This window comes from Crocodylus siamensis, chromosome 1, assembly GCF_052110815.1.
Source record: "Crocodylus siamensis isolate JL-2025a chromosome 1, ASM5211081v1, whole genome shotgun sequence".
NCBI lineage: Eukaryota > Metazoa > Chordata > Crocodylia > Crocodylidae > Crocodylus > Crocodylus siamensis.
Genome location: NC_143395.1, coordinates 333,419,307 through 333,563,485, shown reverse-complemented (window position 1 = coordinate 333,563,485; position 144,179 = coordinate 333,419,307). Strand labels below are relative to the sequence as shown.

At 40.2% G+C, this 144,179-nt stretch overlaps 1 protein-coding gene across 1 annotated transcript; it reads right to left on the bottom strand.

The window, feature by feature from the left end:
* Nucleotides 1–73,061: 73,061 nt before the first annotated feature.
* On the bottom strand, nucleotides 73,062–75,464 carry SLITRK1 (SLIT and NTRK like family member 1). The gene has a single exon (XM_090031703.1). The coding sequence runs from the start codon at nucleotides 75,138–75,140 to the stop codon at nucleotides 73,062–73,064; it is 2,079 nt and encodes a 692-aa protein (XP_089887829.1). The 5' UTR covers nucleotides 75,141–75,464.
* Nucleotides 75,465–144,179: the final 68,715 nt, after the last annotated feature.

Genomic DNA, 144,179 nt, shown 5'->3' with positions numbered 1-144,179 from the left:
ATCATCTTTCTCATTGTCAGTTATAAAATTATGCTTTAAGCTCCTTTTTATGATAGACTTTTGTTCCTGCAAAAAAAGATAAATAGTAAATGGCTGTTATGCCAACTCATATTTTTAAGGCAGACTATTAAGGTTGTCTGTTTATTCTATGTAAAGCTAGATGCACACTCATAAAATCCATAACAAGTTAAAAGAAGCCCTACCTTCAAGTTTATCTAACTCTCAGTTTTCAGCTTTGTCACTGTGTCCTTTAATATCTTCCCTAGCCTTAAAGACATCTCTGGCTGTTTTTTTTTTTACTTATTTATATTCTTTGCTTCACTGGCCTTACTTGGTATCTTAGTTCATATTTACTTCTACTTCAGTAGAATAGTCTCTGCCTGAATTTCCTCTTTTCTGATTGCCCCATATTTTTTTAACATTGATTCAGTCTGAACAGTTTTTTATCTCACTTTATCAAAATTTCATATCTTTCTATGCCTCCACTTAGGATACCCAAAGAGAATAAACCAAACTTATTTACTATTTTCTCATAATATTCTTGAAATATATTACTATTGGCTTAGGTTGTATGCTGTTCAGAGCAATAATGCTCCTATAAAAAGGTGCCTGGAAGAAACTAAACATATTATTCTGAATAAATACTAAACATAACCAGTACCTTGCATTGTAGCAATAATTATTTTAATTTGTGTTACATCCCTCTGTTTATTCATCCTATGATCCTGTTTACCTTTTTAACTACAGCTATAAAGTAGATTAATGGTTTCAATATTTTTCTACAATAACTCCCAAATGCATTTTCTCTGCATACTGCATGACTATTCTATTATATATACAGATGAATTAAGTCTGGGACAAGGAAAACTAATATTATTATATACATTATATATGCAATGAATATGTGTATGTGTGTGCATGTGCACACATGCATATGTATTATGTATGTAAGTATGTATATATACACATATTTTTCCGAGATTCTGATTCTCTCATTCCTCATCTTGGTAAATCTTCAGGTTTTTATCTGCTTTTTATATCACCTTTTTGCACCTAAATTTCCAAACTTATACTGTATGGTCAAATGACCAAACGTGGAAAAGATCTTCTGAAAGAGAGAGGCAGCAAGCTGCTGGGAAGAGATGGCCTCCACCTCTCTCCCCTGGGGAGAAGGCTGTTCTCAGCCAGGCTGGCTGACCTGCTCCACCGGGCTTTAAACTAAGCCCGCTCGGGGATGGGGGGACTACTGCCCCTGCTGGCCCATGGAGCAACCCTTGCAAAGCCAGCAGACCAAGGTACTTAAGGGAGCCCACCCCTGCCCCAGCCCTGGCACAATCTGTGGGCAAGGCAAGAGCCCCCAAGGGGACACTTGCCTGCCTGTACACTAATGCCAGGAGCCTGGGCAACAAGCAGGAGGAGCTCGTCCTCCTGCCCAGTGCAAAGAATTATAATGTCATTGGGATAACGGAGACCAGGTGGGACTCCACCCATGACTGGACCACGGGTATAGAGGGCTATACCCTGTACAGGAGGGATCCTGTTGACAAAAGGGGCGGGGGGTGTAGCTCTCTATGTGAAGGAAAGCTACATGTCCCTGCAAGCTGATGTTGGCGACCGGCATGGACAGCTAGAGACACTCTGGGTAAAAATTCATAGGGAATACGGCACAGGGGACAAAACGGTGGGAGTCTACTACAGACCTCCCACTCAAAGTCCTGAGCTTGACCAGGAGTTCGCCCGGGAACTGACTGAGGCTGCTTGCTCCAGGACCTTGGTTGTCATGGGTGACTTCAATTACCCGGACATCTCGTGGGAAGATCACTCAGCAAAATCTGAGTAGTCGCAAAGCTTTCTCTCGTGCGTGGATGACCTCTACCTGATTCAAGAAGTCTATGGGCCAATGGGAGGCAAAGTGCTGCTCGACCTGGTACTGGCTACAGGGGACGACCTAATCGGCGACCTAGTGATCAATGGGAAGCTGGGTGACAGCGACCACGAGCTGATCACCTTCACCATCCGCCAGAAAGCTGGCAAGTCAGTCAGCAACACAGCAGTCCTTGACTTCAGAAAAGCCGACTTTGACAAGCTCAAGAGGTTTGCTGGTCAGGCCCTCGGGGACCCTGACCCCAGGGAGATGGGAGTTCAAGAACAGTGGTTGCTTCTCAAGGAAGCAATCTTCAATGCACAAGCTAAATCTATTCCAACACGGAGGAAAGGCAGCAAGAAGGCACAGCAGCCCCCCTGGCTCTCCAGGGACCTAGCAGACCTCCTGCGGCTAAAAAGGAAAGCCTACAAAGGATGGAGGATGGGATTCACCTCCAAGGAGGATTATTCTGCACTGGTCCGGTCCTGCAGGGAGCAAACCAGGAAAGCCAAGGCTGCAACTGAACTCCAACTAGCTTCAAGCATCAAGGACAACTAAAAATCCTTTTTCAGATATGTGGGGAGCCGGAGGAAAAGCAAGGGAAATGTTGGACCCCTGCTAAATCAGATGGGGCAACTGACAACTGACGCCCAGGAAAAAGCCAACCTATTAAATAGGTACTTTGCGTCAGTCTTTCATCAGTCCCATGGGACGCCCATGCCTGCTATGGGACAGGGAGATCTGGATGATGGGGATCCTCTACCTTCCATAAATGCTGACCTCGTGAAGGAACACCTTGAGAAGCTGGATACCTTCAAGTCAGCCGGCCCTGACAATCTGTACCCCAGGGTACTCAAGGAGCTGGCGAACATCATAGCCCAGCCCCTGGCATGGATCTTTGAAAACTCCAGGCGCTCTAGTGTAGTGTCCGAAGACTGGAAGAAGGCCAATGTGGTGCCTATCTTCAAGAAAGGGAGGAGAGTGGATCCAGCTAACTACAGGCCCATTAGCCTGACTTCTATCCTAGGGAAGATCCTAGAAAATTTTATTAAGGAGGCCATCCTTCATGGACTGGCCCAGGTTAACATTCTAAGGGATAGCCAGCATGGGTTTGTTGCAGGTAGGTCTTGTTTGACCAATCTCATTTCCTTCTATGACCAGGTGACCTATCACCTGGACGAGGGAGAAGAGATTGATGTCATATATCTTGACTTCAAAAAAGCTTTTGATCTGGTATCCCATGATCACCTCTTGGCCAGACTGGCCAGTTGTGGCCTTGGCTCCACCACGATCTGCTGGCTGGGAAACTGGCTCCGTAGTCGGACCCAGAGTGTTGTGGCAGTCACTCATCATGGTGCCCTGTGACCAGTGGGGTCCCTCAAGGCTCTGTCCTTGGACCTATACTGTTCATCATCTTCATTAATGATGTGGACACTGGAGTCAGGAGTGGACTGGCCAGGTTCGCCGATGACACCAAACTTTGGGGCAAAGCATCCATGCCAGAAGATCCAGGCTGACCTGGACAAGCTCAGCAAATGGGCAGACGAGAACCTCATGGTGTTTAACACTGAAAAATGCAAGGTTCTCCACCTTGGGAGGAAAAACCTGCAGCTTCCTTATAGGCTCAGCAGTGCTACGTTGGATAGCACTACAGAAGAAAGAGACTTGGGGGTCATCATTGACCACAAGAAGAACATGAGCCTGCAATGCGATGCTGAGGCTAGTAAAGTGACCAAAAAGCTGGCGTGCATCCATAGATGCTTCTCGAGCAAATCCCGGGACGTCATTGTCCCCTTGTATTCGGCCTTAGTGAGGCCGCAGCTGGAGTACTGCGTCCAGTTTTGGGCTCCACAATTCAAAAGGGATGTGGACAAGCTTGAGAGAGTCCAGAGGAGAGCCACGTGCATGATCAGAGGTCAGGAAAACAGATCTTACGATGACAGGCTGAGAGCCATGGGACTCTTTAGCCTGGAAAAGCGCAGGCTCAGGGGTGATCTGATGGCCACCTATAAGTTTATCAAGGGTGACCACCAGGATCTGGGGGAACGTTTGTTCACCAGAGTGCCCCAAGGGATGACGAGGTCAAACGGTCACAAACTCCTGCAAGACCGTTTCAGGCTGGACATAAGGAAGAATTTCTTTACTGTCCGAGCCCCCAAGGTCTGGAACAGCCTGCCATCGGAGGTGGTTCAAGCACCTACATTGAACACCTTCAAGAGTAAATTGGATGCTTATCTTGCTGGGATCCTATGACCCCAGCTGACTTCCTGCCCTTTGGGCAGGGGGCTGGACTCGATGATCTCCCGAGGTCCCTTCCAGCCCTAATGTCTATGAAATCTATGAAATCTATGAAAGTCAGGATCCAATTGGTCTGTTGTGACACACACAGGCAAAAACCAACTTGTTGATGCTACCCCTTGGTTTGATAAAACACGAAGTGTGTAAAAGCAAAAATTCAATGAAAGTAAAAAGATATCATGGACATTTGTAGTTATATGTTTACTTCACACTTGTACACGCATACACAAACATAAACACACAAACGTCTAGTGAGAATGCAGTTTAAAAAAGAATCCATTTGTTAAATCAATTTCGTATTTGTACCATGCATAATCTTGTTTAATGTATAATCCTTTCTAGGATAACTCCATGTTTTCTATTGACAGAGTGCATTGTCTTACCACTTTATTTGTCTTGACTTTCCATTAACCTATAATGCTTAAGGGCCCAAATGAATATTATTTTTAGAAAGGAAATATGATATACTTCCACTTCATTTATTTTCCTTTCACATATTCACAGTAATCATTTAGACCACCAGAAATACAGATACAGGTTTTCCTCAATTTATGCAGGTTCTTTATATGCAAATTTGTTTTTATGCAATGAGCATATTTAGACCCATAATTCATTATATGTGAAGTAAATTTGCTCTGCACTGGGCTCCGCTTCTATGCACTCACCTCTGCTCCTGGGCTGCACCATGCCCTGGTTCAGGCAGCTGATGTTGGCTGCTCCCAGGGCTGCTCCAGCATAGGCTGGGGTGAATGCAGACAAATGGAGCCCTGGGTGGCGCGAGGCATGGCACTCACCTCAGCCCCAGCTGTACAGGCCTGAGGAGTGCCCCGTGTATGCTGCAATGGGAACTGTCAGTGCGTGGGTGTGGGGTGCACCTCTTCTTGCTCCATATGCCCTGGGAGGGCACAGTCCCCAGCCCCTAGCCCTCCCAGGGGCACAGAGCAGCAAGAGGAACATCCCTCCACGCCCTGACAGTTCTCTCTGCAGCCAGCGTGGACCACTCCCAGGGCTGCTGCAGCCAGGGCTGGTGGGATGAGTGCCATGCCCCGTGCCACATGGGTATCAACTTGTCTGCATTCACCCCAGCCTGTGCTGGAGTGGCTCTGGGAGCAGCCGACATGAGCACTAGGGCACAGTGCAGCCCAGGAGCAGAAGTGAGTGCGGACAAGCTAAGTTCAGGCACAGGAGAACAGGTGGAGCACAGTGCAGCCCTGCAGCTGTAGGCAGCTGGCACTAGCCAGTCCCAGGGCCACTGCAGCCAGGGCTAGGGTGAAAGCCATGCTGTTCCCTCTGCTTTGCTGCCTTGTGCAGCCCCAGAAGCAGCACCCCTCCCCCCACCCCTTCCTTAGTCCCAGCCTCTCTTCCTCCCCCCTGCCCTCACCACCATGTGAACATATCTCTATTTGTTAAATTGTAAAGTGGGTTCACTTTATACAAATTTGATTTATGTTCCGTTCTCCATGAACACATGTACCGCATAAATCGAGAGAAACCTGTACTAAAGAGTCTGATAATCATCTTTAATACAAAAATTCCTTTTTTGGATGTTTTTCCACAGGGCACAATTTGTCTGCTCTGTTTCTATATAGAATGGATAAAAGGTAAGTCAGATAAAAGATGAGCATCTATAGCATCATTTCTATCTCACTAATTTCTCTTCCTAGATTGCCTCCAAAAAGGTACCAACAGACACATGCTTGATTTTTATATAATATATTGCTACCAGTCCTTCCATTAAACCTCTAAGAAAAATTAAATGTTTTCTTCCATGTTTTTTGTTCTCCCAAGTATAAAAAGAGCTTCAAGTTGTTTGTTTTTCTTTTTTTGCCTTCCTGTTGTTTCCCTAGATATAGCTAATTTCTGATCCATTTATGACGCTTATATTATCTCCTTTCCCCATCACGTTTTTCTTTTTTAATTAACCTTCAGGCCTATCCTCTATGCTCATGATCCTAAATGTACCCTAAATCTATGTCTTACTTCCTTATTTCAATGCCTCCATAAATATAATTATCCAGCAAACCCTTATTTTTATACCAGCTGTCTCAAATAAGACATCCAGATGCCTAAATTAATTTTATAACTTCTTAGAAGGGCTATTAATTTCTCCTGACTCTGCCCTCTACTATCCATTCAGCCCTGGATACATTTTTGCTTTTCAAGCCCATCAGTCTATTTCTTGACATTGCATGCACTCTTTTTTATTTTTTTTGGCTCCTGATATACCTCTATTGTCCTCATTCCTTGAAGCACATGATCCTCTACCTTTTCCAACTCATCCCAGTAAATCAATCCTTCAATTCTCAATAATTCTCAGCAATACCAGGCTATGTTACTGAATGCTCTACTTCATTTAGCATTGCTATTTAGTGTGTGGTAGGTGATCTGCCTCGTGCACATTATTATTTCAAAGGCACTGGTTTTAATCAGTAGATCTAGCTTGTACAGCAATTCAAACAAATTTAACATATAATGCATGGTTTTTCTTCTGCGATTAGACCTCAAACAGCCTCTAATGATGGAATCAGTCCTGAACATTCTTAAACACACTGGGAGGTTTTGATACATTCAATGGATGGTCAGAACCAGAGGTTGTTCAGTATATTGCACAGCGGAAAAGTTATTCTTTCATTTCTGAAAGATAGTGCTTACCTTGGCATTTATTTTCAAAGAAGAATGAACATGTATAGAAAGGAAAGTGGTAAAACAGCAGTCTTCTGTCTCTTACTTGTATAAATCTACCCCTTTAGTTTTGTGCAAAATTAGTCCCAGAATAAGTCCTCCCTGCACCATATGAAAATTCTGGTCTTCCTGCAAGCTTCTCATAACTGTAAATACATTTCCCAATTTAATTCCTCTAACATCCTGGATCCCTCTCACAACAGCCAAGAATTATCTGACTCCTTTTATTGCCTTCAGCTTCTCTCAAAAATGTCTGTGCTGTGTCAGCCAAAATATTTTTATCATTTTTCACTGAAAATTCAATATTATCTCACAACAACCTTGTCAGCTCTCTTTCTGTTGTGTTTGGCCTCCCACTCTTTAAACACCTCTAACCATAGATTTGAAATCTGTAGTCAGTTTTAGAGTTTGTCTATGTTTCTACTCTTCTAATAATATCAGACAGTCCTTGTATAGCTCTTGGAAAAAAGTCTAATGTAATCAGTCCTATAATGTAAACTTTTTCAGATTTACTACCAAATATACCTAATTGTTTCCTCCTTCATCATGCTTCGGTTTATCTTCTTATAATTTCCTATCATACTAACCATATGACCATGAGATCTAGACAGAGAAATACAAAAAGAAGGGAAAATTTGGTTAAATATTTCCATAGTAAGCTCACTTGGTAGCTTGTATTAGTTAACTGTAACGAAATCTTTGCTCAGAGAATATAGTGGTAAACGCTCTTGTTGAAAAAGCAAAGTCAGAACTACATTTGCTGCACTTGTTTATGTAACAAAATTCCCAAATGGAAATATATAAATCTGAATTTTGGGGCTGGTGATATAATACAATGGAAGTTCTGCCTACAATACAAAAGCAATGCTGAAAAGAAAAATGTGTTAAAATATAGAGCAGGTGCAGAAAAAGGAAAATTTATCATTACATTTGACATGAAGTGCAAATTTTGATAGATTGTGTAGACTCATAAAGAAAGAGAAAAGAGTAAAATATGTGTCCTCATTAACATATGGGTGGTTATGTCAAGTTTGTTAAAAAACACCACACAATGATCCTGACTATCTAAGAGTTTGGATTCTTTTTTTATAGTAGAAATAACTGCTGAATTTCAAATTTCATTGTATAGCGATTGTTGGCTTTTTTGTGGCTCACAGTTTATTTACATGTATTTTTTGTGTTTGTAAAAGATGGAGGGAGCAAGAAAGTGAAAAGTAGAAAGGAAAACTTATTGCTTCACTAAATGGTTGTTCCCAGTCCAGCTATACCACACCTGTCAATAGGGTCCAGAGAACCAGCTGACAGCTGGGGAATGGCAGAGCACACTGGGCACATCTACAAGAGGTGCTAGAATTAGTCTACTGTACATTAACATCACTAAAGAGGTATGTGTGGGTGCTACTATGGAGTAGCACCAGCTACTGAGCATTGAGTTAGAACCTGCTATTACAGGTACTAAACTTAATGTACAGTAACTATACCACATCGATGCACATGTGGACATGCCCAGTACTGAGATCCAGAAGTTACCTATATTTACTCTTATATCTGAACCCCCTCATAAGGTATTTAGAAAGGGAAAAAGAAGATCAGGTGAAATTACAATGGTCTTATGGCTTCCACAGGCCTTCACCATGCCAATACACAAATAGGGGCTTTCAGGCAATCTCCATTTGCTATTTGTTACCTCCAAGAAGTATAAAGGGAAAGAAATAGAACAAATAAATCAGCTCTTTTATTTTCTTTTAAAGCCAAAATATTAAAAATGTGTGGTTTTGCATAATCAATAGCAGCTGGTATGAAATCAAGTAGTATGCGCTGACTAAGGTTCTGTTAAATTAAGCTTCTTGTAATAGAGGATTCTGCCTATACTTAATCAATATTCTGAAAGGGACAACACATTTAGTCAGGTTCTATTTCCTATCCTTTGCTAAAGGGTTTAACATTCAATGGCTGAGTAAAAATTTTTATATATGTCTTCACCATACAACAACCTTTTTGCAACTGCAATATCAGTCTTTCTGCCATGTTATAAAATGCATGTACTAAATTGGAAAGGATTATTTGATTGTGGGAAAATTAAATTTCTATTGATATTCTAGAATATTCAATATTTTTTGGCATTGCTATTGTTTTTATAAAAATACATTTCTGGGAAAGTAATAAGCTGTATATTAATCTGCACCCTGAATGTTTAATAAAAGTAAATTAATCATCTGTTCCCCACACTTATAAAACTAAAATTGATCAGCACTGAATTTCAGTGAACATTCTTAGATAAATTCTTTGGCATTAACATTCCCCACAATATGTTTCCTTTCTGTCTTCTACAACTTAAGTGAACAGATTTTAACTCACGTTGATACATTTTCATAGGCCCTAAAGCATAAAATACTGCTTTCTTATACTTGGTTGCTTACTGCATTTGAGGCAAAAATGAAAATTACTGATTGCCAAGGAGTGTGCAGTTCAGTCCTCCTTTTAACTTATTGCATACTGCCTCTTTGCATCCAATATTAAGAATCAGAAAAAAAGTAGTGGCTCTATTTTAAGAATTTAATTTAATTGAAGTGTGTCCCATCTGTATATAGGACTCTTCTGGAATGATGGATCTTCTACAGGTAGTCTCTGTCAAATCTGGGGCCATGCCTGAATACACTTTGGTAATTTATTTCCTGCTCTCTTTGTGCTAATGTAATGAGCTATATCATAGCTAAAGTTCAACAAGTTGTAGAAGCTGTCATTTCCATCAGCATAGCACAGATCTGTATGGAAAGAGTAAGTAGTTTCTGAAAAGAAAAATTAAATGAAATCAAAGAAGCTAACTATATTACTTGTTAAATTTAATACAGGCACATGTATACACACACATACCCCCCCCACACACACACATACACACACACACACATACACACACACAGGCACACACATAAAGGCAGCATGTAAGGTAACTGATTTCCAAGTAAGTTGAATCCTTGTTGTATTTAAATTCTTAAACTAATTGTAGGGAGACTATGCAATACATATTCATTAAAGAAATGCTAATAAAACTCTTCTTTTGCTTCTAAAAAAAATCCAATCTACAGAAACAGGTGTTTCATATACTTTCTAATATTCTATTTTAAGGCCTCCAATTTTACATCAGACATTGAACTGACAACTAAACTGTTTACAGAAAATTACTGCTGTGATAGTATTGTCTATCTTTTTCTTCTATTTTCCTTTCTCAAAAATAAGGCCAAACGAAAAACAATCAATTTATTATTTTGTTTAAAATTAAAACATTCCCTAGATATATTTTAGGGAAATCTAACAGGTCTTGCCCTCCTCCCCTCCTTTTTTTTTAATATCACTATTGCCTACCAATAGTAATAGTCTTAGTTTAGAGACTCATTTATTTTGAATTAAACAGGTGTTAGTTATTTAGAAATTAGGTACTCATGATACCAAAGCTTGTGTGCCAAGCTGGGTTCTGTTCAGAGGCATTTTTAAGAGTTCCAGGGAGTTGAAGGAAAGAGAAAAAGAATCCATTTAGAGATTTACAACCTCTGGCTTCCTTTGGTGAAAATTGTTAGGTGATGAATTATTGCGAGTGAATTAAGAAAATGAAGTCTTCTACCTGTCCAAAAGGTTTTCTTATTTAATGTTCATTCTCTGTGATAGACATAGGGGAAAGTCTCATCTGGAGTTTTGGGACCAATTAGGAACCATTATGAACTCCAGCTATGCTCCACAATTAGATGCAGTTAGAAAGAGTAGGATGGATATGCAACCATTTCAGTATGTGCTAGCTGGCTCTTGAATATTTACTTGTATATTTTTTCTTAAGGATGGTTAATTATGGAATGGAGGGTAGGAAAACATGCGGAAGAAATTATGCATCTGATTTTTTTTATAACTTTTTTTTTTTAATGCTTATAATTTTCATGTAATATAGAGGGGGTTGCTTTGTGGTATAGGTTTTTTAAAAAGAAAGCCTGAGCCAAACTATCTGAAAAAAAAGTCCCTGAGATTAGATTTCTAAATCTTTATTTAGGTATTCAAATGTTTTGTTTGGTTTTCAGTCATATTAGTGGCCGGTAATTCACATCAATTCACATCACTATTTCTCATTGCATAAAGTTACTAGTAAGGCCAAGGTTTTAGCTTTGAGAATCTGACCAAAATGTAATAAAATATTTCAAAGCATGAATTAACTTGTATTTTGGCCATACACAGTATGGAAGAAGAAGAAAGGATTAACTTGTTCATTAGGGCTAAGTACAGGCAGTCAAAAAGCCTGAGGCTGAATTGATACAGTCTTTGAAGGTTAATCTAAGATGCAGAGACTGAATTGATAAACAATTAGACAGACATTCCCTTTTGATTCAGGAAATCCAGCCACATGCCTGCAGTGGCTTAGCCAGAAGAGACAGGAGGAGCTAAAGCACAGCTCTCTGGCAGGTAGTCAGCATGGGCTGGGTATTCCCTTCTTCTTCCTGCTGTCTCTGAGGTGTCTGAAATTTGCAGTCCAGAATCACATTAGCAGGACTCTGCAGGGTTGTTTCAGAATCACAGAAGCAGGACTCTTCCTGCTTCCAGGTGCCTCTGGGATTTATAATCTTCAGTTATAGCCAGCAGTAAGTTTGAGCTGTGGAAGGGGCTTTTAAACCCCCTTCCTGGCCCCAGACCAGGTGTGCCTGGGAAAGCAGCCCCCCACAGACTGGGCTGCATCCTCAGCCAGACTTGCCTTCCGCTCCCTCCCCCCTCATCAGCCAGCCCTCACTACTCCAGTTGGGAGCAGAGAGGTGGGACTAGCCCTGCTTTCTGGAGCAGACAGCACAGACCAGACCAGGGCTGGAAAGCATGCTAACATGCTGGAGGACCATGAATTAAGTTGTATCAGAAATGGGTCTGGGACAGAATTTTCATAAACTGGTTTGACCCAAATCAGTTAATCTGATACTACATTCCACTAGGTTTATCTTAAATCAGTTTTCAGTCATTTTGAAACTGGTTTATGTACACTGAGCTTCTGTTCTGTTACAGGTTTAAAGCAGTTTCTGATGACTTAAACCAGTCTTTGTGCAACTTCTGTTCCTAACCTAGAAGATTCAGTGTATTTTCATTTCTTCATATAATGGGTGTGGAGCTAGTGATAAACAGGAGTTTGGGGATGGATAAATATGATTGAACTGATGGACTGGCAAACCATGATTTGTATCAGATGGCTGATTTAAGATGCTTTCATTTTAAATTTTATCCTTGGTTCACAGGGAGTGCACACATATTTGTCATTGTGACAAACCCCTTGTTGTGCAATATGCATTTTAAACTGTACTTAGCGAGTATAAAATCTCAGTTTAAATTGCCTCGGTACAATCTGCTCATGCTTATTATAACTACAAAGAATCCCTAGACATTTGTGTTCATATTCTCTATGCTTAGTGCCAACATACATTCCCACAAGATGAAAAACCACTGGAGATTAACTGTCGCAAAAAGCAAAATTATCTCAGCATTTTCCCATTACTTCACACCCATTTCCCACACTGCTTCACACCACAAACAAAAGAAATCTAAGAGCAGTTGTTATAAAAATCTTTAGAAGTTACAAGCGATTCTACAAGTATCTAACCTTGACCTTGCTAGTTGGGGCACTGGTCATACTGGACTTTTCATATTACTAGCTGTTTGAGTGGTGTGGATACTCAAGCATGGTCTGAAAGGTTGAGAGTTAAAGTCTGGGTGTATGCCGAAAATCCTGCCTTTAGACAGCAGCCTGCAACTGTGTTTTTTGGGGCATCATAGCGGGGCCCCTGGCATGATTCTATGAGTGCTCATGTGGCACTGGCCAGGTACCAGAGGATTAGAAAAGGCCAAATGTGGTCCCCATTTACAAGAAGGGGAGAAAGGAGGACCTGGGTAACTATAAGTATAAAAAAGAAAATCTTCATAAAAAAATTCAGGTGTATAACTTCCTCTGCACATTTTCCTACCCTCCATTCCTTAATTAACCATCCTTAAGAAAATATTCATGAGGGAATGTTACTCAAATACCCTATGCTGTATATGTGTGTTTTAACCACTGAGCTATTAAACAAAAGGAGATCACCAGCATTTCCACCACCTCCTCTTCCTGCAATTGTGGTTTGAAAGCAAGGCCTGCCATTTGGCTTATTTTTTTTTAAAGGAAAGACTTAGGACATTTGTACCTATGTTCATGCCACAGTGCTGGGCACTTTTGAAGCACCCGGTGCTGTGGCACATACATTTACATACACAGCCAAATATGTGTCAGTGCTGAGAAAATGGTGGTGGCATGCTTTTGAACTAAAATACATCAAAATTGTTTTAGCTCAAAAGTGTACCACCACCATTTTCTCAGCACATTTTGCCATTTAGACAATGAATGTGATGCAGCGTCAGGTGTATCGGCTCACGTGCGGAGCAGGTTCGATTAATCTGATGAGCTAGACCTCCATTTCATCGGAGCAGACAAATGTATATGTATAAATGCCCTTAGGGACCAAATTCTAAAAGAAGGTTTAAAACTCTTTTCGGAGTATCCCTGAGTAAGACAGCCAAGACCCAGTACAGGATTTAACATACATCTCTCACATTTCCTACTGGCTACTTTAGACAATTCAATATTCAGCATTTTGGCTTAAGTGCATCCCACTTTTAAGTTGTCCCCCTATGCCTTACTCAGGGCTTTGACTCTGCTTTAGAGACCAAGTGCATACAAGTTAGATGCTGCAACTTCACAATGCAGCACCTAAGATCTTTTGTGGACTTAGCCCCAAATCCTCATCCCCCAGGCCTCCCATTTTCTTCATACAGAGATGAATTGTATATCAAATCCTAGAATAAAGCAATAACAAAAGTTATTTTTAAAGTTGCAGGTTCTGATGCTGCTAACAAATATACTCCAGCATTTTCACCTTATTTTTCTTTTAATTATTATTTCTAGTCCTTATCACTATAAAAATAACTTTCCAAGTATAGCTTGTTCAGCTTTCTGCCTAGATACAAATATAACCAGCTGCTCTTGTGCATTCTGCCTTTGCAAAACATTTATAACAGACTTGTGAAATAAATAATAAATGATTATTTATCTCCCTTTACCCTTTGAAAATCAAAGCACTGATTCACCAGACTGCCCGAAGTTGCAGGAAGAATCAGTGCCATGGTAAAGAGCTGAATTCAGGTGTTCTCAGTCCATAGCCTGTTGCTCAAGGCCTTGCTTCACAGAACATTTAGCATGTATTTTATCTGAGATCACAGTATCACCATGCCATATAAAAGTTATGACATGTTCTGAGTAGTTGCACAGTAATGCTTACTATGCTCAACCTCATCTGGATGGAGCTGGAGCTGACTGTGTCCCCCTCTCCCTGACACTGACCCCAGAATTGAGCACTGTAGTTCACATATCCAGTCATGAAGGCTTACATCACTTGTGCCTAGACCCTGCACCCTCCCCTCCACGTGCCCAACACTGGGGGTGCCTATGTACAAGCACCGAGACTGCTCCAACATGCTGGAATTCCAGTGCATTGGGGAAGACCTGATTAATTGGGTCTACCAGAGCGTGGCAATTGCTGTGCTCCAGCAGCCTCTTGAGTTTCCTTTATAAGCATTCCCATACTTAAAAATGGTAGGGGGGTGCTTGAAGTAAAGTTTGTTGAGTGAACTTGTGGATGCACATACAGAGATGTGGTAGTGCTTTAAGTAGTCTGGTTCTGAGAGCTGTTCTGATTAAAATGTTGCCCCTACCCTCCCACACCTCGAGCATATGTAAAAGTGCCCACAGTAGCCTGGGAGCATCTACCTTGATACTTTGCGGCAAGTTACATTTCTGATGCTGAAGGTTGACTGAGGGAGGCACAGGAAACAGAGCCGAGGAGAGGGTACCCCTCCTGTTGGTGGATCCACATATGCTGGACCTCCAGGGCAAGCAGGGTCTCTGCCACTGGTCGTTTTGAACTACCTTTGGTGTGGTGCCAGGACTGGGATTGATAATCAGTAATTGTTTCCCACAGACCCCATACTGCACCAGAGACCTGAACAAACCCCAATGCAATGTGTTTCAAACTTGTATTATTGCACAAGATTTTTGAATTAGTATTATCGCTGTGGACAGTCTGTCAATAGGTGAACATATGTTACTTAATATGATCTGGAGATACTCTTTCCGTGAAAAGACATAACTTTGCTATGATACAATCACACTTAGCATGTGTTTTATTGCTTAAACACATTGGGCACATTCATTTAAGTGAAGTTAACACATCCTAAGTGTAATGTGTGGCATGACCCTCAGGTAATTTAACCAACCTTCTCTTCAACCCCTCCTCTTCTCTTCTCTTTCACTTTTTAAAAGGATACCATCATTTAGCATGTTTTTTTCCCTTAATTCTCCTGATGGAAAATCATGTGTAAATGAAACTGCTAAAACATGAAACTGCTCAATCCATCTGGTGATTTTAAAGACCTCTGAAGTACTTAAACTTGAGCTCCCATACATGTGCAGAAGCTTTCTACTTGGAAAGTTTAGGCTCCTGCAGACCTTATACTTAAAGATGAGATTAACCAGTTCAACGTAGTTTAAATAGTAACCCACCACACATTCAGGCAATTAATGGTGTGATAACATGGGAAATAAACTACAAAATTATTCCACAAAAATATATGCAATAATACGTAAAATAATTTTATGGCTGGTATCCATCACAGCTCAAATTGAACGTGTGGCAGCGTTCCAGCCATGCAGCCTGATGCCAGCCCCAGTGCAGTTTTAAGGCTGGTCCCCACATCTGATGATTGTTGGTATCAGCATGAGGACTGCACTTGCACGCCCTCCCTTGCTACCCATGCCACCCTGGCCAAGTCAAGCAGCAGTGGCAGACTGCTCCAGCCCAGAACCCAACCATGATCTATCCATGCTGAGTGGGGGAAAAAACTCATCTTGGATTTCAGTACATACAGTAATAATTATGCAATAAAGATCTGATCCTCAATCTCAAAATCACACATTATGCCATGGATATGTGGCAAATCAAGATGCATGATTGTTGGTATTAGGGAACAGATCCTATCATGCCATTAATGAAAGTGTGCTAGGGGCTTTAGGCACCTACTTACCAGCTATAATAGAGGGGTGGCACATAAATTTCACCCAAATCACTAGAGGGCTCTGCTTCATTAGGCAGCTTCTGATCAGACTTAACACATATGAACTCAATACAAGTGAAACAGCCATGGTCACTCTCATACAAAACAGACCAAAGGTGGGGCCCCTGTCACCCTATTACATAACAGTGTAATGGCTAGTGCACTTGCTCTGAAAATACCCTTGGCCATCCTTATCCTGACAAGATGTAAATTCAGTTCTTCTACTTCTCAGAAGAGGACTTAGCACTCTAGACACTAGTGAATACAGGCACCTAATGTGTAGCCCTAACTTAGACACCTAAGTATCTAAGAGAATTGTTTTAAGCATTTTCTATTGGCTAAAATTAGATGGCTTCCCACTCAGCATGTTGGCTCTCTGATTCAGAGAAATGTATCAAATTCTTCCCGTTGACTATAAAGGAAGCCTAAATAACAAAAAATATTTTTTTCAATCACCTTTCTGGGCCTAGAAGCCTAATCTTAGCATTATGGCACCTATATTGGAAGCAATTCAAGGAACAATCTTTGAGGGTCAGGTTCAAAGAGATGACACTGGACATTATTTCATACAAAATGTAGGTGTGAGTGCTTAGGACTGAAAAAAACCCAAACAAACCAGATTTAGGGGTCCTGTAGACATATATCATAGGTGCAGAGATTCATAACAGCCAATTAAGTGATTGGTGTCCCCTAGCCATTCAGTTACTGGGGGCAAAAGACAGGCAGGCCCTTCTTGTCTTTTATTTTGTCACACGTATCCATACTGCATACATATGTAATCATCTACCTGTACAGGCTTACACAGCCAAGAATAGCATTCTCATGTCTCAGTAAGTGCCAAAAATGCCACTTTGATAACCATAAGTGCCACACAAATGATAAAAACTGGCCACTTAAACACCAGGAAAGGGAAAAGAATGCCATGTTTGGATACCAGGAGGTTGTCAGCAGGGATCCTAATTGTCCATGGGGAAAAAAAGAGCAAAAATCTCTGAAGGAAGATCCCATAAAAATCTGTGTTTTTCCACAAGTAAAATGAAATGTGTAGGGACTTACCAAATTATGGCAGCAGTGAGAAGTGTTTTGCTATTCTCACTTTTCTTCCCATACTTCTGCAGTCTCATATCTCTCTTCTGATTGGTGAAAGGCAAAAACCGTCACTATGGTTTTTGCCTCTTCCTGATCAGAGGTGAGGCACAAGGCTGCCGAGGCCCCACAACCAATCAGCAGTAGGGGGAGGAGCTCAAAAGGGCAAATCCCATGTTTTACAATGGACTTCAAGGATGCCTTCTCATCAGTTCAATTTAGCAAACCTGTAATCTACTAGGTAGGACACTTCTCTGTGAAGTCAGTGATGACTGGAGGAGACCTTAGAAACTAGATCTCCAATTTCATTGATGAGTGTTGTTACCACTAAATAATTTGGCAAATGCTGGGCTCTGTCTTCTTTCATTAAATATTCTCTCAATATTCATAGGGGCCTTGAATGCCAAAGAGGTTAGTTTGTGAATCTCAAATGGCCTGTAGCAGAAAACAGAGATTAACATACACACATATATATACCATTACTGAAAACAGTGGCCTATGGTGGCATGTTCAGAAGCTATAATCTGGACTGGCACAAAAGTGAGCTTTGGAAGAAATCTGGAAGGCCTAGATTTACTCTGGTTCATAAATGTCAGGGGCTTTTGTGTATTTTTTGTTGAAATGTTGATTTGTACCCACCACATGTAAATTCTACCTAAACAGCAATTTAGTCACCTCAGTCCCTTCTTTAATCTGTCCTTTGAATTAATTTAATTGGGTAGAGCGAGTAATGCAAATTCAAGCTCAAACACTCAAGTCCAACACATTCAAGCCCAACATGTGCCATTATGATAAAATGTTTGCCTTACACTGGATAGGATACTAAGAAGAAAAATTCATCCTATGAGAAAATATTGTGCAAAGACTTTTGAGTATATTGGCAAGTACTTTTAGGGGAAAGTTTTCCATGGAAAAAGGATAGCCAATCTCCACTAAAAGTCAAAGACAACTAAGAATCTAGTTCCCGTTTGTGATATTGAACATAGCCTTGCCATACAGATTATTACAGTCTTGAAAAATAATCCTATTTTAAGAAAAATAATACTGTGCAAAATTTTAGCTGATTAAGTCTGAGTGAATTGAATGGGAATCAATGAATTAAAACTTTGTGTATGCTGTTCTGGTTGAAAAGGTTGAAACTGTTCAGCTATTAAATTGCCCTTCCATTTAGGAAAGACTGTGCTCTCAGCCTACAGGATATTGCGAGGAGGGAGGAAAAGAAGTGTCAGGTCATTTCATCCTGAAGATGGCACTTATGTAGATAGGAGACAGTGATGAAACTTTTACTTGCTGCTTAGCTAGCTCCCTTTCCTCATTGCCTTCATTAAGATAATGGAAGGAAACTCATCACTGTGTTGAGTAAGTTTTTATTCATTACAGTTACAGAAAAGTGTGTATGTCTATGTCAAACTAAAATCATTGGGGGGAAGCTAATTTGGAGAGTCACTTCGTTAAAGACCATAAAGTACATGAAGTGGACTTCCAAAAAATAACAATCTTTAAATAGAGTAAATGATCTTTGATAGCTGATATTTTTCATGCTATCACAATGCAAAAGTAGCCATTAAGACTGCTTTCAAGGTTTCTGAACTTCTTAAAGAACAAAGGAAGGCTTTAGAGTTGTAAAAGAAACAATTATAAAATCAGTTCATTCATGAATACCCAAAAGTAGTAAAACTGGATTATGTTTAGAATTAATTATGTGCAAGTGAAAATTACAGTACAGCAACTAGTAGAGTAAAATAATTGTCAAAAGATGTTTGTTGATAATTGAAAACATAGTTTAATTTTAGTGATTGGGGGGAAATAGTCATTCATATCACTCAGCCTGGAAAATTTGTATACCTGGTATTTGAAGTCAACCATGCAAATGAAGATGTTCTGATGACCTGCACATGAGCAAGGGAGGATAATAACTATAATGAATTCAAACATATTGTTAAATCAAATGCAATGAAGATGAAACTGGTTCCTATAACAAGAGATGGAACACCAGTGATGTTTGCATCCAAGGTTTTATTGCTCATGGTCTTTGAAGAGCATTCAGAGGAAAGGTGATAGAGCGACACATACAGATGGATTAGTAATAAGAAAATGTTAAATCCATTCAAGTTATAGGTTTTTATCAAAACTAGATGAACTAGAGAGAGCTTGTTTGTACAGTGATATGAACTACTTAAGCAAGCTTTACCTTGTTGCTAAGATCAAGCTTTGAAAAAATGTGACCTTTTACCAGAGATCAGGTTATTTTTGGGACCACAAAATGAGAATACGATATGCTTTCTAGTAGTTTGACTGTGGTGGCTTGACTTCTGTTCCCTCACTTATGTTGCCAGCAAAAGATGACTGAAGCCAATCAAGAGCTAAATGGGAAAGAAAGGACATTATACACCTTGTAAGTGTGATGAATTAATTCAAAGTGAAGATGAATTTGTGGATATCATACATGAAAAAAGAAAATACTACAGGACCTTATCATTCTGTCCTTACAGAACTTCACATTTTAGGATGAAAACAATCTTGGAAAAAAATGAAGAAGAAAATAAAAAATGGACTTGTCAGAGAATAGAAATATTTCATGTATACTTGCCATAGAATCATAGTGAAGTAGGGCTGGAAGGGACTTTCATACGTCATGTAGTTTAACCGCCTCTCTGAGGCAGGAGCATCCCTATCCAAACTATCAAATACAAACCCATTGTTTCTTTCCAAAAATTACATAGTCAACCCCAATGCTACACTAGACATAGCATCCTAACCTATCATAGGTAAAGCAGCAGGATCATGACAGCCAATGTCCTGCTGCTGGAAAGGTTTCTAATATATGCTCAAGAGGTCCCAGGAAGAGGGCTATACCCCTGATATGAAAAGCAAAAACCTCCATAGTCCATACCAATCTGACCAAGAGGTAAAATTCCTTCCTGATCCCAAATTTAGCATTCAGTCTGAGCCTGAGCAGAGGGGCAAGATTATCAAGTAACCTCTGGTTTAAGTTCCTTCAGGGACATTGGCATACCCCAGTCAAAATCCTCAGCCTGGGATGCAGCCAGCACCCGATGCTCTAAGGTAGGCTTCAAAAAAACTCTGACACATAGCATGTGGAGCAGAAAGCGGGGGTACTTTCCTCCCAGCCCAATGGTGCAACCAACAAAGCCCAGAAGCATGGGGACTATTCATAGTAGAACATAGCTATGCCTAGTCCAACCAGTGGCTGTCCAACCCTTTCTTGAGCACCTCCAGGGATGAAGAGTCCACAGCTTCTCTACGCAGTCTCTTTCACTGCCTCACTGTGAAGAACAGTAAAGAACAATGAACAATGAAGATGAGTTTCCTGATATCCAATCTAAACCTACTTTGCTGCAACTTCCAGTCATGGGTCTGTTTCCTACTTTCTGCAGCAAGAGAGAAAAGGTGTTCTCCCTCTTCTTTATGGCAGCCCTTCAAGTATATAAGAACTGCTATCGTGTCTTCTCTTAAGTGCTTTTTCTGCAAGTTGAACATACCTAGATGCTTCAGCCTCTCCTTGTATGATTTGCTTTCCAACCCTTTTATCATTTTTCTGGCCTGCCTCTGAACACTCTCTAAATTCTCCACATGGTTTTAAAAATGTGGAGCCCAAACCTGCACATAGTACTCCAAGTGAGGCCTAGCCAGAGTCAAGCAGAGATGAAGTATCACCTCCCAGTTCAGGAACATCAAAGAAAAATAGGAGCCACCACTACAGATTTTTTTTTTTTATTCTGTTTATGATAGTTAACCTAAGTGACATGGCTGGAAAAGTGAATGGATATTTGGACGGTGATGCAGTAGAAAGGGAATTTCTCATTAGGTAAACTGATGCTAGACTGAAAGCTAGAAGCTGGTCATCTCAACTTTGGATATTTTTGGACAAAAAGTAATTTAAATACTCTGCACTGAAGACCATGCTTTGTAAATACTGTGACTATCTGACTGAAAAATGTGAACAACTTGAGTAGCAGGTCTGTTTCTAGTTATACCTAAAAAAAAAATCTAAAACTTGAAGAAAGTAAGTAGTGTTGAATATATCAATATTTAGTAAATAGCCAATATAAAAAATATGTAATGATATCTAAGTTTTCACCCCACTTATTATGTAAAAGTTATTTGAATGTTATGTTAATTTAAATTAATTTCTAGTCAAATGCTAATTTTTAAAACAAATGCAGGGAACCAGCTTGTTATATTTCCAGCTCTGCATATAATTTCTTTTGTTACTTTTTTTTCCTTTTTGCGGGGGGGAGGAGGGGTAAATATTTAAGCCATTAAAACAGATACTTAAAATCAGATATCTAACTCCACCCTTAAATAGCCAAATACAGGCATCTTGAATTCTGAAATACTTAGACCCTTAGCTCTCATAGAAACTGACAGAATTGGGAGTTATTCATCTAGGAAAATCAGGTCCTCATTTAAAATACTGATTTAAGCAATTAAGTTTTAAAATGTTGCTACTTAGAGTTTTGTGTTTATAGAATCCTGTCCCGCCTACTTTCTTAAATATATTTATCTTTGAAATCAGTGGAAGTTTAGACTGCAAAGGAATATAGGATAAGCTCCAGAGATGTTGTTAAAAAGAGAGAGTGGGAACACTTTAAAAAATAGGCTAACACATATCAGTAAGTATTTATTTAGACTAAATGCCCTCCATTTTTCCTGCTGTTCCCAGAGGTTCCTTCAGTATGACTTAGCAATCTTAAATTAACTACAAGCCCTCAAAAATTGTACTAAAAATGCCCTGAAACTAGGGATTTCTGCCAAAACCTCTATATGTACATGAGTAGCAAAATAATTATTCATAATTAGTGAGTCATATTATCACATTACACTGAAGACTAAGGAAAGTAATGAAAATTTGCCATTTATTATAATTATAATTATTATTTATATATCACTGTTAGTGAGCATGCTGTTTTATAGTACAGGTAAAGATTAACTCTATTCCTCCAAGATCTTCAGATCTAAGATTGAAACAGGAGGAGAAGGATTCATATACCCAGATTAACTCAAGAGCTAGGCATCTAAAGGTGAGAGTTGGACAAAATGCTTTCTTACGTATTTTTAGAAAATGTCAGCCCTAGCTAGGAGGGTGCATAAGGTGGTAGAGTGTTAGCTTTTTGTTTTTAAATAATAATGTAAGGAGCAAAGGCGCATGCTAATATTAATGCTTATGCAAATGTGAATTCTAATACTAATGCTATCATATTTTCTTGCATACAATACACTTTTTTCACAACATCACATCCCCCACTCCAAATTTGGGTTCATGTATTAAGCAGGCAAGCTGATTTTCTGCCTGGGATCGAAGCACCCTATCTTGATTCCTGCTTTACAATGCAACAGCTGTTACATTACTATTCAGAACGCAGGGTAGATATGTGTCTTTATAGAGTAATTATATAAGACAGAGAGTGAGAAAGGGAATGAACATGACCTTTCATGTACCAAAGTTTACTTCATCAGATAAACATTACAGGTGCGCCCACACATGCAGGTATATCTGCTTGCAGCAGCTCAAATAGGAGCTGCAAAAATTTGAGCTGGGGATCATTGCCTCAGTGCACATGCCCCACTTTGGTGTGGGGCAAGTTAAACCACTTGGAGGAAAATAACCCTGCCCAGCTCCTCCCAGATCTGCAGCCAGGGGCAGCTAGAGACTGGGGCCAGCACCTGTGCTAGCCACAGCAGTATAAAAACCTGCCCTGTTGAGCAACTCAGGGCTACTTGCTCCCTGGAGCTTCAGGGTCCCAGCCAATTGGTATCTAGGGACACTACTCCTCATGCCAGCTGGATTTATGAAGCAGCCCTAACCTAGAGTTCCCTGCACCCTCTACCTACTGCAGCAGTCTGTGGGCTACTGCCTGGCTGTGACCTGCTGCCACCTGTGACAGCATGTGGCCTCAAGGCTGGGCACCTGCCAGACCTGAATGGGGACTGCCTGGCCACAGCAGAGGTATCTGCACCTCTGGGCCAGCTGCCAGCGAGCTGTGGCTGCACAGTTGGCCTTTGTGCTGCACTTCTTCCATGTGTGTCACCACCCTGCCATATGGGCAGCTACTGCCCAGATGTTCTCAGGCCCCAAGTGACCAGGAGGTCAGCCACCTCCAGCTGGGTCCCAGGTGACAGCCCTGAGCAGGCTCTTCTACCTGGGTCTTGCCACTTGCCTCACTAGCAGGAATTCTGGTGTTTCCTATTTAAAAATTGCAAAATGTCTGAGAAAAAAATCCCAAATTTACTCTTTATAATACCCTAAAACCTATGTTCTTCCACTATTAAAACAAAAGACCTATATATATATATATATATATAGAGAGAGAGAGAGAGAGATTAACCAGTTGGGCAATGTTTTATTTACATATTTACAATTTTAAAGCAATTTGCAAGCCTACCAGTGTCTCTATCATCATCATAATATAAATCCTAAATATCTGTATGTTTTGATGTTTGCTTTTGGTTTTCTTAACATAGAGAAGTTAGAGCTCCCCCTGACCCCTTCACTAACCAGGATGTAGGGACAGCTGCCCCTCCAGCCATAGCTACTGCCAGCAGGTCTGATCCTTTCTGGTAGCTGGGCACAATGGTTGTGTAATGGGGGGATGTGGGGTTTGCAGGAGGAGGGTGGAAAGGGATGTGGGGACATGGGGTGTGTGGGTAGGTGTGGGGAAATTGTAGGGGGGACTGTGGATGTGAGGGGATGGTGGGCGGGTACTCAGGAGGGGTGGGTCCCCTGCCCCCCACAGAGTGCAGCCCCCCATAGCAGATGGACTGCCCCCCCACAATGCCACAGCCCCCCCTGAATGGCCCATTGCTCTCCCCCTGCAGGGCCCATACCTCCCCCCTGCAGGGCCCACATGCCCTCCCCACATGGCACCAACCCCTGCTGCACAGCCCACAGGTCACCAGTAGCAGCAGCGGTGGGCAGAGTGCTCAGGCCGCCTGGCACAGTCCCCCAGTGTGGCATGGAGCAGTGCAGCTGGGCCCCAGCCACCTGGCATGCATCCCTGCCTGTGCTACATCATGTGGCCCCAGCCCAGCTCGGCACAGTGTCATGCACCTTCAGAAAGCCATAGGCCACTTGGGCTGTGTCCCGGGGCTCCATGCTGCTCGTGGGGAGTGGATGGCACCCTGGGCTGGGTCCTGCCTCTAGCAGCAGTACTGCTGGACCTGTGGTGTGTGTGGGGAGAAAGCACATGCTGTGACCCAGCCCAGGGTGGCCTGCTAGTATACCTTTGCACAGGATGTGGAGGAGCAGCTCTAGGATGCACGGTTCCTGTGCAAAGGAGCCCCAGCTGTGTGGCCTGGTCCAGGTTGGGTCAGGCTGGCTGGGTGTGTTTTCCCTAAGGCTCAGGTGGTGATGCACCATGGCCCATTGTAGAGACAGTGCTGTGGCCATGCATTACCACCTGAGCCTCATGGAAAACGTTCCCAGTCGGCCTAACCTGACCCAACCCAACTTGGCCCAGGCCATGCAGCTAGGAAACCTTTGCACAGGACCAGGAGGTGCAGCTCTGGGACACATGGCTCCTGCGCAAAGATATGCTAGCTGGCCATGCAAGGCTTGGTCCCACTGTATGCTTTGTGGAGGGCCTCAAGCAGGAGCTGCCACATGCCTGCTCCCCACCACATACCCACCCACAGACTGCAGATCCTCTTGCCACTACCCACACCCTCCAACATGCTCACCCCCCTACCTCTCCCACCACTTCTCACACCTACCCACACCCATAAACCCTTGCACCTCCACATCCCTACTTACCTGTGTCAGTGCCCAGGTTCCAATCCTTGCCATGCTTCTGCTTGCCCCAGTATGCTAAGGGCTTGTGCCCCATGTGCTGGGGCAGCAGGAGCATCATAAAGATCGTCTGGCCAGAAACCAGAGTATCTCTCTGGAGGGCCAGTTTCTGAGTTACCTCAGGGCATCCTCCGTGTTTTATTTTGATATCTGGATATTCAGGTATTAAATTTTGAGCCCATAGTGTTAATATGTATGAGGAACATGTTTTTGTTCCAGACATGCATCTTGCAGTTTTTCGAACTCCTTTGAGACACCTCAAGAGGCACATATGTGCTTGTGTGGATGCGTCCTACTGTTTAGACAGCTGAGGGAGTCAGTGGACTTAATGGCTCTTTATTCTTTACTTCAGAGGGGTTAATGATCATCTCCCCTTTTTAAGGCTCTTGATGTTCCTCTAATCAAGCTAATCTTTATTGGGACAATTTTTCTGGCTGCTGGCTGTTCCTTATCTCCCTCCTATTTCACTGTCCTGGAGACTCTTTAGTCCTTTTCATAATCAGAGAGTAATCAATGGAAACCAGTTTTCAGAAGCTTTAGCTTTAGGTTTGAGCTTTAGCTAAGAAGGAAAGGGAAGGTGAGCAAGTTGAAGGCTCTGTCTCTGCTCTATGCAACAATAACTCTGAAAAAAAATGTCTTTCAAAAAAAAAGATGTGTATTATTCAGGGTTGTATTGTATGTGAGAAAATAGGTAATACTATTATGGAATCTCTAGTTTATTTAAACTAATGATATATTTGCAATAGAAATGGTATTTCATATAGTATAAATTAAACTTAATTAGCCTACTTTGCATGTCTCTCAATTTTTGTTGGTTTTCTTTACCTTCTTTTCAGGTGTCCTCTTATTGAAACATTTATTCTTCTTTTCAATACAACTTGTATGCATTTTGACAGAGCAGCTTCCTTAAAATATCCTCAAAATTCCTTTAGTAACAACAAAAATGACTCACTGTTGCAGTACTGTGCTAGTTCAAAGAGTGGGTAAACATACACACATATACACACACATACACTCTCAGAACTAAACTTCAAAACAAAAATGTTTTTAGAATCCATTCAGTTCAGGATTATCTTCAAATGTGACAAGTATTAATCTAGAAAAAATGATCTTCTATGTGACTTTCTTTTACTTTTATTTAAGTCTTCCAAATTATTCATGTTAGGAGGGTGAGAATACACGTATTATTAAATCCTCCTTTAGTTTATATATTTGAACAGGTAACAATGAACAACCATTCTTCATGAAAAAGCAATGTATCTTAGACTGTTTTTTTAGCATAGTTTTTTTTTTTAATTTTAAGCATGGATTCAAAATAGTCTTTATTTACTTTCCACATTACTTTATTCCCTGCAGAGTGCATAATCCTAGTTGTAAAACAATGGAAATCCACTTTTTCACCCAAAAAATAATGTTGCAGCAGTTTTTGAACACTATCCAGAGAAGCTGAATGTATTTCAAAACTGTGGACTGCAAAGTCAGTTCTTTGAAATCTTGCTGGAAGAAGAGCTCTTTGCCCTTTCTGCTACTCTTATTCAAATGGAACTGTACTTACTCATCTGAGTAATTCCACTGATTTCAATAGAGTAAGTAGCACATATGAGTAACAGAATACAGTGGATAGTGCTACGAGGCATTGTAAGGTAATTGCATTGGAAATTACTAAAATGACAGAGACAGAAAAAATGTACCACATTTAGCCTGAATAGAAGCCTCCCCCACTCCTGCAAAATGTAATAAATGTTAACTTTATAATGCAGGATAGGTTTAGTATATTTATAATCAGGCCTATTGTATGATCTGGTTCTCTATTGTCTGAAACAGATAATGTTATTATGTCCTCTGATGAGGTAAATACTGGATTTTACTTGAAAGCAAATATGATGTAAACAAAGTCAAAGTCAAGCTTCAGTTCAAATGTTCTCTGTATGTGCATCTCAATTTTATCTTTTGAAGCTGAAGGCTCAAACCTTCCCCTCCCTTTACCAGGTATTTCAGTTTGACACACAGTGGTTATATAGGCTCACTGGAGAGTGCTAAAGAAAAAAAAATCCCAGAAATTTCAGTGTGGAAGCTCTGTAACAATCACTGAAATCCTGTTGGTGCAAGAGTGGCTTCTGTACCCTGCACCTTTCATTGCCTGGTATCTAGGGTCAATGTCTGGCATATGAGCTTATTCCCAGTGTTGCCCCCAATTAATCTCAAACTCATCCCTGACTGCTTCCAAACCCCATTGTACAAGCCTGGGCTCCATGTTTCTACAAATCTTAATTACCCCCACTTGAGAGAGAAAATACACTTCAGTTTACAGTGGTGCTTTATTCAGGGCCCTCACTGACATCTCTCCCATCCCACCCTAAACTTTTAAAGACAGAAAAGCCATTTGATTTGGAGCAATATTATGATTGCTTTTAACACTTCTATCAGGAAGTTATGTTAAAAGGTGTTTGGGAAAGTTTATGTATCACTGCTGTATGACAGAGCCAATTAGCCCACTCCCAAGCTAATTAGCCCAGCAACAGGGCCACAGATACTGTTTAGGGGATAGACCCCAAAGACCAATACACTGTGCTTGAGATTTTGCTGCTGGAAATACAAGGCACCTACCTACTTTCTTATCCAGTTGCTTATCAGTCTGGGAATTTGCCAAGGAAGAGGGAAATTTAGACTCTAGTAAGCAGGAAATAGTCCGTACCCACCATTCCCACCTTCTGGAAAAGTGACCTAATCACAAGACTATTGGGCTAGGTGAGGCTGAATGAAACCTGCAGTTCTCTTCTTTAACCTGTGATATTGGACTGGGCAGTATTAGTGTTATGTGGCCAGAATGTAAGCATACAAGAGGGAATATGGCTTCTCCCTATTTCTAATGTTGTGTATGCATTTTATACAATTACTAGTTAATGCAAAATGCATTAGCAACACTAAAAGCAGACACTCCTCCCTCCTGTGGGAATGTCCACCCCATGAGGCAACAACTACGCTCCCCACCCACCCCTCACCACAGTGTTTGCTTTCCTTATCACCAAGGATCTTGGTTTTCTCTGATTTAAAAAAAAAATCCCTAATTTTCAGTTTAAAAAAGTAACCCAAAATCCACATATTACCAAGATTAAAATGGAACACCACTATATGTATATTTATATATTAGTGGTGATTTATTTCAATCATAGAAAAATGTGGATTTGAGGTTACTTTTTTAAAACCAAAAATTGGGGGTTTTTTTTAATCAGAAACAAGCAGGATCCCTGGGAATAAAAGCTCATAGAGCAAGGAAGCAAGGCAGCCCAGAGGCCCTGATGAGAAGAAGCTATTGCGAGGAACTGTCTAAAAGATAGGTGGCAGGAGCTGCATATCTTGATTTATGTTGTCAACTGGCTTAAGTACCACAATGCATGCAAGTGGCTGAAGGGGAAGAAAGGGGCTACTGAAGATGCCCCAGAAAGGGACTTACCATAACTGAGTTGACAAGTTGCCAGAGGCCCAGTGAACTAGAGAGAGGCTGTTAGAGCCCTAACAAACCATGACTGAGCTATGCGACTCCATAGACCCAACACAGAGGGCATGGGAGATGGCACAGAAGTATAGTAGCCCAGAAGAACAGGGGACAAAAAAGAGCCCGTTGACTAAGCTGAGGAGATCGGCAGCCCAGAGAACAGGGCAGTGGGGATTAGGACACTCCGATTTAGCAGAAGGCAGTCCTTCAGACATTCCCTACTAACATTAAAGTCGTGGCAGATGAAAGTGAAAGAGGTGACCTGCAGGTGGCTAAGGCATTTGTAAAGACCTCAGCAAGCTACTAGAGGATGCAGTTGACTTTGCAGAAACTGAGGCCTTTGTTATAGCATGTCATAAATGAAGTCTCACACCCTCCCCAAATACTACTCTGATTCCCGCACACGCAGGCTGCCCATACCACTTCTGGCACATATGCTTTGTGTTGACCACCCCTGCTATAAGCAACTCCCTCCATGCTCTAGAGATGTATGATACCCATTGCCAATAGGAAAGAATTATGCACTTCTTTATGGTATAGACTGCTTTCTTGAGGCAAGACCTGCATTATTTGGCCAAGTGCCTGCTTTGGTTTAAACACCTTGTAAGCGGAATGGGATTTAGGCCATAAAGATTATCCTATACACTGCATAAAAATTGTACATTGCATACTTTCAGGGTACCATAGTATTTCTCCACAGCATTTGAAAGCAGGAGACTATCAAAATGACAGCAGGGAAGACAAATGCTGAAAAGAATCTAGCTGTCCTTTGCTTGATGGTAAACATCAGTATTTCCATTAAACATGGCAAGCTGTACAAAAAATGGGATGGGATTCCTATTACACAGAACACTTTTGTCTGAAAAATGATCACATTCAGCAAAGTACTGAAAGCAAAAGGGTCTTTTCTTGTTCAACGTATGTAAGCCTGGGCATATTTGAGTTCTCTCTCTCTACCTACAAAAAAAATGTAGATATTTGTGCAAAGCTGAAGCAGCTATGGAGCAGCAAGCTAGATATAGTCCTCCTCATGATTTCTCATCACAATTGCCTCATTTTTTATTGCAGAATCTTTATATTCAGTGTAATAATGTGAGAGACATGATTCATTTTCCTTCCCAGTTCAAGTTTTCTTGAGTATCAAAGTCGTAGTTATACTGTTCTAACTAGTACAAATAAGTGCAGAATCATGTTTATTATATCTAACATGGTCTCTAAACTGTTGGATTTGGGGTTGAGGAGAATCATACTGTGAGAAAAATATTATTTTGGTATGTATACCAAGCTTCATTTTGGTCTGCCTTTACTTAGGTCTCATCTCCATTTCTGTATTATCTAAATGCTAGTGTTCCCCAATTATCATGTTGATGTCAGTCAGGTAGGCCACTTGTTTATCTCAGACTTTTTGTATGAAGGCATACTATTCATTACATCTTGAAAGAAGGGGACTTTTAGATAAAGGTACCATAGAGTCTTCTGGTGATTGTATTGTGAAGATCTACAGAGGAACCAAAAAATGGCAGTCTCTCCAGACCTTAAGACAACTACAGGACCAAGAATCCTTAACAACTAAAAGTTTACAATTAAAAGTTGGGGCCTGGTAATTCAGCTGTGAAACTGAACTATTAGCAACACAAGCATACAGCAGTAGTCAGCCAGGTCTGCACTACACTGCATCCAAAAACACTACTACAAGAACAGTGAGTAACACTCAGAATTGCCCCATACATGTATACCTTCATCTCCTGCAACCTGCTAGCACAAACCTATTTCACTTAGAACTGTGGGAACAGGATGCTTTAAAGTTCTCTCTCCAGTCCCCTTTTATGAGTTACGGTATACCTAGTGTTTTGTAGTACTCAGACAATGACATTTGTTTCCTTACAAGTATTCAACCTTTTGACATGCTGTTGTATTTTCATACCATACGTAGGCCAACATGCAGTTGTGTCTCTTTGAATTCAGGATAGCTATGACTTCATTTTAATACATATTCAATATTTAATTAATATAATATTTCCAGCCATTGTGGAAATAACTGCCTAACTATAGATCTTATCTAAAACTTGCATGCTCATATCATAATTATGAAAAACTTTTGTTTTGCTCATGAGGGATATAGGCAGCTCTGTCATCAGTGAGGTTTAAAAAAAAAGTTTACCTGAGACTGGTTTATTTATTTAGATTGGAAGCTGTTGAAGACAGTGACTGACAGTGCCAAGAATTTGGGAGTCCTGATTTTCATTTTGATCTCTGGCTACTATTGGAACTAAAATAATACCTAACAAACATAATCTATTTCAATAAAAAGTGTTTGGATTTTGTCTCAGCAAGTGCTTCTTCTGTTGAATGTGGATGGGAACAACACTGTTCCTCAGCTGAGAAAGATACAGTCTTAGCATTAGGAAATTGTTTGGCTACTCTGGCTAAAATAGCCAAAGCACAAAGTAAAAAATTTCTATGAATGATTTGTTATAGACATCATGAAAATATGTTTGTATTGATTATGTTTGCAAAGAATTGAACTTTCTTATTTCATTGTTATACTAGGAAATGTAGAATTAAAAGATTTTTGTTAATCCCTTTAGTGTGCTTTTATGATTTTATGGTGTGATTTTATAAGATTACTGAAGAGTCCTCTCTCTCTGGGACTCATCTCTTGTACAGGCGTTACACATAATCCAGACTAAATGATCGGACATCAAACCAAGCCCATAACCATATAGAAGCAGCCGGGGTTACATAGCAGTATTGCACAAAGGTGCCTACAGTCTGCCCAAGTACGTTTTTTGGCATGCAAGCCCTTCTTTGGCTTTTGCTCTATATGTTATAGCTGTGATTGGGCTGCCATAGGATGAAACGAAGTGACAAATGTGGAGCCCTAAGGGTCTTGTCCAGACTAGTACACATGTGCAGTTTGTAGTGCCTCAAAACTGTTTGAAGCACCACAAACCGCACAGAGTGCACATGCTGGCATTCAATGTGCTGCAAATTTTCAGCATTGTGGCAAAATTTGATATGATATCATAAAAAAGCCACCATAAAACAAGCAGTATGGGCAAACTCCAAATGTGTGTGCTGGAACAACTGGAGGCTGTGTCCTCCAGGGAGATAATCTGGCTATCGGCCTGAGCATCTCCACTGCTTTAGGTGTCCTCTGGCTCCTGCAGCATGGTGGAGCAGGGAAACTGCAGTTCCCCTGAAGTGGGGCATTTTGCCCTGCAGCAAACCTCATGTGAAGGGGTGGGCGCAGCGGCAAAAAGCAGCAGCACAAATTTGTACCATGGCAAATTCACTCCTCTGTATCTGGGAACAAACCCAAGGAGTCCTAGTTCTGCCACACTGTTCCACTCTGCTGGATACTGAGTTATTTGTTTTAGTTTAGAAAAGCTTTGCAGCTGAGCTTGAAAGCCATTTTTTTCATAAAGGGAAGACCCCTTGCAGAGGCGAAGTAGAGCAGTCTGCAACCAGGGCAGGCATGAGGCATGGGGCACTGTTAACTCTTGCGGTGCTGATGGCAGGGACAAGCTCAGTCACAACTGGGGCAGTAGCTATTTCTGTGCCCCATTTCCTGTCCCGCCCCACAAGCAGTGCCCAGAGCTGCTTTTCTAGTTATCCCCTCTCCATTATGCTACTGAGCATTTGTATGCACAAAAATTCATGCTTAGTCCCATACCTATTATTTATGCACAAGGACTGTGAATGCAAACTGGTATTTACAAGTCCACACAACCACATACAAGTTCTATGAGGCAGGAATTGACAGTCTAGATGTATGGCACTTAGCATAACTTATCACTAAATAATATTACAGCTACTTTATACAGCCAATGGCCTTTTTTAATATCTCAGAATGTAGGTTCCATAAATACAGTTATGAAATAAAACATATTTGCACTTGCAAGTGGATCTCTGTTTTTTGGGGGTTTTGTTTAATTTGGCCATGATTTATTTGTTATGCCTAGTTTTACCATATGATTTTCTAAAAATGTTTTCTTCTTATGTAGCCTAGAATTAATTTTTCTTCTTTAGAGAAACTATGATGCAATAATCTAAAGTATGTTTTTACTTAGAATCAATTCAATAAACTCTTAAATAGTCTGAAATTTACTGAAGTAGAGATTCACATGTAATTTATACACCCGATACCAGAAGAGAAAGATTCCCCCCATCCAAAAAAAGAAAACAAACCTTCCCATACAATTTTAAATATAAATAACTAGGATTCAATACCTGGAGCCTTGTCCTCATGATGCAAATTTAACTCCATTATGATTAAATTATTTTTATAATAAGTGAAATACATTCAGATGCCTAATTCATTTGACTGTGCAAAGCTGATGTATCTAGCTGATGTATCTTTATTTATAGGTTTCTATTCTCATCTTTAATTAGATGTAAAGTTTTCTTTTTTTGCTTTTGTGCTGGGACAACTTGAGAAAAGAGAAGGAAAGGGATTTAATTTCCTCTGACACCAAGATCTTTTGTTTTTATAACAGCCTTTAAAAACTCACCTTGATCTTTAATGTTTGTCAGTCTTCTAATGTTTATGTTTTGTCTACCTAGTTGGGACCATATGTGCATACTCCATGAATAGTGGATCCTCCCAGCTGTTTATTTCAGAATCCCTCTTCAATGTCAACATGTAATAACTGTTTTCACTGAGCATTTTTTTCTTCAGCAGTTGCATGTATATAAACAACTTGTAACAGTAAATTGAAAAAAAATATATATATATATTTGAGAAAGCTACATACTTCAGATTCTGGGCTGAACTAGAAGAATTTAAGGCTACAGTTGTTCCTTTTTGGAAAACTAGTAAAGCTTATATTTAATAAATGTAGTTTGTCCCTGTATTTTTGGTTGTGAAAATGAGCCGTGAACCTCCTGTGCCATCACAATAATGAATAATAAAATAAAAAAATCAACACGTGAAGTGTCCATTTCATGGATCTGATATGCAGGGATCCTGGTTTTGTCTGATTTTTAAAAAATCCCCAAGTTTTGGTTAAAAAACATAACCCTAAATCCACATTTTTTGATGATTAAAATGAAACATCACTATATATGTGTACGTATATGTATATTAGTGGTGTTTCATTTAAATCATGGGAAAATGTGGATATGAGCATCCCAACAGAGTGCAGGGAGGAGGGAACCCCTGCAAGCTCAGCAGCAGACCTGGAAGTGGACCAGAAACACTTCTGGTTCACTTCCGGATTCACTGGGGAGCGCACGGGGGAAGGAGGGGAGCTCCTGTGTGCCCCTTGCCTTGGTGACTGGTACCTCCAGGGTCTGGGAGAGGGACCTGGGGTCCCACCACTGCTGATCGCCAAGCCAGAGGGGTGTGCAGGGAGGCATGGGGGACCTCCCAGCATGCTTGGTAGTGAACCCATGAGTGGACCAAAAGTGCTTCTGGTCCACTTCCAGTTCACCACCAAGCACATGGGTGAGCCCCTCACACTCCAGTGGGATGCTCCAACTGTCTCAGCATTACAGTGTTCACCAGCCATGCCTGGTCACCTCGAGGTTGTGGAAAAAACATTTAAAGTTGTGTCTGTGGCTGAATCACTGATTCTCCAAACAGAATCTTCAGTTTCGGATCTGGGCAAATCAAATCGGGGATAGTGATCCAAAACAACTAATTGAATCACTGACCCTGATTTGGGCTGAATCCAAATTGAATATGGCACTTTTCACACACCCCTAGCGGTCACATGGCCCTGTATACAAGTACCTTCAGATTATACCCTGAAATTGTAGCCTTGCAAAAGAACATGAGGAAAGAGAAGGATTCTCTATGTTTTAGCCAAACTGTCTAGTGGTTAGGACACTCACTTTTGGATCTATATATTATAGATTCCATAGTCCTTTCTCACAGAGGTTTTGAAATACACCATGGATACAAGTTTGTGACTTCTCCTCATTCATGTATATGCCTACAGTGCCACATACTTGTCCAGTCAATGAATAGCCTTTTTTCTACCTGATAGTTGTGTGGATGCTTGTGCAGTTACACTATATAGGGAATAGGGTAGTGACAGTGAGAAATCCCAACACACCCCAGTAATGTGGCTGGGATTTCTATTTCTCTAAATTATAGATGAGATGTCAACTCATTTATAACAGGGAAACTTGTTGGGTTCTCCCCTTCTCTTTCTGGCAATATGAAGGATCTGAAGTACAAGGTAAAAAGGACTTAGTGTTAAAGCACAAATTCATCTAACTCAGGTTCTTCTTTGGGAGGAACATTTTCACAATGTCTCCCCTACTTCGGCTATAAGTTAAATGTCTTGTGAATAAGTTACATGTCACAGATGTTCCTACATGTGGGAAATCCTAAATGTGATGAGGCCATGCAGGAGAAATCATTCTGATGCATAACAATTTTATTATGCAAACACATATAGTGGATTTGGAGATAGAGAATGGCTGAGGATTGATCAGTTGTTCTACAGCTATGCATCTCTACTGGCCAAAGCTATAGTAAAAGAGAAGTAAATTGACATATGTGCAAGGAAAGGATTTTTGTGGGTGATGTCTTTTCTAGATCAACTGCATGGTTGGAAGCATGCATGCAGTTGGTCCAGTAAAAGATATCACCCACAAAAATCCTTGGCTCTGGACCATAATTTGTGGACTATCAAACAATACCCTCCAATGTAAGTGAATGGACAAGGACATTACTGTATCTGAATATCTCTTTACCTGTTAAGGCACCAGAGTGGCTTTGATAATACAAGGAGAGATTTTGACCTACCCTATCATAGTAGAAAATCTTTGCAAACAGCTAATTTACAAAAACATTGCACAAGAAGAAGGTTTAGGTTCTTGGTGACTATTGAAAAAAACAAAACAAAAATGTTTTCTAATGGAATTGCTTGCTGTGATAGATGTATAAATCCACATGTAATTTTGAAAGTATAATCATCAAGGAAGAAATGTTTTATGGACTAAGAATTGGAACAGTTATGTATGACATAATTATTCATTTAAAATGATACCAGAGGCCTGTGATGCTAAGAGAAATGTTCCCAGACAACTGGTTGGGGGTGGGGAGGGATGTTTGTTTTGTTTTTTGTCAATGGAATATCAGATTAAGTGTCTCCCTTCATGTGGTATTCCTATAGTTTTGATCAGCAGACGAACTCAAGCTGGTATTCCATTGATTTAAAAAGCCGCTGGAGGGCATTTGCTCTCAGGGCTCCTCAGCATTGTATCTTACTCCCATTCCAAGTCAGAAAAAGGGGAAGCTGCAATACACATTTCTTGGTTTAAACTTTTGGGGATTCAGAGAGACAGATGAACTATTTTGGAGGTTGGGTAGAGTACTATATCTTTGTAATATTAATCTCAATATTGACTAAATAGTGCTGTATAAAATAGTCACAGTAGGCATGACTACATAAGAGGTTTACTGCAGAGTAGACTAATTAGCACATGACACTAATAAACTCAGAAGCTGGGTAAATACAAGTACTACCCTGCTGCAGAGTTTTTCTACTCTGCAGCACCATGTGTATAGACACTGATGCAGCTGGCTGGGGCATGAGGGTGCTTCAGTGTGGTGACTGCCTTCAGTATGGGGAAAGCTTTGGGTCCCAGTCACCCTCTACACACCATGTTGAGCCTGACAGGAGCAGCCCGAGGCTGGAAGCATGACCCCCGGCCTCCCTTCTAACCAGGGCTGCTGCTGCAACCTGGCTAAACATGCTGCAGTCCCAGGTGCACAGTAAATGCAGTGCCCAGGAGCAATAAACTCTGCCGTAATAAGCACTGAAGTTTATTGCTCTGCATTAATATGCACATGTAAATGTGCCCAGTGAGTTTTATTTTGAAAGACATTTCAAAGTTGGCTAGAAAATATGATTGGTGATATATACACACACATACTTTTAAAATAAATTGAAATGAATAAACTCTACCATGGAATATGACAAGCTGAAGTGAAGAAAGAGGATTAGGCTTCAGGAGATACATGCTGTATGGTACTGGAGGCTGAGGGCTATAAGCCTAGAGATTGTTCTTCGAGTAGTTTAGAGACAAACATTGGAGCTTAAGCACATAATATTTGTCTATTAGCATATTTAACAATGATCTGTTTCTTACTGCACTTTCTGCTTACTGCATTGCTCATTTCCAATGGAACACATGGGTCACATTAGCAGCCATTGAATTGTGTGTATTATACAACACTGAGTACAATGTTTACTTGGAAGGTAAATTGGAACTGGGGGAAAAATGAAATCCATAAGAGATGCCATCAATACTCTGTGAACATTTCTATCCTTTCAGTTTATGAGTTGTGTGCCACTAGCACATAGCACCTGGAGATTATGTTGATCCCAGTGCTGCTATAACACTCATTGTCTAGCTGAAGCCACAAATTTTCTGTGTGTCCATAGCAGCTTTCATCACTTCAGAAATTACAAATGTATATTAAGTAGTTTCCAAATACTCTTTTTATCTACAAGTAGGCAGCAAAAAGCCTGAGTGTCTATAGGTCCCATTTAAATTAACAGGAGCTGTCAACTCTATAAATCAGGTCACTTTTTTCTAAGTGTTCTTTTTTTTAGGGGTTAAATCATAGGATGTAAGTCTAAGCTCAATTAGCTGCTTTTGAAAACTTTATCCAAAGTACCTAATTTTATGTACCCAGGTATGAATTTTTTCAGTTCAAATGACATAAAGTCAGTCTTCAAAAAGACATCACCTTTGTGCCACCATCAAAAAAAAAAATTCTAGTGGCACAAAGCCAGAGCAAACAGACATGCTTGTCCTTTCTTGTACCACACATGCCTGAAGTTGGGACCAAAATAATTCCTATTAATAGTTTGTGCTGCTTGTTTTTGTTGCAGACTTCTGTTTTGTTTATGGTGCAACAGTGCAGGCAGCCTGGGTAATTCAAATTCCCTGCAAGCACACAGTGAGGAAGTCCATAGAGTTCTCTGTTCCATACTTGTAGAAACAAGGCATCTGGGTCTCTGAAGACCTAGGAGTAACAGGTGGCTGATCCTATAGGATTATTGCCCCAGGCAGGGACTGTCTTCACCCGTTTATCAGATTAGCTATGTCAGGACACATCCTATAGCTGATCCTGCAACAAAGACAATGTCCTGTGGAAGAACAACATTCTACCCTCAAGGATAGAACTGAGAACAGAGCTTAAGAATCTGATTCCCAGGCTCAGCATCTAGCTTTTTGACAGCACTGTTTCCCCTAATTTCAGGACATAAATTCAGGGTGTTATGGTACAGTTCCAGAATCTATTTCTGGATGCAGTTTTTCACCATTCAAGGCCACTGAGAACATGAATATTAAGGAGCAGATGCAGTCTAGACTTTACTAAATGGAACAGTCATTATTAGTATATAGTTTTTTTTCTGTCAGTAACCAACATAATGCAGTATAAATATCAACTTTAGCAATCCCTAGTTTATAAATTGAACAGCAATCATCCATCATTTTATAAAAAGAAAGCTAAACAGACATCCAACTATTCTGGCACAAGACACTTTTTATTATTTTATTTTATTTTATTGAAGTCTCAGTTTTAATGGAAGTGTATTATACAGGACTGATTAATCTAAATATCACTTTCTGTAGTTGGTCTCATAGCACTGCTGGTTGCTTGAACACTAATTGTGTGCAAGTGCTGAACCAATGCCAGTTCTGGTTGCAGTCTCATTAGCATATTCATAAGTCATGGCCTCGTCCAGGTGCCAGAATGCTGCAAAATGTTTTGTGATTATTCAATTCAGCAGCAGAAGAAAATACTAAACGACCCTAAAAAAATAGGAACTATGTGCTACAAAATAAATTATTTAATCCAGTGAAATAGATGTGAAATCTTTGGAATAACCATTCCACAAAGAAATGAAGCAATACTTCTCCCTCATTTATCCTCCCCTTCCCCCCCTCCCTTCCATTCTGGCACAGTGGATACAGAAAATTCAGATCAGGCCAGATTAAATGGAATGTTTCTTGCATCAGATCCATTAGAAAACAGGCTCTAGTTTTGTTAATAGAGACTAAGGAATTTTGCCTGATAATTACCAGATTAGAGAAATATAGGTCATAACTCCATGAGGGATAACCCAGAGGGTTGGAAATAAGCTTCTCCTAAATTAATCTAAACAAGCAAGACCCTTACTAATTCAAATAAATGCAAAATTAGAAAAAAACACATTTTAGGAAGCTACTGCCAAGGCTAGTGGCAATATGATGAAGAGACTGACTGGGTCAGTGTTTCTCCTCACTACAGAGCTTTGGTCTTGTCATCAAATTCTGTTTTGATGTAATACAAAGACAAGTAATTCTATTCAGGTTATATTTTTTTTTCAAATCTTATACTTATTAAACTTAAACATAATACTGTCAAGGACTCTTCTTCCTTCTTAAATTCAGATATAACGCTCCCAAGTCATCAGTGAAACCTAGTCTTCTTGTGCAAATAAAATCACAACATTTACAAGACTTAGAAATTCTTGATTTAGTTAATTTTATCATTCCAGGATTGAATTCACAGACAATGCTGAGTCATTTCATGGTCCATTATATATTAGATTAGAATGCCTACTTTCTCCCACCTTAATTCTGTTCTGTTAAATCATCCTTCCAGAAACGATAGGTTAGGACACTGAAAGATACATTAATAAAACCAAATATTGGGATGATCTGCAATCACAACACATATGCAATGCCTCCAGTAAAGTATCTACTCTTCTTTGTAAAATACACCACCTTCCCAGGCCTAGCATCTAGCTTTTTGGATTTTGATGCTAGTTATTCTGTGATGGAGTAATAGATTTCAGGTTCTAATGAAAGGAATATTCTCTTAATATCTTCTTGGAAAATTGTATTAAATGATATTTCCAGTGGGAAAGCCAGTCCTTCAGGGGAAGCATTTGTAAACTGCATTTCCCACATCTCAGTGACTGCCTTAGTCACCAAGTTATCAGTTAGTTTGGGCAGATAGCCTAATATCAAATTTGGTTCACTGTGCAGCTAGTTCAAAATGAATTGAACCTGGGAAATAAAGTGAAATCCAGGCAGGATGCCTGACTGTTGCTTATTGGATAGAACATTATATGGGGAGAAGGGTGAATGTTAGTTTCTGAATCTTGGTTGGTTTTGGTTGAGTTACATGCCAAGATGCTTGGCATCTTGCTGAACATGGGCATCTCGGTATAGCCTAATTATACAAATTTAAGGATTAATGAGTCCTGAGTAGAGATAATAGGAAGCCATCCTCACCAAGATGAGGTCCAAGTGAAAAAAAAGGTATGTCTATATTTCCCATTCAGGTGACTTGTAGAGATAGCTACCTCTAAAAAAATAATTCAGATACTGGAAGGGGAATAGCTGCATAGCAGGCTTCTTAGGGTATATTAGCCCAGGCAGAGCCATACATTAATACAACTACACTGCTTCCAGTAGCTGCACTAGGTAATGTAGACCTAGTTCATGGATATCTATGGAACATTACACTTGAAAGTCTAAACAAAGCCTACAGTGTCCTCTGAAAATCCTGGGCACAACAGTCACTGTATGATCCTCATATCATCCCTCTTCAGAGCCAATGAGCTCAAATGATGTGTGCAGAGGAATGGTGGAGAGAAGGAAAAGCATCACCCTTTGCCTCTTCTATGTTCCATCATTTTTGGAGTCCTTTGTACTGCAGGGCATAGAGTTGCTCTGTGCTCAGGGAATACAGAGGGTACACTTGTGGGTACCTTCCTCTGGAAACTGGTACAAAAGGGGAAAGATACTTCACAATCTCTTTCCTTTTCACATCACTGAGAAGGTGAACTACAACTTGCTGTTATATGTCATTATCAAACAAAGGCCCATTAATGTATCCCTGAACTCTGTGTTATCTGTTTGAGCAGGGGTAGCATCCATCTTCCTTGAGATGGATCCAGTAAATTGACTAGTGTGTCACTAGAAGTTATTCTCCATTTGCTGAACATAGTTTCATCTCAACACTATAGCAATCGACTAAACAGTTTAAATAGGGGTTTACCCCCCCCACCCCCCAGAATTCCATCAACATGGATCCTGGTTTTCTCTGATTTTAAAAAAATCCCCAATTTTACGATTTAAAAAAAGTAACCCAAAAATCCACATAGAATCATAGAAGAATCATGAGTCAGAAAGGACCTAGACAGATCATCTAGTCCAACCCGCTGCCATGGGCAGGAAGGAGCACTGGGGGTGGGAGGGGTCATAAGAACCCAGCCAGGTGCCTATCCAGTCTCCTCTTGAAGATTTCCAGGGAAGGTGAGAGCACCACCTCTCTGGGAAGCCTATTCCGGGCTCTGGCCACCCTTACAGTGAAGTAGTTCTTCCTAATATCTAACCTAAATTAAACACATGTTTATGTGTTTAAAATGAAACACCACTTATATAGATATGTCTATTAGTGGTGTTTCATTTTAATCACAGAAGAATGTGGATTTTGGGTTACTTATTTAAATCTGAAAATTGGGGATTTTGTAAATCAGAGAAAACCAGGATCCCTGCCTATCAGGATAAAACTGATCCAGTTTTCTTTTCATAACATCAAGATACTTATCAGAACCAGGATTCTCAGGCAAAGGAAACTGATTTGTGTTTATAAATCTTAGAAATGCATAAAGCTTCTCATCAGTTTTGTATATATAACCAAAAAGCAGTCTTTTATTGTGATTGCAGTTCAAAGTGTGTATCTGCTGTTGCATGTTTAGATCTTAGAGTTGATGCAGATACAATAGTTTTATAAATTTAAAAAATTCAATCTTTACAACACTTAAGACAGAAAAGTTGTATGTCATTCCATCACCAAAATCCTTCTTTCCCCAAACACAAATAGAGAATAAATTTTTTGTCCCAAACACATACTTTCCTTTTGGCAAAGTTCTGAGGAACTAATCCACATGCAAGGAAGGGAGTTGAAAGGCTGACATCCCTCAGGGAGCTGGGGTAAAGTTAAAGTTGTGATGATATTTGATCTACTGATGAAAGGTTATATCTGAGTGCAGAAGTGTGTAGCTGCTGTTCAGCAGTATTGCTTTTGAATTCTTTGCTTGTAAAGTTAGTTGTAGGTGTGCAGCAACTTCAACTGATACACTTTATAGTACTTTTGTGTATTTAGAAATGATCTCTGAGAAAAAGCACTAAAAGAACCCAGCTGTCACAGGAATTCTTTAGTGAACATTTTCATATCCTATTATGCTTCAGCATTTTAGCTGTCATTTAAAAAACCATGACCTAAATCCCAGAGTTGTAAACACGCTTTTGAAAATATGAATCAGTTGCTTTCTTAAATGTTGACAGAATTCACAGTACCCCTCCCAATTGTCTTCATTTTGCTTAGCATTTTCATGAAGATCCAGATTTTCATGAATGCAATCATTTGTTGTGTCATAAAGCTCCAGAAAGATACAACCTTACTAAGTAACCAGTGTTTTCTACGGAAAGGGACATGGATATGGGGGTTGGTGAGCATGGGAACAAGGCAGGTGGACTATGAACTATCCAGCTGGGCCACCAACAAAACTAAGTTTTGGTTCTTCAGCCATACCTTTCCGTATCAAGTAGTTGTTGCTTGATTAAAATTGTGTACGTGAAACATACCCAGGGACTGCTTATTATGCAAAAACTTCCTTCTGCTCCCAAAATACCTCACCATTTAATAGTCCCCAATCATAATATTTGGATCCTGTTCCACAACCTGTCACCAGAAGAATCTATTTTGTGCCTGTGGGATTATACTTAAAAGGAACAGATTGCTGAAAGAGAATTTTTTTGTTTGGATGGATATGTGACCAGGTATGGTGACAAGAGTAATGACTGGCCTTAATTTAAAACATTTTGTTTTGTATACTACCAACTATGCCAGATATACTAAGGAGCCATATAGTTGATTAATTTTATACACATAAAATGTTTAATACAGTAAGTGATATTAAAAAATGTAAGAAAAGCAATAATATCAATTTCAAAGAATCCCTATTTAAAATTTATGAAAAGAAGGCAAACAAAAACTACCCGGAAATTCAAATGGCATATAAAGAAAGGTTATATCTTATGTATATATACAGGACAACAAACATATTATCCATTCTAAAAATAGGTTTCCAAATAAATCTTCACTATGGAAACCTGAGCCACATTTCTATATCATATATCAACTATGTCTTATCCATGGAATTACAGAAAGAGCTGTGATGTGGGTTGCTCCAGGTCCTTCCCATCTTGTGCCTCTGTGAAGGGGCCAACAGCAAGTACAGCAGGCTTTTTAAGGAAAAGAGCATCTCTTCACATAGCACTGTAGCAACTGACTGCCATAATGAGAACAGAAAAGTGACAGGGAAAGGAGAGAGGCAGGGAGTGGAAGGTGTCCTCTTTACCAGCAGACTTTTGACAGAGTTCCATATCACCTTTTGATAAACTAGTTGTAGAAATGTAGGCTAGGCAAAACTGCTACAAGGTGGATAGATAACTGGCTCAACAGCTGCAAGCAAAAGCCAATAATAAATGGATTGATATCAAAATGGCAGGAGGTTTTGAGTGGAGTCTCACATGGGTCTGTTGTGGACCTGGTAGTTTTCAATATGCTTATTAATTATTTGCAGGACAGAATAGAGAGCTTTCTGAGAACATTTTTTTATAACATAAAATGGGAAAGGACTGCAGACTTACTAAAGGACAGGAGTAAACGTGGAAAGATCTTGATAAATTGGAAAGCTGGCCTAAAGCCAACAAAATGTAGTTTTACTCACAAATGCCAGGTGTTGCATAATCAAGAAACACAAATGCAAAATGGGTGAAATCTGACTGAATGACAACGTGGCAGAGATGGATCCTGGAGTGTTGGTGGATCTGAGCATCCTCGTGAGCCTGCAATGGGATGTAGCACAAAAAACGGTAAATGGGGTTTTTGGCTGAAACAACAGAAATAGGAGTTGTAAGCCATAGGAGGTGATAGCACCACTTTACTTGGCAGTTGTTAGGTTTTTTTCTAGAGCAGAGGTTTTCAGTTTGTTATTTATCTGCAGACCCTTAAGCAATTTTGAATGGAAGTATGGGCCCATTTGGAATTTTGAATGGAGGCAAGTGTGGGTTTTTCACATACTTTTGCTTGATCATAGTCATATTTTATTGCCCCCTTAGACATAGTCTGCAGATCCACAGGCTGAAAACTGCTGATCTTGAGTATTTTGTGAAGTTTTGTATTCTCCCTTTTAAAAAGTATGTGTGGAAGTTAGAAAGGGTCCAAAGGTGGGTGACAAAAATGATGACAGATTTAAGAGGCAAGTTATGTGAGGAGAGGCTAAAAGAAATAGGCATGTTCAGCTTGCAGTAAAGGCACTTAAAAAGGAACATGGTAGTAGTCTTCAAATATCTGAAGAGATGCCATAAAGAGGAAGGAGAACACTTTTCCCACGTTTCTGCGGGGAGTAGAATGTATAGAAGTGGCTTAAAATTGCACTAAAGCAGATTTAGATTAGATATCTGGGAAAACTTTTTCACTGTTAGAACAGAGAAGCAGTGGAATATACTTCCTTGGGAAGTTATAAAATCTCCTCCAATGGAGGTTCCAGGAAGTGGTTGCATAAGCTTTGGTCAGGGTGATTTAGGAGTAGCAATATATGTGGAGTGTCAAGATCAAGAGCTGGAAACTCAGGAGTGCACCCCATCAACACATGCATGTGGAGTCCTTGGATATCATGAAAGGAGCTCTGGAAACCATAGCAGGTAGAAAGTGGAGAGGACCACATTCAGCAACAAGAGAATGAAGCAGAGCTCCATGACTAGTTTAATTACAAAGGAAGGTTAAAGAAATTGGGAGGTATCCAGGTTGTATCTGTATTCCTCTAAACCAGTACAGCTACAATCTGGATACCTGACACATGGAAGATATTACATTTTAGCCAATTTGTAAAAATTAAATCTTCATATTTTCTCAAGCAGGAAGCAACTGTGACCACCTGAAAACTGAGATCCTGCTCCTGCCTTATTTTCAAGGTAATTTGCATCAACACTGACCCTCCCAGGACGTGAGAGGCTTCATACCAGCTATGAACTAACTGCCCAGAGGAGTTTTCCATCTATTGACTCCTCTGTGAAATCCTATGAAATATTTTAACTTTCATTTCTACCCAGGAGAACTTTTACAATCTTTTTTCCAGTGCCTGATGAAGGGTGTTTGTACCCAAAATCTTGCAATTAAAGATTTATTTTTTTTTGCAAAAATCTTATTGGTCTAATAAAAGATATCATCTCTACTATGGATTTGGGGTTACTTTTTTTTTCTGAAAATTGGGGATTTTTTTATCAGAGAAAACTAGGATTCTTGCTGATGAACTTCCATGAATATCAACAGGAGAATAATATACAGCATTTCTGAAAATGTGCACTGCTAAGTATTAAATATTAATTTTATATGCTTAGTTCCTGAAGTAAAATAGCCTATATTTTAATATTTTTTTTAAATCAGAGGACTAATTTGTTGTATTTGGCCATTTGTATTTCTCATTATACAAAGGGACATGTGGTCAAAATTGAATGATGAACTGAACAAATTCACACTAGGCTGGGAAAAGAGGAGCCTATTAAAACTAGAGATGTATAGTAGCTCATGAAAACCATTAAAACTATATAATATTGCAGAACTTGACTACATAAGGTAAGACTGCACCTGGGTAAGTCTAGCTAATGTGACTGGAACATATGCAACAAGGTACAAAGTCTCATTGACCTTAGCAGCACCACAGAAGTAACAGAATGAACAGCTTTTGAAAAATGTCATCAATGCATTATGTATAACACAGATATGTATTCCACTTCAGTGCCAGTCATGCATGTCTCTCGGTTCCTCTGCTATTTTTCCTCAACAAAGGCATGGAAAGTCAATTTCCATTTATTTTGGATTTTTTTCAAGCAATACCTTTTTCATTTATGCTGGAGTACTTTTGATAAAATACATAAGTGTGCCCAGTTTTTTAAAGATTGTGATTAGAGATATTCTGAGACAATGCGTATACTTGGACAATTAATGTGTGCCTCTTTTGAAAAACATCTTAGTTGTACTGCAAGACCACCTTGTTCAAGAGACTCACAATAGGGCACACTTTGAAGCTTCTCATAATTGCATAGATGCAGTTACATAGTTATGTAAAACAGAAGAAGGCCATGAGAGTTTCTTGCCTGGAACAGTTTGTTGTTTCAACTCTGCCATCTCCTGTGGAGTTGCTATCTTTGTTAATTATTTTGAAAATATGCATTTTTCTTTCCTTCAGAAAGGGCAGCTGGCTATTCCTTTGACACTGAAGATTGCCTATAGTCGTCTAATTTCTGGCTAAATGAATTAAAATTATTTGACTTCACTATCCCAGCTGGAAGTCCATTTCCCCTATCAAAACTATGTAACATAAATTCTTCTCACATTGACTTTTCTTTTTGAGTTATATTTCCTCTCAGTTTAAATCCTCTCCCCTGGTCATTCCAATAATTTCAATCTTAATGTTATAATAACCTAGCTGGTTTCAGTATTTCAGTTATTCCAATTGTTTATCACGTGAACCCTAATTAAATAATCCTATTAAAAAATGAATCATCACATCATGAATTTCTTTAATTAAAATACTAGTTTAACCACATTTGGCCATATTCCCTTCCACTGAGCGGTCTCTTTCTGCCAAGGCAATACCAAATGTTAAATTTATGCCAAATGTGGCACAAAGTAGAGGACAGTTGGCCCTGGGCTCCTTCTTTCTTTCAGTAATGGGGGAGAGGTCCCATTACAAACAGGTATTTGACACTGCTTTGGATTATTGCTGTTTTTGCAGTGCAATTTCTTTCTTCCTTTGAACAGTATACCTTGTTCTTGATTACATTTGGAATTCCCATTGATGTCCAATTTTTTCCCATTGTTGTCACCATCAGTGGAGAGCTACAAATTAAGCAAAGGGAGAATAAATCCCTTATTCTTCACCAGGCCCTCTGGTTGTTTTAATATGACCAGGTATTCTGGATTTCTCTGATCAAAAAAAATCCCCAATTTTTGGATTTTAAAAAGTCGCCCCAAATCCACATTTTTCTATGAAACACCACACACACACATATACACACACACACATACGTGTGCGTGTGTGCGTGTGTGTATAATGATACACCATATATCTATGGTGTTTTATTTTTATCATGGAAGAATGTAGATTTGGGGTTACTTTTTTTAATCTGAAAATTAGATTTTTTTTTTTATCAGAGAAAACCAGGATCCTTGAATATGATGTTGCAAAATTCAGGCAAAAAGCAAAAATCTCTGACTGTCAATTTCCCCTACAAAGCATTTATATTTTATGAGTTGTTTTCTGATTTGAAACATATTTATCTCCTAATATTGTCTCATGGCTGGACATGGAAACTAATTACCAATTTTGTCACAATAATTGATGATCTGAATAGACAGAATTAGTTAGCTATTTTAGTCTGAAGTCAGGCAAAAGTCAGGGCAGGGTAGCTCTTTAAAGACTAAGCAGTGTAGAGAGGCAAAAGATTTGTAATCAACAGCATCACCTAAGCAATTAACCAGGGTTTTTGTGAATGGCCTGTTTGGACTTTGGTACTAAAATGTCCCCTCACTCACCACCACATTGAGCTTATGACACCTTAGTCTTTTTTTGGATCTGAACTTTAGTACTCATGAAAGCTGTCAGATGAAAAAATCTCTTGAAAAGGAAGTGCTCTCCTATCATCCTACCAGCTGGTTTAAACCTAGCAAGGAAAAAAAGTAACATAAAAACAAAAAGTTAGTTTTACCTCTACACCCATTCTGGCAACTTGTATCCTAGAACTTTGTGACTTGTAATAATTTCTAAAATTGGATAGATTAAAACAAGGAACCTTATAGGTTATTGTGTTAAAGAGATATGCTCTGTTTTGATAAACCAAGCATGAACGCTCTGCTCGTGGCAGAGCGTCAATAAAGAAGTCCATGATGGATCAACATTTATTAAGATAATTGTGTTCTGCAAGTCCAAAAATGTGTTCAGTTTTTCTCCAAACAGCCCCAACAGACTCATAATGGCAACGAGGACCCTAAATTAAGTGGCCGCCCACCCCAAATTAGGACTACTTTGTGGTGAGATTAACCTTGACTGAGTAATTTTGTGTTTTAGCAGTCAACACTCATGTTTTCATTTATGTTTACCCTGGAGGACTGGTAAGGGAAGGATTGGAGGCCATTGGAGTGTGACAGGGGTGCTTAGCACAAGCTGCTCTCAGGGCCTGAAGTCTGGTGGACTGATGGGGAGGAAACCCAAATAATTCAGAAGCAGGACTGGTGCATGTCAAAGGACTGAGTATCTGGCACTAAAAACCAAAGGGGTGTAGGCCTAGAGCCTGGACAGGAGTGATGCGAGCTTGGGCTTGAGGACCCAGGGTCCTGGTACAGTGGACCTCAAGCAGAGGGATCCAGCTAAATTAAAGTAGGCAAAAGCCAGAAAAGGCCTCAACCCACATATGCCCCCTGGGCCTTCTGGTGGAATTACCACATTAAAGACATGGCAGAAAAGACAACAGTGGGGCAGACCCTTGGGTAAAGCAGGTCAAGAGATATAAGCCAGAGGCTAAGTCATGCAGGAGACCTTGCCACTCCAGTGCTGGACTGTTACACTGTTGAAAACATATTAGTTGACAGCATTCATCACAGTGAAATGAACAGAAGGTAGACATTATTGGGTTATATACATAAGGGGTAAAATCCATTCACCTAAAAAGAATCCTTTGAGCATATTGTTTTCCATCTGTCCTAGCTAGTATGGTAAATATGTAAAAGATGCTGCTTGTTAAATTTTCCTGTACAGTCTTACTGACAGCCTGACAAAGACAAGAAATCAAAACAGATAGAAATCTACTTTTATAGCCCAATTAATTTTCCTCCTTCATTTTTCCTATAACTTTTCTTCAGTCTAAAATAACATATACTTGACTGCAGGATACTTTTAACTTGCTAGATAAATGGACCCTTCATATGGAACTCTATATCCACCAGACTAGAAACATTAAGAATTAAAGTAATAGGACTGAAAAATAGTTAGTTGAAACAAAAGGGTGTATGTGTGTCACCATTTAAATTCTATACAGACTATCATGTTAGGGACTCGTGTTATTAACCAATCATCATTTTTTGTTATATGAAAGACTATAACCAGATACTACAGCTGATATTTTTTGAAGCTACTGAAGGATTTTGAATTAACAGGGAAAATTTTGTCATGAAAATGCTGGAAGTGTTGCCATTAATTTTGACAATTCAAAGATTTCATTCATTTGGAAATGAATACCCAAATGCAAAAGGGGTTTTAAGAATCTCAGCCTAAATTTCAACTTTTGGAGGTAGAACATCAAAAGTCTACATTTAACAAGAAACTAAATATCTTTAAAATTTTCACAAATGCAGGCCACTGTCCTCTATTAGCTCTGTATAGCACAGAAATCTCACTGCATTGATATGAATGCAGATTTTCAGTATTCATGTTCTCAGCACAGGCTAAGTTGTTGTATTTGATGAAGTGGACCTACATTCTGCATATAACAAACCTTACTGTCAAGAAATCTCTGGTTTTGGGGTGTATTTATTTTACATATGTAAAGCTATTCAGGAGATATACTACTGTATTTGCATTTCCATACAAAGGTTTTGCACATACAAATAGATGCTTTTGGAAGTCTTGCAGTGTGAATAAATTGTATTGCCAAAGCAACAGCAAGGCTAGTAAAATAGATATTTGCATATTAAATCCTAAAAGCAGACCCAAAGAGATGGCCATATTTGACAATTTGGCTTTCCATTCTGTTCCCATACAGTACAGATTGAGGGAGGGAGCTGTTTCCGAGTTTTAAAGCTCAAGAGCGATAGTCACAGACAGTGATAATACAAAAGCAAATGAGAGAGGAAAGATCAGTCATTGGAATATGTTGATACCCTTTCAGAGTTTTTCTTTTCTTTTTGTTGTTTTTAATTTGGAAGTTTTAATTGCATACAAGAAAAAATGAATATTTCTGTGTCTCACTAAACATTTCTTTTTTTGTAAATGTATCTTTTTTAGAAAAAATTCAGGAAGAAAACATGATAAAACTTGATTCCTTTAAGCTTGTTTGGTTTTCAAGGCAGCTACTTTCTGAATAGCAAATGCTGAGAACTACAATGTCGCATACAGCTCAACCAGTTACCACATAACTGAGTCTACTTCAGGTATACAGAGCATGTTAATATATGTGTTATTACTGTATTACATGTCATATTATGCACCTTAGGTAGCACTCATTCCATATAGCTTTTATTTTGTATCTGTATTTTTTCCCCATCACTTTTTTCACTTTTTAAAGAAAGATAATCAGCTTGCATTTTTCTAGTGTCAACTGAGTTTTGGTTCCTCAGACAGACCAAAAAAGTTTATTAGAATGTATAGATATATATGCTTACAGTAAGGAAGGGAATATTGTAGTACAAAATTAATAGAATACATTTACTGTATACTATAAATTATTTTTCCTCATTTAAAATTCAAAAATAGCCTGAAAAAGTCTCTAAATATCTAATCATTTCAAGCAAGTGTTTCATCCAAGTATAGTCCACAAAAATATTTATTTGTACATTGTTTTGTCCACACTTGTTTAGGGATTAGTGTTTTGTTATTTTTTTAATAAAAACCACGTTACAAAAAAGCGCACAATTATATATAGCAATGTTAGTTTTGTAAAGCCTATTTTGATGACTATTCAAATGATTAAATACTGTACTTTTTAAAGACAATTATCACAATAAAATGCAAAAGACAGTCAGAATGATGCAGAAGTTAGAATGCACTATAGAATTCAATTTCTGTAGTATTGCTAATTAAATGTAAATAACAAGCTTCTTCAAAATTCACAGGTCTGTGATGAAAAATATGCATGCATTTAACATCACTTTGATGAGAATGGGATAAATTATAGATAAGAGATACAGAAAACAGCAAGATAAAAAGCTTATTCTTTATACTGCCTCAGCAATGCAAAATATAATTTATTGGCCAACAATACTAATTAGGATAAGCTTCCATAGTAATCATCAGACTTTACAGGTACAAAATGTTTTAACAGTATCTTTCAGTCTTAGTTCTCCCTGCTTGTTTACTCAACTAGTGTTTAGGGCTATCTTGATATCTTTCATCAAGATTGCCTTATCAAATAACTATTGAAATCTATTGGATTCTTTATTTAGATTTCAATGGATATTGCACAAAAAAGGAAAGTATATATTAATTTGATTACTGAGCCAATAAATGTGATACATAATGTACATAGCACTCTGTACATAAAGTACATTGCAGATGTAAAAAGGCCATGACTGAATGGCTATTGAAAAATTAAAATGACATCTATTAACTTCAGTTGGCTTCAGATAAGGCCAATTGAAAGAACAATATAATTTGAGAAAGCTATATAAAATAAAATACTCTTACAGGTTTATTTTAGCAGAAAAGTCCATTGTGAATTGTCTGTTTACAATAGACTGTCTGTATAAGAGGTTTAATATTCCATCTCTTCTTTTATGGTACACATGCAATAAACATGATTTTTACGTTTGTCAGTGAAACTTGATACTTATATTTTGACACTGGAAAGAGATACTCCTTTCATTGTTAACAACAGAACTCTGGTCACATCAAAGCATGGCATGTCCCTCTCCTCACGCACAAACAGGATACAAATATAACATGTCACTAAGTGTCAAAAGACATCCATGCATAAAACCATGAATATAGAGTTAGCTTTACTCACAACTTTAAATATCAGAAAATATAGGGTAAGAGAGGAGGAAAGACACAGAAAATGTAACCAAAAAGAGAACATATGAGCTGCATTTAAGAAACAATTCTTACTATCTTTAATTTTAGAAGTATAAGGCAAAACATTTAACCCTTGTATTTTCAATGCTGTGCACAGATTTCTAAATCCTTGACACTAAAAGGTAATTATTTAGCACACTCCAAATATTTCTTTTGAATATATAAGTGTGCATGTGGTGGAATTTTTAATGCAATTTCCTTTGTGCTGTTAATTACATTTCTTTTGTGTTTCATGTTACTACTTAGAAGAAAACCACAAAGAAAAGGATCATTCTTTGAAGTCGTTCTGAAATAGTTCCATTTCTTAGAACTCAGGGAAATTAAAACATATACGCTTTCCTTCTGTAAAGCAAGACATGAGATAATAACATACTATAAGATTTTATCCATAGGCATTTGATCCATAGAAAAATGCTCTGCAGCCCTGGCTCTGACCACTTTAGCAGACAAACCAGTTTGCTATGAATGCTTTGTAAAAGTAAAATAATTTATGCAGTGGAAAGTTTCAGTAAGATAACTTGCAATTCAGCTCCTCTCCTCCCACAGACTGTATAGCTGGGTGCAACAGCTCATTTTTTTTCTTAATAAGCTTCCTATTAAGGGGAGAGTTTCAGGCACTTGATACCGTCTCACTCTGATTATATTAAGATAATTAAATAGATTGAATTTAGTATTGTTTAGATATATTAATATATATTTGTTAATATTAACATATTAATATATAATATTATCTATTAATAATACATCTAAACAATACTAAATACAATCTATTTAATTATACACACACACACACACACACAGTGGTAGTAACATAAGTGTGATAACATGTATTTAACATGTATTTGGAAAATTGCTTAACACTGCACACTAATCTAGTTAGCATAGTTTCAAACTGGTGTGTCCATAGGTGTGTGTGTGCATCTATATATATATATATATATATATATATATATATATATATGTGTATGTGCATGTGTGTGTGAGTATATATTGGCATACCAAGAAATTCATATTTCCTTCTTTTTTTAACAACTATGGGTTTGTTTCCACTTACCCCCTGATTTTCATTTACCCTGTACCCTTCATGAAATGTAGTTGATTCCTATAAGGAATTTAGGCCTCAAACAGATATTCATTGGTGATGTGTAGGAGGTGCACATGGATGCGCATGCATCCGCTGAGGTTGGCTCTGCATTCCCCAAAATTGGCCACCAGAAGTGGAGGTGCTGGGAGAAGTGCTGGCACACCCCCTCTGCAGGAAGAGAAGTGCCGGTGTGCCCCTAGAGAAGCCCCAGGGGCAAAACCAGGAATGCTGGTGGAAGTGATGTGCTGGTACTTCTGGTTTCCCTGCTGGCTTGGAGAGCAGCCACTGGGGGACCCCCCCCAGGTCAGTGATCTGGTGCCCCCCCAGACTCAGGAGGTACCAGTTGCCCATGCAGACATTACATTTTTCCTGGGAGAGATGTTGCTATCCCAGGAAAAACCATGAGTATACAGATGTTCAGGCTTTTTCTCCCAAAGTAAAAATGCCATTCCATTTTAACAACCTACATTAAATCATTCCTGGGAGACAGTCTCCTAGAAGAGTGAATGTGTGTATATGGCTTGTCTCAGAAAAGAACATAGTCCTCCCCACTCCCGCTCCCACCTACTGCCCCTCCTGGCTGCATAGTGTTAGCACTGGAAGCTTTTCACTCTTCAGGGCTTTAGCATTTGAATGTCTATACACCAAACTCTGGGTAATTTTCTCTACCAGAAGGAAGAGTTATTCCATATTATTTAAATTCATGTACACAGCATCAATCATCCCAAGATCAAGTTTTTAAAATGTTTTATATCACTGTCCAGGATTTAAATTGTCTATGTGTGCTTTCAATTAGGAGTTGTTCTGCCCAACTTTTGAGAGTTCTGTCCAGAGGAGAGATTTTTAAAAATGGCTTTATCACCTCATGCAGTCCATAGAGAAACTTCAGAAATTCCTGAGAGTTATTTAGGTCTAGACACTCAAGTGCTCTGTTCACAGAATGGGAATTGGTAGGCACATCTGACTGAAATTTCTGATCCAGGCATTCATTAATTATCCCTCCAAGTCTCTGCTGTTTTTACATAAGTGACTGGATAGTGTGAAATAAACAGTTCTGGGATCAGAAGCATGAACGCGGGGCTCGCAACTACCAAAGGAATGCCACGACTATTAGATAATAAATGTAAACTTCCTCTTTCTTTCTCTCAGAGTTATTTCAAGGTCCCAAAAGCAGTTCCTTCTTGGCTGCTCAGGGGCCCATCTTCAAAAGAATGTCTTCACCTAGACTATTTTATAGAATGGAAATTAGAACTTAAATTTAGCTCTGTTTATAAAAGTTAGATTTTTTTTGTTCCTTTCCTATCTTTCTAGTGATTTAGGGAATAATTTATGTTACTGGAAGGAACATTTTTAACTGTAACAGTGTTGATTCAGCAGGGACCTTAGCCAGCATGTGGTCTGCTAGCTAATACAGAGACACTTCCTGAGCACAACAGAGGATGGGGGGAAGGGGGTGGGAATTGCTGCTTAACAGGGAGTGGGGCAACAGCCTGCAGTCTTTGCTGGAGCCACAGCCAGGGAGCAGAGCAGAGGAGCCAGCCCTGCTGTGAAGCAGAGAGCCCTGCCGAGCCCAGAGCACATGCTGGGATGCTGGGGATGTCTGGTTTATCTTAAATCAGAAAGGGGTCTGGAACAGAAATTGCATAAACCAGTTTGAACCAAATCAGGTAAGTCTGATACTACATTCAACTAGGTTTATCTCAAAGTGGTTTCAGCCATTTTCAAACTGGTTTATATGCACTGAACATCTCTTCTGTTACAGGTTTAAACCACTTTCTGATCACTTAAACCAGTTTATGTGTAATGTCAGTCTGTAGCCTATAAGCCTTAAATGTTTTCAAGCATGTACAAAAACCCCTAATGTAGATATCTAGATATTTGCTTTGTTTTCCAAAATATGACATCTAGTCCCATCTATAGATGCCTAATGAGTTTGGTAGCTGCTGGTGTAGAGCCAATTTGAATCACTCTTTTCAACTTAAACAATCCCCCAAATAAATAAAAACTTATTTGAATCTGATCCTGTATTTACAAGCTTAATTCTTCCATTTTCCCTCTTGAACAAACACAAATTCATCATCCCCTTGGTGGGTTTTTTTTCTTCCTCTACTTGACCTCCATTCCTAAAATCAATCACAAATATTCACCTTTTTATGCAGAAGGCTGAAATAAAGTTGCCTTTATGTACATATCTAAAACCCAATGCTGTGGAAATACCACTTTCCTCTAGATAGAATAGATGCTAGCAAAAGAGATTTGGTATAATGGGTTCTTCATCTTCTGGCGCACAACACACTAGTGCACCATGATCTATAGTTGTTCAAGAACCTTGGACAAAAGGGGTTGGGCTTCTGAAGTATGCAAACTATGTGGCTTAACTGGGACATGTGTGTCTGTCTGTCCCAAGAAAGGAAAAAGGCTAATATGCCTCTCCGTTTCATGAAATCAGGAGCAAATCTAGGCAGAGAGCTCACTTGCACAAGAAGTGCAACCAGCAGCTGAGACCAGCAGCTGATGCATCCCTGCATGCAGTTTAGCTGTGCTTGTACATTTTTACTAGGAAAGACTATGAGTTGCTTTCTTCAGATCAGCACTACTCTGCTATTTGGGCCTGGTTGTTCAGGATTTATACTGAAGGGAAACCCCATTAGGTATTCCTTTCCTTGGCTAATGTTTGAAAAAAAATAGGATGGCAGTTTCAAACAAGTAGGTCCCAACACATTTTTTATTTACCAGCTATTCCTGAGTGGGTTATGAATAGACAGAGCAAACTTCAGTGAAAAATTAGAACTACTGAAGTGAAAAAAATCTTAATTGAGTAATTCTTGTTTCTTTTTATACTCCTTGTCCTTCTACTTCAGGCTCATGCCCCCAAATGAACAAGCAAGATATCTATCACAGACTTTCTCAGCTTCCCATATCTTTTATAGGTGGTGGAAATATATGACTAAAAAAATGACATTGTTGTCCAAAATGATGACATGAAAATGGGTCAGTTACAAAAAAAGCCAAACATTCCACAATGAAAGTATATCACAAGTACTGATTAATATTTATGGAAGAAAATACTGGATCCATCCCCCAGCAAATTCTTGCTAACATCTGCAGGAAGTCACCAACTTGTTAAAACTCTCAGAAAGTAAATATAATGGAATGAAAATCTGGACAACTAATTGAATAACTCCAAAGAAAGAAAAAATCTATTTTATAAATAAATGTCAGTCCTTTCTCAATCTATTTATAATTCTGGAAATGGAAGGATGACTTTTTACTTGGCATCAGACAAAATTGCAAAATGTACAAGCTTCATTCAGCTGGAGAAGAGCGGGTGTTATTATCAGCTGCTAACAGTATTTGTAGGGAAATATTTCAAGAATCTGCTGCACACAAAGTAAATGAATTCCACTTTCAAATAATATGGTCAGCAGAAGAACAACTGATGATATTTGCAAAGATTTCAAGCTTCAGAAGACACATTTACTGCACGATTATAAACTCTGAAAGTCAGTTGGCTGAGTCAAATTATACCTTCATTCATGCTAATCTATTGGCAAATAATATTTGTAAAATATTGGAAGAGCTTCCAAATCAAACCACTTCAGAAAAAAAAAAAGCTGTAAGTCATTTTATAGTTTGATGATTTGTAGTAAATTGGCACAGCCTAATTGTTCAGGTAATACCAGTGCTGGACCAGTAGCAATGATAGGCAGATGCTTCTAAGTAATCTCCAGAATACAAACTGTTGAAATGTTAAAAACTGTATGGACTCACTGATTTTTCTATCATGAACTGGTAAGTCTTAAGAATAAGTGAGCCAGAAAGCATGCTGGTACGAGGTTAGCAAAGCTATAAACTTTTTACATACTCACTGCTAAACGTTTTGAATCTCTGTTCACAACAATGAAACCAAAGCACATTACACTTTTGCTACACATAGGGATGTCATAATTATAATTGGTAAAAAAAGCCATGAAAATTGTTTGAGCTACCTGAACAAATCAAAATCGTTTACACAACATTCTTGTTCCATCATGTTATCTGGGGAAAAAATCTGTTTGTAGAAGCAAATACACCAGTGACTGAGCATGTAAACTGAAAAAAAATAATCCTTTGTTTTTTTACCAGGAAAAGTCAACAATATCAATCTTTGCAAAAAACAAAAAAAAACAAAAAAAGTGGTGAAATGGTGTAAAAATGCTAACCATGAGTGTCCCCATTAGACACAAGTTACAGTAAAAAAGTTTACTAAAGAAGCCATTTTAATGACTTCAATGTAATCATCTTACTGATTTTTTAAACGTTCAGAGTGTATTTCATTGGACTGATACAATCAGTTCATTTGTTTTATTGTGACGCTGTCCTCAAAAGCCAAGTTAACATAATTGTACTGCTTGAACTTGGAAATTTCTTTAAGGCAGAGCAGATATCTGTTGCTAATCAAATCATGATCTATTGACTTCTATTTACAACCACATGCAATTTGACTTGTGGGGCTTTTTGGGCAATAACTATTATTACACTAAGGGCTAAAATAATGCATTTATTTAGAAATATCTCATGTGTGAGCTGCAGCTCGTTTACCCCCTGGTGGAATGTAATTTTTCAAAGAGAAACAAACACAGATTTTTTATGAATCCAAGAATGATAATTAATTTGTAAATCAATTATTTTCTAAAATAGATACTAAAATATTAAAGGCCAGACTGCACCTCTGATGCCTATTTCTATATAGGCAACAATGCAGTTACTCTGCTACAGTGGCATATAATATTACTCGTGAGTGAAGAAATTGAAGAAATTGAACCACTCCATTGAGGATATTATATATTTCCCTCCATAGCTAGCAGCATGATCTGGTATAAAGGATAGGAAAGAGTTATTTCTTCCCTTCTCCTTTTCAAGGAAGGCAGTCACCCATTAGGGTGATAGCACTGAAAAGTACTTTTGCTCAGAGCAGTTCAAGGGTTTTAACTGTAGACAGCCACTTCATAAAAAACCTGTTCATATAATGGCACAATGGGCTTGTCTACATGTGACCATATGATGATGTTATTATGATGCTGTGCTTTTGTATGACACAGTATGGGCAGTTACTGCACTATGCACATGGTTAGATTTTGCCACTATGTCACTGTAGCAGTGAGCTATACCAAGCTGCAGATAATGTGTAGACCCATGTGATCTCTATGTCACTGTAGCATGCCATACAGCAATGTAGCATGTAGGGTGACATGTAGACGCACCCAAAGGGATCTGATACTCAACCCCAACATTTGCACTTCCTGCCATGCCACACATGCATGCCAGTGCAAGAAGAGCCCAGTAGCATGAGCCCAGTAAGGCCCCCACCCCGCTCTGGAAAGTTGAAAGGTGCTTGCCTGTAGCTCAGCATGAACTGGGGCAGTCCCATGGCCAAGGACCAGCTGATAATCAGCTGCTTGTTGGTCCCTGCACCAGGACCACACAAGAGTCTGGAACCAGCTCATTTGTAAGACCAGGGCTGAGACAAGCTGATTGTCAGCTCCAGCCCTGGGACCGTAGGCAAGTCTAGAACTGGTTCCAGTTTGTCACTGCCCTGTCACATGTTCAATTTAAAGTGTGATGGAAACCAGCCACCAAAATATTTCACATCATTTATGGAACATTTTTTGTGGCTGGTTTCTCAATTGGTCACACCACTAATTCCTTGAATGTGTGGAAGAGTTACTATTTATTATAAGATGAATAGGTTAATCTTGAGTGTAACCTGTGAAGGGCCAAAGTGTGAGCTGGGGGAAAGTGACTTTCACCTCCTACTTGCTATGTATTTTCAAACATAATCTGGTTGAATCAGATTTCATGTCTGCTGTGTGAAAAATCCTTACATTGCTTTGTAATGAATGGCATGAGACACTTTTGTTTTTTATTAATATAATAAAAAAGATTAGGCCACATTGTAGATTAATTGACTGCACAAATTTATAAATTATGTTATCAAATTAAATTTCTTTAGTTAGCTGAGCACAGAAATGCTTCTTAAAATATACTTTCTGCTTTTGTTTACACATCTGTAAATCAAAAGTAAAGTTTTAAATGTCAAAATTTTTGCTTTGATGTGGAAAACATGCCGGTGTTTAGAAATGCATGAAAGAGATAAACCCTAAAAAATCTGAGTTAGGTGGAAAGGTGACCCACCAATTTGATATGAAAAGACCATTTTTACATGGCATAACTGTAATTAATGTTACATATTTAATATTAATATGAATATTATCTTTCCAAGTTATGTCATTAGTCTCTCCCTAAAAAAACCCCAGTTACAATCAGTTTGAATATGTAGTACACAATATAAAATAGCTATGTCTGCTGAAAACTGAAATCCTTAACCTGGTATAAGTTAGTCATTCAGTATAATTATGTTTATTGGACAATAAACGATATGGAATATTTTCAAACAAAGGGAGTCCTGAATGTATCACTCTGCCAAGCTTTCAGCACTTTTGAACAGGATCTGGGTAGGCTCCAGGTACCCCAAATTATTTCCATTTGGTATCTTGCTCTGAGCAACCCCTTGCTTTTCAATAGGCTTCCTTTTTTCCCAACAATCTGTCCCAACAATCTGTCCCTTTTTCCCAACAAGCTGTCACCTGTTCTTAAGGGTAAAATATAACCGACAAAAAACCCAGCGAATGCAATTGGAGTTTTGCTCACTTGAGGACTGCAACTTTATTTTTGATAAATTTCTGGAGTTCAGCATCAATAGCTGCTTATCTGCTGAGCTCTCACATCTCTAACTTTTAATTCAGTGTGTGCTGTGTGATAGGGCACATAAGATTTACAGTAGAAATCTCCAGAAGATGACTTATGCCATATTCTGAAGATGGCCATGGTCTCTGGGATCTTTGGGCATATATGGGGCAGTCTAAACAATCTCATTCTGAAATAAATAAACAAACAAACAAAGTTGTTTCAACAGGAAACAGGAGCAGGTTTCTTAATATCCTAAGGTATGCCTGTGTCCCGTGTGTTCTGAGGATCTGAAAGGATGGCTTATTTTTCTGGGCAAGCCCAATTTTCCCCTCTCCTGATTAGGTCAATAGTGTAAATGCATCTGTTCTAATATTTTTCTAATACCTTAATATCCTAAAGCATACCTGTGTACAGTGGTATGCACAGATATTTTCCCCTTATTTTTCCATTTTTTCCCTCAATCCTTGTGGTTGCTCTACCTTTTATCAGCTAGAATAGCCAGGGGTTCTTCAACCAGGCTAGCATTACTAGACTGCACCATATACCACACATACTTCTTCCCACACATTAGGACCTGAGAATACTGGTGATATAAAAATGTGAGAGTCATGCTAGTTTTACCACACTTAGGGATCCCCATACAAAAAAAAAAAGTTTTCAGTTGCTTCTTTAGGACCATTTCTGGGGACTGGACTAGATGATTTCTGAAAGTCCCTTCTAGCCCTACTTTTCTATGACTCTGAGTTGATATAGCACTGCTGGCAGCAGAAAAAAAGAAGCTCACATAAACTAGACTCTAGCCCTAAAGGTTAGGACATCGTTGGGCTAGGAACTGATCTTATTCTGACTAAAATAGTTGTGGCATGTTCTGAGGATCTGAGAGGATGGCTTATTTTTCTGGGCAAGCCCAATTTTCTCCTCTCCTGGTTAGGTCAGTAGTGTAAAAGCATCTGTTCTAATATTGTTTGAATACAGATAAATAATAGTTAAACCAGGTGATGAAAGGATTTGAGTTCTACTGTTCACGTAACAAATAGAGATGAAAATACAGGCTATAATATATATTGAGTTGAAATGTAAAAAAGAACCAGCTAATAAACAAATATCCAATAAACGAGGTTACAAAAATGTTTTGATTGACTGGGTATGACAATACCACTTTTTTATACACAGTTCCCCTCTTCAGCATGAAAAGCGTAAACTTTTCTCAGAAGCAAAGGCCTATGTCTTAAATTTATTCTTAATTTGGGTCACTAATATCTGGCCCTTGTAACAAATATTAGCCTGAGAACAAAGACCTCCCCTTGCAGCCTATGAAGACATGGGAAAAAGCAAATAGCTCCAGAATAGCTTTCCATACCAGTCAGTGGATTTTACAAGTCCTGAAAAAATGGTGCAACTTAAACTAACTATATTTCTTAAAATCAGCTATGGTCATTAGGCAACAGGTGAGCAAAAATTAAAAATATATTACCACCTTCAAAGAAAAAGGTTAGTATATCATAAATCTAATTGTGCTGCACATATCTATTTGTGCTGCACAGAAAGCTGCAGGGGATTTTTTTTTTAAACTGGGCTGCTGCAGTTAAATTTCCAGATGCATATTTAGGCATTTAAACATAAAGATCTTAATTTTCAAAAACATTGAAAACCTACAGATCCTTTTAAATTCAGTGGAAACTGAAGACAGGCTGCATTTTTGAAAAATTTTCTGCTTCCAAATATTTATTTTGGAACTTAAATTTAGGCTTCTAAATTCTGAAACTGATGGGTACATCATGTGCTGCACATATTTTTCTTTTGTTCTAATCTCTTTAGAGTAATATAAATAAATACATACATGTACACATGCACACACAGAGAGCTGAAATAATTCTCTGTGACAAACCTTGGTCATGTATCTCCAATTTATAGTTTAACATATACAGTTTCACTATGTGTCTTGCATGTGTCCGACTTAATTTAGAAATCTCAGCTGTGAAAAGAATAATTAAAACAAGAAGATACTTAAATGTATTCATCATTTAAATGACACAAGGCTGAGATTTTTCCAAAATACAAATTTACTGCAAAGCAGAGTACAAATCATGGAAAAGGAAAGGAAAAGCAATGGGATGTTCTTAAGAGGTAAGATATATCCAGGGAAAAATCCTTACATCACTTAAGTCAATGACAAAACAGCTATTGATTTCTGTAGAACCAGAATGTAAGCCCTAGTGTGCCAATTCATTAGCAGTCCCTGTTTATCCAAATTGGGTTGAAATGACCATTCTGTTCACTCATCAACCCATAACATAAAAATCATCTGTAAAATCATAATCATAACAAATTTTCTAAAACATTCAAAAATAAATATAATGAATACAGAAGTTTATATAATGATGCCTAAATGATTCTTGCAATGTAGCAATTTACAAGTTGTAGAAATTGCAAAAAAAGACTGAATTTTATTCTCCAGTTATATTTTGTCACTGGGAATATCTTGAAAACTACATTATTTCTGCATCCACCCTACCCCCAAAATTAATGGAAGTTTATAATATGCAAGAAAAACATGGTATCACTCTAAGAGACAAAGTAAGCAGCATATAAATGCTGGTTATGGTCTCACTATTATTGCTTTATAATAGTATAATTTAATTGTCATAGTTATTAAGTTGTTACTGGTTCACACCAATTTACATCCCCTAAGAATCTCACCTAAATTGATTTTAGTAGATTCCTGCTGGCATAAACCAGTGTAAATGAAATTAAAATCAGGCTATAATATTTAGGTCTATACTGTCATTAGCACAACCAGCCTTCCGATTGTGCTGAGGGAGGTATGTGTAATACTAAAACTTCATCATGGGATTTTCATTTAAAGCATGGTGAGAGGATTATGGGAAGCATACATGTACTTCCCATACATGTAAGGGATAACTGAATTCTGTGCTTTATTTAGGCAATATACTAAAAATTCAATGGCTTCATCTGTTCTCTGTTAGCATATCAAACTTGCTGTAGTTTCTGAACTACAGTTCTCATTTCTATATTTATTTACTACTCATTGCAAATTCCTTATCAGGCAAGATTAAAATAGAGGAATATGGAATTTTCGGTGTGTATTTTGCTTTCAAATTCAGATTTGAGTTGCAAATAAAAAAAACATTGTGCAAGCCATCTGTAATATTATGACTAATGACTTATTTTAATAATTTCTACATATTGAACTTGATTTTCCATTTGTTTACTTCACAATACTGGGAATTTACTAAAAATACTAGTACTTAGTTTAGAAATCTCATCAGAATCTTTGCAATAATTTACAAATGGCTTGTTATATAAATTATGTGATGCACATTATGCTGACAACTTTTCTTTGGTAATTGGAGAAGCCAGAAGAAAAGTTAATGATCTGCAACTTTTAAAATCATTTTATAGGGTATTTCTATAAGAATTTTAATAAATATATTGAATCGTTAGAGCAATATATTTTCATATACAAAATTGTATACAAAGTATTATGTTGAAAGATAAATAAAACTTATATTTAAATTTAGAGGCTTATTTGTATAGAATCAAAGCAAGTAGGGATGAAAATATTAATTGCTTTTACAAAAAGACCATGTGATGCAGTAGAAAATCTAGTCTTAAATTCCTATTCTGTCATGCAGCTTAAGACTTCAAAACATTCCTTTAGGAAAATGGGAATTCCATACCTGTACAGTCTTTTGTTTTCAATTCATTTTATCCAAATTATGCATAATGATTATATGATACAGATTGCTTACAGGACACAGAAGCTAGGTCACTACATTTATATTATTTAGAACCACAGTTGATGTTTTTGGAGCTGAATGGCAAGGGCAAATTCATTTTTGGATTAATTTATTAGCCCTAATCCATTACCCTATGTTGCAGATGAAAGGTGGATCCTCAGCTAATATAAATCAGAAGGAGCTTGGCTGATTTAAACACATTTCCAGATTCACACTAGATGAAGTGTGAGATTGTACACTACAACTTTTTAATAAGTTTTGGACTCTTGTTTATCAATTTTTGTTTTGGTCAGTCAAGGCTACTACCACGTCTTTTAAAGACTTTTAGATTACTATCATGGGAAGCTATAGTCATCTCATCATCTCATGACAATTTTATATAGTAAGCCCTGTATAGCAATAGTGACAAAATGCTGCAACAGGAGCACTTAGGTTAGTAGGAAACACAAAGCTTTCATTACCTGCAATCATAATAACTTTTTGGAAGCTGACACAATATCTTTGCAGATTGAAATTTTTACTGAGACTAGTGAAATTATTTTATACACTTTTCTCATTTTTATGTGAATTAGTATGACTCCTGAAAGATCCTAGATTAAAACTGCTGAAGGCAAACACCTTCTCTTAATCAAAACAAGTAAGCACAACCCACACAGAAAGCCATCCCACTCTACACCACAGCTGTCACTAGGGCCTCATCAAATTCCTCTTGGAGGCAATTGGCTAATCCTGTATTGGTGTAAAACCATGCAAGACATGGTCCAAATTATATTCCACTTGTTCAGCATCTAAATAGACAGATACATTCTATTCTGTTTAAATCCATGAAAAGGCATATGATATCTACTTTTCTAACTTATTGTCTGACCCTTAGGACTGAATCATAAAAAGTCAGTGAGGAGGAGCACCTCTTGTATTTATCATTTTTCAAGGACTCAGGTAAGTGGGAATAGAATTGTACTTAAGTGTCCTTGAGCATTGACCCTAGGAATTAGATATTGAGATAATCTCAGCAACAGCAGCTCTAATTCTGCACATGTCCTACTGTGGTGCGTTCTTTTGAAAATTTGGTCATAATTGACTTCAAGTAAAATTGGATCAACCCCTTGTTGGAATCAGGGTCATTACAGAAGCAAAAGCTGATTCCGTCTCCAAATCCTATAATAGTCTTATTCTGATCTCATTTATATTGGATTAAATTGGGGATAACTTCACTGAAGCCAATAGAGAGAAAGTTCTGAAAAGCCAGTGTAAATAATATCAGATAAAAATATGTGAATATTATCTCCTAACCATTCCCAGGAAATAAATAAATATAAGTTAAAAAATAAGCCTAATGAAAATATGCAATGCCAAAAACATAATAACCACTTTAACTGGAACAAAGAATATCAATTGTATCTGTGACATGCAGTTTTTTGAACGCAGAAATCAGGTAGGAATTTTCTTATCATGTAAGGCTTGATAGCCAAGAATACTGTTTGATTGCATTCTGAATTCTTTACCTTTTAAAACAGATACTGCATCCTAAAGATACTGTGTTTTGGATGTTTTAGGATTTCTGCCATTGACTTCACTGGGAATAGATCTGAATTCCAATGTTGTACCTCTCTTCGTCAATATGTAAACTCTACTTCCTGCATGTCTTTTCACAGAATCTGATGAAAAGTGAATTTGGCTTCACAAAAGCTTGCTCTCTCTGTATATATCTTATTTAGTTAGTCTATAAAGAGGCATATCTCTCCTGCCTTCTGAGTGACTTCAGCCTAACATGGCTAACCTACCCTTCTCTGTTAAACTATACCTAGTGGACCAGAGGTTCCCAAACTTTTTCTTATTGCTTATTCCCTTCCAGATTTATCATCTACTTATGTACCCTTGCCAGTATACAGTTTATATTTTAACCCCTTAAATGACAATTTTTATTATTATAATAAGAAATTAAATCTGCCATTTCACATGTTTCCTGTGTACTTTCCAGAAATGTCTTATGTACCCCGAGGAGTCTGGGTACCACAGTTTGGGAACCCGTGTATTAGACCATGTATAAATATTGCACAAAATTCCCACTTGTAAGTATTATTTAACTAAAGAATTAACTAAAGAAGATATAAACTAAAATCTTGGATTCAAATACCCCTAATAGTTGAAGAATATGCATAATCCCCAAGGACTGGGAAGTGCTGGTAACTTCCATTCAAATCAATAGGAGTTGGAGATGCTCAATAGCAGCTCATGGTATTTGTTGTGCTGATTTCATGACAATCTGAGAAATAATTGCCTAACAACAATTAGTAAAAACAAATGTTTCTGCTCAACTTAGGGAACAAATTCAGAAAGGTGGAAGGCCCATCCGTCCCACTAAAATTAGTGAGAGTTGGGATACTTACTCCCTTGCCAGAGGTTCAGTTTCAATGGATTGTGCCTATGAGCTCTGAACAAACCTGGAATTTGGAAAAGTTGACTATCAATATCAATGTTTTCATTCAGTTCTATTTCTACATTGAATGTCTGCTTAGTTCAATCCAATGAAATCCTCCTCTAAACTACAAAAATCAAATTGAGATCAATAGGAGTTGGTCCCTTTAAACTAACATGCATCCAGACGAAGATTCTTTCCATAATACACAACTGTGCAATTCTAACTGAAGTCACAGTACCAAATTCTACTGTGAGATAAGCAAGATAAAATTCTACAGATGGTCCAGTGAGTTTTCTACACATGTACCTATGGGTAGAATTAAGCCCATATGAAATAATAAGACACAGAAATGGAAGTTTCTGATTACGCTTCATTAACCTGTTATACTCAAATAAAGTACAGAGGTTTGGCAGATTTTCTCAGTCTAAATTATATAGATTGCTTTTACAAGAGAGATATGATTAAGACTTAATAATTCATTTCATATGGATTACTGCACTTTTCCACTAATGGAGTTGGTTGGTTCCCAGAATTATTTACTAAGTTCATAACTAATTTTTCAAAAATCAGGAAACCTAAATACCCTAGTGTATAAATAAAATCCATGTCAGTGAATCTCATTATATGCCTAACCATTATTCTATTAACAAAGTAATAAAACAGTCAGAAACTGGCTAGTTAATAAATGTACAGCACACTTTTAAAACTGTCACTTATGGGTGATCAGCCTTTTACTAAGCCAAATTCTTTCCTTGATTATTCCCAAGTAACAGGTTAAACGTGCCTAAGCATAATAAAGAATTTGGGTAAGTATCCAAATGTTTAGGATATTCAAAATACAGGCAGTGAAAACTAAAATGTTAACTTAAAAAAAGCCAGATACCTGTATTATTAGCACTAGTTTTTTAATGTCGCATTTTTGGAGATCCTCCTGATTTATGTAATTGAATGTAGATCCAAATCTTTTGCATACTCAAGTGAAATAAAGTCATTGCAATATAACACTGTCACATGATCAAAATGTGTGATGTGAGATCTTAATAATGAGCATCTCAGTCTTAACTCAGCATTTATGATGAAGAGGAAGAATAATCTCTTGTATTAAAATTATATTGAATTGATGTGATCTGCAGGGATCCCCAATTTTTGGTTTAAAATAATTACCTGAAATCCAAAAATTTTTGTGATTAAATGATTAAAATGAAACACCACTATATATATAGATACACATACATACATAATGCAAAATCCACATTTATTGGGTTATTTACAAATAACCCAAAACCCACATTTTTGTGATTAAAATACACACATATATATAGAGGATACACATACATAAATAGTGGTGTTTCATTTTAATCACAAAAAAATGTGGATTTGGGGTTATTTTTTAAAATCCAAAAATTGGGAATTTTTTTTTAATTAGAGAAGACCAGGATCTCTGGTGATCTGTCACTAATATTAACAGTCGATCCTTACCAAAATTAAAAGAAAAATTTATTCTGTTGTTGCCCACTTTTGGTCGCATCATATGATTCATATCTCAATGATCACATCATTAACTTATTTATATACAGTAATGGCTATATCCGACCAATAAGTATGCAAAGTAAAAGCAAAAAGCAACAGTAAAAAAGAGGAAAACCTTTTCTTTCTATAGGATCCAACTGTGCTTTCAGCTTGGCCTAATGCACTATAGAAATAAGGAAAAACACACAAGTCCTAAATCTGAAGTTTATCATCATCATTGTTATTATTCTATTTTCTTTCCTGGATATTTCTACCACCACTATGACATCTCTATTCTTGTTTTTTATTATATGTACTACAGTAGTTCTTCAAGGTCCCATCCAACACCCCCCCAAGCTAAACACTGCACAAACATCCACTAATATGCTGTGTCCATTCCAAAGAGCTAACAGTCTAGAAAAGACAAGACAGACAAAAGTTGAGAATTCAAAAAGAGATTTGGAGAAATTAAGTAATTTGCCACTAGTAAGTAAGAGATATGACTAGAAATAGAGCCCGGGTCTCCTGAGTCCCATTCTAGTGATCTGTCTATTAAATTAAAAATCCCTCCTATTTTCAATATTACTTTATTAATGTGTCTACTACATTATGTTTTTAGCAACTGTCACCTGGAACTACCCATTTTTACTCTGGATCTTTATTAAATAGATAAATGCATTAAACATTTTATTTTTATTTTTATTTTCAAGAAAACTCAGGTTTTGATTCACAGCACTGGTTAAACCACTTCACATGAACTGGTTGAAGGGGAATGAAAACAGCACAGAACCAGGCACTACATCCGTATTCAGTTGCAGTTTGAACTCGCAGGAATTCTGTACATGGAACTTATATATATTTTTGTGGGGATTATGCATTGGCCACACTTGTATATTAGTTCCTTTTCTTAAAGAAGAATAAATATCCAAATAAAAATCCACAAAAAAATGTTTCAACATCCTTAGCAGGTAGTTGAGTTGAAGTCACTCAATCCTATGCAGCCACTCAACCCTGTGCAATGTGATTAATTTTGGAACACCAAAGCCAATGTACTTCACAGGCACATTTCCCCCCATCCTGTAACTGTGAGTTAATGAATTAACAGTTCCCCAAGCTATTGAAAAATTAGGCTAAATACTGTTTTCTATTATGAGTTAGCTCAGAATAATGCAAGCAATGCATCTCTAAAATACGGTCTGAAAAATATCTCTATCAGAAATTTATATTGTATTATATTATATTATACTATACTATACTATATTATATTATATTATATTATGTTATGTTATTAGTCATACCATGTCATATTTTATTGTGTAATACTTCCAAAACTCATTGACCCACATTTTGTCCTATGCCAATATTCATTTGGTGCAGTGCAAATTGTGGATTGCATACAATTTTCATTGACCTTGGACTTAGCCCTAATTTAATTTAGAGCAGCCTAGAATGATTATTTCAATATCCAAGGAATAGCAAACCAGCTGGAGATTTCCATATCATCACATGCCACCTTTATTTTCTGACATCTCCCTTAAATTGTGGCTGCAGAGAAATTAGCATAAGATTATATTCAGTTTTATATCTCCTGTTCCCTGGGAGAATCACCAGCTGTGGAGATTCCCACTTATGTTTAATGCTCACTGGGGACATCTACACAAGACACTAGAATTAATCTACTGTGCATTAGCATCACAACAAAGTGTGCACCAGTGCTACTGCACAATAGCACCGATTATGATGCATTAAATTTAGTACCTCTTATTACAGATACTCAACTTAATGTGCCATATTTACAGCACCTTAATGAATGTGTAGACATACCTTGTGCACTCTAAGAAAGGTACAAAGGGTTGCACCAGATGGTCTAATCTATCATACATATATAAATGTGTTTAGGTCACTCTGTTGATAATAAAGATAATGTAGGAAAGAATGCTAGCACATGAGTCAGACTTAAATAAAATTTTTCCCAAACTAAAATCCAAATCAACCAAATATTATAATTAAACTGCTACAGTACCTTGGACTACCATTTATCAAATTACAAAGCAAAAGCTTCCTGTTTCACCAGGAGCTTCAAGAAATTTTGATATGTGAAACTGCCATATGGATGAATTATATCAAGTCTTCTTGACACCTGGAATTCCAAGGGAGCCTGACTGGAGTTTCATAACCTCTCAGGGCAGGCCTAACTTCCATTATACATGGTGAGGGCTTGACTTCAGTGGAACGTGACTAAGGCTAGAAGGTTTTAAATTGTCCACCCACTGAGGCCAGCAGGAATTTTACATGAGAAAGGACAACCAGACTGATCACTCCTGTCTTAAGTAAAGTCCTATCCAGCACACTTACTAAGGTCAAGATGCTATCCTTTGAGCTTAAAAGCCTCATCAGAAATGTTCCATTATAATGTTAATTGAACTAAAGTGACAAAATACCTTGTCATTGCATGTAAAATTTAGCAAAGTCATATAAATATGTTCATCTGTGCAAGGCGGTTCCAAGCCTACAAACCTTCTAAAAAAGATGCATACCTTCAATCTGAATTAATTCAATATATAATTTTTCTACTACATACTCCATTCATGTTTTCGGTCAAATAAACATGTAAACAGCTACCATGCATATAAGCATACATTTCTATGGCAACAAATTAAGTTCTAGGCTATCCTTAAGCAGCACACACAGAAGACAAGCTCTAGAACTAAACAAGATATATGCTTCTTTCCTCTTCTTCCATCTGGTACTGCTGAAATCACTTTTACTTTGATGAACTAGAAGTAACATACTTCACACAACATGCAAAACATCCAGAATGATATGTCTCTTCTAAAATAAAATTAAAAAATGACAATGCAGCAAATATAAACTAATAATAATTTACCACTTTCCTTCTAAATGTTTCTGCTATAAATGTTATTAAGACTTTTATAGTTTATCAAAATGAATAAAACAATTGATGGATGTTAATAATGGGTGCATATTACTATACAATTTTATAGTTACTATATGTTATATAGTAAATTATTATTTAGTTCTAATATATATGGAATCATACATAATATCCTATATTTAAAATGGTATATATAATCTACATGGGCAGAGTTATGTTATACTTTTAACAGTAATTACTCATTTTCCTTTACTTTCCTTAATGAGAATGCCTGTTGGGATCTTGATCATGCATGGGTCCATTTAAAATAAAATTATCTTTAAATATTGACATTTCATAGATTGGTACCAATACCTTTGCCTTAGATTGATGGTTAAATGCACCAGCCTTTTTTAATGTAAATACGTTAAATGAAGTTGCAAGATGTCCTTTTTTCTAAATGAAACACAAATCCAAAAGTGAAAAAGAGATCTTATTTTCACCATTAATTGTTGCGATGAACACATAGCTCTAATCCATCAGATTAATTACAGCCCCCAAATTCTTACACTGTAGCACTGAGATATCAGTTTAAAGGAAATTAATAACTTGACCCACAATAATGCACCTCTTTTAATGATGAAAAAAAAGCCACAAAAACACAAAATAAACCCACAAAAATATAATTTGTGTTATATTCTCTGGGGTGCATGTTGTCCAACCTCAGCACATTTTCTTCTTTTTTTTCCCCTTCTTTCTTTCCTATTGGGTGTATTGTTTATTTTAGTTCTCTTAAAAGTGCTTTAAGTAACATGATGCAAAGAGTGTGATTTTATCACTGCTGTCACTCTAAGCTTTTATAGCTACAATATCAGATGGAGGTTAAAAAGATACCACTGATTCTAGCAGAGCATCATATTTAACAATGGCCCCTTGTTGGCCCCTGCATAAACAGGAAGTTAGTCTTCTAAGGAGGGTTTTGAAACTCACATTCACAACTTTTCAACTTCTGTTCTAACCTGATAGGAAGAAAGCCACAAAACCTGTGACTGCTGCCATCATTTTGTTTTACACAGAATGTTCTGGCAGAACAATCAATCTAGCATAGGTAAAGAGCCTGAAAATGGGGAAGGCCCTGGAACATTGAGAAGAAGGATGTTTTTCTTCCTGAACTACCGTGCAATCAAGCTAAAAGGAAACATCAAGACATTTCCCAGGATGCTAATGATCTTTCCAAAATCTTGAGGACAGGTTCCAGGAAAAAAAAAGGCTATTCATCTCTTCTCCATAATCCACCAAACCTGGGATTTAGGCTTCTATCATGTTTCCCCATGTGCACCTGCCTCACTATGTGTGTGATGTGCCTCTGAGTGGCTATTGTCTCATTGCATCTCCCCAAAGTGAACATTTTTGTATAAAGCACACCAAATCAGCATTTGAAGTTTAGCTAGTCCCTTGCAGTGTTTTACTCTTTAAAAGGATTTGCTGCCTGGAGAAAGCCAGAAGCAGCGTGACTGAAATTTTTCATGTCTCCACTGGGACTCCGGCTGTAAGTTACATTTGATTTGCAGGGCTTTCGCCTTTACATGCATGAGCTAGTTATGGGACACAGCCTGATCTGGGGATGGCACCAAAGGAGATCAGTTTGAAGTTGGACAGCAGCACTTGCCCTGTATTTATTTCAAGTATTAATATTAAAAGGTGCAGCTACTAGCATGGGAAAGCCCCTTCATTAATTAACCTTCCCCCCCCCGCATTTTCACCAGATGTTGAAGCCAAACTGCCAGCAGCATGCTCGACTGGCAGTCAGTGGGGCTGCGCAGGAGTTGGAAGTGCTGACCAATGAAATCTGGACTCTGCTTAATGAGAGCGATCTAGGCAGAGTCAATTAAATCCAATTTCCACTAACATCCCTAATATATCTGCAGTGTGTGCAGCAGCGGGCAGCAGCGGTGGAAAAGGCAGCCAGAGAGTCCCACTATAATAAAAGGATTCACTGCCGCAGTAGAGGGGAGAGGGAGAGTGGTATTTACATTAGGAAAGAGATGGGAGGGGAAGGAGAGAGGGAGACACCTGGGATTCAAAGGTTGATCAAACTCTAATCAAAGAACCCACATACAAAAAACTGATGCTGGAAGAATGGGAAGGACCCGGAGTTGAAAACATTTCCACTTTAATACTGAAAAAATATGCCATTATAAAATCCTCGAATAGAATTAGTAACTTCCACTTGCTTCCTCAGTTCTGATTTCCTCAGGTTATAGAGTACGATTTACAACAGCACAGAATTGTCTACCATTAAACGTTGCAGCCTAAGCACTAGAGTGACATTAATTGGTCATGCTTAACTGCCTCGGTTTTTTTTTCCCTTTCCCTTTTGAATGTTTACACCGTTACCATAAGAGAAATCAAGGGGACTCATTTTACATTCAGATGGAAAGGCATTGTTGGATATGTACATTAAAAAAGAAAAAGAAAAAAAAAAGGAATCAAAACCAAAGGGGAGGGGAAAGAAAAGGGGAAACAATACCCAACCTCCCCCAGTCAAGTCACGCCCCCCCGCAAAAAAAAACAAAAAAACAAAAAAACAAAAAATCAGAGGAAAACCCAAATGAATCGATGAGAATATCCATGCAAACATGTCTTAAATAAAATCTTTACATTGTTTTTTTTTCTTGTTCTCCACAGTAAAAGTACGATCTCTACTGCCTATCGATCACACAAAAAAAATGGCGAAATGGCACTTTTTGATCATCATCATAGACTGTATCTCGGATATATAAAGTTTGAGACGATGGGACTTATCAGGTACGAGGGATGATGGTGTGAACTAGACGCTGTTTCCAGTTGGGGCTTGCAGCGTCCCTGGGGTGCGTTGTATCCATGCGAGCCATGCAGCACTTTTTAAATTGTGTGTGTGTGTGTTTGCTTGTCTTTGATCGGAGTCAATTATTTACATTACATTCATGCCTTCGTGCAACGTGTCATTCCTGCTCTGTGACCAAGGGGAGGCCGCCAGCAGGTCCCCCCCATCCTCCCTCCCCTTCCTCCCCCCTATCCACACACGGGGCTAATCCGCAGCACACTGTTCCCTGCGGGAGTTGAACCAAGCCGGCTCCCGGGGCTCCCTAAGGCAATGAGGAGTCAGCTGCACGAGCCACCGCCTCTGGGGCCCCGGGGCGCTCACAAGAAGGGGGCCCTTGCAGCATGCCCATGTGCGTGCGGGTGTGCCATCCTCCCAGGAGGTAGCTGAACGGTCCCCTTCCTGCTGCCGCTGAGATCAGTAGCAGACCCTGCAGCCATGCCCCACAGATCGGTATTTCTCTCACCACTGGCAAGTTGAACGGGCCTCCCCACGGCTTGCTTCCTCCCCCCCCGCTCCCCAGCCCCTCTGCGACCCCAGCTCTTAGTCTGATAGGGAGTGAGAGCCACAGTCATACACTCTATGGGCTCCGTCTGCAGTGTAGGGGCCGTTGTGCCAGTAAGAAGAATCGCAGACTGTCTGCAAGGAATTGATCTCGGATGCGGATGAGTTGGCGTCCCTCCGCTTGGACCGCTTTCTGTTCCTCAGGATGAAGACCAGCATGCCAACCACTGTGAAGGCAGAGGTCACAAACACCAGCAGGAGTCCGGGGACCAGCACCGAAATGGAGACCCTGCTGGTCTCCAGGTAAGAGTTGGAGTGAGTGCCCGTCTCCGCCAAGCCGGTGCTGTTCTTGCTCGTGGAGGCCACGGTGGGCGCGACTTTGAGCTGCGGGCAGATCACGTCGTTGGAGAGGGTCTCGAAATCCTCCTTGAAGAAGTCTTCCGGGGACTCGCACCTCAGGTCGCTCATGATCACCTTGGGGCGCAGCATCTCGGCCCACTGTTTGAAAGGCACAATAGGGCACGTACACTCCCACGGGTTGCCGTGGAGGTCGATCTGGGTGATGGAGGTAAGCTGGTCCAGCACCCCCGCCACCGGGAGGTACGTGAAATAGTTGTTGTGGATGCTCAGCTTGGAGAGGGAGACCCCTGCAAACACATCGACGGGGAGGGACCTCAGCAGGTTGTTGTTGAGGATGAGCACCCTCAGCTTGGGCATGGCGTTGAAGGTGCCAGGCAGGATCAGCTGGATGCCGTTGAACTCCACGTTCAGGTACTCCAGGTTTTGGAGCCCGGCGAATTTCTCCCGGGACAGGGTGTCCAAGTAGTTGCTATCCATGTAGAGCCACCTGAGGTCCAGCAGGTTTTTGAAGGTGTTGTTCTCCACCGTGGCGATGTTGTTGTTCCCCAGGTCCAGCAGGTTCAGTTTCCGATAATCCAGAAAGTGGGACTTCCTGATGGTGTGGATTTTATTGTCCCTCAGAAACAGCTCCTGCACGTTGGCCGGCTTGGGCTTCAGGTCCACCAGGCTGCTCACGTTCCTGTCGTTGCAATTAACCTTTAAGCCCGAGCCGGGGATCTGATCGCAGCTACAGATCTGAGGACAGGGCAGGCTAGGCGGGAGCTTGTTTTTGACGCTAATGGTCGACACCGCCGCGGTAGGTCTGGTCTTGATCTGCCAGTTGCCTGGGATCTTTGTACCTCCGTTTGGAGCAGCTCCTGGAGTGGCAGGATCTTCTTTGCCATGTATTTTAAAGGGAGTTGGAATGGGACCAGGATCACAGGTTTCCTCTTCAGCAGGGGGAGCAGCGAGGCTAGAATCTACTCTGCTCTTTTTGCACAGCTCTTGCTCTGTGGTCTCATTTAAATCCTTGCCCTGCAACCTAGTGGGAGCTTCGCAAACGACTCTGCCGATCAAAGCGTTTTTGGGTATGTTTTCCAGCCATTCCTTCAAGGAGAGCAGATCACAAGTGCAGTCCCAGGGGTTGTCCTCTAGCAGGATTTCAGCAATGCCTGGGATCTGCTCCAGGACCTCCTCATAAGGCAAGGTTTTAAGCCGGTTTCCCCGGAGGTCGAGGTGAGTGATCGGCACGTACTGGAACACGTTGGGAGGCAAGGTGCTGATGAGGTTGTCATTTAAAATCAGCACCTCCAGCTTGTTTAAGTCCCTAAACGCTCCCGGGTCAATATCCCGCAAGAGATTGAAATCTGCCTGGAGATATTCCAGATCGTCCAGCCCCAGGAAAGTCTGCTTCCTGAACGACTTGATCTTGTTGTTGTTGATGTGCAACCGCTTCACCAGCTGCAGCCCGAGAAAAGCCCCAGGAACGATTTCATGCAAGCCGTTGTTTTCCATGTGCAAACTGACTGCATTGTAAAAGTTAGCGAACTCATTAGGGAAAAGCCGAGTCAGGGAATTTCCATGCAGGAATAAATGGTAAAACTGGGAAGTCGGGGCGCTGAAATGTTGCAGACTGGTAAACCCCTTTTTCTCACAGTCTACGTGCAAATCCCCCTCTACCTCGTTGCAGGAACAGATCTTCTCTTTGCAAACGTCCCCTGTAACGTTTCCAGCAGCAAAACAAAGAGACGTCTCCAGCAACAGAATCCAAAGCAGCATTTTTAAACCGAGCGATTCATTCCCGAGCTCATCACAAAGTAACAGCCACCATCCTCCTCACACCGAAAACAATTCCAGTCCATTCAATGCATGAGATGTCCGAGCCACCACCAAGAAGGGGGGGAGAGCAATTGTGGGAAGGGGGAGTAGGCAGGGTCGGGGGAGGGGGACTCTTTTTTTCTCCTCGATCCCTCTCTCCCCCCCCCTGCATACACTGCAACAGACTCCAGTCAATAATTATATCCACAAACTATCCAGGCACGTACTGCAAGGCACGCAAAAAAATAATAATAATAATACAAAAAATAAAAATTAAAAACCAGAAAAAAAAGTGGAAGGAAAAAAATCCCCCCTTCTCGACTCCCTCCCCCCCAGCCTCCCGGAAAGCTAAGTAGATCTCTGCTGGCCGGCTCGGCTAATCGGAATAGGAACAGTGCTAGTAATAAGAAGCAGCCACTGCATGTTAGGGAGAAGCAGGCAGAGAGTGCAGCGGTGGTAGAGGAGAGCTGCCTGTGTGCATGGCTTTGCTTCGGACTGACCTTGCTTTCTCTGTTGCAAAGCCGGCTCCTGCCTGCTGCTGCCGCCGCCGCCGCTGCTCGGTGCCCGGGAGTCCCCCTCTGGGTGCTGTCCAGTCCCCCTTGGTGCTGAAATCACGCCCCAGCCTCAAGCCCGGCTGCCGAACCAATGGCGCTGCAAAATTTCTGCAATCGCTGCGTTTTTGGGGGGCTGCCCGCGTCTCTCTCCTCCTCCGGTTCCTTCTTCTGCTTCTCCTCCTCTCTCTCTGCCTGCCTGCCGCTTCTCTCCTCTCTTCCCTCCGCGAGCTCTCTTCTTTCCTCCTTCTTCTGGGGCTGAGTTGCACACGCACACACGCACTCACATCCACGCAGAGGGAGAGTTGCTAAGAGGCTCTGCTCGTTCCAACCTGGTGCACTCTGAAAGATCTGACACCCTCTGCTGAGCTGCAGTGGCAAAAATCCATCTGCTGATGGAATGCCGGAGAAAAAAAAATCAATCCACGTACAGGGCAAGCGTTGGAAATGTTGGCATTAAAAGCTGTCGATCCGTTTAGGCGCTTTCTTCTAAATGGATGATTTCATCTCCTTTTCTGTTCCGATGGAAAGTTTAGCGTGCCCTCCAGTCCCTCTTGCTCCCCATGCTCTCACACACGCACACATGCACACACGTCCCCGCACACACATGCACCTGCTGTAGCATCCGAGGAGAGTGCCTTTGCCTTCTTTCATTTCCCAATGGCGTGAATAGAATTAGTGTCAGGGTGTCAAGCGAATAGCAATTTGAGGTAATTATACTGCACGCCATTTTTATCGTGGCTTTAAATGCATTCCTTCCTCCCCTGCAGTCTATACTGTTTCATGCTGGATTTGGTGGCTTTGTGGCGGTCTCTTTGGAAGGTTGAACCGTGGCTTATTGCATTGTATTTTTTTTATATAATTTCGATGATCATAGAGGGGGAGTTGGGGGCGGTAGGAGTGGTTTGCTGTACCGTAGATAATTCAGGCTACCTGTTTCTACAGGGTATAGAATTCCATTTAGGAGGGGAGTTGGAAATTGGCATCAGTGCATCTTTCTCCCCCCTCTCTTTTTCTTTTCCTTCTTCCCTGGGTTATCATTTAAGTCTTCTCTGTGCCAATACAGTGCTTGCTTACCTTTTTGTTTTCTTTTTCTCCCCCCTCCCCATCTTTTCCTTCCCACCAAAATAGATTACACAGAAGGAAACTCGGTGCCCGGCCTTAAAAAAAGCCAAAGCAGAGGGAAAAAAAAGTTTCTGCTTCATTTGGACGGGTTTCAGATGCCTACAAGCAAAGAACCAGTTTCATCTCTGGTGGCAAAAACAGAAACCCTTGTTCCCCAATGTCTTGAAAAATTGTGCTGAAGAGGATGCAGAGTGCTACAGAGCCTGCTTGGCTGGGTCTCTTCTGCATACGAAGTCAGTCCCGGGCTTCTACCTATTCCATCAGACAGATCCGCTGACTCCATTGGTGAACTTTGCAATATACTGGTAGGGCAGAAAATGTAACGTACACAGGGATGAAGGGGGTGGGCTCAGAGTCTATTTATAGGAGAAGTAAGGAAGCCATATGGAATCTGCACCCTGTCGTCCCTGCTGAATACTAATTTGGTCCCAGCTTCTCCCTGTCTGCAGTTTCCAAATAAATTAGACATCCTACTACCGATGATCTTATCAAATAAATTTAATTACGTCATAAACAAGTGGCAACAGCTGCCGTGACTATTTCAGATCCTCTGGATGAAGATTATCCTTTCTGCCCTTTGGGGGTGGGGGGGGGGAGGGAAGGAAGGGGAGAAGAAGCTGGAGGAGGGGAGCCTAAAATAAAATGAAATCCTGGCCCAAAAAGGAGTCTGGCAAATAAATAACAAGCAGGGCAGGGGAGATAAAATGCCACTGAGAAAACACCACAACAAACATATTAGTGGTTTCATTAAGGGTGGGGGGAAGGGAAGGGAAACTTGGTGCCACAGTGGCACACATTAATTCATTTCTCATGTCAGCTTCTTTGACTTTGTCTCTCTGTTCGTGTCAGTGTGTGTGAGAGGGGGGGAGAGGGTCTCATTAAACTGAGATCCTTCTCCTGATAAAGGATTGCAGCTGTGGAGAGGTACAGAGGTGCAGGAGGATGGAGGAAAGCCAGCAGGAAATCTCTGGAACAGAGGAGAGAGAAAAGTGGAGGCAGTGGGGACAGGGAACTTACCCTGTGTTGATAGCAGCAGGGTGACACAACTACCTTGAGTAATGACATGTGCAAAGATCACTGAAATTGAACAGCCTGGTGTAACGCAGACTGAGATGTGAAGTAAGAGAACAAAGGGGAACATGTTTTGTCACCCTCTTAAAAATACAGCCTCTTTAGCATCTTCACCCTAGTGTTATTAAAATTGCTCAGGCACCGTAGAAACAATCAAAAGGCAACCAGAGAAGCTGAACATTAATGAGATATTAAATAAATAAATAAATATGAAACAAATGAGAGGGAGGAGACAATGACCTGCTGTCAAAGCATGAAGGACAAGCTGCCACTTTGTTCCTCAGGATCTTCACGAGGTTCCCACCTTTCTGGTCACAGTGGTTTGGGCCTTGCAGTCTAAAGGGGAAAGAGAAGGAAAGCCATTTGCTAAGTTTTAGAATTTTGCTCATTTATATTACTGTAACACCTAGAGATGCAACCAAGGTGGGGCCTCCTTTATACTAGGATAAACCCAAAAAGAGTATTGTATTGTTCAGACATCCAAAGAGACCAGACAGACAAAGCATGGAACAAAAGGCATAGTTCTTGTCCCTTTTACAGTTGGCACAGAGAGATTAAGGGACTTGCTCTAGGTCTCTCAGGAATTCTTTGACACAGCCAAGAAATGAACCTATTATTTTCATACATACATTAACTTCAACAGCATTCTCCTTCCTGCCCTTTGCTTGAAGTTGGTTCTATATTTGCATATGTGGGCTGTTGTGCCACCATAATTAATTATGTTAATTTAAGTTACATGTGTATCATAAAGGTCATGGCCTTGTATAGAATAAATATCTACCTAAGACTAGTCTGTTCTTGGATGGGATATTTGCAGCATATGTTTACACTTTTAGTCCAATTCTTTTTATATATATTTTAACATTGTGCTAGTGGAATTACAATACAGATGGATTTTTCAAACTCTAACTACTAAGTACTTAAGGCCTAGTTCTGCAACCAGGTAACCCAAGTTAAATAACACCAAATCAAGGTAAATCTACACTATAGTCAGAAGTATGACTGCAGTTCATGTACCAGTTTAAATTAGTTGAGCTGAACACTCACCAGAGAACATTTGTAAATAAGTGGTGTAGCCTGTCCTGTTGTGGTCTCTGTGATACTGTGTCTATACTGTTGGCAGTGCCCAAGTCAACATTAGTGGGTGTACAAAACATTGTAGTAATTGCAATGTAAGTAAACCCTTTGCACAGTTAGGCTCAGACACTACAGGACTACTCACTGTGGGGTCACAGAGTCATAGCTTCTTTTATTCTTTACTCAGGCTTGCTCAGGCCTTCACCCAGCTGTGAGTAGGTGAAGTTGTTTGTACAGCTATACTAACATAACTGTGATAGTGCATACCCCTAAATGTAAATGTACTGATTGGATGCAGTGATTTCTGCTAGCCTATCATATCCTACTTTCTAAGTTGGTAATCTACTCCAGTCCAAATAATTTGTTACAACACTGGAATGTAAGGCAGAGTGGGCATTTTGCTCTGTGAAATCTAAATTGATGTTTTACAGAGTGGTGCAAGACAAAATAAGCTTTACAACCCTGTATGCAGAGGACTACAATCTGCCCCTGATAGTTCTGAAGCCAAATGCTATTGCCCCAAGGATGATGCAACTCAGCTAACACAAACTAATATAAATATGATACCAAAATATGGACTTATGGACTTGGAGTTTTATATAAAAATGAATTTTGGTATCTAACTGAGTCTTAAGGAGAGCAGAAGTCCAAAAGAGGTTGCATACTAGTTTTCTGTATTATTCTACAGAGTAGACAAGAGTACACTCTACCTCTCTTAATAAAATAGTTCCATCTTGTAGAAAATTATTCAAAATTCAATAGTCAGATAGCAGGAAAAAGACTGAAATGATTCTGTAGGTTAATGGTTAGAGAATCCATCAGGGATGGTAGAGTCCTAGATTCCAGCGCTTGCTCCAGAGACTGTTTATAAGTTTAATCCAATGAAAGTTTAGTGTAATAGATGTAAAAAGTTCTTTGATCAGAGACTAGAACCCAACCTGATCAGGATCTTAGTCACAAGACTTGCAAGTCATGTTGTCTCCGTGGCTCACTTCCTCATCGAAGGAGTCAGACATTCTTTTTGGAAAAAAGAAAGTAATAGCTTCAACAGGAAAGACTAAGACACTTTCCACCAATAATAATATATAACTTGGTATCTATGGCACTTTTAAGGGAAGAGATAAGTATGGTTTTGAACCCTCCTAAGGGAAAGAGAAATGAATCTGGGTCTCCTCCTCCTGGGCAAATATTGTAACTGAGCTACTGGATAGAGGAAGAGTACTGGCAACTACCTATCTTCTGCAAAAGAGAGAGAGAGAGAGAAAGGAAAAACATCTTTACTTGATTTCTGAAAAGAAGAAGTGTAAAACATCAGTAAAAGTTTCCAAGTTGAAGAGTAGTAAGACTTTATGAAAACTCAGAAAAGGTTGCTAAAATCCCAGCACAGGGTGTGATTTTAGAGAAGCCTATTCCTGTTTTGTTTGTCTCTGCACCTCTAGGTGGCTTCCTGTTTAATGTGCTGGCTACTTTCAAATCCACTCTCAGATGCCTAACTCTTTCCATGCAGAGAACATATGTGCCTAGCTTAGGGTCCTAGATTTGATTTTAAGGACTCAGATACTTAAATGTTGAGCACTGCAATGCTCAGCATTTTTGTGTCTAACTTTTTTATATCTACCACTTGGTCCTTTGTCAATACAAATTGACAAAAAGGAATATTTTAATCAAAAAAAAATTGTGAGCCCATTTGTTCTGTCAGCTACTCTTGGTCAGATAACACAATAAAAGAAATAGTATAGACTTTAATAGGAAGCAGTAACATTTGCACTGTGTTCCAACCTCAGTACAATTACGTTGCAGGAACAAATTCCAATTGTATCACTTTATGCCCTTGTTATGACAATTTTCACCATCCTGCAAGCCTCAAATTCTGTGTAGTGTGATCAATACACAATATAGTACAGTGCTTTTACTAATTTGACCTTTTTGTGGTTTGATTGCTTTGCCTATTCCAGTCTTTACTGACACATTCGAGAATGCAAACAAGAACAGTGTTAAAGCAGTGAGCGGGTCATAGTACAGAATATTCAACTGACCAAAGTAGTTCAGCAAAATGGAATAATAGGACAAGTGGTTAGTTAGAATTCCGCTGCTGTCCTCTTATGATAAATCATATAATAAGGAAGAGACAGGAACCAGTTCCGACGTGAATGTGGGAATGGTTAGAAGTGTGTGTTAGAGAAAAAATAAGCACCCAATGTTTTTGCTATAAAAAAACAAACAGGGTTAAATGTCAGTCCCTTACTCCAATTGCTGAGCAGTTACTCAAGAAGCTCTACTGATTTGTATGACCTAAGAAAGGGATTTATTTATCTGTGTGTGTGAGTGTGTGTGCACGTGTGTATTCATTATATATATATAAAATGAATACACACACACACACACACGTGCACATATATATATGTGCACATATATATGGAATTTGTTCCTGCAACATAATTGTACTGAGGTTGGAACACAGTGCAAATGTTACTGCTTCCTATTAAAGTCTATACTATTTCTTTTATTGTGTTATCTGGCCAAGAGTAACTGACAGAACAAATGGGCTCACAATTTTTTTGATTAAAATATTCCTTTTTGTCAATTTGTATTGACGAAGGACCATATAAAAAGTTAGACACAAAAATGCTGAGCATTGCAGTGCTCAACATTTAAGTATCTGATTATATATATGTCATTAATTCTTTTCTTGAACTATTCAGTGCCAGCAACTCAAGTTAAAATATAGATAATTTCAATGGGCAAAAGCAGATGGAAATTTATGCTTCCATTCTCTCTGAGTACACCAAATTTTCATTATTTAGAAATAGAAAAGGCATTGTACTCTGATGAATGGAGCATAGACCTGAGTCCTATACTCAAGTATTATGTCTTTTATTTCTGCCACTGGTCTCCTGCTGTTAATTCTGCTAGTGTTGTACAAGTTATTTCCCTTTTATGTGCCTCAGTTTCTCTAGCTGTGATATAGGCCTCCTTTTTAAAGTGCTGTAACTCCTATGAATAAAAAACAACATATAAGAGATAGTTATTATTTCTATTATTAAAACTGACATTTATTTTCCAGAGGATAAAAAGAAAATGGATCAATTAAATGCCAAATATCTGTAGAAAACTCAGTCAGTTTATTTTATAGGAGCTTGAAAGCCCTGTGTTAACATTGTTCAGTTTTTCCCACAACCATTATTTTGGACATGTAAACTATTGACTTACAGGAGAAATATTTCTGCTTTGAGACAAAAGCTAGAGTGTTCTGCATACCCTTTTCTCTCAGACTTGATTTTTATGCATCAAAGGTTGTATATGCCAGTCATTTTCTTTCTGGAGGCCTAATGTAGTTATGTGGTGTGACAGTAATATCAAGACTTACTTTTCTCATTAATTCACATCTTAATTCACTATAATTTAATTATTTTAACTGGGTGAAAATGCATATTTTCTTTTCTCATGACTCAGACTCCAGACTTCAAAGAGCATACTGATTTCAGAGACAAAGAATAAAACAGTTGAAATACAACAGTACTTCTCACTGTGAAACATTTCAAAATACAAATTAATATGAGGAAATTCTATATAATTAGTAGAGCTGGGAGGGAACTGGATTTCTGTTTTGTGGGGAAATTTTATGATTTCATTTATTTCTTTGTTCCAAAACATTACAATTTTTTTCAAGGTTTCTATAAATGAAAGTCTAGAAAAATATTTCAGGCAGATAAAACGTTTTGGAGTTATTTACTGTTTTTCATATATATATTATGTTTTTCAGATCTATATTATAAAACATTTTAAAATTGAACATCAGAATTCTCTTTTCTGACTTTTCTCCCCAAACAAAAAATTGTCCAAAATCAACATGCATCCACAAATAGTTTTGATTTAAATATATGGCGTTTTCCTATGGAACTATTTATACTAATTTTTGTTCTACTAAACTTATAGTTTACTTTAAACACAGCAGATATTTACTTGTCAAACAAAAATAATTTGTGAATAATAAAGGGGACCATAAGCTTTTGGGGTAATAGATAAAGGAAGAGAATAATAATAAAAAAACCCATCATATTTGTTTAACTGCAAAGTCTAGGGACCCTGAAGTCACCCTGATCTATAATTCATAAGATAATAACTCAGAGAAATAATAATAAAGAGGTATGCAATCTAATTAACCACTGTGCTACTGCAATTTTACACTTTTTTATGTCTGTTTGATATGGGTTGCCATACTATAGAATTGGAGTAGTGCAGATGTAACTCAAGCACTTCTCCCACAAAGTTTCCTAAATAACATTTGTATACCTAAAATGTAATTTAACTACTCTTGGAGGCTGTACATATGATGAGACTTTATTGTTTATTTGTTTGTCCCTATTATAATCATGTACATTTGGAGTAATTCCAGAGTAATTCTATTGAAACCAACCTACTATGAATTTATGTGGAGGAAAATGAGATCAGAATCTGCCGTAGGGTTCATAAGGCAGGCCGTGTTCTCCCTTCTTAGGCTGGAAGAAATGTTCTGCTTCATGTCTAATATGTATGGATCCTGGTTTTCTCTGACAAAAAGCCCCATTTTTGAGATATAAAAAAGTAACGTAAAACCACATTTTTCCACGATTGAAATGGATTTTGGGTTACTTATATCTGAAAAATGTTTTGTGTTTTATTTAAATCAGAGAAAACCAGGATCCCTGCTAGTATGGCATCTGTGGTGAATTAAAATCTTGTACTTTTGGATAGGGATGTGCTACGTTTATAGCATTTCTCTTCTTCACCATCTTTGCTTTGATTTATACTTGTGTAATGTGATTTTTGTCAATATTTGTAACAGGAGATATTTTCCTTATATAGCCTACAGGCCAAATGCTGCTTACTGAAAGTAAGAGAGGACTTGTACTTTATGGATTCTAAATGGTATGACATAAGGGTAGAGCATCTGAACTCTAGTAGCTGTGAGTTATGGAATACCATTCAGGAAATACCACTGAGTAGGGTTCTTAGAGAGATCATGGTCTCCAAAAGCAAAGAGCTGGGTCTATGCATTACACGGCTTCTGGACAAAATTTCCTGGTTTCTGATAAATGTATCAACAACACCAATGGTAAAGTGTCAAATAAATAAGAACATTTTTCAGTTCGCTTTCTAAAAAGTACAATTAGTGAGCTAAATAATTTTTTAAAATATCATTTTGGGTCAAACCATTTCTTTTCCAGTGGGGGGAAGAGGGAATGAAATATGTTTTTCATGTCAAATTAACCATTTGGTTGTGATTATTTATTCTGGAGAAGAAAGGACTGAGTGCGGATTTGATAACTATCTTCAAAACTTCGAAGGGTGACTATGAGCAGGAGGTGACAGACTATTATTTCTAGCCAGAGGGGACAAGATAAGGAGTAATTGTCTTAAATTGCATCAAGGGAAATTTAGGTTGGATAATAGGAAGAACTTTCTCACTATGAGGGAGGTTAACCATTGGAACAGATTACATAAAGAGACTGTGGATTCTGTGTCTTTGGAAACTCTTATGATCCGGTTAGACAGATACTTGTCTAAGATGGTTTATACTGGGAAGACGTTGCCTTGAGCAAGAGGTTGAATTAGATGACCTTCCATTTGTCAAAATTCTATGATATCAATCCATTTGAAATTAAATGGTTTTGGTTTTGAATTTTTACTCTCCTTTTAATTAGGTTAAAGAAATTTGCTAATGACAATATTTGCTTTAAAAAAGTTTTGTTAAAAAATATACGGGTTTTTTTTTGGCTTCTCCATTTTTTTTCTTTTTCTAGTCTGAAGCAGCACAATGAATAAGCCATTATATTTATGCCATAATTAACAAGTTAATCACTGCCTAAATGGGACAGGTGTTATATGTGCAGGTGATTTAGGGAGCCATAAAAGGGAAGACAAATCATAAACATGTTCTACTGCTCTAATGTAGGATATGCCCCATACTTTTTCTTCCATTATCCTATATTTTTTATAGCTGGTTTGTATGGCACTTTATATTTAATGTGTGGCCAGGGCATACTGATTGTTGGTCCTGGGCTCAGGATTACCCTGGGATGTGGAACCCAGCTCTGCAACTGGCAATCAGCAATTGTTGGTCTCGGTCTGAGACTTGTGGGGTGGGGGAAGCTAAATGGCTTCCCTCAGAGGAACTTTAAACCTTATGACAAGTTCAATCAGACACAGGACTGTCTGGGATTTAGGCTGACAATCAGCTGATTGGTGGCTCTGGTCCCTAGACAGCTCTGGGTCTTGAATTGGACCTGGGGCAGTCCAGGCCAATGCTGATAATCAGCTGATTGTCAGACCCATGTGTAGGACTGCAATAACCAGTTTTCTACTTATTGGAGAAGAGGAAACTTGAGATTATGATCTCAGACTCCCCCCTGAACTGGAATGTGGTAATGTCATGTTTGGGATCTGATCCCCAATCCCAAAAAGCAAACCTTGTGCCATGCTCATGTGGCATGGCAGGAGGTGCAATTGTTTGGATTGGGAACCAGATCCCATCATACCATTAACTGAACTTGTACCGGGGCCTTAGATGTGAAATATTCTAATTGACCTAGTTCTGTCTTTTAAAATAACAACAACAACAACAAAAGTAACCTAGTTCTAATCAGACTGTCAGAGAATTTTTTTTTAAATATAGAAGATACTTTTACCAAACATAATGATGACAGAGAAAGTCAGTGAACTGAAACTTAAAGTTTCCAGCGCTGGAAAAAAATATGAAGGGGAATAAGAGAACATGAATAGAAGAACACTGTATTATTATTTCCTACTATTTTAGTATTGTAGATTCTCCATTCTTTTTTACATTCTCAACAACATATCAGAAAGAAGTGAGGTGGAAGATTGCAGAGTACTCTGGCTAAGACAGCCATAAAATGTGGGTTTTATTAATAATATTATGTATATCGATGGTTTATAAGTCTGAACCCCAGTACAGCACACAGACATGGTTTCCTGTGCTCCATAGAGAATGAGCTTTTCATGCTTGAGTTTGTCTAATAACCACACACTCCACTTGAATTTGTGAAAAGAGAACTTTTTTTTATTACTTGGTGAATTGTTTTACACTAAAATTGGAATGATGGTTTGTTATTATAATTTATTATTACGCTATTGAAAGTATGGAAATCAATCTCTTTTGTAAAAAATCAAGCTTACATGAAGATAATGATTAAATTCAGAAACTCTAGGGAAAATTAAGGCTACTTAAAATACTCTTGATAGAAAACCATTGAATGACTAAAGTAATCTTAACAGGGAATTCTGTTGCTAGGAAACTTGCTATGACTAACTGTCATGCTAGTGTGTTTTTATTATTTATTTAAGTCTGATTAATGAACACACTTAATAGATATATGACAAAAGTCCCTAAATAATATTAAAGATTGGTTGAAATTCTATATTGGTGCATGTTGAGAAGTCAATATAAAGTGATATTCATTAAGGAAGGAAATTAATGAACACACAGTTTGTTAACTGCTTTCTTAGAAATACATAAACTCATTGGTAAGAGGTACACACACTTACCTATTCACTATATGAAGCAGAGGTCCAGTAGGAAAAATAAGTGGTATGTCATTAAATACTGTATTATAATGCATAGAAATACTAGATGCATTGAAGACTGCAGAGACAACTTTAACACTGCAGTTTCATAACTTGAAGCCAGACTAACACAGATGGAAAGAATACTCTTCTCAGCATCTGCAGCATTCTGAAAGAGTATGCTCAGTACAGAAGGAAATTTCAATGAATTTAAATGCTAAACTCTGACTAGTTCCTATTGAGCATGGGCAAATTGAGGATTTTTTGTTGCCCCATAACTTGACCAAACTTTCACAAAGATGTTAAAAGACATTTAAATAAAAAATAACTTCCTTAGAAATTTCAAGGCCCTGCTCCAGACATGGAGGTACCAGAGCTCCTCAGCATGATTATAGTATTATTGATCAATAAGGATCCTAGTTTTCTTTGATTTAAAAAAAATCTTCAATTTTCGGTTAAAAAAAACAAATGCAAACCCACATTTTTCCATGATTTAAATAAAACAACGCTATACATATATTAGTCGTGTTTTGTTTTAATCATGAAAACATGTGGATTTGGGATTCCTTATTTTAACCAAAAATTGAGGATTTTTTTTTTTTAATCAGAAAGAAACAGGATTCCTGTTAATCAATTTGGGAAGCTCAGTGTCCTCTCCCACCATCCCCAAAGTCACAAAATTCATAGATTTCATAGATTTCATAGACAGTAGGGCTGGAAGGGACCTCGGAAGTTCATCGAGTCTATCCTGCACCCAAAGGGCAGGAAGTCAGCTCGGGTCATAGGATCCCAGCAAGATAAGCATCCAATTTGCTTTTGAAGGTGTTCAATGTAGGTGCTTGAACCACGTCCAATGGCAGGCTGTTCCAGACCTTGGGGGCTCGGACAGTAAAGAAAGTTTTCCTTATGTCCAGCCTGAAATGGTCTTGCGTAGTTTATAACCATTTGACGTTGTCATCCTTTGGGGGGCTCTGGTGAACAAATGCTCCCCCAGATACTGGTGGTCACCTCAATAAACTTATAGGTGGCCCTCAAATCAGCCCTGAGCCACCGCTTTTGCGGGCTAAAGAGCCCCATGGCTCTCAATCTGTCGTTGTATGATCTGTTTTCCTGACCTCTGATCATGTGTATGGCTCTCCTCTGGACTCTCTCAAGCTTCTCCTCATCCTTTTTGAATTGTGGAGCCCAAAACTGGATGCAGTACTCCAGCTGCAGCCTCACCAAGGCCGAGTACAAGGGGAGAATTAGGTCCTGGGATTTGCTTGAGAAACATCTAGGGAATCAAGCCAGCGTTTTGGTGGCTTTACTGGCCACAGTATCACATTGCAGGTTTATGTTCATCTTGTGGTCAATGATGACCCCCAAGTCTTTTTCTTCCATAGTGCTAGCCAGCATAGCACTGCGGACCCTATAAGGATGCTGCAGGTTTTTCCTCCCAAGGGGGAGAACCTTCCATTTTTCAGCATTAAACACCATCAGGTTCTCATTCACCCATTTGTTGAGCCTGTCTAGGTCAGCCTGGATTGCTCTCCTGTCTTCTGGTGTGGATGCTTTGCCCCAAAGTTTGGTGTCATCAGCAAATGTGGCCAGTCCGTTTCTGACTCCAATGTCCACAACATTAATGAAGATGTTGAACAATATGGGTCCAAGGACAGAACCTTGGGGGACCCCACTGGTCACAGGGCACCATGATGATTGACTTCCATCAATTACCACCCTCTGGGTCGGACCACTGAGCCAATTTCCCAGCCAGCGGAACACGGTGAACCCAAGGCCACAATTGGCCAGTTTCTCCAAGAAGTGATCATGGGATACCAGATTGAAGGCTTTTTTGAAGTCAAGATATATGACATCAATCTCTTTTCCCTTGTCCAGGTGATAGGTTACCTGGTCATAGAAGGAAATGAGATTGGTCAAGCAAGACCTACCTGCATCAAACCCATGCTGGCTATTCCTCAGAATGTTGGCATCTGCCAGTCCATTAAGGATGGCCTCTTTAATAAACTTTTCTAAGACCTAGCCCAGGGTAGAAGTCAGGCTGATGAGTCTATAGTTAGCTGGATCCACTTTCCTCCCTTTCTTGAAGATAGGCACCACATTGGCCTTTTCCCAGTCTTTGGTCACTACACCAGAGCGCCAGGAGTTTTCAAAGATCTGTGATAGAGGCTAGGCTATGATGCTAGCCAGCTCCTTGAGTACCCTGGGGTGTAGATTGTTAGGGCTGGCTGACTTTAAGATATCCAGAAGGTGTTCCTTCATGAAGTCAGTATTAATGGAGGGCAGAGGATCTCCCTCACCTGGACCTCCCTGTCCTGTGGTTGGCATGGGCGTCCCATGGAACTGATGAAAGACTGACACAAAGTACCTATTTAATAAGTTGGCTTTTTCCTGGGCATTACTTGTCAGCTGTCCCATCTGGTTCAGCAAGGGTCCAATGTTGCCCTTGCTTTTCCTCCAGCTCCCCACATATCTGAAAAAGGACTTTTTATTGTCCTAAATGCTCGAAGCTAGTTGGAGTTCAGTTGCAGCCTTGGCTGTCCTGCTTTGCTCCCTGCAGAACCAGACCAGTGCAGAATATTCCTCCTTGGAAGTGAATCCCATCCTCCATCCTTTGAAGGCCTTTTTTTTTAGCCTCAGGAGGTCTGCTAGATCCCTGGACAGCCAGGGGGGCTGCTGTGCCTTCTTGCTGCCTCTCCTCCAAGATGGAATAGAATTAGATTGTGCATTGAGGATTGCTCCCTTGAGGAGCAACCACTCTTCCTGAACTCCCCTCCCCCTGGGGTCATGGACCCTTAGGGCCTCACTGACAAGTCTCCTGAGCTTTTGAAAGTTGGCTTTCCTAAAGTCAAGGATTTCCATGTTGCTAACTGACTTGCCAGCTTTATGGCAGATGGTGAAGGTGATCAGCTCATGGTCACTGTCACCCAGCTTCCCACTAATCACTAGGTCACTAATTAGGTCATCCCCAGTAGCCAGTACCAGTGTGAGCAGTGCTTTACCTCTCATTGGCCTGTGGACTTCTTGAGTTCAGTGAGACACCTGGCATGTTTAACTTTGGCAAAGCTGTTTACAACAGCATTTGATTGAATAAGGAAAATAGTGAGTAGCCTACAAGATAAATTATGTTGAGAGTCTTACAAATAGACAAGGAAGCTTAAATATATATATACTTTACCTGTGGCATATTAGGCCCTGTAGGTGCAGAAACAGTGGCAGGAGCAGCACATTATCATAGTCTTGGATTGCTGTGTTTCCCTGTTCCCTTCACAAGTAGAAGAGACCTGGCTCACTGCAACATGTCAGTGGCAGGCACACCTTTGCTGAGCAGTTTTGGGCACATGGTGGGGAGGATGCTAGGTCTGGGTATGCAGGCTGTACATCCTCATGGATAGACAGGTGAACTGTGGCACTTGGTACTGGCATCAGTGTCTTGTGTGTATTTGAGGGGAGGGGGTGGGGAGGAGACAGCAGTCCCTATCCCTGTCCAGAGCAGGCTGAGTTCCCAGCAAGCATTACCATGTTACTGCTCAGAACATGTTCTGACTTCTAAAATGGCATGGTAATGTTTACTATGACCTAAACAAAATGCATGCTAAGAGTTCTGTTTGACAAGGTCCTTAGTAACAGATTAGACAAGTATTGGTATGGGATGTTTTGTAAAGGGATGATCAAGATCCAAACAGGGGGTTGGACTAGATGACCTCCAGAGGTCCTTACCAGTCCTACTTTTCCATGAAACCTTATGAACCTGGAGCAGAGATTATTTCCTAGAATTACAATATAATCCTAAAAATGTAGCCGCTCACGGCAACAAAATCAGACTCAGACCCCATTCGGACCAACTCCTTCTTGAAAATTATGATCAGCACAAGGTAGTCATGGGAGAAAAAACTGGTGTCCTCAAATGGCATCTCTCCAGCAATAGACTACCTTTCTCCTATTCTCACCAAGTCACTAGGCCTTGCTTCAGACCCAGATTCCAGCTGTACCCCTTATCAATACAGACCACATAATTTCTGGACAAAATAACACAGATTAGAACATCTGATATTCATTTAATTGCACCTCTATTAATGTCATATTCACCATCACCTGCTTATAATGCCCCTCTGCTGTCTACATTGGACAGATATGTAAGAATGAATGAACATTGATATGACATCAATACCAAAAAGACAGACAAGCCTGTAACAGAACACTTTAACCTCCCTAAGCAATCCATCACTGACCTCAGAGTAGCAGTTCTGAGACAACAAAAATTTAAAAATGAAGTTGGATAGGAAATTGTGGGACAAAAAGTCATCCACAGACTATATTAAATATATTCTTGTACTATTAACTGGATTAACTTTTATACGACCTATATCCCTGTTTTGTTTTTCTCTTGCCTACTCACCTGGCCTCTCTCAACACTGCCTCCTACTTTTTCCTTCCCCCTCTTGCCTACTTCTTGTATTCTACTCTCTGTTTTCTATTTAGCAGTTTTGCTGCTTGCAGCCTCTTTGCAGCATCTCATTAAGTAAGCCCTATGCTTATGAAAGCTTATGCTATACATCTCTGATTTAGTCTAGTCCAGGGGTGGGCAATTATTTCAGGTGCAAGGCCACTTAAGTTTTCTTGAGCTGCCAGGGGCCATATAGGTAGTCCCACCCCTTGACAGTTGCCCTGTTCCCAGTCACGACATTGCGACAGAAGTCCTGCCCCATAACCTCTGACCTTTGCCACTGGAAGTCCCTCCCCTTGCTGCCTCCCGCCAAATACTCCATTCTTTTTGCGGAGGGGAGTTGCCATCTTAGAACCAGAAACAAAAGCAAATCATACACTTGAAGTCAAATACCTACTATAATGCTATAATGTATTTTAATTTTATTACAAAACCTATTTGTCATGATTTGTGATTGTGCCCAGCCAAGCTCTGCACTCCTGCCACCCTTCTGGGCGCAGGCTCCACGCTGTGCTCCAGTCTTCTTTCCAGCTGCAATTCCACCCCCCCAACACCAGCCCCACCACTGCCCTACCTGCTGCCCTGAATGAGTTGGACTTCTAGGAAGCCAGTAGATTCCCATGTGGCAGCTGCAGCAGGAGCCCTGCCCAGAAGCTGCTGCTGGCTAGGAAGAAACCTTCTGCCCAAGAGGGTGGGATTGAGGCACAATAGGGTATGTTGGAGGGATGTACATTTAGGCACCTCACTCTCAGCCTCATGGGGAGGAAGGGCTGGGTTGGGCACAATTCATTGAGGGGGGCGTGCTGCTGGATGAAAGTGCTTGGCAGGATAAAAGTGCTGCTGGATGAAAGTGTTTGGCAGGACAAATCTGGCCCACTGGCTATATTTTGCCCACCCCTAGTTTAGTTTGTATAGATGTAAATCTCTCTTTCCTTCTATGATTTCTGCAAAGAACTATTGTTACTGATGGTACCCACCAACATGGAAAAGACCACAGATCTTTTTAAACTTATCCAAACTACCTCAAACATACGGGAAATTTTACTTCTGCTTTACAGCAAAAGAGATTTTCCAACCACAGATACAGTTTGCTTAAACTCTCCAGGAACAAAACTAAGTATTACAGAATGCTTTGAAGGCATATAGTATTCCTGTCTGAGGAAATATTAGTTAACCATTACACAATGGTGTCCCTCTATCTCATTGTATATTCTATTATCTTTTTTTTTCTTTCAGTGAAATGCATATTCTGAGGGATGGGCTTTATCTGTCTGTATTGCCATGTATTTTTACATGAGGTGATAGAGCAAACAAAAACAAATTACTAATTTCATTGAACTTGAAAACAGACAAATTCTTAAGTATCATAGCAACACATCTTTTATTTTATACAATATTCAGAACGATTATTATTCAGGAGTCTTTAGTACCATAATAGAACAGAAAAGTACTAATATCCTTAATTTTTTTTCTACAATATTGAAAAAAGTATGGAAACAAAGCAGGTCTAGCTCCTTGTCTCTCTGAAGTCACAAAATGCTTATTAACTTCAGCAGGAAAATGATCAAGTCTTAAAGATGTTGCAATTTTGATAATGTGTAGTAATCATTGGCAGCATTTATAAAATGTAGGTATAAGGACAAATTGCTATTTGAATCATTATGAAGATTGGGAAGGCAGATTCCTTCCTGAAGCTGAGCGTAAGTGTTCAGAAGAGAATGGGAGGGATACAGAAAGCTGATTGCATTTCCTTAATTATGAGGGCTAATTTGCACTGGCTGTAGCAAGGACTAGAATAAACAAGGAATTGCTTTAAGTTACATCATAGCTCTAAGTCCTGAGTAGACTTAGTGAAAGAGGGAGGTCTCCACTTTTCTTGACTAGTCATCTGTCTTGTCCCTTCCCAGTTTGCCTGCCATAACACTGCAGGAGTTTAAAAGAGTTAATGGAAAAATACTTGTCAAACTGATATCAGTAAGGACATTCTGCAACAAGAATTCTCTACAGGTTGATTTCAGTAGACAACCTGAAGCTTTTAAAAGAGTAAGTGAGAATGCAAAAGTTCTGCGCACACTTTTTACCATCCTGAAACAAAGTCTGGTAGTCAAGGCTTGTGGGTAATTCCATTTTAAGGTTTTCATCCAGGTTACATATCCAGCACCAGAATACTCTTTGTATCAAAGTACCAAAACACCCTGTAGCAGTCCAAATCTGCACACTTCAACAACAGGAAGGGAACAGAATGATGCCCTAAGCTCTTAATGAAATGAATAAGAGTTAAGTATACATGCATATAAGCTAAATATAGTTAGCCTTCTGTAGGGCCAAAGCCTGTACTTCTTGAAGTCTGGTGCACTTAATGAGGAGTATACATCAACATGGAAGATGGGAGGTTTAATTTATTGGTATTTCTAAATACTTTGAGATCCTCTGTTAAATGGCACTCAGCATAAGATTTTTGTTATTTGGGAAAACATTATAGCCCATTTTACTTACAAAATGTATTAAAATGTTCAAATATACTTTGGCAAGGTAGACTATTTTATCCGATCTGCAGAGAAGATATTCTAGCTGCCTCAAGATGATCCAGTTGGGTAACAGAAGCAGTGGTCTAGTCAGGATAATTAGTTCTTCTGTGAAACACTGCTTCTGGTACTCTAAAATTAGTCCTAAAGACCCTAACTTAGCTACCTCTACATGGCCACTATCATTTATATTCCATAAGGTATTGCACTCCTATAGATACCACTCAACTCAGTGGAATCTGAGGAACTGAGAATTTTACCCTATGGATAGATTTATAGAGACTATGGGGTTTGTTCTTCCTCTGTAATTAGGGACACAGTCCTCTTCCTTGGATCTCTCAAACATATTTTAACAAGCTTCATAACAGCAAAGCACTGGCTACCCTGGCCCCCTTGTTTATTTGTGGCAAATTAGGGTGTTCTGGCTAGTGTTTGTTTCAGGGTTGACTATATAGTTTTGCTAATAGGTTAAATAACTGATTTGTATAGGGTGGTTTGGATAGGGATTACCCTACTTTAGGTAGGGGGCTGGGCTAGATGACCTCTGGCCTACCCTAGACCTTCCTTCCACTCCTACTTTTCAATGATTCTATGACAAGTCTATAAAAAGCATTCAATCTTTCAATAAGGTCCACACATGAATTGTGAACATGGGGATCCATTGGTTTGATTATGCTGGTTTTAGCTTTACAATAAGCTGTAAAATAGACAACTGATCATTAGAACAAGAGTTTTCCAACTTAAGTGCATTGTGGATATCATTTTTTTTCAGTTTGTTTCCTAAACTATCAGGTTGATCTTCAATGGGTGTGATTACATGAGATGGAAATTTGGCCAGCATGAACCACGATATCAATGCTACTGTGCCATAGCAACAAGCTACAGCACAGTAGGGCTCTGTGAAGCTTTGGTAGCCAATTCAATTTGGAGGAGATTTGGCCCAGTTTGTCAACTGAATCTCCAAATCAGAATAAAATTGACAGACCTATTAAAGGGTCTGAGTTGATTCAGAAGCCTCCAAATTTGAAAAAAAAATCAGAAACATTTGGAGATTCACAAGGCAGATTCGCAGGAAACAGAAACTGAGAAAAGGGAGAGGAAGAAGGGAGCGGGGGGTAGAGAGATTGCTCTGATATTGACATCTGTAGCTGGCCAGTGACTGTGATCTTTTGTTGAGCTCCCTTCCAATCTCAGTGCTCTGGAGAAGGCTGTAGAAACAACATATAAGGCAGTGTCTGAAGTGATCTGTGCCTTTTGTGAGCTGTCTCCCTTGGATCAGCAGTGTCTGAAAGGCTCTGGCTTGCTATCTAGTGTCTTGCTAGCTAGTTTCTCTTGTTGTAAGTTGTTCTGAATCCTTTTCTACTTACCCTTGCCTACAATCCCTATTGTTATTCCTATCCATTCCTTTCAACTATTCTTACCCCCAGATCCTCTTACTTGTTCTTGTTATTCTGTCTTCTTTCTCCCCACAAAAAGAAATCTGTTTTCCCTGACAGTATGTCATCACTGTGCAGGAAAGCACAACATATATTAAAGATACACACACATGTTGTAAATTCCCTTTGAGGATCAGGACTGAGATATTGGAGAGAGAGTGATTTTCTTGTGAGAAATGTGCCCCTACTAGTAATTGGGTGTTTTTGTCTTTAATAAATTTCTGGTGCACATTCATTCTGGTGTGCAGTTGTTGTTTGGTCTCTCCTACATATTTTCCATCAGGGCATTTAGTGCACTGGATGAGATATATAACATTTCTGGAGGTGCAGCTATAAGATCCAGGAGTTGTGATGTTTCTGTGGTTGGGTGTATGTCACAGGCCAGCTGGGCACTGTGAGTATATCAGTTTAGTTGCAGACTGACTGAGCACTGCAGCTTTATTAGCCACTGGACTTTTTGGTTCAGGATCGAGGAGGTGATGTTGGAAAGGAAAGAAATGACAAATTTCACTTACAAAAAAGAATGAATTTTACGTATGACAACAGAAGATATAGTTTACACATATAATAGTTAAAAAGATTAAGCTAATAAACAGACAACATTAAAAATACAGTGATAATAAAACAGATAAAGAAATTAACCAAGAGTTCCCACTTGGTTAGTAACTTATCAATAGTCCGTTGGTTAGAAGATGCACGTCAAGTTGAATCAGCGAAGTCAGACGTCTCTGAACTGGGCTGCTTGAAGGAGAACCGGTGGAATCTCCTCAGTCAGGATCTGGTCTTCACTCTCACAGGGAGTAAGAGAGATCTGTGGGGGTATGGGACAGCAATGACTCTTCTGTTCTGTCATTCCTGAGGGTTACTATGATGTGTGTGTTCTTTTATACCCTAATTATGCTAATTTTTAGTTATATAACCATTCATAATATTACTATATAGCTGTTATTTTATGAGGTTAACAGGTGTTAGAAATCATTATAATGAGTTACTGCCCAAGCTTGGGTTTATCCAATAAGCAAATTGCAACACAGCATCTTCAGGTTTGAAATTAACATTTGGTGCACATCACTCTGACAATCCAGCCCGCCTAAATGCAGTCCCTTCAGAACTCTCTGACTATGCTTTTTTGAGATGTTCTTTCTTGAAATGTACTGCATAAACTGGGCAGTTGAATCCAGTTTTGATCATCATTAAGGCTAAATTCTGAGTGAGAAAGAACTATTAGGTCAGCTAATTTCACAGCTATAGCTTTGTCTTTGAGGCCTAGTCAGTTCCACAAACAGTTACAAGTTACTTTTGTGGGTTACAAAAATGCAAGCTTCATATTAGACAAAAGTTCCAAATGCCTCCAAGAAGCACATATTTATTGGTTATTAATTTCTTTGGTTCTGGCCATCACAGTGGTACTAATTGTGGGGGTACTGGAGACAGGTTGGCAGGTTTTGCATTTCTTGTCATGGATTCAATACATACTCAAAACTCACAGACTCAATATAGACATTGGATTTATGACACACTATACTCTGCTTGACATCTGACTCCCCAGGTACCTCTCCATGTTTACCTGCTACATCCCGCATCCCTGCCCCCAGCCTGTCTCTCACTCTCTAACACCTCAATTTACATTTTCACTGGCTGTCTTTCTTGCCTGAAGCCCAGTCTCTGGCTTGTTTAATATACATTCCATCCAGGAAGAGCACACACACCAACTGCAGATGCTTCCTCAGCCTGATGAAAGATTTTTAAACCCAAAAGCTTGCTAAGATATATTTCTCCAACTATTCAGTTGGTCTAATAAAAGATAGCAGATTGACCCAAAGAACCTTGTGTGCCTATGTCCTTAGACCAACACGGCTACAACCTACACTCCTTAATATACACAAGTGATACAAGTTTTGCTTGTGGTTTTCCCTGTGGTTTTCATCTGAATCAGAAAAAAATGACAAAGTTATAGGTATTTTAGTGATTCTACATTATAGTCTATGCCAAACTGAATCGGGATAGTGTATTGAATCACTAAATCAAATCACCTCCAAATTGGCTTAATTCAAATCCAAATCAAATACTTGCTGCTTCGCATAGGCTTACTGCACAGTAGTTCATTGCTACTGTGCAGTAAGATTAGAAATGACCTGTGCTAAAGCAAGTACTAAATGACTGTGCAGTAACAACTGTGCAGTTGGGAACATGTGTTTTTTGAGTAGTGATACAGACTACCCTCGCTTTATGCTGTATATGCATTCCTGGAAAAAAAGTGCATAAATCGAATTTGCATAAAGGGAACCCACTTTACAATGTAACAAATAGGGTTATGTTCCAAGACCTCGACTGTACTGCTCCCCAGACCCATTTCTACCACTTTTACAAGATAATTTTGGTACTTGCCAACAGCAGACAGTGCACACAAGCACAGGGTACTAACATAATGGGGATGGCAACTACAGAAAAATGTGTCACAGATAATGAGCAAGGAGCATAGATCCACCCAGGAGATTATATTTTGGTGCACGTTACTCTGACAATGCACTGCACAAAGCAGCTGACTGCAGGCTTCCACCACACTGATCACATGACAGTGAATTTACCTTGCATATAACACATTTTTGGTATAAAAAGGCCATCACATAAGAGCGTAAGAGCTCAGTCCCACATAAAGTGAGGGAATCCTGTACTATATTTAAGATACTGATATGTCTGGACAATCTTTTTCTTTTGAACTTCAGATTTAATGACAATACATTATAGTATTACTTCGTTTTCCTGCTAGCTTCTTTAATTCAAGGATAAACTAATTGAATAAAAGATGCAAAATACTGCAGCATAGCTTCTTGCTCTTTTCCTGCTTATGCATTTAACATAATTGTATGCTAAAGCAGTAATGGTAGCAGCATAAAAATAAAATCACAAACAAACCTCGGGGAGGTTGCTTTTGTTTGTTTGGGCATTTCTATTTTGTTTTGTTTTGTTTCTGTTTTCACATTCTAAGATTGTTCAGCATACAGACTATTCACCTGCTGTATGAACTTGCTGAAAGGTATTGCTCCATTGTTGCATCACAGACCCTGACTAGACACTTGGTATTGGAATATAATAATCCTTACTCCTTTTCCACTGATGTGGTTTGCCTGTTTTGATAAATAAAACCAAAACAAAAAGCTTAAGAAAGAATATGGAAATTATGCAGGAGAAATACTGTTTTCACCAGTTAAACGACCTTATTAAAAGTCATTTAAGCAGTCAGCTTTCTAAAATGGGAGGCAAATACCTATATCTGGATGACTGTCTTGTTTGAATACTTCCCTACTAGATAGCACTGTATTAATAGTATATACATATACTTGTCAATGGTAAGGATAATAGCTGAGTTGCTAATCTATTCTAAATCACAAGACCAGTTTTATATTGGGTGACAGCATGTGCAGTTTCTGACAGCTGTATCCCTACATTTCACAGAGTGGATCCCTGTATTTCCCACTTTGGCAGTGGGGAGTATACACATATACTGGGGAAAAAAAGAATCATGTAAATGATGGAAGGCACTTTTGGAAAAAAAAGGTGAATACTTCTAGTCCTCATTATTTCAAATATAGCATTCTGGACATACTGCTGGGATGAAAATGCAGACAGAATGAATGGAATAAAATGAAAGATTCAAGGGTCAGTCAGGGGACAGAAGACTTTAAGCACAACTGAATAAATATGATTCTGTCACACAGAGAAGAGGGCAAACAAGAGTGCTTTACATGGAGACATTTGGTGACATGACAAAGAGAATGCAGCAGGATAGATTATCTAATGTGTGAATCCACAGACTTTAGAAATCAAGATGATAAGTGTGAGTCAAGTAACAATAGACACGTACACACACCCCTTAGGCTATCCTCACTTTGCAAAAGGTGTGTGTGTTTTAGAGCAAGTGAGCTAATGAGCATTAGCTATCTTACCATAAAAGCCTGAAGGAGAAAAGGCTCTTTAGCTTTCTCATGATGTACTAGGTGAGGTCAGCCTCTGGTAGGACATATAGTGTTGATCTCACCCTGCTACATTGTGGTAAAAACTGCTTGACCTTCACTAAACTAAGAATTGACAATGCCAGGTTAACTAAACAACATGCACTAGTCATTTCATGTGATCACCTGGAGATGCTTTATGTTCAGTATTAACAGCAATGCCTAACAGACATCAACAGCAGGACAGGAATGTAACTGGGCACCCAGGGCAAAGTGCAAGTGGAAACTTCTAGTTGCCACTACAGTTGCAAACATGAGCTGGCAGCAGCCATTGTTTTTCATCTTTTTCAGCAAGCTGATGTCTAGGGTGGTTGCCCCTACTGCCCTCCACCTCAGTTACACCACTGGGTATCAATACAATTGTTTACAATTCACCCCTTTGCATGGTTTTTCTATTCTGGACTGCAACATTATTAGCAATGTTTTCTTTATGTTAAGCAATTTATGCAACTGAGAGAGATAGGGTTAGATCAGGGTTAGACAGGGTTGGACATTACTTATCCCTACATGATTCCAGTTGTAATGGAAATAAAGGAAAACCATTGGATGAGAGAAGAGAATCCATCCTAATTCAAACCTCATTTTAACTAGAGGATAATAAGTGTATTAAATTGGAATGTTTATAGGTCTTCAGTCATTACTGAAAAGTGAATTGTTTCATTTTTTCCAGTAAAATGTAAATTCTAACATGCATGCATGGCAGTTTAAATTCAGTGGACCTGGGCGAATAATGCATTACTGTGATTTTACCCTAAAATCAATGTAGCTGAAATAAGACAGTGGCCAATCAAGGTCCGTACTGTTAACGGTACTTTCAGAGCTGAAATATTAGCCACTAAAGGAGTCATGAACTGTCTTATATCTTGGACACTCTGGAGCCCCTTCCTGTTCTCCGCATAAGGACTATTTTTTCGCTCTGGGCATGTCCAGATGTGCAGACATGTGCAGTTTGTGGTGCCACAAACATCTTTGTGGTACCATAAACAACAGACATTGGGTATTATACCATGCACAGTACTGCTAATTTGCAGTGCAGGGGCAAAACTCGCTACCGGGATTTCCCAGTAGCAAAGAAAAAAAAGTCCCCGAAAAAAAGCAGAGCAAAGCACATGAAAACCATGTGCACTGGGACAAACATGGGGACAGGAGAGCAAGCAGCCCCCACTCTCTGTCCGCTCCCCTGAGTCAAGGCACACTGTGCCCCAGCCAGCTGGAGAGTGGAGCCAGTTGGGGTGTGTGCCTTAGACTGAGGGCTCTCCTGCCTTCACATGACTCACCATGGGGGCTCCCCTTCAGACCCTGAATGCTGAAGCACACAGAGACAGGGGAGCACCCGCCTAGGGCTGTCTGCTCCCCTGTCTATAGGCATATTGTGCCCCAGACAGCTGCAGAGCAGAGCAGCTGGTTGGGGCATTGTGTGCCTCAGCATGGGGGCTCTGCAGTGTGCAGAGGCAGGGGAACAGGCAGCCTTGGGCCCGCTCCCCTGTCTCTGCATGCTGCTCCACAGCTAGCTGCTGCACAGGGTGCCTCAGAGCACAGGCTGCCTGCTGGCTATCCCTGTGCTAAGATGCCCAGTGCCCCAGCCAGTTCCCTTCCCCCACAGCACATGGAGCCCTCCCAGAAGGAGCTTGGTATGACCCACAACAAAGGGCACATGCAGGGGCTCATGCTGCAGCACAAAGTAGTGGCACAATTTCGTGCCACTACTATTTGTGTTGCTGCAAGCGTACATCCCTGCTCATCTGGACATGGACTCTGTGGAAGGTTTCCTGTGGGGGGCAGGGAATAATTTACCATTTTATTATGCAAGGTTACATTAATCCATATAACATCATTTAGGTAAAGAGAATGACAAAGGATAAATAACTACAACTGTGTCAGAATAATCACAAATGGGCCAAATTCTGCTTTATTAAACTTAAGCAATTCTACTTATACTAGAGACACTTGACAAGTATAAATTTGGTTTCAACACTTCAAGACAAGAATATATATATTATCTTGTAGATTTATTAATTCTGAAATATGCGTTGCATGATAAATATAAATTTCATGTTTACTTAATCAAAAAATAGGCACACAATTAAGTGGTTTCTTTACAAAATGAAAGAGCACTTTACTGAGAGTCTGCAGTTTTCTTTCCTAACATGCTGAGAGTTCCCAAAAAACATTTTGAAAAATTCACTGAAGAGGGTTGAAAAATAGAGAAAAAGTGTATTTATACCCATTGCATTGCTTCTGGTAATCACTAGGCGCTTCTACTTGTCACAGCAATGTGCTACAGCAACGTAGTGATCACATGCATCTTCATGTGATTGGCAGCTACTTTGCTGTAGCAGCATGCTCCCCCCATTATAGTATGCCACTACGGCAAAGTAGTGGCTAAAAATAAAAATGCACGGTGCATACAGCACAGTATGGACGGTTACTGTGCTGTGCTTTAGTACTTCCAAAAGGAAGTACCAAAGCATGGTGCAGTACGAATGTTGCCATAGGGCAATGTGTAGATGTGCCCATTGTTCCCTTTTATTGTTGCCTTCTCTAATTAACTTCATGGATTTTCAATAGCATTTGTTTTTTCCCCCCCTCTTCCTTTATCCTGCCTAGATTACAGTGATTTTGATTGCTTGCTAAGCTTCTTCTCAAAGTCTTGTGGGGTCCTGATTAATAGCACTCCACAGAAGATATTTTTGCTGTTGTAATCCAGAATTCTTTAACAGGAAAAGCAAAAAACATGAAAAAAAATTTATTCATTAAAAAATAGCTAAAGGGGCAGGAGTGATAATGAAAAGCTATGCAATGGTAAGAAATAATGTGCCAAATCTTACACTTTAATTAATACGAAGAAACACAAGGAGGTTTGATCCTGAAGGCTGCTGAGCACTACTGAAAGAAGAATCATAGCATTAGCACTCCCACTTTTCTTTCTGCTGATATATCTAGTTTATAGCCATCACTCTATGTACCAGCTTTGATAGGGAGACAGTCTATTTGTACTGATAGAGCTCACTCTCACAAGTTAGGTCTAAGCCCCCCTGCATCCCAGGATGCATTGCAGCCCCTGATGACCCCCCTTGGCAGGTTGGGCAAGCTAATCTCTTCCCCACCTTGTCTGCTCTAGTCCAACTGGGCAGCCCCACCCCCAGCTGGCACAGAGCTGAGGCAGCCTCCCCAGCCCTGCCAGTGGCAGCAGGAGTATGGAAGGGGAAGGAAATGGACCCGCCCCCCGCCGACACCAGCCTTGGCTCTCCCTAAGTTGGGGTCTACACAATGGGGCAGTATGGGGAAACCCCCAGAGGTGGGTCTTTTCCACCCACAGCACAGCTCTGCCATCCCAGCCCCACCCTTTCACTGCCCCTCTCAACCATGGAGGAGTAGGGGGGTGGTGCAGGAATGGATTCCTGCTCTGGCCCTGGCCCTCCAGCCAGGGTCTGTACAGCAGGTGGGGGGAAAGCCCATTAGGCAGAAGTAGTGTGGTTCTGCCAGGCTGCAAATGCTTCAGCCTCCCTTGCTCCATTGCCAGATGCCCTTACCCATCAGCTGTGGGGGGCTACAGGAGAGGGGAATGGACCCCTGGCTTGACTTACCAGCCTGAGTCTGCACAGAGGATGGAGGAAAAGACCCCAAGGCAGGGGCTTTCTCCCTTTCAGTACAGCTCCACCAGACCCATCCTATCACCAACCCCCCACCTGTCAGCCTCAGGAGCTTGCCCCTGATCCTGTGCAGACCCTGGTCAGGGTCCAGAGCTAGATCCATTCCCCCTCCCCACTCCCACCTGCACTGGCTGACAAGCAGGGGGTCTAGTGAAAGGGCAGGGCTACGACATTCACAACATACTGAAGCTATGCTCTGGGGGGAAAAAACCCTCCTCAGGAGCTTCCTGCACAGACCCCACCTGGGGGGCCAAAGTGGGGGTCCAATCCTTTCCCATGTGCCCCCTTTCACAGCTAACAGGTAGGTGGCTTGTGAGGGGATGAGCTGGGGTGTTTGCAGCCCAGCAGGGCTGGGAGATATGCAGAAATGTCCCTTTTGGCCAGTGCAGGTGTCTGCTTGCCTTGGCCAACTCATGAGTGAAAGTGCATTTTGTTCAATAACAGTCCAATCTGTGAAGCTTAGAGAAAGCTACACATTGAATTGATTCCACTTTGGGTTTTTTCACTGTCTGTACTTAGTCTCTGTTTTCAATCCTGATGCAGCTTTGCTGCCTATGGTAGGTTTTACTCCCACACAACTACTCTGTATTCAGCTCCCCAGCTTAGACAAGGGCTTTATGTTTATTAATCAGGTGCCTATGAGGGGAGGGTTGAACATGCAAGGTGCTGAGCACCCATGTTTCTCATTACTTTCAGTAGGAATAAAATGTATTGAGGGGATTGTGCCCCTTCCATGCAGTACTTAGTATCTCTATATGTATACTGAGGTGTACGTGCCTGAGGTAGAGGGAAGGTATACAAGGATGAGACAAGGAGTGTTTAAGGCATAGGCTTGAAGGTAATCTGCTGAATGGAAGTAATGTGCATAATAGCCAATTTGTAGGATGTTTTTTAGTCACTTTTATTGTCAGCTAGAAGAAGTGTATTACTGAAGTATATTTAAGAGTAGTATAAGAGTGGGAAATTCAGACAGAAACATTTCTCAAAGTCCCCTTGAAATGTTATGTCACAGCCAACTGCTCTCTCTCACAGCTAAAGCAGGTTGAAAAAAAATGGGAAAAAAACCCTCTTTCATTCGAAAAATTCCATTTCACTAAAAACATTTCATTTCTGTTCAAAGCATGCACCCTCTGAATGAAGAAAATGAAAATGAGAAAATGAAAAAAAAAACTTTTTGCATGTTGAATTTAGCATTGTGTCATTTTCACATGAAACTATTTTTATTTTTCATCTGAAAATGACTTTATTTTCTTATTTTTATTATAAAAAAGGGATTAAAATTCAACCAGAACATTTTGATTGACAGGAACTTTTTTTTGCAAATCTGTTCTGTGAAAAATTACAAAATATTGGATTTATTCCTGATTCAAAATTAATTTATTTTATTTTTATTTTCAAAATATTAGTATTTTTTTCACAAAACTGGAAAATTAATTTTCCAGTCATCATGTGCCTTGTTATAAAGATTTTGCTGGTTCAGGCACCTGGTTCATACTCCCTTTGTTTTCTTTTTACTCAGTATCATTATCAGTCTATCAAAGCTTGTCAGCCTGAATTCACGTTCTCAGAAGGTCAAACCTCAGTAACTGGATTCTGCTAACTTTATTCATGCTTGACTAGTTATTCTGGTAATAGTCCCAACTTTCTGGTGAATATTTGTCATGGATTTAGATCTTCCCTGGAATATTGAGAAACACATTTGTGTTTCCTAGAATAGGAAAACTGTATAGCATTCCTTGTGATCAAATACATTACATAATGAAGCAGTTGCTACTGCATAGTATAACAAGCAGCCCAAGAATTTCTCAATTCCTTATGCAGACTGCTGAACATGCACTGATGAACCACAGGTGTGTAAGAATCAAAAGGCAATTCTAGATGCTTCTTGCTGTACTATACAGTGCCTATGTATAGATCTATGGAATATTCTATTTTGTAACAGGAATAAAAATTAGGGCTGTGCAAAGCTTCTGTCTCTGATACAATTTGGCAGAGATTCTGCCCAATTTGGTGGCCGAATCTGAGAATCCGAATTAAACCAGGAGACCCTTTAATCTCTCTGAATTGAATTGGAGCCCTCCAAATTGATTTGGAGAGATTCAGAAAGATTTGATGCTTTTGACATAGACTCAGCTTCAAAAGTTTTTTCTACATACCTCAAGGTAGCATGAATGCTGTGATGCTAGGGCAGATGGAGCATCCCACAGGAGCATGGGGGGCTTCCTAGCACACTCAGCAGAGGATCTGGAAGTGGACCAGAAGCACTTCCAGTCCACTTCCAGGTTTGCCAGGCAGTGCGTAGGCCGCTCCCCACACTCCCTGGCTCAGTGACTGGTGCCTCCTGGGTCTGGGGGGGGCACCTGAGATCCCCCCACAGTTGATAAATGAGCCAGGGAGGTGCAGGGGGCCCCAAGTGTACTCCCTGGTGGATCTGTAAGTGGACCGGAAGTACTTCTGGTCCACTTCTGGGTTCACCACTGAGCACAAGGCCCCACCCCACATGCCTATGGAATGCTCCAGACACCCCAGCATTGCCACATTTATGAGCCATGCCTGGTACCTCAAAGTATGTAGAAAATAACATTTAAAGCTGTGTCTATGGCCAAATCACTGATTTTCCAAATCAGCATTGAATCTTCAGATTTGGATTCGGCTGAATCGAATTGGGGACAGTGATTCTAATCAATCAATCAAATCACTGTCACTGATTTGGGCCTAATCTGAACCAAATATGGCCAGTTTTGCACACCCCTAATAAGGAAGTAACCTAACATTTATTGACATCAATGGAAGGACTGGAATTCCCTACTAGAATTTACTATCCAGCCCAGGGTGGCAAAGGCCTGTAGCAAGGAAGTAGCCCTTGACTTCAGGAGGGCCAATTTCAGTGATTTGAGATTAGTCAGAGAAGCACTGAGGTCCCAGAGGGTAGGGAAGTTGGGAGTCCATGACGAGTGGTTGTTCCTTAAGGAGATGATCCTCTGAGCCCAAAGGGTGACAGTCCCAATGTGAATCAAAGTGGGAAAGAGTGCTTAAAAGCCTCTATGACTCACCAAAGGCATTCAGGAACATGTGAAAGTTAAAAAGGAGGCATACACCTGGTAAGGGAAGGGCCATTACCAAGGAGGATTGTACCTCCATTGCTTGAGACTGTAGGGGGGCTATTAGAAAGGCTAAAGCGGAGACAGAACTGGGACTAGCGACCCGGATCAAACATAACAGGAAGTCCTTTTTTAAATACATAGGGAGTAAAAAGAAGACACTGGGTAACATGGGACTCCTGCAGGACACTCTTGGCAAACTGGTGGTTACACCAGACAAAAAAAATGACCTAGTTAACAAATTATTTGCGTCCATTTTTCTGAGCAGGAACAGGGACACGCCCCACCACTGGAATTCGGGACTGACTCAGGAGAGGCACTGCCAGGCCTAGGGCCAGGGAGGATGTAGTTAGAGAACTTCTGGTGGGGCTGGATATGTTTAAATAAGGAGGTCCAGACAATCTCCACCCCAGCGTGCTGAGGGACTTGGCAGGGGTCATTGCAGGACCCCTGGCATGGCTTTATGAGCACTCATGGTGCTCTGGCCAGGGGCAAGAGGACTGGAAAAGGGCCAATATGGTCCCCATTTTTAAAAAAGGGAGGTAACTATAGGCCTGTTAGTCTTACCTCAGTCCTAGGGAAGCTCTTTGAGAAAATTATCCAGGAGCACATCTGAGAGGGACCAATAGGGGATATTATGCTTAGGGCTGGACTTTAGGAAGACCTTTGACACTGTCTCTCACCCCATTCTCATTAAAAAATTAGGTGACTGTGGTGTTGATGCCTATACGGACAGGTGGGTTGCAAATTGGCTAGAGGGCAGTACCCAGAGAATGGTGGTAGATCGGTCATTTTCGACCTGGAGGGAAGCGGTCAGTGTGGTCCCTTAGGGCTTGGTCCCCGGGCACGTACTGTTCAATATCTTTATCAGCGACTTGGATGAGGGGGTGAAAAGCACCTTGTTCAAATTCACAGATGACACTAAGATAAGGGGAGAGGTGGGCATGATAGAAGCAAGGGTCAGGCTACAACTAGATTTGGACAGGTTACAGGGGTGGGCAGATGAGAATAGGATGGGATTCAATACTGATAAGGGCAGGTTACTGCACGTAGGGAGAAAGAACCAGAAGCATACCTATAGGCTGGGGAACACTCTTCTCGTCTGCACAGAGGCAGAAAGGGATCTTGGAGTCATTCTTGATTCCAAGATAGTTTCATAATTTCATAGTTTCTGGGGTCAGAAGGGACCTGAGCAGATCATCTAGTCTGACCTCCTGCCATGGCAAGAAAGAATACTGGGGTCAAATGACCCCAACAAGATGTTCATCTAACCTCCTCTTAAAACCCCCCAGGGTAGGAGCCTGCACCACTTCTCTTGGAAGTTGGTTCCAGACCCTAGCCGCCCTGACCGTGAAGTAGCGCCTCCTGATATCTAACCTAAACCTACCCTCTGCCAGCTTGTGACCGTTATTCCTGGTCACTCCTGGCGGTGCTCGGGGGAACAGTGACTCCCCCAATGCCTGCTGATCCCCTCTGACTAGTTTGTAACAGGCCACAAGATCCCCCCTCAGCCTTCCCTTTTGGAGGCTGAACAGGTTCAGATCCCATAGCCTCTCTTCATAGGGCCTGCCCTGTTGTCCCCTGATCATACGAGTGGCCCTCCTCTGGACCCACTCCATGCTGTTGACATCCATCTTGAAGTGCGGCACCCAGAACTGGATGCAGTACTCCAACTGTGGCCTGACCAGTGCCGCATAGAGGGGGAGGATCACCTCTTTGGACCTGCTTGAGATGCATCTGTGGATGCATGCCAAGGTGCGGCTGGCCTTCCTAACTGCCTCTCCACACTGCCGGCCCATGTTCATCTTGGAATCAATGATGACCCCCAGATCCCTTTCCACCTCTGTGCTGACAAGACGGGAGCTCCCTAACCTGTAGGTATGGTGCAAGTTGTTCCCCCTGAGGTGCATCACCTTGCACTTGTCTGTGTTGAAACCCATCCTATTCTCGTCTGCCCACCCTTGTAACCTGGGGTCTAGGTGTGATTGTAGCCTGTTGCATCCTTCTAGTGTGCCCACGTCCCCCCACATCTTAGTGTCATCAGCAAATTTGAACAGGGTGCTTTTTACTCCCTTGTCCAAATCACTGATGAAGATGTTGAACAGTGCAGGCCTGAGGACCGAGCCCTGCGGAACCCCACTGCCCACGTTCTTCCAGGTTGAGAAGGACACATCCACTACCACCCTCTGGGTGCGGCCCTCCAGACACTTGGCAACCCATTTGACATTGTGGGTGTCTACACCACAGCCCCCCAGTTTCTTAATGAGAACGGGGTTAGAGACAGTGTCAAAAGCCTTCCAGAAGTCCAGGAAGACTATATCCACTGCTACCCCTGAATCAAATGATCTGGTGATCTGATCGTAAAAGGCCACCAGGTTGGTCTGACAGGACCTGCCACTGATGAACCCGTGTTGGTTGCCCCTAAGCATGCAGTCCCCTGCTGGCCCCTCCTGGATGTGTGCCAGCATAATTTTCTCGAACAGCTTGCCTAGGATTGAGTTAAGACTAACCAGCCTATAGTTTCCCGGGTCCTCCTTCCTGCCTTTTTTGAAGATGGGAACCATGTTGGCCCTCTTCCAGTTCCCCGGTACCTCACCAGAGCACCATGAGTGTCCGTAAAGCTGTGCCAGGGGACTTGCAATGACCTCAGCGAGTTCCTTTAGAACTCTAAGGTGGAGATCATCCGGACCGGCTGACTTGAATACGTCCAACCCCTCCAGAATCTCCCTAACTAAATCCTCGCTAACCCGTGGCCCAGGTGTGCCTGCCCCGGGGCCTGAGGGGCGCCCAGCAGGGAGGTGGCTGTTCTGGTCCCTACTTAGGAAGACGGAGGCAAAGAAATCTTTAAACATGTTAGCGTTGCCGTCTGGTGTGACGACCAAATTTCCCAATGCGTCCTGCAAGGGCCCCACATTTCTCGGGACCTTCTTTTTACCCCCTATGTATTTAAAAAAGGACTTCTTATTGTCCTTAATCTGTGAAGCTAGTCCCAGTTCCATCTCTGCCTCGGCCTTTCTAACTACCCCCCTACATCCCCGAGCAACTACAGAATAGTCCTCCCTGGTGATGACCCCTTCTTTCCATTGGGTGTAAGCCTCCTTTTTAGCAAGAAGACATTCCTAGATGCTTTTGGTGAGCCATGGAGGCTTGTGTGCTCTCCTGCTCTCTTTGATTCTCATTGGGATTACCTTCCTTTGGGCTTGGAGGATTGTATCCTTAAGGAGCGACCACTCTCCTTGGACACCTGGCTCCCCTCCCCTCCGGGACCTCAGCGCTTCTCCAACTATCCTCCATAGCTCGTTGAAGTTTGCCCTCCTAAAATCTAGGGCCGCTGCCTTACTGCATGCCTTTGCCACCTTGCGCTGGATGATGAATTCATGATGAACATGAGCAGCCCATGTGAGCACATGATCAGTAAGGCTAACCACACTTTGTCATGTATCCACAGATGCATCATGATCAGATCCAAGGAGGTGATCCTTCCCCTTTATGTGACATTGGTCAGACTGCAGTTGGAGTACTGCATCCAGTTCTGAGTGCTGCAATTCAGGAGGGATGTGGACAGCATTGAGAGGGTCCAAAGGAGGACCATTCACATGGTCAGGGGGCAGCAGGGCAGGCCCTACAAGAAGAGGTTATGGGACATGAACCTGTTCAGCCTCTACAAGAGAAGGCTGAGAAGGGATCTGATGGCCATCTATAAACTTACGAGGGGGGACTTACGTGGCATGGCAGAGTCCCTGTTCCCCTGGGCACTACCAGGAGTAACTAGGAATAACGGCCACAAGTTGATTGAGAGTAGGTTCAGGCTAGACATCAGGAAGCACCACTTCACAGTTAGGGAAGCTAGGATCTGGAACCAACTTCCATGGGAAGTGGTGCTTGCTCCTACACTGGGGGTCTTCAAAAGGAGGCTAGATAATCACCTAGCCATGGTCATTTGACCCCAGTATTCTTTCCTGAACATGGCAGGGGGTTGGACTTGATGATCTGCTCAGGTCCCTTCTGACACTACCAACTATGAAACGATGAAACTATGACTGAGCATGGCTGAGCAGGAACAGAATTCCAACCTGTATGCAAGTGGCATATTTGGCACTGAGATGACTAAAAATGCCATGTAGATCTGGTCCAAATTTGGACATTTGTGGTGACATTGTATTCTTTCCTTCTTATTATGCCATTGACAGATGTGAAAAAAAAAACCCAGAAAAACAAAACAGTGATTTACCAGAAGTGGAAGTGCATCAGTTTGACTTGGCTCCCCAGCATCTGTATAGACTGAGTGCTTCAGTGGGGCTTTTTAACACTTTTATCTAAAGCTGATTCAGTGCCATAAAGCCCCACGAAGCACTTGATCTATACAGAGGGTCGGAAGCTGGGTGAATGTAACATGATGCCTCTTCTAGGCATGTGCTGGAGTTGGCACAAGATCATGATGAGCGAAAGTAAAGCACTGTTTTGGATTTTCTTTTCACACCTGTAAGCATCATGTGGCCAATTTTTAGCCAAGTGCTGGGCATTTTTGGTACTTACACTCCCAGAGGTATTCTGTTCTTGGTTGTGTAGTTTAGCATTCATGGATGATTATGCCTGACTACATAGTTGTGCAGACCAAGTGTGCCTAGTAATAACCATAGCATATATGCACACCCCAGTAGACCTTAGATGTCTGAAAATGGAGTCAGTCAAAACATATGCACACTGACAGAGGGATGAGAAGGACCTCAGGAACAGAGAAGGGCCATGAAAGTGTCCCTGTTTTTTGTCCGTAGCTCAGTGGCTGGGGTTCTCTAGTATGGGTAGCCAGAGGATGGTGATTCTTGACCCCATTGCTCTGATTTTCCAGGAAAGAAAGCTAATCATCACATATCTTAGGTCAGCTATTATCTAGGCCTTTTTTTGTCACCTCTAATACAGTCCCCAGATAGCCAGGAAGGAAATAGAAGGTCACTTTTGGTAAGCATTCCTTAACACGCAAGAAAGGAAAACTTCCAAATGTAGCAGCTATGTATAAAAACATATGATATACACACACAAATGTGAAGCAAAGAACTCTCCATGTATACTGTCCATCACTATGGCTGTTCCCAGTTCTGACTAATCCTAATGGCTGTAACTACAAGTTTTACTACAAGTTTCTCAATCTTTTAATCTAACTTTAGGCCCAGAACTTGTAAATATGTATGTATATCAGCATCTCCTTACACTAAACATCTACTGCATGTATGAGTTGTGTATATCATAAGGAAACTCCCAGTGGATATTTAATGTTGACTATTGATGTGCTTGAAGTCACTCATGTGCCTAATTATTAGGATTGGAGGCTTAGGCAGCAATTTCCTCAGGGCATTTCTGTAGAACTGGTCTGTAAAATACTTTGCATATTTCTGGGTTCTAAACAACACCAACTAAAAATACCCAACAAATAACAGTAGTAGTACTTCTACTATTACTACTACTGCTAATGCGCAATTACGTACAATAATGCACATTGACATTATCTGAAAATCTTTTCTATAAGAGAAAAACTTTCCAAAACCCTCTCTAGAACTGAATATACAAATGTCTATTTTCCTTCTGTTTTACAACCTGCTGGAGCATAAGTTAAGGACTTACTATGGTATATAAGATGTTTCCTATGCAGTGGAGTAAGCCTTGAGACATGTAGAAAGTGTAAGCTTGGTCCCCCTGTTGCTAGGAAACATAACATCCATGCTTATATCTATTTCTCATAGAATGGTGATCTAGCCCTTTTTTCTGTTTTGATTTTATAAAAAATAAAATGTCCATTTTCCACATTGTTAGAGTTCTATACATGAACCAAAGCAAAGATTTTTGCTTTATTGAACCCAAAGATACTTTTGCTGACCTGGTGTCCAAACTAATGGAAAATTATCCTCTTGCCTATGTTGCATGTTGTCTGCATGTGTATACATTGTATTACATATACAGAAACACACATATATGTATAGGAGAAAATCTTTAAAGAAAACAAGTGTATACATGTGTGTATACTTGTGTATACAAGTATCTAAATACATAAGCTTTAGCTTTAAGACTAAATATCTATCTTTCAGTATATTAGGGTAATATTAGTAGGCAATGCTGTAATACAAGTAGTCATTCATTAAAACAAAAAGAGCTAGGGAAGAGGAAGACATTGCTTATTATTAGCTACTAGCCAGGTACTGAAGTGTAAAGCATGCAATCCCATCAATTTTTTTTATTAAAAAAATGAAAGAGAGAGTATACGCAGAAAACAAGCAGAGCTCACTCAAATTAGTCAGAGGAATATTTCAATTTCAGTGGATACTAATGAACAGTTTAATACAGATGTCATAATATCTGATAAAACTGAAATACCTTATGAAATGTACAAATTATTTTAACAATGGATCTTGTCTATCAAGTGCATGTATATATTGTTATTTCTTGTAGTGAAAGTTTCATAGTTTCATAGATTTGGGGGCTAGAAGAACCATATGGTTATTTTGTCTGACTTCATGCATAGCAACAGGACACACAACCTCATCCTGCAATTTCTGTATTAAGACCATAACTTCTGTTTAATCTAGTTTACTCTGTTAGCTTACCATTTCTAAGATTTGAAATGGGAAACCACAAGTCCTCCTCAGTTGCAGTGTTAGGACTTGTGAATGTTATCACTTCACATATCAGACACAAATCCTGTCAGTAAGGTGAGGATGACTAAAATCCTCCAATCCAAACAGCACTGGAGAAAAAAAATCTTACATTCAGAAAAAAATAATATATCAACATTCACAACTCTTAGAATACTAACAGAGTTTCTTTCTTTTGTGTAATAGAACCTATCTATCTTATTTGGTAGCTGACTATAGCTCCCACAGGATCATATCCAGTATTCACACATCATTGAAGCACTAGGGAATGTTGAATTTTTAAAGTTCTAGCTTTCATAAATGTGCGAGTCAAAAGTTTGTGTGAACTGTCCCTGAACACTTAATAGTCTGTTACATTTGCCTGCAGGGCATCATACCCCATTATCTGTCAAAGAGTGAGAATGATTGGCCACATTCAATTTTTTCCCCCCCAAAAAGTAGAACTTTTTCAGGAGTTTACATGCCTAAATCCTGGGAAATAGTCAATTCACCTGTTACTAACTTCCAAAAAAACTCAATACATGCTTCCATTTGAGACTGCAAAATTCCCTAGCCAGCCAGCATGTACTTACTGAAAAAAACAAAACAAAACCCTGCAGCACACGTGCTTCAGGTTCTAACTCTCACTTAAGCTCTGGATTGATTCAAACTGTCTCAGGGGTGGTGGGAACCACAAGTCTTCTGAAGTCCCAGAGAGGTCAGTGACAAAAAGTATCCAAGATATGACACTAACTCACTTTGATATCATGGAATTCAGCTCCCACCACTTTTAGCCCACCCTTTTATCAGCTGTCTAACAGATAAGACACATTTCCAGGACTTGAGAGATCTGGGTTCTAGGACCACAGAATCCTGAAGGCATCTGAAGAATGCTAGGAGCAAGGGTATACCACCTTGCAGCAAAGAGACTCTAACCATTGGACCACAGAGATTATCATTTTTTTATCTTGTTCTCTTTCTAGTTCCATGAGCCTTGCATGTGACCAAACTTTAATAGAAATAGTGGAGAATACACGAACTTGGCCTACCTGTAGCTTAGTGATTAAGGCATACTCCTGGGAAATGAAAGATCTGGGACTAAATCTTGTCCCCAGGTCCCACCCTTCAAGAGCAAAATCTTGGTCTGTAGGGAAAATAGAGAGGAGGAGAATTCTGAATAGCCTATCTTCAGAACCTCTCTATGGTTGAGATTCTATTCAAACATCTAATTCCATTCCATCCTACTCAAGTCCTTGAAAACTATTAATACAAAAAGTAAGTTGATCCTCTTGCTCTTACTTGCTTTTTTGCAATTTAGTCTTAAGGGGAAGATGACGGCATATTACAAAAGTAGATGCATTAGTGGATTTTCAGAGTGGCATAGACACCTAGTAAGCAGAATACTGCCTGGCCATATGGGACGATCTTCAAAAGTGGATGTAGGCATTAAAAAAACTGAAAGTGAATAAAGGGTAATCTAATGAATAGCATGAATCATGTATCAAGGGTCCTAAGAATGGTGAGAGTTTAGAGATAGCCTTTTGATTTGCTGTTTTCTTTTGCTACCTGTAAGCTCCATTGTGCTCTCTGAATTATACTTTGGATATGTGAAATGCTCCCCACTTCTGGATGGAGTGTCTGGGTTACCTAAGTCTGAAATAACTTTTAGGTATTAAATAAATCTCTCTTTTTCCTTAATGAGGTCTCTAGGTGCCTAAGAAATTAATTTTGAATCATCCTTCTGGTTCAAGTGGTCAAAAGTTAAGCAGGGCAATGCATAAGTCATGTCACCTACTGGGGACCATTTGAATTTTGAATCTAACACTATGCTAATAAAAAATCCAACTTTATCCCCTTCTGTTTTATCTTGTTCTATGTATTAAAGGAAACAAAAGCTAATGGATTATTAAGATTGTATTTTTAAGTCATAGGTCAGAAAGAGCAAACATCAAAATTCTGCCCATGTAACAAAATGATAAATTTCACATGGTTTCACTGTATCTTGTAAACATATTGGGCATCTATAGAGGTACTCCAGAGTGTGGGGTGTGGGGTGTTTTAATTAAAGCGGCACTCAGGAACCACTTCAATTAAACACCCGCAGTCAGTGACTCATGTATTTAGCGTCCTTCACTTCAAAATGACAGTGGGGAAACTTTAAAACTCATTTGACAAGCTTCAGTTAAAGCACCCCTGCCACCATTTTGCAATTTAGGGATGCTCAATATACATGATGGTGATTAATCAAGTCTGCTCCAATGCATTCTAATCGGAATGCATCGGAGCGTGCACCCTGCACATGAACAAGACCCGTTCTTTTGGACATTATTACCCAGAGAATGCAGCCCAAGTGTCTACCTGTGCTTGCCTGAAGAAAGGAGACAATTTCCATCTCTTTTTAGGTTATCCAAGCTTTACCTTATCAACAGTATTTTTTTTCCACCTCAAGGCTGGATGGGAGGAGTGAATCCGCTTTTTTTCTTCTCAGTTGCTATGATATTATATGTGTTGTTGTTATGTTTTTCCACATTTATTAATGGTTTAATCTCCCTAAAGGAAAAGAAAACAGAAGTCTGCCTTTTAGTCTTGACCACTAAGATTAATGATAGAAGAAAAAAGGGAACAGAGGTGTAAGAGGATCTTTTCCTCTTACAAGCAAGCAGTACTATTTTTACAATGAAAATTAGCTGCTCATCTTCCTCAGCTCCTGTTTGCTTCTTGGGCCCCTCTAATTCTCTCCTTTGATTAAAGTCAATGACACTGGGAGTGAAAACACACACACACACACACACACACACACACATGCTTTTACCTTCTCATCTTTTGCTCCTTATCTCTCTGAACTGGATTGGAACTTTTTTTTTATCTAGCCCATTCAGTTGCACTGCCCCCTCAAATATTTTTGCTGATACTTTCTCAACTGTAGTGACACCTCTGCACTGGTCCCTCACTACCTGTTCACTGTCTACCTGCACAAAAGAGAAAGTAGCAGTGCTATAGAGTTCTTGCTTGTTTACCCCCCTCAGCAGTGTCTAGCAATACTTATGCTCTGTACACAAGAATTAAGGGGACTTCTTAAAGGCTTCTCTCCTTTAGGTGATTTCACAGCAGTGCTGATAATCGAGTTCAAAGTCAGCAACATAGATCGCGTGTACATTTTTCTCACACATTTTCTGCTCATGTATTAAAAGTAAAACATTGGGAGAATACCTGAATTTCATGGTTTGATTTTTCTTCCCACTATTTCTTTTTCATGGCAAACTCCCAGACTTAGGATGTACAAACAATTAACTGCACGGTAAAAGGAAGAGGTGGGGTTTTTGATTATAAAAAGGCAACCAGGATATATAAAGAAATAGGTATTCAGGACCTCAAGCCCTGGGTCTTTGTGTATACATTATTTAATCTGTTTTTAACTATTCTTATTCATACCAACAAAACAATGGTCAAAGACCCAGGAGGTAATAACACTGAGTTTCTACAGCTAGGAATAAACCAATAAAATAGATAAGGAATAGTATAGCACAGGAGTCAGCAACCAGCAAGGGACAGAGATCGTTACTTAGCCCTAGCTGCAGGCCAGCTGTCTCCACCTGCCTCTCTTCCCCATCCTCAGTGTCCAGCTGCTTCCACTTACCTTCAAGATTCCTGAACCCTCTTCCCAGAGGGAAGCACACAGGTGGCTCTGTAGTGTATAGGGGAATACTGTGGGGAATGAGTAATATGGTTCAGCTGTGCATTTCATTACACCCACATATGTAAATGAAATCATAAGCACTAAATGAGGGTGTGTCAATTTTAAAATGGCTTTGTTCCTTTGATAGCTCCTTTAAATCTGGAATGCTTTCTTTATCTCCCAAATGAAAAACATACCACATAAAGCAGAAATATCTTGCGTTTCAGAGACTGAGACAGGAAGGCACAAAGTGATTAGAATTTGAAGGACAGTTTGGTTTTAGACTGATTATCTGAAATTGTTTCAAACATAAAACTAACCAACGCGTACAGCAATAATCATAGCCCAGTTTTTCCACTAAAAATGTTCTTTGTCATTGCTCACCTTGAAAACATAATATTATTTTGACACTTGACAAAAAAACACATTCAAAGAATACTTTTACCCTCAAATGCATTCTAGATCCTGATACCACAGAGTAAGTCAGGTAGACAGGAAACAAGTAACATCAACACATGAATGATGTTAAACATTAGTTCAAGTGAGTAAGTGTGTATTTCCTAGGTATTTCTTTCATTAAAAATCAATCCCAAAGTAAGTAATCCCGAAGTAACCTAAATTCCATACTCATATGGGACTCCACTGTATATTACATAAACGTGTTTAAATCATAAAGAATCATTGAAGAGATGCAAACAATTATACACATTAAAGGAAGGAATCCAATATCATTTTTTTTGTCCCCCTTAATTTGGGGACAGTAATTGCACACACTTTTGCATTGGCAGACAGAGGCATGGATGAGGGAAGACTTGGGTGAGCTTGCTTGAGTCACTGTCATTAAACCCTGTTCAAAAGATTTAATGAATATTAAGTTGGGTTGGGTTAGAAAAGCCATTTCAGCAAACAAAATATGAAACTTTTTGATTTTACATTCCAATGTCACAGAAAAGGTTATGTTATAGATCAAGAGGAGGAGAACATTCTTTGCTCCAGAAGAACATACCAAGGGGCTTGTAGACTGGGAAAGAGCCAGTCAAGAAGAACTGTAGGATAGGAGACATTTAGTTAAAAAAGTGAACCAGGAATGAGATCCCAGAATGTACGGAACAGAAATTCATGGCAATGACTACCCAGAAAACCACAAACAAAAAAAACAAAGTAAAACAAAACCTGTTCTATTTAGAACTACAACTGCTTGGACAAGTTTTAAGGTAGGATTCAGAACTTTATTGAGTTAATTACCTCTATTAGTTATGACCATTTATTTTGTTTAGGATGTTTAATCATTAAGATGTGTATATTACAGTCATCTTTCTTTTTACCTTTATAAAGCTTTATCAAGAGATAAAGCTAATCACTTCATTTTTCAAGAAATAGGTTTAATATTTGGTTTGGTCTCCAAAAATTTTATTTAAGAAACTCTTTATGGGAGACAGCAGACCCTAGTGTTTTATTCTTAGCTCAATATCACAATGCAGGAGGCATTTGCTGGTTTCTCTATCCTCTCCCTATCCTTTGAGATTAGTACTGTAGATGACCTCCAATTTAAGCACCTATTTTTATCTGAAGGTTGAAGGAAGACTCTCCTGTATTTTGACAACGAATCTGAGCCAGCTTTAATTTAGGATTGGAGCCACAAAGAAAGATTTTTAGACATGGAGGCTATTATATGAATATTAGAAAATCTATCCAAGGTTGACAAAAGAGGGAAAACACAGCATCTCACATTTTTCCTAGCTCAAGGAAGCATAGTTTTTGTATCATTTGTAATTTAAAATACTGATTTGCACAGAATATTATTTGACTTATTAAAACCATGAATGTTGAATGTTTTGCTGCCCTCACCAGGACACCATATGTATATAATTTTATATTTTATTTGTTAAGTAAAACAAAAAGTCATATTCCATGCAATAATATTAGCTATACTGAATCAGTGTTGGATTTCTCATGCTGTATATATGCATTTAATGAAGTGATCTGAAAAACAGTTAAGTTAAAAAAATACAGGACAAGTTATATGACAACCCTAGCATATGCAAATACAAGAACAACAATAAAACCTGATTGTCAATGTTATGCAACATATATATATGTTATATATATGTTATATATATATTTATTTTCATTGGACATTTTGTAATGATAATCTAACTTTTCACAGTTTGACACAGCAATCTATCATTCATAGGCTGATTACAATATTATACTATCGTATTATAGACAATCAGTTCACATATTTTTCTGTGCAGCAGACTTTTAATACAAGGCTCACTAGTTTATAACCCATGAATAAGTTTCTGATAGTTCCTTAAATACAGGGAGAAAACATCAGCTTGTTAGCAAAAAAATGTTCAGTTGGTGGCAGAAGCATGTCTCTAATCAAAGCTGAAGAAAAGTTCATAGCCAGTAACACAATCCTCCAGAGAAGATAATTTACCAGTACAGCACTACAGCACTTCGACACCCTGTAGCAATGAATTATATTAGACTTAGCCCTTCAAAATATTGTTTGGGGCTTATTGTTAACTATGGACTTTTGTTTAAGCTCACATTCTTTATTGTCTTCAACAGTTAAGTGATTGCTGCTTATACGTTTATACTGGGTTGAATAATGTAGATATATTTGATGTTAGTACTCATTGTTCATTGTAACCAAGTATATAATTCAATATTTAAGGTTCTATTCATTTTAGCAAGAAGACAATTAACTATTACAAAACTTTTGTTAGTAATACATTTATTTAACCTCTATACTGTGATCTAGAAAGTAGAAGAGAAAATATATCCACTTCATTTTGTCTAAGCAGTTGCTTATATTATACATCAGGTTTAGGGGTACTATCTTCATGTTCTGTTTCCCTTAGAATCTGGTCCAAATCCAGAACAGTTTATACACAGGTATGTTTTGGTAGACAGATTTCTTATCAGTGGATAATGTTAATTTTGGCAGGATAGTAGGAGTTAAAAAAAGAATTTAAGAGACATGACGGATAGTATTAGTTTGATGCATTAATGGATGAAGATCTAGTGGAAACATTCAGTAGTAGGAATGAGGTGATCATATTAACAAAGAATTTAACTTCAGTAAGTGTATGAATAAGCAATGAGAATTCTGTAGTATTTTACATCATTTAATTTATATTTTGAACTAGGGCTTGAATAAGTGATTCAGCTGCAGGAACAGGGGTGCTCTGGAATCACACAACGGCGGTGCAGTTTTCTTAACTTCACTGTCCGTTGCAAGGCAGACAAATCAAATAGCAGGGTTGAAGTTTTGGACTTCAAAAATGCAAATTTCAATAAGCTTAGGTAACTAGTAGGAGTGGCGTTCTGGGACCAGGGATCAACGGCAAAAGGAGTGCATGAAGAGTAGTCGTACCTTAAGGACACCATGATTAAAGCACAAAGGAAGTCCATTCCCATGCAGAGGAAAGGTACCAGAAGGGCTGGGAAGCCCTCTTGGCTAAACAGGGAAATCATGGTCCTCCTAAGAAAGAAAAAAAGAGTACAAACAATGGAAGCCTGAGACAGGCCCCAACAATGGCCCACACTTGTAGGGAACAGATTAGAAATGCTAAGGAGGCGACTGAACTTAAATTAGCAAAGGGAATCAAGGACAACAAGAAGTCCTTCTTTAGGTAAGTAGAGAACAGGAGGAAAACAAATGGGAGTGTAGAGCCATGTCTCAACAACTCAGGACAGCTGGTTACTGGCACTCAGGAGAAAATTGAACTCGTCAATGACTACTTCCCTTCAGTATTTCAGCAGGTCAAGGGGAAAATCAGGGTACAGAATGAGCAAGGTAGGAATGACTGTCTTCCTACTATTGCTGTAGAACTGGTATGTGACCAATTAAAAAAAATTAGACATATATTAGTCAGCAGGACCAGATGAACTCCATCTGAGAGTCCTGAAGGAGCTGGCCAAAGTCATCACAGAACCCCTGGTGAAACTCTTCCAAAACTTGTGGCACTCTGCGGAAGTCCCTGAGGACTGGAAGGGAGACAATGTTGTGTTTATCTTCAAGAAGGGGAAGAGGGAGAACTTGGGTAACTATCGGCCAATTAGCCCAACTTCTATCCCAGGGAAAATCCTGGAAAAATTCATAAGGAGTCTATGTGCAATAGGCTTGCAGAAGGTGAGATTCTGAATGACAGCCAGCATGGTTTTGTCGTGGGCAGGACTTATCTTACCAACCTCATCTGCTTGCTTGTAAGAGGGACCCGGGGGGTAATAATAGACCATAGTATGGATATGAGCTAGCAGTGCGATGCAGTAGCCAGCAGGGCTAATAATACTCTGACATGCAACAATCGATGCATCTCCAGCAAAACCAAGAATTCTTCTGTTTTACCCAGCATTGCTGAGACCACAGCTGGAGTACGGCATTCAGGTCTGAAAGTCACACTTTAACAGGGATGTGGTAAGGCTTGAGAAAGTCCAGGGAAGGGCCACCCATATGATCAGAGACTTGCACAGCAAGCCATACGAGGAAAGGCTGAGGGACGTGGGACTCTTCAGCCTGGAAAAGAGAAGGCTGAGAGGGGACTTGGTATCTGCTTACCACTGCCTCAGGGGAGTACAAAAAGGGCCCAGTGAGCAACTGTTCACCAAGGCAGCCTTGGAGAAAACCAGGAGGAATGGGTTCAAAATCCTGGAAGACTGTTTCAGGGCTCAACATTAGGAAAAACTTCATAGTTAGGGTGTTCAGACTGTGGAATAAGCTCCCTCCAGAAGTGGTGCAATCGCTTAACCTAGACATCTTCAAGAGGAGACTGGACGGTCACTTTGCTGGGGTCACCTGCCCTAGTTGTCTTTCCTGCCTGGTGCAGAAGGGTGGACCAAATGATCTTCCAATGTCCCTTCTGGCCTTACAATCTATGAATCAGTGAGCCCACATTTTAAGACTAAATCCTTAGAGCAGCTAATTTGGTAGGAATAGGTAACACTATGCCACTTTTGGCTGCATCCCAACCTAGCACAACCTGTTCTAGCTCTATTACCACAGAAATGATCACTATAGTGCAGGCTACTTTAGTTCTGCCCCTTCTTGATCTAGTACTGCACCAACATTATTATAGTAAAGAAATCCTTGAGTTCTCATTCAGGTAAGCTATTATGGTCATTTTTCTCTGGTGGTGAAAGATCATAGAATGGGCCACAAACTGTCCCTAAATTTGCAGAGCAGTGGGGCAGTATGAAAGACAGGCTTATAATTTCAGAAAATATAGGGAACCATAGTTAGTATCTTGGGACAAATTCTATAAGCAGAATAAGAAGGCAGAAGCTTCCTATTGTTCCATAGTAAGTATGTAGTTGGCACAGTGGTCTCTTTTGATTCCAGCTTTGCAAAAGTGGGCCTAGAGGGACACATGAAAGGTAAAATAACAGAATTCAATACCCCAGCTTATCTACGTTTGCACAAATTAGAGTGGTTCCCACATCCATTCTAACTTGCACTGCAAATGGGGAAGAGAATATGAGAAATGATTCTCAGGTTGTCCTGTTTCCTCTCTCTTGTGCTGCCCTGATTGACTATATAAAGAAGGATGGCCATGATAGTCACTCCAATAACTCAAGAAGTCCATCTTCTAACTTGCTTTTCTTGCAGGATCCACTGCCTAGCCTGGCCTTGAGCAGCCAGTATAGAAATCAAAGCTGCCTTCTCCTATGTGTCTATAATACATTAGGAGGCCAGCAGAGGAGATGCTCAGGGGCTGTACAAAGGATGTGGTCCCATTGACCTTCAGTTCCGGGGAGGTAGTGGAAAATACCTGTAAAAGTAATACCTTTTACTGCCACCTTTAGGGACTAGACTAATTCAAATACTGCTCTTTAACAATTTCAAGAAGCAACTTAAAGAATGCATTTCCAAATAATAATCTAATATACATTTTCTGCTTATCACAGTTGTCCTCAAGGGGCACAAGTGGTTTTTAGGTCATGGTTTGGACAACAGTGAAGTAATGTGTTCAAAAATAAGCACAAACAGTCTCTGCTTTTTCTTTCACCTTGTCTATTTCTTTTTACTTAGCCATGACAGGATTTGCATGTCAGCCTCTGGAGGATATTCTTCGAGCTACAGCATCTGGCTCCTTGGTGAGCTCCACAGGCATTTGTACAGATTTTCTTCAATTGCCTCTGGCTCTGCTATCTACTGTCTAAGATGCTTTGTGTTGCTTGTCTTCAGTTCCCTTTTCATAATTTTAGAGGAGTAAAGTAACTCTGTGTCCTGTTCAAATCCATTATGTAACTAGACTGTTTTGTACAAGGGGTACACATACTTTTAAAAATTATCATTTTATCTTTTTTGATTACTAAATATTTGTTAATTATTATTAAATATTACTAATAGTTCTTTTAAAATGATAAAATGTCCTCAATTTAAAGTTGCTGCTGAAAGATGTGAGAGTACTGTATTCTGAAGTATTCTCTCTATCTGCTAGGTATAGCATAATATTTGCAGTGCACTCTTCCCAAGACTACCCTTCCCCTGGGCCTCAGACCTGGCCTAGAGAAATAAACCTGAGAAGTAACTAGGCTCCAACTCTAATGGTAATACTTGTTCTGTCTCTGCAACCACAGAATCCATAAAAGTGACATAGAAAGTTACCGCTGAGAGCAGTTTTCTTGAAACATTGACAAATATACAGTAGGAACTGAAAATTCCTAATTATCAGAAGAAAATAACGTCTAGTCACCACCAGTCCAAACCTATTTTTAGTGGATAATTTGTAGGGAATGAAAAAAAAACAAACTGTAACCCTGCTCCCCTCTCAAAAAACCCACAAACAACCCCCCCATCCTATTCCCTTTTGATAGCAGACATCCCAGAAGGAAGTGCTTCATATATGCCAGGTTGTATTGAACCATTGAGGTCCTGCTAGGTAAGAAAATGGAAGATTTTTTGGGCACATTATAATATAACAATTGAGTTCAATGTTCTAAAACAAAAATGTATACTCAGGAACAATTCCCCCTCCCCCCTTAATTACCATAACTTTCTGTAGATGTAGCAATTTGGTACTTCTTTCAAGATAAGTTTGCATGAGGGGAATTATCCTTTTTTTAAAACAAAAAAGGTGGAACATTTTCAATAAAATCTGTCTTTATTTTGCCAAATCAAATTGCATATTTCTAATATAGTACAATGTAAATGCATCTTAAGAGCACACGTATGAAAACATATGAGACATATTGAATGGATCACATATGAGAAAAGATAGGTGATATTTTTCTGACAGTGTATGAATTTCAAGAAAATATTTTTTTTCTACTGTGGAATGTATAATGTTCACTTATTAATATGGTACGCTGTTATAGTACTTTATTTGAATAGTTGCATGTATGTTTACAAATAACTCCCAGACTTCATTAACATGCTAGTAGAAATTAGGGCCGTGCAATATTTCAGCAGCTGTTTCATTTCAGAGGTATTTTGGACTGTTTTGGCACCCAAAACACTGAATCCAAATCAAAATGGAAGGCCCAGAAACATCTCCAAAATGAAACAAGGCATCCAAAACATTTTGGAAATGTTTCAGGAAGTTTTGGAGCTTTGGAGTGGGGCTTGCAGGGAAACAGCTGTACGCTGATGCCCTGCTGTGAAACATGCCTCCACAGGGAGCAGAGATCTGTGCTGGGGGTCTCCTTGCCGCTGCTACCCACCCCTCGCTGTCCCAGCAACACAGGGCTGCATTGGGTGGGCATCAGTGGAAAAGAGACCCCAGCATGGATATCTGCTCCCTGCAGCACCAGGCTGAGTGGCAGAGCAGTGCTGGTTTCTGCCACACAACTTGGCTCTGCAGGGAGCAGAGCTCTGGGGCAGTGCAGGGCATGCAACGGTGGTGAGCAGACCCTGGCATGGATATCTGCTCCCTGCAGAGCCAGGTTGCATGGCAGGGCAGTTCTGGTCCCTGTTGCATGACCTGGCTCTGCAAGGAGCAGATTTAATGCAAGCCAGGGTGGGCAGTGGCAGCAAGGAGACCCCTGGCATGGATCTTTGTTCTCTGTGGAGCCAAGTCATGAGGCATGGACCAGCAGGCTTGCTTGCCACTCTGTGTTGCCTCCCTGACCCGCGACCTGGCATGACAGGGATCAGAGATCCACATGAGGGTCTCCTTGCCTGCACAGGGGGCAGTGGCTCTCTCCCTTTCCCTCACCTGCATGAGCCACCCACATCCCTGTCCTGCTCCATGCTGGGGCCCTGCAGCCCACGGCCCCAAACCCCGCCTGACTGGGTAGGTCTGTGTGAAGCTTGCAGCCTGTTCAAAACAGTTCAAATGAAACAGGACAGTGATCTGAAACACCAGAACAAATCACTGTCCTTTGAAATGGCCAAATCCAAAACTTAATCAAAACACAGCCATTTTGCACAGCCCTAGTAGTGATACACAGAAAAGACACATCCATATTAAAGTGGAATAGAATGTGCTAAGGAATCCAATAAAGAACTCAGGTACCTAAAAGTTAGGGTCTGTAATGACTTTTAGGTATCTGCCTCCTGGAGCTGAATCAAACTCAGATATAAGATACCTACCTATGTTTTCATTTTGCTAAAAAATGTATGGAAAGTGTTAGGGTGGTTAGAATCGGATCTCAAACAGCAGCAAATTAGGAGGGCCTGAGATCAGTATGCTCAGGGCCAGATTTTATTAAATGTATTAGACAGGATCAGAGAATTGTAGAAAACTAGGATTGGCAGGGACCTCAGAAGGTAATTTAGTTCAACCCCTGTTCAAAGCAGGACCACCTCCAATTATATTATCCCAGACAAGGTTTTGTCTACCCAAGTTTTAAAAACCTATATGGATTGAGATTCAATAGCCTCTCTTGGTAACCTGTTCCAATGCTTTACTACCCTCCTAGTGAGAAAGTTTTTACTAATATCTAACCTAAACTTCCCTAACTGCAACTTCAGACCATTACTACTAAAAACAGTCTAGATCCATCTTGTTTTAACACTCTTAAGGCTGTTATTAAATCCACCCTCAGTGTTCTCTTCCCCAGACAAAATAAGCTGAGTCTGGAGATGTCTTAATGGATTTAGGAACCCAAGTGCAATTTTATTCTACTCTGCTCAAGTCCCTTAAAATCTATTATACATCTACGTTTGTAACACATCATCATTCTCCCCTTAAGACTGAGTCACAAAAAAAGCAGCGAGGAGGAGGAGGACCCACCCACCTTTTATATTAATAGTTTTTCAGGAATCAAGCAGGGTGGAATAGAATTAAAATTAGATGCCTAAGTCCATTTAAGCACTTACAGACTTAGCCCTAGAGTGAGCTGTCTAAAGATGTCTGGGCAATCCAGAGGACATAGTGAATACTAAGTGATACAATACTTTCAAATAATGGAGCAGAAACCTTCTTGATACAAGTGCCATCAGAATAATTGGTTAAAGCACTTGCTTGACTTTTGGGACACCAGGATTAAGTTTTCTCTCCTTTGTTCAGGTATTTAAGCACCTTTGTCCCAATTCCTAGGATAGTGTCCTAAGAATGTTTTGGGTTGTAATATTACCCATCTTGTTCCACCTCACAGAAAATAATTCAAGATTCAGTGCCCCAGAGAGACAGCAGAAGAGGGAACTTAACTATGTATCTGGGTAGATACATGACTTCTGCTCCTTGGTCACCTGAGTAAATATGTAGATACTAGCAAATTGCCAATCAGAAGGATGGGGGTGGGGGGGAATGGACGTGTGGATAGAGCCCCGTGCCCGGCCCCGCACCTTGCCACTGCCAGTCCACATCTGGCCCAGCACCTCATCCCACCCCCACTGTTCTGCGTCCAGCCCCAGTCCATGCCCAGAGGTGGATTCAGATTTATTGTGGCCCTGGGCAAACAAAATTGGAGGGCCCATCTAGAGGTGCATTGATATATGAGTCATATATAGTATCAGCATGGTTAAAAGGAAAATTAATGTTATCAGCTGTTTTTGCCCAGTGTAGCCAATAATGTCAACAATTACTGTTACACATGCCACCATGCAGGTGGCCAGGAATGCAGCAGGCAGCTTGGGGATCAGCTTCCATATAGAAAGTCTGTGGGAGAGGTGGGGGAAGATTGAGGTCACGATAGTGAGTGAGGGATTGGGGCAAGAATGGTGAAAGGGACTTCTGGGTGGGGCATGGGAGAAGCTGAGGGCATGTGGGGGGGCAGTCCTGATGCTGCATGCACCCTAGGGTGATTTAGGGGGCTGCCCAGATCTGTGCATGGGGCAAGGTCAGGCTGCTTCTGCAGGCTGGGGGCTGAAATGGCCTCTCCCAGTGGGGGGACTGGGAGTGGGGTGGGTGGTGGCTCTGCTGGCAACAGCAGCCATGTGGAGGCTAGGGCGAATGTTGGGGTGGCCAGAGCTCTCCCCAGCGCCACCTCTGCTGAGGCACTCTGTCTTGCTGCATCAGTGTGGGGCTCCTGGGGAAGGCAGCAGAGTGCAGTGCTGTGGCAGTGGTTGTGCTGGGAGTTGGGGGGCTGTGGCAGTGGTTTTGTTGAGGGGTTGGGGGGCTGTGGCCACCCCAACATTCCTTAATAATTACCTGAGAGGCCCTGGTGGCCCCTGCTTGCTGCCCACCACTGGGGAGACAAAAACAGTAACAAATTTAAAACAGTCACTTTTATTCCCCCACTGATGAGGAGTGAATGGCAAATGGGGCCCTTATTGGCACTGAACCCTGGGCCGGGGTTGCTGCCCTGGGTGGTCATCATCTTATGGGTGCATGGGGTAGCGCACACATGTGTGCTGGGGGGTGGGTATGTGGGGTGGATTGAGCAGTGAATGCAGGTACACAGGGGTGATGGCACACATGTGTGTGTTGGGGGTGGGGTTGGAGTGGGTTCAGCAGTGGGTGATGGTGCATGGGGGTGGCACACATGTGTGTTGGGGCACATTTGTATGCACAGTGGGCAGTAGATGCCCAGCCTGGCAGGGACATTGCAGCTGGACACATAGGTAGTGGAAGGGGAGGCTAATAGGGCTCAGCCTCCCCAAATTCAAGGCAGCCTGGCCACAAGCTGCTGAAGCAGGAGGGGAGGGGCCCAAATGCTGAGGTACCCACTGCAGCCATGATCACAACCAGCACAGCAGGCAGGTAAGTTTCTTTCAGTTTGCTTTCTTTACTGCCTGGGCTTGGGGGTGGGGGGTGGGAAGGGGCAGATAGAGACCCCTCACAGTGCAACAGGGAGTGGGGTTGAGGCAAGTTATTGACCCCTGCCCCTTCCCCACTCCTTGCTATGCTGTGAGGATTGTCCCATGACCTTGGCCAGGGCCCCATTCACACGGTGAATAGGGCCCCGGCTGGGCTGGGTCATGGAACAATTGGAACCTGGCAGTTCCTCCAGAGGTGAGGCAACTGGGGAGTCAAAGAAGGATGGTACATTGCCCCCAAAACTTTTCATGGAGCGAGGGCTGGCTGAAGCTGTGGGCCTTGCTGCTGCCTTTGAAAGTAGAGTGGCATGGTGCCATGTGCATCCTGCTGTTGGCCAGGTCAGGCAATGAGGCACATGGCACCATGCCACACCACTTTCAAAGGTGGCAGGAAGGCGTGGAGGCAGTGAGCACGCAGAACCCAGCCCGCAGCTGCAGCCTGCCCTTGCCCCATGCAAAAAATTGGCGGGGCCATATGCACCCCCCCTTGACTCCCCAGCACTGTGCCACTGGAGGAGTCACCAGGGTGTGCTGGGCTCTTCCTAGGAATGACCCAGAGTAGGATGGGGTGGGCATAGGGGTTGCAGGAGCTTCATCCTCTCTGGCCTGGTGGTGTAGCCAAGGCAGGCCCTGCTCCACCCCCAGGTTCTGGGCACCCCCCTCCCCTTCTCCATGTCTGCCTGGCCCACTCCACATGACCCATGTCCACCTGCCTCCCCTCCCTTGTCCACCACCTCTCCCTTCCTGCCAGCTGTTCTGGGTTGGGGGGGGCGAGGTCAGGCAGCAGGGTGGGCGGGCATGAAGCAGCTCCCTTTCACCCAGGCAAGGAGGCATAAAGCAGCTCCACTGCTTGTGTGGCCGGGGCATGTTTGCTACTGCACAAACTTCCCTGGCAGTGGTGCAAACTTGGACCCATACAGCACGGGTCCATGCAGACAATTGCCAGCTGCCCTCTCGCCGGTGCTTGCACAGTCAACCAAAAGTGTTTTGGACAGACAGACACACAAACAGAGTAAGCCCATTATTATATATTAGAATCTATGGACATAGGAGACACTATATAGATAGGCAGATATCTATGGAGATGTCAGAGATGGGTTAACTCTTACAACTAACCAATTCTTTATAATAACTTGAAACAAAAAACAAACAGCCTCCCCTATCATCTAATATAAAGAAAGGTTCTTTGTAACATGTCTTGAAGATCAGTTGAGAAAAGGTATTCCAGTCTAGGAGCCCTCAGTTCTAGAATAGGCTTTTGCTCTACACAGGAGTATTAATGATATGTGCTGCCACTGAGAAGTATCAAATTAGTAAATGAGTTGATGCATTCTTAACCACTTTAAGTTCCTGAATAGATTTTTTTTCCTCTCCCTGGACTGAGACTTTGCAGTGATAGAAATGCTTGTATGTCCCAATGGTCCTTTGAACTATATCATGTTGAGTCTCACACTCTCGGCAGGGTCACCCATTGCAAACATGCCTAAGAGAAGGTTCTAGACAAAAGTGTCAACAGGTTCTACCCCAAGTCCTCAATGGTGTATCAAGTGGAAGAAGATGGTAGGATCTCCGCAGCTGAAAAGACAGAAGAAAGCTGCAACAAGATGAAGGACTCTGGTTATTTATCTAGGGTTCTCCCTTGCTACCGGGCCTGGATTTCCACTTTCTCAGTATTGTGTAATTGCTGTTTCCTCACATTAAACAAGGTAATTCACAGGCATCTACCACAGGAAACAACATGATCTCCTGGAACTACCTTCAAAAGCCCTGCAGCAATGGATCAGGGTGACCTAGACAGGATTAGTGAATTTGGCAGACTTCAGCCATGAATTTACACACAAGTGGCAGTAGCCTGGTGGTTGTTTTGCACATAGGTTGCAGCTGCTATGATGACTGAGCAGTCTTATTCAGAATCCACTTTTCTCACCCTACATGGGGAAGGGACTAGGAAAGGTACCCTAACTTTGGCTGTCTTATCTGTTCCTAGCTAGATAATTTTGTTCAGTGTGTTCCCTTTCTCCATGGTCAAAAACATCAGAAGAAGAGAGTGATCTTCACAACATGGAATGTATGCACCTTGCTGGTTAACTAAGACAACAAATGGCCAGAAAGCAGAAATACCATCAACTTCAGGGAACTAGTGAGATACAAAAATGACACTGCAGCTTTGAGTCAGGCAAGCTAACCAGATGAGGGTCAGCTGAGGGAAGAGGATGGAGGCTGCACCTTCTTCTGGAAAGGATGATGTGTCAGTTTTGATATCAGCTTCATTATCAAGAATTCACTCTGTCAACTTACAGAGCTCCCTGTGGGCATTATTGAACATCTTATGACTCTCATTCTTAAGCTCAGAAACAACCAGTATGCCACCATCATCAGTGCACATGCCCCAATTCCTGATGCTCACCATGTTGTCAAAGAACAATTCTACTTTAACGTTGACTATGTTCTGACTAATACAAAGAGGACAAGATAATTCTCCTTGGTGACTTCAGTGCCAGAGTTGGGTATGACCTGGAACTCTCAAGTGACACCATTGGAAAGAAAGGAATATGGAAAGTATTACTAGAATTAATATTAGACTTTAGGTGGTGGCACTGAAATCACAAAGATACTTGTATGAGAAACGTCCATCCTCTGACGAGAGACAACAGAAAACTCTGCTAATCTGAACCACACCAACATTAGACAAATCAACAGCATACAACTTGGCCTAAGTCAAGACACAACAAAAACTTTGCATAAGTTTTACATAATCCCAAGGATAGAGCCTGCAACCAGGAATTCAGAAGTTTTTTTCTGGGAGAGTTCACGGGTCTTGGCTGGTGGAGGTGGTCTCACAGGTTTCATCTTTGTTTGTGCTTTTATGGGTGACTTTCACCCCTTTCCACCCCTTTGGTTACCTTGACAACAGTACATCCACAACACCCGTTGCTTGTCTTAGGATGTTCCCAGTTTTCACAGGATTTACCTTGCATATGGTAAATGGTAACACTGTTTACAAAGCGCCTGCCACTTACTTTTAAATATAGCCTTTTGCTTCCTTAGGTCACATCAGAGTGTCTATTGCAGTCTGACTTCCCTGCTTAGGTTATCTTTTTTCATCCGGCAACAGAATTAGTTGAAGGGCCAAAAACTGTTTTGACTGTGCCATGTATTTGCGAACAAAAGCCAATTCCAAAGGTATCCTTCTCCTGAGCAAATACATGGAGCATGATCTTATTACAAACACTATGTTCAGACAGAATGACAAATACAGGACTACCTGGAGACACCTTTGCTCTCAGCACTGGCACATCCTCAACTATGTTATTGTTAGAGCCTGTGCTTAAATAAATATCCATATTACATGAGCCATGTGAGGAACCGATGATTGCTGGACAGATCACCATCTTGCCAGATCCATTATAACCATCATGCTTGCTTTGAAACACTAAAAACAGCCAATAGCAATGTGAAGGACTCTTATCACCAAATCTCTTCAAGACCTGAAGGTCTCAAGGATCTCCAACAATATCTTCATGAAAAGCTTGGTCCCTGTCCACAAATGAAAGCACCACTGAGAAACTCTGGAAGGAGTCTAAAACCAGCATCCATGTGGCCTGTGCTGAATCCGATGACTATACCACTTGTCAACACCAAGACTGGTTTGATGCTAGAGCCCTCTTTGACTGGAAGAGAAGGATTCAATCTGCTTGGCAAGATGATACCACCTCTCAGCAGAAGGAGCCACATCAACTCACCAAAGGTGAATTTCAAGGAGGATCTGGGAAATCAAAAATCAGCAGGTCCCAGGATAGTTGCAGCAGGCACCCTGTGCAGCAGGTTCCAGGCCTTGTAGTTTGTCTAGCACACAGTAGATCTCTCTACACATGCTTTTAGGCATGCCTAAACTTAATGCACATTTGCCTAAGGCATATTAAGGCAATTTAGGCACATGTTTACATGTGTACATACTAATGTGCATTAACATGGGTGTGCGTAATCACATTAGCACATCTACATGTTCGCTAATGCTATTTATCCAGGTATCAAATTTCAGTGTTAATAGCCTAAAATCACCATTTTTAAGACACATTAAGGGCACATATGTGTAGATATGTGTCCTTAATGAACTTTAAATCAGGCTCAAGCACCTTAAATTGGCATGTGTAGATGTGCCTACTATATTCAGCGTGCGGTTCACATCTGGACCCAGGGGCTGCAAAAGTTGTCAGATGATGGCACTCCTGGGGTAAGATCTGGCCCATGATCCATATCTTTGACCCCCTTGCTCTACATCGTTTCTGAACACTGCTGTAAAGTCATAATATAATAGATACTAGAGCTCCATATGATGAGCAGGGATGAAAAAAAATTAAGCACACAATCTCAATTAAAGTTAGAAGATATATCATTGCCATTTCTTCTGGTGCTTCCCCTTAACATCATCTAAATTTTATCTTGGTGTAACAGCTAACTAGCTTTTCACCCCACTCTCTCATTGCTGAAAGATACCTTTGCAGCTGTAATGGACAGAAATGCATTTGTTTTTAAACAAAAAGTACTTTCTGGAATACAAGCTGTCAATAAAAAATGTGTTTGTTCCAATTGCATATGTCTCTGTCATTTTGCAGTCTTTTCTCACTTGTTCTGGCCTGTAGCTGTATGAAGTTTTTTGGTGCTGCAAAAACTATGTTAATTCAAGGACCTATCAAAAATGAAAACAAGTTCCAAGTTCCACTATGAGCAAGGAGAATGGGAGCCAGGACAGGGAAAGAAAATGGTAAAGGAAGTGACAGAGTTTGAGCAAGAAAGGAAGAACAAAGGAACTAGATAATTACAATGCAATTAAAAATTGATGAATAAAAAGAAGAATTTTGTAATTTCAGAACTAAAATGTGGGTAAGAATAACAATAGTAATTATATTAGTAATAGAAAAGTTAACACCATATAATGGAAAACTATGGAACACAGTGGAAAGATCTTTGCAAAAATTTACCAGTGTAGACCCAGTTCAGCATGAGAATTAAGTATGTGTATTACTTTATCTACAGATGTGACCATGGTTAATTTCCCTGACGATATGGGCTATATGATCACAATCCAAAACTCAAGTTATTTTACAGGGTCTGAACACTAACCTGTGTGTTAGTGATTAAATTCTTCAAAGGACACAGCAAATAAAATAAATTATGTAGGTTTTATACCGCCTATATGAAAATATTTTTTCTTGTAGACTCAGTATGTCTTTGATAAGATTGGTGGTATTTATAGTTTCATAGTTAGTAGGATTGGAAGGGACCTGAGCAAATCATCAAGTCTGACCCTCTGCCATGGCAGGAAAGAGTACTGTGGTCAAACGACCCTGGCAAGGTGTTCATTTAGCCTCCTCTTAAAGACCCCCAGGGTAGGACCCAGCACCACTTCGCTTGGAAGTTGGTTCCAGATCATAGCTGCCCCTGACAGTGAAGTAGCACCTCCTGATGTCTAGCCTGAATTTACCCTCTGCCAGCTTGTGACCATTATTTCTAGTCACTCCTGGTAGCGCTTGGGGGAACAGGGACTCTCCCAATGCCTGCTGGTCTCCTCTGACTAATTTGTAAATGGTCACTAGATCCCCCCTCAGCCTTCTCTTGAACAGGTTCAGGTCCCTTAGTCTCTCCTTGTAGGGCCTGCACTGCTGCTCCCTGATCATGGGAGTGGCCCTCCTCTGGACCCTCTCCATGTTGTCCACATCCCTCCTGATTTGCACTGCCCAGAACTGGATGCAGAACTCCAACTGCAGCCCAACCAGTGTCACATAAAGGGGGAGGATCACCTCCTCGGACCTGCTCGAGATGCATCTGTGGATGCATGACAAGGTATGGTTGGCCTTCCTGACTGCGTCCCCACACTGTCACCCAGGTTCATTTTGGCAAAAATAATGACTCCAAGATCCTTTTCTGCCTCTGCACTGATGAGAAGAGCGTTCCCCAGATTGTAGGTATCCTACTGGTTTTTCCTCCCTAGGTGCAGTACCTTGCACTTGTCAGTGTTGAACCCCATCCTGTTCTCACGTGCCCAACACTGTAACCTGTCTAGGTCTGATTGCAGCCTATTCCTCCCTTCTAGTGTGCCTTCTAAATGTATTAAAGATATACTTTTTTTTTCTTACAGACATTGAAGTAATTTACTGATATTCTGTACAAAATAATATAATTAACAAAGGGAGATTGGAGTCTGGAAGAAAAACATACACAACCAGTTTGCAGTATAATAAGGATAGGTCAATCAACTGAGCTGGTAAAACCCAGGTCCCTATGTCTACTTAAAAAAATACAAAAGTTCACAAAGGTATCTCTTGAACTAAAGAAAAGTCAGAACTGCGTGTATCTACAAGAAATGCTACGTTGCCATAGTGATGAGCTAAGGTGATGTAGCTCATTGCTACAGCACGCAGTTTTGGCTGACACTGCCGCTACTGCATAGTAGCAACAAGCTACTGCACAGTACCTCATTGTTACTGTGCAGTAGGGTCAGAAACAACCCATGTTGCACTGGGACTGTGCAGCACCAGTGGGTATGGCACAGTCATTTAGTACTTGCAGAGCAAATACTAAATGATTGTGCAGTACCAACTGCACAGTGGGGCACACATGTAGATGTGCTCACTGTGGAACCAATAATGGAATGGTTCAAGGAACAAGCTTCAGGGTTTTAGATGTAATTACTAAATTCCATGGGTTCATCATTCCTGCCCAACTTGATTCCCTTCTATGATAGGTGACAGGGTCTATAGATGCCGTGAAAAGAGTGTATGTATACCCTGATTTTAGCAATGCTTTTGACAACGTCTCCCATTACATCCTTATTCATAAGCAGGGATCCTGGTTTTCTCTGATTAAAAAAAAAACTCCCCAATTTTTGGTTACAATAAAAAGTAACCCCAAATCCATATTTTTCCATGATTAAAATGAAACATTTCTCTCTCTCTCTCTTTCTCTCTCTCTCACACACACACACACATATACACACACATACACACAGAGTGAGTGAGTGAGTGAGTGAATGAGTGAGTGAGTGAGTGTGTGTGTGTAGAAAACCAAGATCTCCATTTATAAGTTAAGGAAATAAAGAATAAAGTACTGTAAAGTGGATGCATAACCACTGAATCCTTATGCTCCAATGTCTAGTTGGGAGAAGGTATCAAGTGGGGTCCACCAGAGTTCTTTCCTGAGTCATGCATTGTTCATCATAATTAAAGATATGGACAATGAGACTGAGTACACACTTAGCAAATTCATGGATGACACCAAGTTGGGTGGAGCTGTTGACACTCTGGGGCATAAAGCTAGGATGCAGAATGATCTCAATAAAGTGGAAAAACACCCACAATCGCTAAAACAAAATTCAGCACGGACAAATACAAAGTCCTGAACTTGGAACAGAATAATTGCATGCACAAATACGGAATGGGGAATCTTGGGAAGGCTGAATCTAGGGGGAATCTTGGGAAGGCTGAATCTAGTGTGGGCCATAAGCTGAATACAAGGCAAGAGTATGTTCTTTTGGCAAAAATTTTTTTTTAAAAATGTCAGAGTACTGAGTTGTGTCAACAGGACTGTTTCTCTCAAATCATGGGAAGTCATGTTTGTGCTCAACATTGGTAAGGTTTCACATGAAGTACTGTGTCTGGTTTTGGGTCTCACATTTCAAGAAAGATGTTGACATATTGGAAAGAAGCCAGTGGAGGGTGACAAAAATTATTAGAGGCCTGGGAAACGTGGCTGAAAAGGAAAGGTTCAGTTAAATAAAACTGTTTATTCTGGAGAAGAGAGGACTGAAGGGAGATTTGATAACAATCCTAAATATCTGAAGGATGGTTATAAAGAGGAAGGAAATAGATGTTTCTCTACGGCTGAAGGGGACAAGACTAGGAGTAATGGCCTCCAAGTGCAGCAGAGGAAATTTTCATTGGAGATTAGAAAGAACTTTCTAACTATGAAGGTAGTTAAACATTTGAATAGGCTAGCTAGAGAAACTTTTTAATCTTAATCCCTGAAAATTTGCAAAAGCAGGTTACCCAGACTCTTGACTGGAATGTTTTAATCAGGAATGATCCTGACTTAAGCAAGGGGCTGGACTAGAAGACCTCATGTGGTTCTTTCCAGTTCTATTTTCCAATGATCCTATGATATATAGATACTGATATTTAATTAAAGATAAATCATATACGTGAATACTATAATTATAGGAAAAAGTCCTCTGATCAGAATTAAACTAGATGTTGTTATGAAAAAATGAAAATGTTTATGTTAGGTACATTCTAGGAACAGTTCTGTAGTGTTTAAATTCCTGAGATGTATAGTCCAGAGTAGCTATTCAGTTTTCAGTGTGATTGCAACAAAACCATGCAGGCTATGGGAAGTAAGACATAAAGATTTTTGGTTTTTTTAAATTATTTTTTCTGTTCTTAACTGCCTTTAAAATTCTTTTAATTAAAAAAAGATTGGTTTCCCAGAGTGCTGATATTCACAAAGGGTGCATCTATACAAGACGTTTTGCTGAAGAGTAGCATAGTTTACTACACAGTAAGCATGTGCGTCTACACATGGACACACTTACTGAGCAGTAAACCTCACTAATAGTGAGTAAATTTGCTACCTGCAAATACAAGTAGAAAATGTACATGCTATTACTTACTGCACAGTAGCACTTGTGTATATGCCTGACTGGGAGCAAATCTACAGCAGAGGAGATCTGCCACTGAAGCCTAGGAGGGGGATTATGTTCCCCTGTCCTGGCAGCAGGGAGCACCAAGTCCCTTGCTCCGAGACCATGATTGGAGAGTGGGGGTTGGGACCTGCCCCTTCTGGGATCCTTATCTCAGTGCTGTCTCCATGGTTGCAGAGCTGGCACTGGGAGGAAAAGGTCTCTCAGCACTGGCCCCGTGCTCAGGGAGTTGGTTCTGGGAGCTTCCTGGTGGCAGGAGCTGGGAAGCCTAGTCTCTGTTTAGTTTCATGATCATGGAGCTGGGTGGGAAACAGCATGGGGAACCTGTTCTTTGCTCCACAATCATACTGCTGAGCAGGGAACAGGCTCTCCTGTCCCCTCCCTGAGACCATGGAGAGGGGGCAGGGAACTGTCCCATTCAGGTAGCTAGCTGGTAGCTGCCCCACTGGTGGATTGGGGTAGGACCTGCCCCTCCCCTGAAGCTCTTCTCAAGTCCCCTGTTCCTGATTAGGGAGCCAGGGACAGGAGTTCCCTGCTGTCAGGGCAGGGGGACATTGCCCCCACTCCAGCAGCTGGCAGCCCCTAGAGGAAGAGTAGAATGTCCCAGTCTCAACCAGGAGACAGCTGGGACCTTGCAGGGACCTAGGAACTGGGATCGTTTGCTGCCATTTAGCAGCACATCTGCTCCCACTTCCCTACATGTGTAGATTCCCAGAAGCATTTACTTGCAAGTAGTTTACTCATAAATAAACTGCTCCTACAACAAATGCATGAGTAGACACACCGAAAGTGGACTGGATGAAGTTATATACATAATATATGCTTAAATTGATTATGCTTTTCAGAACAATGACTTAAATTGGGGAATAAAAAATAAATACAACAAACAACCAAAGCATAGAAATAAATGAATGAACGAACAAGAACCTGTGTCCAAATAGAAAAGGGAGAATATATACAATGGTGAAACCTTACAAATATATACCCATTGCTGACAATCTGGGTATGGTAGAGTACATAGACAGCTGTTGAAATCATGAAGGTATAAGATAAATCTAAATTATGTACTCGGTCTTAGTTGTGGTAAATGTACTAGCTAGGACATTTGCCAGAAGCTGAGTGTGGGATGAAACATGACAGAGAAATACAAATGTACATAATTCTGCATTGCTAATATTATTAATATTAAAAAACAAAATTCTGAGCACAGAACTACAACTTTGCAAAAAAGATGATTGTGCACAGACTGCTAGAGGCAAAGAGATGTACTTCATCATCACTGGTCTGTTTGTGATGACTTAATGTTTGTTGCAAGTCTTAAAAGAAAAATAAATATTAAGGCAGCAAGAGGAAATATTCTGTGACTTCAGAGTAAAAGAGGTCAGTCAGTGTACTTTGCCAAGGTCTTTATGGTATACTTGCAAGATGTAATGGTTGTTTAGGCTGCTTTGATCAATACATTTGACATGCTGAACATTCAAAATCATATCAGCAGTCTACAAGGCTCCTACAGGATTTCTCTGTCTCTCCGTCTACATAATTCCATGTCCTGATGTCCTTCTTGAATATAACAAAATATTTCAGTATGTCTTTAGTGATAGCTGACTTGTATTCAAGTTCCTCTGTGTATTTTTACCTAATGATATAAATAATTCCCATTGAAACCCCTAGGAGTTATTTATTAGGTTTCTAGCACTCAAAGGTATGGGTAGTACATCTCGGAAACATGGATCTTATGCCAAAATAGCTTACATTTTAAATAGTGCCAAGTTATAAAAGAATAACAGTATACTAATAAGCTTATGTGGTAGCTTGGATTCTTAGGCAATCTTCCTTTTTCCCTTAACCATGCTTTTTAATACTGTATATAAACATAAATGCACATAGAAACCAATTTTAAGCTCTTTTCTTTCCCATTTGCATAAGCAAATGTTGGTGCTGTCAACTTCTCCATCAAAACTTGTCCTCTGCTCTTATTACATGTACAAAGAAAACAAAGCAAAACAAAACAAAAAAATGAATCATTCTTTTGTTTCATTTAGGTTATTGTGAGACAGGGGCAGATCCAGAGGAAAGTCAGTGGAACCGTTGCAACCCCTTTTTCAGACCATACCATTGGATAAGCAGCCTTAAAGAAAGTCCCCAAAGCAAATGAGAATTTCTCCCTCTCTTCCCCAGTATTTTCAGTGACACCTCTCCTCCTATCATCCCCCACCCTCCCCGCCTCCACCTCACTTCCCCTCTCCAACTGCTACCACTCTCCTCTACTGATCTGAGGATAGGGAAGATCCAAAGCCACTCCTTCCCCATTCCTGTTCAGGCAGTGGGCAACTCTTCCTCCCCAGCTGATCCCCCTGGATGCTTCCTGACAGGCTGCAAGCCAGCTTAAGGAAAACACTTCAATCATCACCACCCCTGCTGCTATCTGGATCTCTCCATGCAGTCTGGTAGGAGCAAGGCAGGAGTAGCTCTGGAGCTCCCTCTACCCTCAGATTAGTTAAGGGACACTGTTCATAATGGCAGGAAAAGGACAAGAGAGGAGCATAATTGCAATGGAGTATAGAGGGGGAAGGGAGGTGATAAGGAGAAGAGAATGCAGAAAAGGGGGAAGAATCCTTTCCTGATTTTGGGAATTAAAAAAAATGTCCCTAGCCGATGCTCCTGGAGTGTGGTCTGCTTCCATTCCTGTAGCTCCTGCCCGTCCCCCCCACCCCCCGTCCGCTTTATGAAATCCTGAATCTGTCCCTGTGGAGTGATGAACAAACTATATAGAATTAACAGTAGGGGATTTACCAAATGTCAGCTGCTCCAGAGAAATTAATTTGTATTTCTCGTCTTATCCTGTGGTATATGGATGCTAACTGGTGTTAATTTAGCCTTGTTTCAGTGAGAGGTAATCTCTCTCATTTAGCTGTAATGTCTTGTAGGCTACAAATGGATGCATAAATGGTCACTGGGCACGTCTACATTAGATGTTTACTGTGCAGTTGACTAATGAGCTGCTCGGGAAATGTCTCAGTCTACATGTGTAACCCTATTACACTGGAGTAAACTAATTTACTCTGCAGCAGGATCCTCCCTGGACCCCCTGCAAGCTGGGGATGCTCCCCCCTGGCTCTATATGCTGTGCATGAATAAAATACAGAACTTGTTACTCCAGAGTTTATTGCTTCTGGGCACATATTGTAACAGCCTTCCTGGGAGCAGTAAATTGCAGAGCAATCAGTTCTGCAGCTTAGTCATGCTCTGTAACTGCACATGTGGACATGCCCATTATGGACTAGTTTAGACATGGCAAGTCTCCTCTTTTAACCAAATTATCCCAAGTTATCTTTCCATATCCATAAAATATGTTTTATAAGCCATTACATTTTGATTCCAGGACCAGATCTAATGCTCAGCAAAGTCAGAATATTTAATTGAGATTCAAGAGGCAGGTAAAAAATACAAAGTCTTTGCAAAACAATGAGCTTAGTAAGCAAGTCACTGCAGGTCTGAAATACTCCAAGACAATATTGATATTCATGTAAGTGTTGTCCAAGATTTACTAAAGAAGGCTTATATCTTTATTTTATGTAGATGAAGAGCTGATATATTCCATGCAGTCTAATCTGGATTTTTTCCCACACATATTCTATTATGTAATTATTCAAAGAGCCTAAAATGTATTTTTTGCCTTCAAGGGTAGGGGAAAGCACCACCTTCCTTAGAAGCCCATTCCGTATTTTGGCAACCCTTACCATAAAGAATTTCTTCCTGATGTCCAATCTAAATAAACTCTCCTTCAGTTTATGGTCATTATATCTAGTAACCCCAAGGGGCACCCTGATAAACAGAGTATCCCCTAATCCCTGCTGACCCCACCGATGAGTATGTAGACAGCCACGAGATCACCTCTCAGCCTTCTCTTGTGGAGGCTGAAGAGATTCAGGTCACTCAATGTCTTCATAGGATTTTACCCACAGGCCCTCCACCATATGAGTAGCCCTCCTCTGAACCATTTCCAGGTTATAGGTTTCATAGACATTAGGGCTGGAAGGGATCTCAGGAGATCACTGAGTCCAGTCCCCTGCCCCAAGGGCAGGAAATCAGCTAGATTCAAAGGATAATAACTTCAATTTAGTGGGGCTAATGGAAATCTATGCAAAAAAATCATTTAAGAGCTCAGTGTTGTCCATCCTATCTGTTCTAAGTTGTATAACCTGGAAGGGTTCTATGTTACCCTGTGCCTTCTTCTTGACCCCTATGTACTTAAAGAAGGACTTTTTGTTACCCTTAATCTTTGTTGCCAGCCTGAGTTCCACTTCTGCTTTGGCCTTCCTCATTGCATCCCTACAAATGCAAGTCAAGCAGGTATACTCCCCCTACCCCCTTCTTCCACAGGCTGTAAGCCTTTCTTTTCCCTTGTAGGCTCTCCTGGATTTCCCTGCTCAGCCAAGGGGGTTTATTGGTTCTTTTGCCTCCCTTTATGTGTACTGGGATGGTATCTCTGTGTGCCTGCAGGATCAGTCCCTTGAGGAACTCCCACCCTTCCTGGACTCCCAACTCACCAATGTTTTTACCCCTCAGTCCCACTCTAACTAATCTCCTAAGCTCATTGAAGTTGTCTTTCTGGAAGTCTAACACTTCTGCCCTAATAATTATCTTTCCCACCTTTTGACAGATAGTGAATCCTATCAACAGGTGGTCACTATTTCTTAGGTTGCCTTGTACCTACATATACCCCACCAAGTCCTCCCCTGTGGTCAGCATCAAGTCAAATAAGGGGCTGCATACCTCATGTGTTAGGTGCCAAGTGAAAGATGTTAACTTCCACTTGATTGTTGGCTATATAAAAATAATAGACCAGTTCTTTTGTTGTGAAGAACTCTAAAGGACCACTACAAGACACAATGTTTTTGACACTATGGATTCCTTTTGAAGTCTCTTGTAATTGATGTGTAGGTATTGACACACCATGACACCTTTAAAAGGATTTTGCAGCAATCTGGTGGAGAATCACTGTCCCATGATGTGCTTTTACAGCCTGGCTGTAGGCCCATTATGCAGCTGATATTCTTTGGAGAAGAAGGAGCTGGAATACCCAAAGGCATTAAAAAATTGAGGTTTGCTTTAAGCATTCCATTACTGGCAAATTTTCTCTCATGTAGCAAGAAAGGAAAATTCAAGTTGAAGACCATCTTTCAAAATTGCACAGTATAATTTTAAATAAAACAAGAATATTCTACTTCTTTTCATGGATAAGCCTCTAGAAGCAGAATGGGAAAATGATGGCACCAACAACTTTTTTCTCACCATATACTTCTTCTAAAAAAATTTTTTTTCAACTCATTTTAGCCCTGGTTTCTGTAGAACCAGCCTTCCCCTCCCTTCCATGTTTCCAGCATGGGTTTACTACCATTGACTAGCCATGTAAGCATGCAAATGAATAATCATTAGCATGACACTGGAATATGGTACCAAAACCACTTGTTTCCTAGCACCTACTTCTACCACCTCCTAAAACTGATGAGGAGCTCCTACATGGGTTACAAGAGGATAGCTGCTTCTCTCTTACACTTTATTTTCAGTGTTACCCTTCTGGTGTGTCACAGCGGAGAGGAGTATGAGAACTTTGCCTTGTAAACCCCCCTTATGCATTCCTTGGGGTTAAAAGAGGTATACAAAATATATTTGTATATATTCATAATTGTATACATTTATATATGTGAAAAAAGGCATTGGTATTAAAAAGGGGTGAAGAGATTTCTATTACTTATGGTTAAAATAATGCAACAGTCTCAATTGCACTCCCAGAGTTAATGGTCACATCTTGTTAGCATTCTGGCAAAAGAAAAAAGAAAAACAGTATTTCTTTCTCCTACAGCAGGGGGGTTATTTAGCATGCTCTGCAGGTTGCTTTACTTTGTTCCTACTGTTCCTTTACATTTTTTTCCATGTGCCTTGAAAACTGGAACTATTCCTGATATTCTAGACACAGGCATAGGTTTCACCAGTACTTTTCCCTCTGACCTGATTAGTTTCTAAGTCCCATTTTTTTTAATCAAGAAATCACAAATGGGAGCTTGCTTAGTGCTCAGAATTGATTTTAAAACGTGCCCTTTATATGGCTTTATAACTTGTCAGTATCTCTTTTTAGTAAAATAAAAAATAAATAAATAAAAATACTTTTCAGTGTTAAGTGGACCACAGTAAAAACTCATGTCACATATTTCTACTGAAGTGTTAATTGGTTCATGTATTATGGTGCCCACCTCTGAAAGCAACTGTGGATATTGTAGTCAGTAGCCTACTATCCATAGAGTTCCTCTCCCCCAAAATTCAGGGTCACAGTAAGGACAGAAGCCAGGCTTGTATTGGCCTAGAATCTAGTCCCTTTTGGTCACCTGGCCTTATGATCCCTTAACCAAGAGCAGAGGATATGCACTGGCATTATAAGCCCCACATGTTCTGCCCTTGTAGCCTGCTGAAACCTAAAATCTTACAACATGGAACCCTGCAGATCTTTTTCTCTGCTGTCTGGCCCCACTTTTTGGTAACAGTAGTTGGAAACTCTTTTACAATGGGAAAACACTAATGAAATGCAAGATCATTGGAAGAGTCTTATTCCCACTGATTAAAAAAAATCAGACTTAGGCCTCCTTTCTAGAGTGAGAGCATCACATTCAAAGTGGCTGTAGTTGTATGTGGCATAATTGTGAACAGGAAAGGGGAAAAGGGAAAAACGATAGTAAAAATGTCAAAAAGGGCAATAATATATAATCCACCTTTAGAAATAATAATAATGTGACAAATCCATCCCATTTGTCATACTCAGACTCTTGGGCCTTCACATCTATATTGTGTCCTCAAAGTGTCCAATACCTAGTGCTTCAGGGCATGTAAAAACATTCCACTACAAGTCCTCAGAAAAATTTTCCCAAGCAGAAAAGCTATTGTTTATTTATTTATTCACTTATTTATTTATTCCTATTTATTAAAGGATAGAATAAGAATGACCTCTACACAGACAGATTGAATTGCAAAAGGAAGGAGAATAGGGAAAAAATAGAATATATAAAAGAATTCTAAAATCATAGGTGAACTCAGATGAACTCATATTGTGCTTTTTTGGCATATGCTTTGCAGAAAGTTGTCCTGCATCTGATTAAGAATAGCCAGTTGCTGTAAGAAAGACACACACACACACAAAAAAAATCAATGCATTGCTCTTGTATATATGTTTCTTCTCAGTAGTAGCAAAGGATCAGATTCTGCCACTTATACTCATTTTGAATATGAGTTGTCACACTATCATGATATTTGTATGAGAAATGGAGGCAGACTAATTAAGTTCACACATTAGACCAGTTTAAACCTCCCTCAATCATAAATGAAATACCATAATACCAAGAAAATCAAGTCCAACACTATAAGCATAGGCAAAATACAAATATTGATATTTGTATTTGAATATCAGATTACCCAAGGAAAAGAAGAAACAATGAATTCCCATATTCCTTCAGTAATCCACTACTGTAGAAATTGAAATAACATTTTCATGGAAATCAATGAAAAGTAGATATACTACATGAGGTATCCTGAATCTGCAGTCTCTTGTAAAATCTGCCAGGAATCACTTTTCCAGATACCATTAAGAAAAGATTCCATCAAGGAAGAATATCTCTGAAGAGGCTTCTTGAGAATTGCCTCTCTGAGGGAACAGCAAAAGGGCTATCTAAAACAGAACCCAGAAGCACTGTCTATCATTAAAACATTTGCTGGTTTTGTACTGTCTGTGAGGAGTATGGGCATGCACTTATAATGGGAAGAGGCAACAACATTTGCTGTAATAGCTTCTTTTGTTTAAAAAAACTACTCTAAGAGGTGAAGGTCTTATAGGATATATAGGGTGATGGCATTACCACCAGGGATTTGGCTTCTTTGACCATAGGATGTTCCAACAAGGATTACTGGAAAGAGATGAGATCCACCTGACAAAGACAGGGAAGAGCACCTTCACAGACAGGCTCACTAATCTAGTGAGAAGGGCTTTAAAATAGGTTTGCTGTGGGAAGGAGGCCAAAGCCCTGAGGTAAGTGAGGAAACAGGAGGTTTAGAGGAAGCACATAGAGGAGGGTGCAACAAGGAAGGCTTCCTCATTCTTACTGAGAAAGTAGAGCAATTGTCTAGTTATCTCAGATGTCTGTACAGGAATGCACAGAGCCTGGAAAACAAGCAGGCAGACTTGGAAGTCCTTGCATAATTAAGGAACTATGACGTGTTTGGAATAACAGAGACTTGGTGGGAGCT

Coding starts and splice junctions, on each gene's coding strand:
- SLITRK1 (XM_090031703.1), bottom strand. CDS start 75,140: ATGCTGCTTTGGATTCTGTTGCTGGAGACGTCTCTTTGTTTTGCTGCT.